The 144,179-nt window shown below is 36.2% G+C and overlaps 5 protein-coding genes and 1 pseudogene across 20 annotated transcripts in view; 4 read left to right on the plus strand and 2 right to left on the minus strand.

The window, feature by feature from the left end:
• Window positions 1–3,630: 3,630 nt before the first annotated feature.
• On the minus strand, window positions 3,631–20,510 carry LOC306873988 (cytochrome P450 4V2-like). Of its 2 annotated transcripts, none has more exons than XM_079423629.1 (11): window positions 20,302–20,510; window positions 12,062–12,174; window positions 9,769–9,854; window positions 9,126–9,316; window positions 8,748–8,817; window positions 6,293–6,419; window positions 6,037–6,210; window positions 5,524–5,626; window positions 5,236–5,370; window positions 4,553–4,732; window positions 3,631–4,441 (listed from the first exon to the last, which is right to left on the minus strand). In XM_079423629.1, exons 1-11 carry the CDS (start codon window positions 20,483–20,485, stop codon window positions 4,278–4,280), a joined length of 1,527 nt encoding a protein of 508 aa, XP_079279755.1. In that variant the 5' UTR covers window positions 20,486–20,510; the 3' UTR covers window positions 3,631–4,277. The 2 variants fall into 2 exon arrangements, with proteins under 2 accessions (XP_079279755.1, XP_079279754.1); XM_079423628.1 differs by lacking the exon at window positions 20,302–20,510 and adding an exon at window positions 15,039–15,628.
• A 160-nt stretch (window positions 20,511–20,670) lies between these two features.
• Window positions 20,671–26,682, minus strand: LOC306873990 (toll-like receptor 3). Its single transcript, XM_079423631.1, has 5 exons — window positions 26,586–26,682; window positions 25,907–26,369; window positions 25,236–25,430; window positions 22,827–24,676; window positions 20,671–22,571 (listed from the first exon to the last, which is right to left on the minus strand). Exons 2-5 carry the CDS (start codon window positions 26,345–26,347, stop codon window positions 22,343–22,345), a joined length of 2,715 nt encoding a protein of 904 aa, XP_079279757.1. The 5' UTR covers window positions 26,348–26,369; window positions 26,586–26,682; the 3' UTR covers window positions 20,671–22,342.
• A 27,217-nt stretch (window positions 26,683–53,899) lies between these two features.
• LOC306874032 (sorbin and SH3 domain-containing protein 2-like) lies at window positions 53,900–113,699 on the plus strand. 12 transcript variants are annotated; one of them, XM_079423701.1, is made up of 25 exons: window positions 54,078–54,349; window positions 61,205–61,256; window positions 61,668–61,708; window positions 78,339–78,391; window positions 80,968–80,994; window positions 81,211–81,335; window positions 81,681–82,262; window positions 85,155–85,275; window positions 86,628–86,803; window positions 89,406–89,472; window positions 89,582–89,632; window positions 90,672–90,876; window positions 91,334–91,448; window positions 93,844–93,927; window positions 95,554–95,610; window positions 97,913–97,959; window positions 98,589–98,764; window positions 102,797–102,855; window positions 103,157–103,203; window positions 103,861–103,975; window positions 104,074–104,202; window positions 104,319–104,489; window positions 109,784–109,821; window positions 109,985–110,091; window positions 110,956–113,699. In XM_079423701.1, exons 4-25 carry the CDS (start codon window positions 78,382–78,384, stop codon window positions 111,015–111,017), a joined length of 2,571 nt encoding a protein of 856 aa, XP_079279827.1. In that variant the 5' UTR covers window positions 54,078–54,349; window positions 61,205–61,256; window positions 61,668–61,708; window positions 78,339–78,381; the 3' UTR covers window positions 111,018–113,699. The 12 variants fall into 12 exon arrangements, with proteins under 12 accessions (XP_079279826.1, XP_079279830.1, XP_079279822.1 ...); XM_079423698.1 differs by having other exon boundaries at window positions 54,080–54,349; window positions 82,128–82,262; XM_079423705.1 differs by having other exon boundaries at window positions 54,133–54,349; window positions 86,631–86,803.
• A 2,041-nt stretch (window positions 113,700–115,740) lies between these two features.
• On the plus strand, window positions 115,741–121,087 carry LOC306873409 (PDZ and LIM domain protein 3-like). Its single transcript, XM_079422676.1, has 7 exons — window positions 115,741–115,870; window positions 119,135–119,286; window positions 119,504–119,588; window positions 119,673–119,860; window positions 120,046–120,179; window positions 120,444–120,555; window positions 120,651–121,087. The coding sequence occupies exons 1-7, from the start codon at window positions 115,778–115,780 to the stop codon at window positions 120,817–120,819; spliced, it is 933 nt and encodes a 310-aa protein (XP_079278802.1). The 5' UTR covers window positions 115,741–115,777; the 3' UTR covers window positions 120,820–121,087.
• Window positions 121,088–122,836: 1,749 nt separating this feature from the next.
• LOC306874320 (ufm1-specific protease 2-like) lies at window positions 122,837–130,134 on the plus strand (annotated as a pseudogene). Its single transcript has 12 exons — window positions 122,837–123,103; window positions 123,931–124,001; window positions 125,363–125,531; window positions 125,651–125,696; window positions 125,782–125,936; window positions 126,097–126,292; window positions 126,862–127,008; window positions 127,510–127,667; window positions 127,740–127,864; window positions 129,090–129,166; window positions 129,708–129,832; window positions 130,055–130,134. The product of its transcript is annotated as an ufm1-specific protease 2-like (transcript).
• Window positions 130,135–137,874: 7,740 nt separating this feature from the next.
• The window catches only part of LOC306874253 (uncharacterized protein), a 6,860-nt gene continuing 555 nt past the window's right edge, over window positions 137,875–144,179 (plus strand). Inside the window, exons 1-6 of one of the 3 annotated variants that reach the window (XR_013784611.1) lie at window positions 137,875–138,001; window positions 139,390–140,353; window positions 140,428–140,717; window positions 143,351–143,498; window positions 143,815–143,926; window positions 144,145–144,179. The exon at window positions 144,145–144,179 is cut by the window's right edge and continues 555 nt beyond it. Coding sequence is in view for 2 of the 3 variants with exons in the window: in XM_079424154.1 (XP_079280280.1) it covers window positions 139,432–140,353; window positions 140,428–140,717; window positions 143,351–143,498; window positions 144,145–144,179 (1,395 nt within the window). In the remaining variant the exon portion in view is untranslated. Of the gene's footprint in view, window positions 138,078–139,389; window positions 140,354–140,427; window positions 140,718–143,350; window positions 143,499–143,814; window positions 143,927–144,144 lie in introns of all 3 variants that reach the window. The other 2 variants (XM_079424154.1, XM_079424155.1) reach the window with 2 other exon arrangements.

A 144,179-nucleotide genomic window follows, 5' to 3' on the forward strand; every position in this document is an offset into this window, starting at 1 on the left:
AACAACACCACCCCTCAGTGCTCAGAAGACATCACTGCATCCTTTACACATTCAATGTGTCTGTCAGTCAACAATTAAAACCCTCACCACCGTCATTCTTAACAATGTTATTACTCATTTGCCAGCTCTCCTGTCTCATATCACAACATATCATATCTCATATCACAACAAATTTTGATTGTAAAATTAAAGTCATTTGGATTAGAGAAGTTTTTCAGCGTAATCTGAGCATTTTGTCTGTCAATCACATTATTGTTGTTATATTAACTGCATGTTTCTGTCTCCTCAGGCAAGGCTGAAAATTACTGCTTGAATCCTCTCTACTCCACAGGAGAGTCTTATTTTTAGCCTTGTTTTAATTTCTTCTCTAATATGAAAGAAGTGGGTGGTCATATACATCAGAGTAGTGGGTAATTGCACAGTTACAATGGCTTTGCTGTCAAAATAATGCAGTAGTCAATGTGAGAAGATTATAGAGGAGAACACAAAAGCCAGCAGAAGGATGGAAAGTTTTAATCAACTGCAGCCCTGAGGGACAATGTGATGTATCTGCTCAAAACTACCAAACAAACACTTCTGAGCACAAAGAGAAACCAGAAAAGAGACGTTAAATGGGAAGACAAAAATAAGAAAGAAAGGAAGAATACATGGGCCCTGGGCATTTTAACAAATACAGCTTAAACTGGTCACTAGAGCCCTCAGCTTCTATTTGTACTAATGTTAGCCTGCCAAAACACATAATGTTTGATTTTTTTAGCCAAATCGGCCTGTCACTTATAAGAATAGTTAACCAAAAAATTAAAGATTCATGAAAATGTACTCACCCTTAGGCCATCCAAGATGTAGATGCGTTTGTTTCTTTGTCGGAACAGATTTAGAGAAATTTAGTATAACCAATGGATCCTCTTTTGTGAATGGGTGCCATCTGAATGAAAGTCCAAACAGCTGATAAAAATACAAGCAATCCACACGACCCAAGTCCATAAATTAACGTCTTGTGAATTGAAACGCTGCATGTTTGTAAGAAACAAATTCATCATTAAGGCATTTTAACTTTAAATCCTCACTTGCTAAAATACATTCATAAGCCATAATAACGCTTCCTCCAGTGAAAAAGTCCACCCCTGTTGTCCTCTCACACCCAAATTCATTGACGTATTTGGTTAGATTGTTTTTGCTTGTAAACAGTGCTTGATCTGTGCATATTACTCTCCTGATTCAAAAGAGATTCTTTTAAGAGATAAGGGGTTAGCCATTAAAGGCTGTGCAAAGTGTTGAAAGGTTCCAAAAAGTGTGCTTATAGGTCTCGTGGGACCATGATCTGACCCTGTTGGTTGGGTGGGAAAAGAAAGTACACAGATGAGAAGGAAAATGAAGAGCGAGAGAGCAGAATGAGGACAGAGCTAGACTAGATTGGATGATGTCTGAAGATAGGAGGAAGTCATTAGAGTTTGACTTTGGTGCTATAACAATTAAGCTTTGCCAAAAATAGCTCTGAATGTATTTCTGCATGCTGTGCATCACAGTCCACATTTCTGACAGCACTTGTGCCCAGTGGATGGATGTTAAGAAGATTCTTTTCTTTGTGATGACATACAGTAAAACATTTTATCAAAATCAATTCATATGATCCAGCTTGGTAATTTAAAATACAATAATGGCTGTTTCTTTCATATCAAACATAAGACTTGAGGAGATAATTAGTTTGGGCACATGATGAGAGCAGCCCTATTCTTTCGGCTGTTGTCAGAAATAAAATAATGATCTGTTCATCTGAATGACCTGAACAACAGTCTTGGTAAAATTAATTCCAGAAATCCATTATCACTTTGTCCATGTATCATCTAAAAGCGCAAATAATTGCTTCAAATCAATTTATTTTCCGTTTTCTCTTCACAGTAGGTCTTAGTGCATGGGTTTTTTCAAAGTGACGTCTCTAAAGCAAGTCAGTGCTAAGGGGCCCATGGCACATATATATTTATTATATGTATTTAATGTAGTTATATTTACTATTTATTACATACATACATACATACTATATATGTGTGTGTGTGTGTGTGTGTGTGTGTGTGTGTGTGTGCATGTTTATGTGGTTTATGAGGACACAAATTTGTATAATGACATGGGTATGACAGAGGTATTACAATATGAAGGTGGTTTATGAGGACACTGCCTATGTCCCCGTAATTCAAAAGGCTTAAAAAACATACTAAATGGTGTTTTTTTGAAAATCTAAAAATGCACAAAGTCTCCTGTGAGGGCTAAGTTTAGGTGTAGGGTTGGTGTAGGGCAATAGCACACACAGTTTGTTCAGTATAAAAACCATTACGCCTATGGAGAGTCCCCATAAACCACAAAAACCAACGTGTGTGTGTGTGTGTGTGTGTGTGTGTGTGTGTGTGTGTGTGTGTTTGTGCATTTGCACGCGTGTGTTTGTGTGTGCATGTGTGTTTTAACAGGAAGAATATTTCTCTATACTTTAATAATAATAATAATAATAATAATAATAATAATAAATAAATAAATAAAAATCCTGGGTAACAGTTTATTTTAAGGACCAATTCTCACTATTTACTAGCATGCATATTACAAGTAGCAGACTGTTTATTGGTACTTATAAAGCACATATTAATGCCTTTATTCTGTATAATTATATTTTAGATCTCTTACCTAAGCTTAACAACTACCTTACTAACTATTTATAAGCAGCAAATTAGGAGTTTATTGAGGCAAATGTCGTAGGTAATAGTGTGATCTTAAAATAAAATGTGACCAATTTTGGTCATTTACTTACCATCATGTAAAAAAAACAAAAAGGGAAAAAAAAGCCAAAAGTAGTTCATATGATGTCATTCGATTGCTTTGTGTGAATAACAGACTAAAATAACTTTTTTTTTCATAAGCACTGGTCAATGAGTGTGCTAGATGCCATATAAGAAGGCGTAAATAAACCACGCATCCATCATTGGTTTTCACATTCACTGTATCTTCGAATGGTGTATATCTGCATGTTTGAAAAAAACAAAAAAACATTTGAACACAATTTTTTTATTTTTTTTTAATGGCCATCAATTCTAGAAAGATGCCCTTGATGTTATTAGTTAAGGAATCTACCAACAGAGGCCATGCTAAACAACAAATACTTGGGCAATCAACTCTATGTGGAATTATACAGACTTTTGTTGTTCACTGCTAATTACTGGTGTCTTTACCTCATTTGAGTGTACTTTTTTATTTTATTTTGTTGAACACTGAATAATTATCAATTATTCAATTATGTCACCAGGTGACATTAATTCGCTGACTCTTGTCTCTCCCTCTTGATTCTTATCAAGCCATGGATCTTTTTCAACACTTTTTCTTTTTCAAGTCATTACTATCTCCATCATGTTGTCCCATAATTGCAGATGTTTTCATGCTGATTTTGCTGGCCTACAAAATGAGGTATGAGCAGGTACTGTATGTACATGTGCAATCCAATATTCTTCATGCTTACGGCATATGTGCCCGATGGTGCATGTTTGAATAATTATTTGTGAGTTCCTGATCCTCACAGCTAGAACGCAAAATGATAAACCAACCAAATTTAATCCTCAAAACCTCAAAACTGAGAATGAAACCAACACTAAAGATGTTTTAATAGTATTTAATTGTAATTTTAGCAGTCAGTAAAAATCATGTGTAAAACAACAAAGTAAAAAGAAAAAAATAGCATGTCTGATACATATTATCTGCTAACATTTAATGCCACGTAAACCAGAGTCAATTTAAGTATAGATTATTAAAGTCATGGACATTTTTGAAGAAATTAAATAACATTTTCTTAGATTATATTTTTAAAAGCCCTTAATCATTTTGCAGTACTTTCAGTTACCGCACTTCTGTGTAAATGCGTAATTGGCAACACAATCTCGTGACAATTATTTGGACAAGACTGCATAATCTTAACCTTATTTTTAAAATAACTTGAATGTGCAAGACTTTCAGGATTACTGACTTCCAGTTATTTTACCTATACATAAGAAGTCTGTTATGCTGTTTTATATTGAAAATTGGTATTTGTTATCATATGTTTGTTTATCGCAATCAAAAACACTCTTTTTTGTAGTTTACCGTTTACTGCGTTTTGTTATTCTCCTAGTTCTTTACATTTAGTGTCCAATGAATCAGAAGCCTTGCACTTTCAAAGAAAATAGCTTGAGGTGGTAAGATTCAGGTGTTCACTCACTACACAATATTGCCATCTTGAATGAATTCTCATGTTGACTATGTGTGTGCTAGTGCTTTCTGCGCTCCAACGTGACCCAGATGCCTTGCTCTGGTCGCAGTACCAGTTCGCCCAGTGGCCGGAGTTCCTCCCTCTTCTGACATGCCACTATGTTAAAGTAGCGCAGAATAGAAGCCAGAATAACCTTTTCCTCCATTATAGCAAAACGCTGACCTGAATACATAAAAAACATAAAACAGTCAGTAATTATTGTTAAAAAATTTAATAAAATCTGGAAAAGTATAGAATGACACATTATATAATGTTTATGCTTTTAGGTCTCACCGATGCAGTTGCGAAGGCCGGCAGAGAAGGGAATGAAGGCATAAGGATGTCGACCAATGCAATTCTCTGGCAGGAAACGCTCAGGACGGAACTCTTCAGGGTCAGGGAAGAAGCGAGGGTCACGGTGAAGGGCATAAGTTATGATGATGACATTTGCTCCTTTAGGAACTTTATAGCCATCTATAGAAGACACGCACAAATATCACGTCAAATGATATAGATTCGTAAGGGAATAACTTACCAAAACATGAAAATTCTCTCATTATTTATTAATCTTTATGTTGTTTTAAATGTATGTGGTGTTATTATTTCAGAGGAACTTAAATAAAATAAAATGAAATGAAAAAATAAATAAAATAAAGGATATCCCACTTTTTGTTATTGCATGGAAAAAATCAAAGTAAAGATTATTTTTTTGTGTGTGCGTGTGTGTGTGTGCGCATGTGTGTATGGAAAGAAAAACACTAGAATTTGCAGTGATATTTGGGGTGAGTAAATAATAACAGAATTAAATTTGGGGGGTGATTAGCTAAATTTCTCCTATTGCAGTTCACGGAAGTAACAAGGTCATAAGGGTTCAGACCTTTTTGTTTGTAAATTATTGCTGTAACTGATGAACATAAAGTGGATGAAAACAAGGAATGAATGAATATGTGACAAGTAGACTAATATAAGGAACTCACTGATCTGTGTATCCTCACAGATTGTCCGGGCAAAAAACGGAACAGAAGGGAAGAGACGCAGAGACTCCTTTATCACACACTCCAGATAACGCAGTTTCTTCAGATCCTCTGTGTTAATTGGCCTCTCAGACTCACCTGACACACACAAACACATTGCAAAATCATTAAAATGACTTCCATACTGTTTCAGGCTCTTTTATCTCACAATGAAATAATGATTTAAATTTTTTTATGATTTATTCTTGCCGTTTAACTGCATAATATGAACCACGAGTGGGCTTAACGCACCAAAAACCTCAAATAGTTCTTGTTGCGCCTTCCTTTGGACTTCAGGATGGGAACCTAACAAGTGTATGGCCCAGTTCATGGCAGCCGCTGTCGTGTCATGACCCTGCAAAATGTAGTAAACAAATGCTTTTTAATATAATATTTCACCTCACCAAGTTATCTTGGTTTCAAATCATTTTAAAATTTCAGTGATTTGGTAAACCCATGAACAAGATGGTTTTAACTCATCTTGGATCAGTTTTATAATGTAAGTTATTTTTTAATCAAATGAATTTTAATACAGAAAAGGAGGATGATAATGACCTAGTTTGCCAAGCCTTGCCTAATAACTCACAAAACAAGCACTAATACATTAATAAAATAACAAAAATGTTACAGGACCTTCATATTTAATGGTATTCATTATATTTTTCAGAGTTATCATAGCATTGTTTTAACCTGCAAGTGCCACTACCCTGTGTTGTTTTGAGCAGTGAATTATTTTGTTCCTCTCATCATTTCAACAGTTCCTACCTCAAACATAAAGGTGTCCACTTCCTCCTGGATATCTTTGTGAGTTAAATTTTTCCCATCCTCATCTGTTGTTTTTAACAGCATGTCCAAGAAAGCCCGTCTTTTCCTCATCCCCTGATCTGATTCGCTGTCAGACTCAATGTAGGTGATGTACTCTGCCCTCTCGTTAATCACCTACATGACAGAAAGACACACAGGTGATCAGAATGCAGCCTTGACCAGACTGAATGTGGTCAGATTTTACATAAACACTCACACTCTCTGTGAAGGAGTGAAGGACTTTCAGACTACGGTTGTGCTCTCTGCCTTCACCAAAATAGTTATACACAAAATCAGGCCAGTACCAGGGCATCCTTTGGCGCCTGGTGATGATGTCACTCATTCTGTACCGATCGAAATAATAGAAATTGCAAGTATTAGTAAATTTTGTATTCATTCATTGGGAACACTTTATAATAACTTTCATTAATGAATCATTAACAAACATTATGTAATGCTTAACAGAGCATTAGTTAATACATGTATTCACAGAGGTTTGCTAATGTACAAATATATAGATCATTATTTCATGTAAATTGAAATGCTCACAAATGTCATTAAACTTTCAATTCATATGATCATGCACTTTTTAAAAAATTATTCGTTCTGCTTCTTTGATAATGTACTTTTGAATGCTTACAAATGTCATTAAACTTCAGTTCACATATTACCTGTACATAATGCTCTTTTTTACATATATAAATGTCTTGAAAATATAGCTTAATTGGTCATTTTAAGCACTTCACAAACTATTCATGTTAACATAATTATTTATTAACTCGTAATCACAGTCTATAAAGGCCATATATTCGCTCTTTATTTGTTGCATAGACTATTTTCTACTACTTCATTTGTTGCGTAAACTACTACTATTTTCACATCTTAACAAATTATTATTAATTATTTGTTCATGATTTTTGCAGTACCCAATCTAAAGTGGAAACTATTTATCGATTATAAATTATGTATTATTAATAAATTATATATTATGTTTATAAACATCTACTTATCATTAGTACCTTTATACACAGTAATCTTTATGGCAAAATACAGTGGTGTGAAAAGTGTTGGCCAGCTTCCTGATTTTTTTTTTTATTTTTGCATGTTTGTCACACTTTAATGTTTCAGATCATCAAACAAATTTAAATATTAATCAAAGATAACACAAGTAAACACAACATGCAGTTTTTAAATGAAGTTTTGTATTATGAAGGGAAAACAAAAACCAAACCCACATGGCCCTGTGGGAAAAAGTGCTTGCCCCCTAAAGCTAATAACTGGTTGGGCCACCCTTAGCAGCAACAACTGCAATCAAGCGTTTGGCGATAACTTGCAATAAGTCTGTTACAGCGCTGTGGAGGAATTTTGGTCCACTCATCTTGGCAGAATTGTTGTAATTCAGCCACATTGGAGGGTTTTCAAGCATGAACCGCCTTTTTAAGGTCATGCCACAGCATCTCAATAGGATTCAGGTCAGGACTTTGACTAGGCCACTCCAAAGTCTTTATTTTGTTTTTCTTCAGCCATTCAGAGGTGGATATGCTGGTGTGTTTTGGATTATTGTCCTGTTGCAGAACCCAAGTTCGCTTCAACGTGAGGTCACAAACAGATGGCCGGACATTGTCCTTCAGGATTTTTTGGTAGACAGCTGAATTCATGGTTCCATTTATCACAGCAAGTCTTCCAGGTCCTGAAGCAGCAAAACAGCCCCAGACCATCACACTACCACCATATTTTACTGTTGGTATGATGTTCTTTTTCTGAAATGCTGTGTTACTTTTACGCCAGATGTAATGGGACACACACCTTCCAAAAAGTTAAACTTTAGTCTCGTCAGTCCACAGAGTATTTTCCCAAAAGTCTTGGGGATCATCAAGATGCTTTCTGGCAAAACTGAGATGAGCCTCTATGTTCTTTTTGCTCAGCAGCGGTTTTCGTCTTGGAACTCTGCCATGCAGGCCATTTTTGCCCAGTCTCTTTCTTATGGTGGATTCATGAACACTGACCCTAACTGAGGCAAGTGAGGTCTGCAGTTCTTTAGATGTTGTTGTGGGGTCCTGCAAACCCTTTTTCACACAGGGCCATGAGGGTTTGGATTTTGTTTTCCCTTCATAAAAAAACCCCTTAATTTAAAAACGGCATGTTGTGTTTACTTGTGTTATCTTTGTTTTTATTTGCCTCAACACTTATCTTAGTATATCATATATTTTGTATCATTAAATAGAACAGAATATTCCTTGAATCATACATCAACAGGAGGGAAATAAATAAATAAAATAAAATACTTAATTGATCATTTATCAAAACAATGTAATATAAACAGACTGAACCGTGTTCCCTTATAGTAATCAAATTGACCCCTGCACACTGTTGACCCTTTAAACATCTATTTAGAACTGGAATTATTTTGAAGTATTTTGAAACTTTCAGAACACTAAATATAACCATGAATCTCTAGATTGTTTTATAAACTGACAAAGTCATCCGTTGCATGGCCTTTGGAATAAAGCATGGCCAAGGAATAAAAGCTAACTCACCAAGCCGGTTAAACACACAGTTATTTGCAGAGTTTCAAACCAGTATTGATTTGTACTCTGATTCACAACCTTATACCTGTCTAGCATCCACCCTAAAAATGTCCCTTCTATTAACATTATGTAAAAAGCACTTACCTGTACACACTGCGCACATACTCAGAGTCATGGTTGCTCTGTGCATAGATCTTCTTTCCCATGGCAGTCTCTGAAATGTAACAATTCTGTTTTGAATTTTGATACTTGTCTACATCCTCAAACAAACTAGTTTGCATTGTAATCCTCACTAAAAACCAAAACCACCATAAACACAATGTCAATACACCTTAGTCAGGTTAGATGCCATATATTGAACTTTATGCGAATGAAAAACAAGACTGTGAGGAATAAATTTACAGTCTTTACAATGCCATGTGCTGTATAATGGTCCAAAATCACATAAGTTTCAAAACTCACAACTTTCAAGTTGTGTCTTGTTAAAGGTACCCGTTAAAATGTACAGAAAACTACACAAACCACAGATGATGTCAAGGGCACAGAGAGTGATGTAGTTAAAGCAGTTGAAAGGGCCTTTTCCAGCTTGTTTCTCAAGTTTCTCTATGAGCACCTCCGCCTGTTCATTCATCACCTCCAGGAACTCAGTTAGTATAGAGAAATGAAATGTTGGGGTCAACATCTTACGTCTTCGTCTCCACTTATCCCCAGTACTAACAAAAGGAAAGACAGAAGGGAATTTGGGACAGGAGTCCTTTATTTGAGTTTAGTGTTTACTGAGTTTATTTATCCTCTAATCTTCTTTATGGATGATTTGATAATCCTTTGCAAAGGGATAATTATGTGTCTGCTCTTTATTATTTAACTGAATAGAATCTGTATTGAACTGCCTCAATCAGAATACTACTGTCTTCAGTTGAGTTGCTTATCGTTGTATTGAACTTGATTTATATAAATGATGAACTTTACACAGTTATTGAACTGAACCGAATCTTTTTAGAGCTGCTTTACAAGAATGTGGATTAGTCTTGATGAAGTTGGCATCACTGGTTCAGATATTATACTACTAACTGGCCCTGCTTAATACTATGAAGTTACTTTGAAAAGATCCCTATGAATTGACATTAATTAAAATTAGCCTTTATTAAGTTAGTAAACAGTTTACCTTGTAAGTAGTCCTGTTCCCAGCCAGGGTTGCAGAAATTTGTATGCGTAGGCCTTGTCCATGTGAACAGGGTTATTTAGCACTGTCTGTAAGAGTGACATAAAAGTGAGGACTTGTAAAACTGTCTTTGTTACCACTAAGGCTGATTATACAGTCGTGGTCAGAATTATTGGCACCCTTGGTAAATATAATCAAAGAAGGCTCTGAAAATAAACCTGCATTATTAATCCTTTTGATCTTTTTTTTTTTTTTTTTTAATCACAAACATCTAACCTTTCATTGAACTAAAACAATTGAAAATGGGGGAAAATCTCATTATGAAATAAATGTTTTTTTCAAATACAAGTTGGACACAATTATTGGTACCCCTAGAAATTCTTATGAGTAAAATATCTCTGAAGTATATTCCCATTCATATTCCAAATTTTGAGCACTCCAGGGTGATTATGAACATGAAAGTATCCAGCCATGGCTTCCTGTTTCACAGAAATATAAATAGGAGGGAAAACAAAGCCCATAGCCCTTAATCATCCATCACAGTGAGAAAAACCAAAGAATATATTTCTGATGTGCAGCAAAAGATAATTGAGCTTCACAAATTAGTGAAGTGGCTTTAAGAAAAGAGCTAGAGCAGTGAAAATTCCCATTTCCACCATCAGGGAAATAATTAAGAATTTCCAATCAACAGAAAATGTTAAGAAACTGCCTGGAAGAGGACATGTGTCTATATCGTCCTAATGCACGGTGAGGAGGAGAGTTTGAGTGGCTAAAGACTCTCCAAGCACCACAGCTGGAGAACTGCAGAAAATAGTTGAGTCTCGGGGTCAGAAAACCTTAAAAAAAATTCAAACAGCACCTACATCACCACATGTTGTTTGGGAGGGTTTCAAGAAAAATCCTCCTAGCTCATTCAAAAACAAACTCCAGCATATTCAGTTATCAGACACGACTGGAACTTCCATTGGGACTGGCTTCTATGGTCAGATGAAACTAAAAAATTAGCGTTTTAGCAGCAAACTCTCAAGATGGGTTTGGTGAACACAGGGATAAAAAGTACCCCATGTTTACAATGAAATATACTGCTGTATTTTTGATGTTGTGGCCTATTTTTCTGCTGGAGGTCCTGGACATCTTGTTTACACACATGGCATCATGGATTATATCAAATACCAACAGATAAAAAAATCAACAAGTCACTGACTCATGTTTGAATCATCCAACCGGACAATCCAAACACAAACCTCAAAGACACAAAGGAACAAAGTTTCTGCTATGGCCATTCCAGTCCTCTGACCTGAACCCTGTAGAAAATGAGTGGAGTGAACTGAAGAGAAGAAGCACCATCATGAAGCTTTGAATCTGAAGGATCTGGAGAGATTCTGGATGAAGGAATGGTCTCTGATCTCTTGTCATGTGTTCTCTAACCTCATCAGGCATTATATAGAGCTGTTAAACTGGCAAATGGAGGTTTCAAAAAGTATTGAATAAAAGGGTGCCGTTAATTGTGGACAATGTGTATTAGAGAAAAACATTTATTTCATAATGATATTTCCCCCATTTTAAATTCTTATTATCCAATGAAAGGTTCGATTTTTGTGAATTTTTTTAAATAAAAGATCAAAAGAATTAACAATGCAGATTAATTTTCACAGCCTTCTTTGATCATATTTACCAAGGGTGCCAATAATTCTGACCACAACTGTAAAGTATTCATTGTATGCATGCAATGCATATAACGAAAAAAAAATTGTTAGCGACATTGTGTTACGGCAACACTAATTTCACAATATTTTCTTGTCTCACATGTGTGAGACTGTTAAAACAGATGTGTTTAAATGTTATTCCTTGCATTAAACATTTTAATTCAACTTGGCAGCAATGACTGCTGAACTGAAATGAGCTGAAATGAACTGAAATAACGGTTCCTCTGATCCAGAACTTTACTATCCCCACTAAAACTAGTATCTAATCTGCTTAAACATCCTGTTGTTGAGCTTAATTTACAATTTGCAGCATTGGACTTTAACATACTGGTCTCTTTGAATATTCTTCTAATCTTTAATGCCTTATGTATTTCTTTGTACATAGATATTATACATATAGTGTCTTTTTCTTTTATCTAACGTACAGTCATCAACTTTTGTGGTGCCACTAAAAAAGTTCACTCACTAAGGTTATCTTGATCTTCAAACATCCACTCATATTGTGTAATATACTGTCACTATAGGCCAGAGACCCTGATCATAACAAGTGAGTGTGTGCGTATTTCTGTCTACGTGCAAGTGGACAATACCTCGATAGTCTCAGCATGGTATAAGATGAGAAATGGGACAGGTCCAATCCATAATTTAAACAGAGGAGCATCCCAGAATTCTTTTGTGTAGCCAACCAACTGACAAAAGAAATCTGAAAGACAGTTTCTAACTTTTATACTTCAATGCATTTGAAGGGTTACTTTAATTCCAGTGCAAATGGAGTTGTTCACAGTAACATAAACTTTCTATGTTAAAATTTATAGAGACAGGAAATAATTGTCACATAAGAAACTATATGTTTTGATATTGTTTTAATTTAAAAAATAGAATAATTTAAAATATAATTTTTATGAACATTGACAATGCTGCATGCATGACAATGCATGCAGCGAGTTTATATGTATGTGCGAGTGTTTATAGGTAATCCGTGTATCATTCGTCCTTTCCATTTTCAATTGATAAATGAAAATCAAAAAATGAAAATCTGATTGGTTTTTTTGTTATTTGATTTTGAATCAGAAACGAAAAATGAAAATTGTCTTGTATTTCATATTTTAAAATTTCGTTTTGAATCAAAAATACAAAATTGAAAAGGGTCCACACAACAGAATCTGTTTTTAATATTTAATTTTGTGCGTCACCTGGAAATTTTTCTGCGAGCAAATAGGCGGGCTTGTGTACCCCCTGGCAGTTTTTCTGTTATTGTATTACACTATAATTGTTAATAAAGCTTAAAAAAAAAGAAAAAAAGTTAGCGACACTATGGCAGCGCTGGAGCCACACTCCACATTAATCATGGAGTTGTTCAAAACCGGTATGACACACGCTGAAATTTCCTACACACTGAAGCAGATGAATATCGTAGACTGCTCGGAAAGAAGCGTCAGAAGTTTTGTGTATCAAAACGCGCGTCTTCGACGTGTGATTTCCTATGAAACGCCATTCTTGACGGGCTTTGGAGTCACCAAAAACGCGCGTTTTTGAACGCGGTTTCAGGATTTTTTTCTTATAAACTTTGTTTAAGGATGATTCTCAACTATGTTATAAAATATATAACAAAATGATTTGATATACCATTTTGTTTTATGCAATATGTCTGTAAAAATTTCCATAAACTGGTTTTCCCATTAAACGCAGTGTATCTATACTGTATCTAATTTGCATATTAATGTGTTGCTGTTGGGACAGCATGTTGAAAAAAGAATTGTCATAATGGGAGTAATAATTGGCCAGATGTCCATAATATATAATATTTCATAAGTAAATGTATATATAATTTATTTTTCTATTCAATTGTTATGTCTCCCAAAATGCACAATAAACATACTTTTAGTCCTGGTGTCCTCTACAGTGGACATGTATGAAGTAATGTCCTGTTTCATAACAGGAAGTCATATCTGAATTTGAAAACCCATAACATTTTCCTGAGATGTTGCTTTATGACAAACAATTAGAAAATTATTCAGATTTAAATGACAATTACAAAATATAATCATATTTCCATAAGGATGTAAAATGTTTCACTAAATTAAATTGAGCCATATTTAAAGACCTAGGAGAGGGAGTGGTCCTGGTGAAACTACCAATCATTTAGTATCTATGTAAAGCCCTGAATGTGCTCTGTACAGGTCATCCAGACTTACAACTGTGACATGTGAGGTCTCAGAGAAATTCACTGAAATAGAATGTCCACTACAGAGGCAAAAACTCCATAGCTGGGTCTCAGGAGGATATTGTGCATTTTGGGAGACATAATTGAATAGAAAAATAAATTATATATATACATTTTCTTATGAAATATTATATATTGTTATGAACATCTGGCCAATTATTACTCCCATTATGACAATTCTTTTTTCAACATGCTGTCCCAACAGCAACACATTAATATGCAAATTAGATACAGTATAGATACACTGTGTTTAATGGGTAAACCAGTTTATGGACATTTTTACAGACATATTGCATAAAACAAAATGGTATATCAAATCATTTTGTTATATATTTTATAACATAGTTGAGAATCATCCTTAAAGTTTAGAAGAAAAAAAATCCTGAAACCGCGTTCAAAAACGCGCGTTTTTGGTGACTCCAAAGCGCATCAAGAACGCGCGTTTCATAGGAAATCACACGTCGAAGACGCGCGTTTTGATACACAAAACTTCTGACGCTTCTTTCCGAACAGTCTACGATATTCATCTGCTTCAGTGTGTAGGAAATTTCAGCGTGTGTCATACCGGTTTTGAACAACTCCATGATTAATGTGGAGTGTGGCTCCAGCGCTGCCATAGTGTCGCTAACTTTTTTTCTTTTTTTTAAGCTTTATTAACAATTATAGTGTAATACAATAACAGAAAAACTGCCAGGGGGTACACAAGCCCGCCTATTTGCTCGCAGAAAAATTTCCGGGTGACGCACAACCCAGCAATTAAATATTAAAAACAGATTCTGTTGTGTGGACCCTTTTCAATTTTGTATTTTTGATCCAAAACGAAATTTTAAAATATGAAATACAAGACAATTTTCATTTTTCGTTTCTGATTCAAAATCAAATAACAAAAAAAACAATCAGATTTTAATTTTTTGATTTTCATTTATCAATTGAAAATGGAAAGGACGAATGATACACGGATTATAGGTGTATATGCATGGATCTATTTATATGTATATGCGAGTGTTTAGGTGTGTCTGCATGCAGCGAGTTTATGTGCGTGTGTTGTTGTGGATGTATATGCATGGATCGTGTTTGTATGTATTAGCAAGTGTCTATAGGTGTATGCATGCGTCAAGTTTATATACGCAAGTTATTCACAAGTGTATATGCATTCATTACTAACATAATATGTATTGGTATGGATTTAATATTAGTGTGCACGTGTATTTCATATATATATTATGAACATCCAATTCCAATAGTATACATGTCTATGTGAGTAGGTGTATATGCACGTGTGTTTGTGTATTGATAAGCAAAGTTTTATTTAAATCCTATGTGGTGCCTCATACTCCTCTCACCTCCCGCGTTTGATTTAAACTGCAGCGCGTCTCCGATGAACGGATATGTGTTTCCAATGCCCGGGACGGGCTTCAGCTCTTTCCAGTTGTGCAGGTAGTTTTTCAGCAGCTGGTAGGTGATATATGTCAATAGAATAACGCAAACCGTCGCGGCTACGAACCCAAAAGTATACATACCGACGAACGAGACCATCTTGCCACTGAGACGTACAGCGATGCGTGTGTCTCTGTGAGCTTCGCCGTGTTTCATAATGAATTTGCAACTGGACTTTGGATCATCCTGACAAGTAGCCTACCGCAAGTTCCTCAAGCACTGCTACAACCAAATGAATACTAGAGAACTGCAGAACCTCTGAAATAGGAACATGTGGCTGCTATGTTATGTTGGGAATTCGTGGAAAGACTGTATAGGCTATGCTGTTTGTGGCTCATAAGAAGCTGCATAATCTGCATCCCAAACCCATAAGAGAAAAAAACACTGGTGATTATCTGGAAAGGTCTTTTTAAAGCATTATACCTCACTTTCAACTCAGGAAGTCGCTATGTGACATATAATGAACACCCAGGTCCAGTCATGTGACAATGTGTGCATTTTTTGTTGCCATGGCAACATTTCCAAAATGGTGTCCTGTCTGGTTAGCACGTTGCACTTGTTTTTGTTACTAAAGGTATGTTTCAATCCATGCAACAATTCTAATATTTTAATAACATATCCTAGAGTACTCTTAACCTGATTTTAATACATTTCTTGAACAAATTGATATAGAACAAGTTACAAAGATATTGTGGTGACATATGTCACATCGGGCTATTAACCTTATAAAAGTAGATGGAATTTTGATGTGACGTATTTGTCACATTAAAGGGATAGTTCACCCAAAAATTTTAATTTGATGTTTATCTGCTTACCCCAAGGGCATCCAAGATGTAAGTGACTTTGTTTCTTCAGTGGAACACAAACAAAGATTTTTAACTCAAACCGTTGCAGTCTGTCAGTCATATAATGTCAGTCAATAGGACCCACGGCTTTGAGAGTCAAAAAAAACACAAAGACAAAACCAAATGAAAGCCTGCGGCTCGTGGCGATACATTGAGGTCTAAAGACATGAGACGATCGGCCTGTGCAAGAAACCGAACAGTATTTATATATTTTTTTACCTCTGATCCACCGCACGGATATCGTCACGAGCCGCAGGTAGAAAGAAAAGGTAGTCTATACTTTATGATAGTTTACATAATCATGAAAGAATGGTGTTCAGTAGGGTGAATGACATTATTTTTTAAGTGTCTATGTCCAAAAAATCCTTCTCAAGCATGAGAAAGAGCAGAAATCGCCGAGAAGTTACTTAAAGGTAGGCTTAACAGTTCTACAATGAATTATATAATTTCACTTCATTTTCCAGCTGAGGAGACAAATTTCAGGACATGGGTTAAAGTTAGCTTTTATTTAGCTATTTTGAATGGGTGTCTGAATTTAAAGGGGTCCTATTATGCTCTTTTACAAAGTCTTGATTTTGTTTTGGGGGTGTACTAGAACATGCTCTAATAATTGGGTCAACAATTTTACTTTCAAATATTTTATTAAACCAAATGAAATCCAAATTTCTATGAAATCCTTTTTTAAAGCAAAAGTGAAGTGCAACAAGCAAGTGTCCATCTCATAGTCAAAATCACTGAAATCAAAGTTCAGTATTATAGTGTAAGAATGACAACATCTCCACGTGTTCTAGTCTAATAATAATACAATAATAATCAAAAAACACTTTTTAAAGGAGTATTTACCAGAAATATTATTTACCAAAATTTATTTAGGTGAAAAATGTAAATGTGCAGTATTTCTGATTTTTTTTAAATTATTTTTTATATATTTATATATAAAATATATTTTTTTGTGGTAATAAAAATGGATTTAAGTGAACAATAGCTTTTAAAATGACTTAAAGTACATATATAATAGCAATGATGCAATAATAATTAGTTCAAATAAAGTATCAAAAGCAAGAAATCATATGGTATTATTGAACAAAACTGTTAAAATACATAATGTATTATAAACAATAGAGCTAATGTAGATTACGCATCACAACAAAGACCTGCAGGGGGCGCCGACGGCCTGATGATTATTTTTACACATTACTGTTTAATATTGATCAAGCAGCATTTAATTCAAACGTACTTAATCTTTCATATTTTGCCATTTCTTTAGGACAGAAATGCTATAGCCGCGGTAATTAAATGAATATGTGGACATCAAACTCCGTAAACTCAGAGTGAGGAGCTTTTATTTTGAAATCATGATGTATTCTCCTGTGTTTGTGTAGATTTATAAATTATTTATCTTACAAATCTGATTAAATGGCGCACGTTCCGTTCCCAGATGAAGGTAATAATAAACCCAAACTCACAACAACATGCAGAGATGAGTTTGAGTCGCTCCACATGTAAATGATAACAGTTTCTGTGTAGCTGCTGTGAGATGCACGTGTTTAACCTACACGCATGTTAATAATTAAGCATGATATACTGTGTTAGAACTGCATCGTATATAATTATTTAATTAAATCATAGCGTTGGTGAATGATTTTTAAATGGGTTTAATATATCACACAGCCTTGGAAAATAGTCTAATAATGTGTTTTATGGATTGTAGTCTGTGAAATGCGCCACTATTTTAGTATTTTGCAGATTAGTGGACGCGAACAAAATGAAGTCAACGATTTTTCATAATCGACTAGTCTCGACGAATCAGGACAGCCCTAATTTGCCTTATTACAATACCTTTCTCCCCAGCCTAACACAAAGGACTCGATTAGTTCCGGGTTTGATGATTGGTTAGCTGTCCCAGTGCGTTGTGATTAGTAAACAGCTTAGAGGTGTTTCAGTTTTGCCCCACCCCTTGCCAGAACAGGAAGTTCATCAATATTGCCATATCAGTTCAGACCCCGAGAATATTGAACAAGAGGATCCTGCAGAACCTTTGCACGCACGGATATTGCAAGACATATTAAAGTGGTAATGTTATTGTTGTTGTTTTTGGCTAAATCAGGGGGCTGTTCCATAAAAGACGCTAAGAAAAGCGGGGATTAAAGTCCAAAACCTGACTTGAACTAACCTAACAAATCAATCGGGACTAAAGCGGTTCCATAAACGACAATTCAAGTTCACGCAATCTGACTAATGCTATCCAGGTTCAGTAAGTCAGGATAATGTGACGTACACGCTTATTCTGAAGCAGCCCTTAATGTCGATCATGGATCAAATCGATCCACCATAGCAAACAGCGAATATTTGTGCTGTTTAACGCATTTGAAACATTGTGTTTTCCTCAGTGCATAACTGATACGTCACAGGTATATTTTTTACATCTGTAAATGTCAGAAAGCCATGCAAATATATCCATTTCGCTGTCAGGAGTGGGCGGGGCTTATGCGAGAGAACGAGCGCTGCAGCGCGCATGCGCGCTACACAGACAGAGCAGAATAGAATACTAGCGCAAGAATTCTGAATAAAATATACATTCTGCTAAAATATTTGTTGTTGGACATTAAATGTGACACATAGAATTTTACTACATATAAGTGTATTTTTATGATAGCAGCAACTGTTAATCACTAGCTCAAATGAGTTAAATGTGTGTTCCTCTTATCAGTTGTACTCTGATTTCTATTATAAATTTACATTTTTAATTCAGTGATTTTAACTTTTGATTGTGTTTTTATGCTTTAATGCTTTAAAGAGCCATTTTAGATTGTAATGTTTTAATGTTCTAATAACCATAAAAGGTACAGCTGTCATAAATTCAGAGAGAAAAGCTGCATGGCTAGAAACTTCTGATCAACTTCTGATTTAACTATGTTAAAATGTCATTCGCCTACATTTTGGGCACAATACATTAAATACAGTTGGTTGTAGCCTATTTTTTATTTATTTGATTATTTAAGGTGTATTTTCTGTATACTTTTATTTTTGGACCGATAATAAATTCAACTGACTGTATGTGAGAGAGTCAGTGGTAATATCGATGCGTTCCTATTGGTCAGAGTTAGAGGAGCTCAGCTTAGCCTGACAGTTAGCCTGCTCTGGACCAGGTTAGTTTGCCAGCATAAGTTGCCGGGGTAACTGAGTTTGAACTTTTTAAAGTTTGATTTATGAAACCGAATCTACCAAAAATAAACCTGACTAACCGAAATAAGCCTGGCTTATACTCTAATCTTGGTTTATGGAACAGCCCCCAGGTTTTAGATAGGATGTCAACAACAGCTTTAAAATAACTGCATTGACTATGTACAGATAAGTGCAACAGTAATATGTTTATTGTTCTTTAATTCTAACATTATAACATGAATTGCACTGAAACTGTTATACAGTTGAATTTATGTATACCATAGTCCCACAGACTTACACTATTTGTGGCAGCATATATATGCAAATTAATTATCAGCCAGCAGGAGGCGCTGTTATCAGACATTACATGCAAGATTAAATGAAAATTACATCCCACATTTTCTGAAAATAGTTGGATTCCATCAGAAATACAGTGATATAAAAACACCCGCACCGGGTTTCGATTTTGAAACGTGCAGTGCTCCTCAGCCCACAACCATTCAAATTTCTGTAGGCGGGATTTACAATTTATGATGTCATAAATACAGGAAAACAACTTTGTAGTCCAAACGATCCGTTCTCTGTAGTTCTTGAAAAGGGATTCAAAAAAAAAAAAAAAAAAATCTCCCTTTGGAGTGGACTTTGAGATTTGTAACTTTGTAGATCTTTTTATGCCAAAACATACACTACACACTGACTAAAATTCAAAAAGTGAATAAGCATAATACCCCTTTAAGCATGCAAGCCTACATGTGGCAAAGCACGTGCAATGAAGTTAGGATAGGCTACCTACTATCACTTGTCCTCAGTCCAGCCAAAAGAAATGTGTTTCCAGGTTACAGCGATTGGAGCTGCAGTTATTCAGCTCCGCGGGAGAGGGAGGTATTGAGCGCAGTAGTCAAACAAACAGTTTAATGGTCATCATAGCTGTTTTTATTAGTGCGTTTTACTTAGGTTAACGTAGTTGCTGTACTAATACATCATGTACTTACACAATATTTTTTTATTATAAATGGTAAAATAACTAATTCATTTTGAAACTGATTATAGATCATTTAAATAAAGCTGGCGTAGGCCTACACCAAACTAGCTAAATATTTCATATTATTACCTATATTTTTATATTATATCCTGAAACAGTAATATTGTTTGTACTTACCTCTTCTGTTAGACTTAAAGTTGAGCGTGTTGCCTAGGAACGGGTAAGTTGGACTAATCCCAGGGACAGGTTTCAGTTCTCTCCATTTATACATGTAATCTTTAAGAAATTGATATGCTATGAAAGTCAGCACAAGTAGAAGCGAGACAAAAACCACCGATCCGTTCAGTTCACCAACGAGCATTTTGTTGTTTAGTTAGATCTGTCGTAGTTTTAGAGGAGCTCCTCTCCTGTTAAATGGGTACTTGAAAATATGTGATACACCCCCCTTAAACCAGGGGATGTGCTTAGATTTTCAAACACACACCATGACTTTGTTTGTTGTTTATTCTGCACAAGCAGAATAAAAGCAGAAAAAGACTAACAATTTGATCACAATTTTCATTTAATGTTTCATGAAAAAGAATAAATCATAAAGACTTCTGTAGCGTTGATATTTTAGATATGCTTTTTTTCTTCTTTAATTATTATTATTATTTATATGGGAGACCAAGACTTTATCACATGGGAAAGTTGTCACATATGGCGATATCTCCATGTTCATTAGACTTTCAAAAAATAAAAAACGATGCTAAGAAATATACAGTGGCGTAAAAGGTGTCAACTTGCCCTGGTCTCCCCTATATGACAAAACAACCACAATAACAACAAAAAAGCAAATTAGGTTAGTTCTCATTTTGTTAAAGAAATGACCACTGGGTGGCTGCATTGTACACAAGATTTCAATTGGTTAAATACTCAAGCAAATGATATTTACACTGTTTAGCATTCACACCGACTTTAGAAAACAGATAAAGTGCAAGGTTTGTACTATCCTTTCTAAAATAATTAGTACCTAAGAGAAAATACCAAAGCTTCATATCCACACTGCACCACTTAATTTGTACTGTATTTTGCTTGATTAACACTAATAAGAATGGAGAGGGGAATTAATACATTTGTTTATTTGTTTTTTAAAGATGTTTATATTTATGTAATTTAACAGGTTTGATTTTCTAAAGTAATTTTAAATACATATTTTACCTTTTATATTTGGCCCTGATGGCAGTGGCCAGCTAAATGTGAAATTAAATTAAACTGTTATGATCATAAAGTTTGTCTGAAGGGATCTCTTTGAGCATAAAAATATGTAAAAAAAAAAAAAAAAAAAACAGTACCTTAGACAGCATGGGCCCTACAAAATTATCTAGTTTGAAGTAGGCTTGCTGCGATAGACGGTGTTGGCGGTGATACCGGTGTTAAGCCGTAACACCGGTTACTTCACTTGCCCACAGTCCCTCACCGTAATTTTTTTATTAATTTTTTTAATAGTAATAAAAATAATTTAGTTCAGTTAGAGAACAGACACTACAATTAAAACTGAACACGGCTGCTCAATGCAACACATCGAGCGAACGACAGTCGCGCATCACAGATCAGTTTTTTTTCTTTAACATTTGTTTCTCATTTATTTGGTTCCACAGTATTTGCTAGTTTTTATTTTATTTAAACTGTGTGATTTTCCCCCAAGTGAAAGTAAAATGCGCACGGTGCTTTTACAAGCAAAGGAAAGTGGGAAAACTCAAACAAACTAAAAACAAACAACTGTTTGATGCCGAATTGCCGCAAATTCGAGGAAAAACTCAAATGACCCCACCACCACCACGGTAATACCGGTATTACCGGTGTTGTCACACGTCGATTAACCGGTGGGAAAATTTCCTCACGTCACAATAGTTTGAAGTCGCAATGGTAGTATTCTATTGTGATTACTAAAGAGGATAAAAAGGTAGTGAAACTTTTCATGTGAGTGAATTTATCTGTTTGCTTAAAATAATTTACCAGGTCACATTTGGCTTTTTCCTTAAAAGGCAACTGGATATCAGTAGGTGATGTTTGCTAGGAAGCAGCACTCTACCTAATCTTACCTGCAAATTCTTTTGAAATATAAATGTATGAAATTGAACGAGATGGAACAGAGAATCCAAGTAAGGACTGTAGTACAGATAGTGAGGACCTAACACAAAACAAACATGCTTTACGTATGAAAAAAAAAAAATTACTAGTTGACCCTGTTGGTAGAAGCTAGTGCTGAGCGGAGTTTCTGATGGAAAGCTGGGATTCGTTCCCTGTGTAAAGGCCAGTAGAGAACACAGCGAGGTTTCAACATGCCACGACGAAGATGCAGAGAGCGGTTCAGATTGTAATCAGTTACAGCTTGCAAAAAGATCAGAATCAGTGAGTCACGATTGTCCTCCATTAACTGGTGAAGTGCGTGATGGGCTTTGAATCTGCAGAGTGGGAGAAGGAGAAAGTGAAAAACTTAAGATGCAAACTCGAATTGGGTAAACCACCTGTGCATTTCAGAAAATTGCAGAAAAGGAAGCATGGGTTTAGTGAATATGTGAGGTGTTTTTTTGAGGATCTGAATGTACACCTTAAAGAACTGAAACTGGTCAGTGGTTTGCATTTAATTAATGGTCGCTAAATACATTAGTAGTTAGCCTTTTTCATTTAGTTATAGATAATAAGGACAATTTACTTACCGCCTACACCATGGATCCTTCAGAAGCATTTCAGTAATAACAAAAATTATTTTCCTGGATTGTCCCATGTTTTCAACAATGGTGTCAAGTTGAGAAAAGCCAGGTATTGCATCTCTGTATTCAAGAAAAAAATTGACTTTTTCATCCTCTAGGGGAAGCAAGCTTCGTTCCACCCATGGCCTGTCCTCAGTACTGTGGATGATATATGCATCATATGCATATCTACCCTCAGTAATGCTTTCATCTTTCAGTGACCCCAGCATACGGTTTACCATTATGCTCCAGAAGAATTGGATTCTCCATCCTTGGAAGTGTACCAGGAAAGCGGTGAACAACAACATTAACACTGCTGTGCTACTCAAAATGTACAGTGCCTTAAAAGGTGTCATATCCTTGCAGGACAATGGGTCAAAGCCCATAACAGAGCGGTTAAAGTAGGCATTTGGGGTGTTACAGATATAACTTTGAGGGAGCCCAGGAACGCTGGCATTGGTGGAGTTAAGCCACTCAGAGAACCACAGGATGCTCTCGCAGGTGCAGTCAAAGGGGTTGTGGTCCATGTAGAGTTCTGTCAGGTTGGACAGTGGCGCACCAAATGTGACACGTTGGACAGATGTTATAAGGTTCTTTTGAAGATGCAAATACTTTAAAGACTGTAGGTCATCAAAAACAGAGGCATGCAGCTGATCCAAGAGATTACCACGGAGACTTAGCTCTTGTAACTCAAAGAAGCCGCGCAAAGCATTACGTGGAATCTCATCTAAACCATTGTAATCCAGATCCAGAATAGACAGTTTTGTGGCATCCTTGAGGAACAACACTGGACCACCAGGGTTGGCCGTCTTCCACAACCTAGCCAAGTTGTTGTGCTGCATTTTTAGCACTTTCAGATGGTACAAGCCTTTCAGCAAGTCAGCATTTATGTTTGCAATATTGTTATTACTGAGATCTAGAATTGTGAGGTTGACAAGTGGCCTAAACGGAGATGGTTCAATATCTAGGGTCCCTTTTAGGGCACGGCCAAGCTTTAGAGTCCTTAACGTAGGGACATGGATGAATGATGTATTGGTAAGGGAAATACTTTGCTGGTTTATAGACATGTCAATCTCTTTAATGTTAGAAAGGCCCTCTAACTCATCTCCTTTCAGCTGCTGATTAATGAAATTGTGACCAAGTAGGAGTGTAGTGAGGTTGCCCAAACTTGAAAAGGCCCCAGATGCCAACTTGTTGATACCCATGGCAGTAAGATTAAGAGTCTGAAGGTGTGGAGATTCTTGCAAAGAAGCAAATGTTGTGTTTGTGACAGTCTTCAACCCTGTGATGCTCCAACTCAAATCCATTGTCTTCAGATGCAGAAGCCCAGAAAAGATATGTTCAGTTATCTCTCGGAATGCAGTATTTGCCATGCATAGATGCTCTAATTGAACCAAATGATGGAAAGAGAGGTCATCAATTATTGGCAAGGACGAAGTATGACTCTTAATCAGTGCTTTCTGCAAGTTAAGTTGCCTCAGGTTTCCCAATCCACGGAAGGTGTCCTTAGTTAGGTGTTTAAGGGAGTTATGCTCCAGGGATAAACTTTCCAGTCTGGGAAACCACTGAAAGGTGTCATCAGCAATCTTCGTCATTGTGTTGCTGCTGAGGTCGAGCACTGTGATGTTAGTCTTGTCTAGACCTTGGAAAGTTGTGTTTAAGAGGGTGACCTGTTGAGTGTTCTTAAGGGAAAGGTTTTGCAAAGCTGTGCCAGCAAGTTCTTCATAAAGACTGGTGGTAAACTGAAGGCTGATCTTGCTGTAGTCCAACACTAAGTCAGAGAGTCTAGCAATAGCCTGGAAACAGCCATTCTCTACCTAGGTTAACAAAACAATTGAAAAAGACGACAAAGGTTTGTTGGAGCGAGAACGACAGAGCTAAACCAGGTTTAAGAAACTAGACATTATAGCATTGAGTTTGTTCACATGTAAAGTTATACTCGAGCTACAAATTATTGTTTTTAGTTCAACTTAAATTATTATTATTTTTTTAAAATGCATATAAACATACTAACTGACTGTCCCTTATTTAAAGATTTAGTTCAAGTTGCATTTGTACGTTAATCTAATGCTACAAAAGCACTTAACAATACTACATTTCATAATTAGCATGATGTTTTCAGGTCATAATCAGAGTCAAATGTTATTCAATATTATTTTACAAAGAAAACATCACAGCAAAGTTCAATTGACTGAGCACCAAAAATATAAATGCAGTCCTACAGCTTTCCAAGAAAGATAAGCATAGATGTGAGTAAACACGCACTGTGGCAAGTATGCATGGTAGAATCTGAAATTCTGAAAGAGTTTTATATATAGATACTCATGTGCTTTCAGTGAAAGTAACCTGACATGTGTCACCTTCTGTTCCTCTTACCTTTTTAAGAGACAGAGACGAGAGTATCAGAACCCGAAATGCAGAGGAATTGCTGAGGAATGAGAAGTCGTTTTTTTGCAGTATAGAAATTTCATTTCCAGAGAGAACAAGGGTCACCAGGTTTGGCAGCTGAGGTTGTGTGCCCAGTTTAGCTGATTTAAGTCTGTTCCGAGACACATCTAACCACGTCAAACTCTACATAGGGAGGAAATGTTAATGAAATGTATTATCTATAAGACTATAACAGACTGAAGAAAAAAAAAAAAAGTTTATTCTAGTTAAAGGCCACAGCATAAAATCATTTGCTTATCAATGTTAGTCAGAGTTTTAGACGAAAACATGGTTTAAATCTCTTTTTCTCATTGAACAGGCACAGAGAAAGGAGAGTGTTAATTGTGAACAAACCACTGTGGCTGCACACACAGTATTTTCAGTTACACATTCAATTATTATCATTCCGATGTATTAATACTGATCTTGTCTATTTGGTTTCACACACAATTAATCATAATAGCCTGTCCCTCTGTAAATATTAGCACTAGATAACACTGTAGCTAGGAGGCACCTAACTGAATTATACTTTAAACAAGAACATAAAAAGCCACCTCAAACTTTTTATTGCATTTACATTTTTGCATTTAATATTTACTAAAATATCTTCATAAACATACCTTAAGAACAGAGAAGGGCTCCCCATTTAGCTTCAGCCTATTGTCAGACAGGTCAAGTCGTGTTAATTGAAAACAGTTTTTCAGGTCTTTCTCGCTTATCAAATGCACTTCATTGTGTTGCACATTAAGACTTTGCAGGTGTGGCAGAGAAAGACATAGATCCTCTTCTATGACGGTTATAGAGTTGTAGCTGGCATCTATATGTATCAGATTCGCGTACAAATGCAGAGAAGACAGATTTTTTAGTCTATTGTGAGACACATCCAATGTGGTGATGTTTTGGGGTAAGTCTGTTGGAACTGCAGCCAGATTCATATGACTACAGTCTACTTTGGTATTCCCAATTGTACATTTTGATTTGTGTGGATATCCAGTGCCTGCACATTGGCCATGGAAACACATGCAGAACAAGGGCAACAATATGAGTTTCATCAGTTCCATATATTTTTTTCCTCAAGTCAAGCTGTAATAAACATAACAGTATTATTGACAGCAATATTTCATTCACAGTATGAAAATTTATACACAGTACAATTTGCTAGAAAATAGTTTATGTTAGTTAATAAGTTATAATTTGCTATTGAAGTCATTAAACTGCATGATACTTTTAACAAATACATAATACACGTGAACGTATCTGTTACAAAGTGTAATGCATGTATGATCATCATGGACTTACATGAATTGAGACGATCTAATTTCCCTCGTTCAGCTCCAATATCTGCATGGTTCAAGTGTTTTAAAGTGTGAAGCAACTCAAGACAGTCCTCTTGTATAACCATATAATCTTTGCATGGGGGAAAATAGCCTTCAATAAGGAACAAATCCTCTTTCTTAAGAAGTGAAACAAACAAAGAGGCGGATCCTATCCCGCAGACGTGTCCTAGATATAAAAGTTGGTCACTCAAATTCAACAGAGCTCTAGCGAGTACTTGCACGTCCTCTCATTATTTGAATGCACATTCATCGGATTACAAAATTCTTCATGACAATTGCAATCGCTGGCAGTTTCGTGTGTCCGCGACTAAAAAAAATAATAACCAACTTCCTTATATTATCATATGAACGTGCGATAAATTTCATATCCCTTCTGCTATTCATAATATAGCTTACCATCTCAATATTGTATTGGCCTCAAAAAAAGGAACTGAGTGAACCGAGAGGGATTTCCCCTAGATGAAAAGTAGCTACTTGCTGCAGACTAATAATTAATTGCAATACATATATTTTAGTTCATTTCGATCATTATTAAAATATATAACCGAAATAATCTGCTTGTTTTATATCAATATTCAAACGGAACGTCGCTTTAGCAGTAATTCTGCAAAATGTCCGGATGGTGGCGCCACAGATTTCAAAAGGAGAACACTTTGCAATAACATAATGTTTAATAATTAAAATAAATCTATATTTGAGTACGAATGTGAAAAGATGAATCTCGTAGCTTTGCCAACTATTTAGCCTGCTTGAATGAATATAGTATATTGGATGCTACACACTTTAAATGCACAGACAGCTTTATCTGAATTCCGAGGTAGGCTATGCATGCTTTGTCTATGTCTATAATAACTTTAATTCAAATTTAAATTCGGAAAATGTCATTAGAACTCATCATTTGGTTTCATAAGACTGCAATGAACACCTTGGTGTCAGAGTTCAGCAAATAAATCTTGGTTTTAAAGAATTTAGATTCTGATGCGTGTTGTTGCCTAGCAACTGCTGCAGGAAGTGGAAGGGTACCTGGAATCTGATGACTCATTGACAAACAGCAGGTTACTGCTCTCTGCATCAGTATAGCTCTTGGCCTTGAGACAGGAGACCTTTCAGGATGTTTATTCCATCAGCATTTGTTAAATACAGATAAGGTAATAAAATAGCACCAGATTTGTACTGGTCATGACACTGTGTTTAACTCTCCCTTTTCAATTTCAGCCACATCAGTATAACCTGTCTATTCTTTTTCTTTTATTCCATATATCTCTCCATACTATAGTGACTGAACAATGCTGTACAGGTATTTATGTGTGTGTATTTGTGTCCTTTCATGGTCAGCAATTATTCACTCGACACAAGTGATCAATATTCTGTGTGTGATGCTGGTCAACCTGTGCCTGTTTCGCTGACACAGTTAATAGTAACATGCAGCTATTCTCACAGATAGTTACTGCAGGCAATCCATCACTCCAGACTCCCATACAGACTCTAATGAACGCTCTGTGACTCTGAAAGAATCAGCGGTAGGTAATGCCTTAACCATTAACCAGTCCCACAATGAGCTTTCCTTAGGACGTGCCATTTCTGTGTCTGTAGCTTTAAATGCTAATGATGAGGAGAGAGGCGGGGCAAGGTGGAGGGTGGGTGTGTGGCCTTAACCAGCTTGCGGCCACGGTGCCATGCGCTAATGTTGACAGTGGATGTATGGCAATGGCTAGACACGCAGTCGTTCAAGCTTTTCAGTTTGACCCAGAATCTGATCAAAGACCCAGAATCTGCTTAAAAAAACCTTAGCTATGATTCAGTTGGAAGATGTCTCCAGTACTGCCCCGCGAGCGCGAGGTCTCTCTCCCAGCGCAGTGTCGCCTCTCTCGCCGTCTGTTCTCTGTAGCGAGCGGCAGAGAAGCAGCGCTTTCAGTTTGCCTTAAAGCAGCAGACTCATCAATAAATAATTTACAAAACAACATTTACAAGCACTTGTCGCTTACTGACTGTTTGGACTTTTAAATATGAACATAATTTGTCTGTTAATATGCACAGTTTATTACTCAGACGCAAAACAGTAATATAGCCCAAACCACTGCATATAGTCGCTTTTTAGTGTAAGTTAGATTTATATTGATTTTATCAGACGATGTTGCGATTATGAATCAGGATTTAAGGAGTAAAGTGTGAGTGATTCAGGGTTAACGTATTATTAATGGGTCGTGTTTACTATTTATAATTGTTTTATGTGTGACAACAGAAAATATGTAAATGTGAACAACTTTATTGGGCACTCAGTTGTATTACAGTATGTGACAATTCATAGAGTAGAACAGATCTGAAGTGCCAAAAAACAATGCTTCGCTCGTTTGCAAGCCATGATGTCTCTCGCTCGCCTCGCACGATCTAGATCATTTTCTCATGGGCGGGCAAAGCAGAGAAAGGGGAGGTAACCTTTCCCCGTATGACGACATAAAGGGAAGATTCCAGATTGGGCCATCTGAGCTTTCATTTTCTCAAAGCGAAGCAGGATACCCAGGGCTCGGTTTGCGCATATCACCATTTCTAGCCACTGGGGGACTAGTCAGGCTAGGGGAACTGATATTAATGTTAAATAACCTCATAAAGTGAAATTTTCATGCCATGGGACCTTTAAAATACATTATAGTATTTAATGTGAGACCACTATCAATATTACTTTTTATACAAAATATAGCTGTTGCACAGTATTGCACAGTATCCACCACAACACTGCACTGTAAAAAAAAAAGAAGTTGAGCCAACTTAATATTTTTAGGCAACCCGCTTCAGTAGATTTTTGAGTTTTCTCAATGTGTTAAGTTCATTAAACAAAAAGTTGAGAGTCTCCTACAAAAATAAGTTGAGAGAACTCAAAAATCTGTTGAAGCTGGTTGCCTTAAAATTTTAAGCTGGCTCAACTTTTCTTTTTTTTTTTTTTTACAGTGTGTAATGTCCCTTTAAAAAGTTTGTGTGAAAGATTGTTTAGGTGCTTTCTATGGAAATGTTCAGTTTCATCAGAGCACATGTTGGAGATGAGGGAATTAACATTTTCATCAACAACAAATGAAGAAAAATCAAGATAAATATTGCTTGATCGTTTAATATATTTATTCTACATCATTTCCAAACATGCTGTACCTTCAAGGGTGTTTTAAAAAAGCTAAAAATTTTAAGTTAAATAAGAGTATTTTGCATAAATGAAAAGTATTAATTTAAAGCAAATCAGTGTAGCTATCTTCCATTTTTTCACAAAAAACTACAGAAATGTAATTTCCACCACAATCATTTCCACCACACTGCCCTCAGTGGTGGAAATGACTTTTATGGTTACAAAGAACAATTGATGTTTAATGACTTTGTGAATTGAGTTTAATGAGTGTGATGAGTTTAAGACTTTTTCTAATAAATATCACTGTTTCTCTACATTCACATTAATTCATTGTCATTTCCACAACACCCTGTCATTTCCATCACCACACACATTTTTTAAAAAATATTTAAAAAGTTCTTATCACACATTAAAAATGTATCCACAATTTATGAGATCATGCTCTACTTAATATAACAATTCAAGTTATTTAAGTTATATTTAATTTCTAAAAAGCTAAATTAAATGTCAGAATGTGACAGGTGTACAGTTCAGCATTTGGTCCTTAGGGCAGTTAATTTATCTCAATGACAAATATATAATTATTGTACATTGTGGAAAAACTGGTTACAAAATTGATCTTAGACAATTCTTGTGTGGCATAAGTTATTCTATTTTTAAATAACATTGCAGGTCGAATTTTTTTATTTTAATATTAACAATTTCTCTTGTAATCTGTCCTTTTACAGACCGTAAAACTAGACAAATTATTTAAACTTATGAGACTGTGTTACGTGACTTTTGAATGTTTTTTTTAATTCAACTTCACAAGGCTAAAAGTGCCACTAGTTGAAGAAACGCCCATATACGTTTAAAAAAAAAAAAAGTACCCTCATGGTCTAAAAAAGCAGACTTTATTTTTAAATATAGGCCTGCTTTATTTTATTTAAATTAATTGAAATAGTATTAATTATATTATTAATCAATTTAATTATATTATTAATCAAAGGGATATAGATTACACATAGAGGATGCATTCTCTGCTTGTGAATATGAATAACACAGATTTGGATTCAAATGTTCATCGTATCGTAAACATTTGTATTTATATTTAAAACAATCGTTCCGCCTTATGACCAAACCTGCCTCTATACCTGTTCAGTTCATGCATAAATGAAGTGATAACATAACAGGGTTGGGCGATGTCAACAAATAGCAATTGCTGACAGTTGCCTGTTACATTACAGTACATACAATTTCACTTTCCACATTAACAGAGTTAGGAAAGATGACTGAGGACAATGGCGAATGATTTGTAGATCCTGAGCACCACTGACAATCTAATCTTGTAAAATGTGTGGTAAGTACTGCCGCTCCATAGTACGATCGTGAATCTCAAAATTGAAAGTGAAACTAAAAAGCGATCATGCATTCAAAAGCAGTTCAATGCCAGGCATTGATAGCGGCTCCCTCATGCCCGCAATATACAGTATAATTACCCAATGATATAACTGCGAGAGAAAGTATTGAAATATATATATTTCCTCCCATCTTGTATTTATTCCCTTTAGGGCACTGGTCTCAAACTTAATTCCTGGAGGGCCACAGCTCTGCACAGTTTAGCTCCAACGAGCTCCAAATCACACCTGCTTGGAAGTTTCTAGTAATCCTGAAGACCTTGATTAGCTGGATCAGGTGTGTTTGATTAGGGTTGGAGCTAAACTGTGCAGAGCTGTGGCCCTCCAGGAATTTTGTTTGAGACCAATGCTTTAGGGAAATCTCCTCCTTTTATCTCTTCTCTCAACAATCTCTTTCAGTTTGTTATTCCAAAGCATTTTTACAGAAAGATACAACCCTTGATGACCTTGAAGTGAGGCCAGTTTTGTATACCTCAGTCTATACTATATGCTGCTTACACTGTCTGTATATTCTACATCAATACATACATCGGTATATTTATTATATTGTACATCTGTACCAAGCACTGTAAACGGTTGTGCTGTAATTACTCAATGCAGTATGCATTGCATTCTCTATGCTAGTCTAGTGTACAAGTGCATCTCAATAAATCAGAATGTCATGGAAAAGTTTATTTATTTCAGTAATTCAACTCAAATTGTGAAATTTGTGTATTAAATAAATTCAATGCACACAGACTGAAGTAGTTTAAGTCTTTGGTTCTTTTAATTGTGATGATTTAGGCTGACATTTAACAAAAACCCACCAACTCAACAAATTAGAATACTTCATAAGACCAATAAAAAAAAAAAATTTTTATAGCAAATTGTTGGCCTTCTGGAAAGTATGTTCATTTTCTGTATATGTACTCAATACTTGGTAGGGGCTCCGTTTGCTTTAATTCAATTCGGCGTGGCATGGAGGTGATCAGTTTGTGGCACTGCTGAGGTGGTATGGAAGCCCAGGTTGCTTTGATAGCAGCCTTCAGGTCATCTGCATTGTTGTGGTGTCTCTCATCTTCCTCTTGACAATAACCCATAGATTCTCAATGGGGTTCAGGTCAGGCGAGTTTGCTGGCCAATCAAGCACAGTAACACCATGGTCATTGAACCAGCTTTCGGTACCTTTGGCAGTGTGGGCAGGTGCCAGGTCCTGCTGGAAAATTAAATCAGCATCTCCATAAAGCTTGTCAGCAGAAAGAAGCATGACATGGTCTAAAATGTCCTGGTAGATGGCTGTATTGACTGTGGACTTCAGAAAACACAGTGGACCAACACCAGCAGATGACATGGCAGCCCAAATCATCACTGACTGTGGAAACTTCACACTGGACTTCAAGCAACATGGATTCTGTGCCTCTCCACTCTTCCTCCAGACTCTGGGACCTTGATTTCCAAATTAAATGCAAAATTTACTTTCATCTGAAAAGAGGACTTTGGACCACTGAGCAACAGTCCAGTTCTTTTTCTCCACAGCCCAGGTAAGACACTTCTGACATTGTCTCTGGTTCAGAAGTGGCTTGGTAGCCCTTTTCCTGAAGACGTCTGAGCGTGGTGACTCTTGATGCACTGACTCCAGCTTCAGTCCACTCCTTGTGAAGCTCTCCCAAGTGTTTGAATCAGCTTTGCTTGACAGTATTCTCAAGCTTGCGGTCATCTCTGTTGCTTGTGCACCTTTTCCTACCCAAATTATTCCTTCCAGTCAACTTTGCATTGAATATGCTTTGATACAGCACTCTGTAAACAGCCACACCTTTCAGTAATGACCCTCTGTGACTTACCCTCTTTGTGGAGGGCGTCAATGTTCGTCTTCTGGATCATTGCCAAATCAGCAGTCTTCTCCATTATTGTGGTTTCAAAGAACAAGAGATACCCAGAATTTATACTGTAGGGATGGTCATTAATTGAAACTCAAATGTAAATATTGGAATATTTTGAGATACTGATTTTTGACTTTCATGAGCTGTAAGCGCTAATCATCAAAATTAAAACAAAAAAAACTTTTGAAATGTTTTACTTTACATGCAATGAATCTAAATTATATGAAAGTTTCACTTTTTGAAATAACTTACAAGAAAAAATTAACTTTTACGACATTCTAATTTATTGAGATGCACCTGTATATTCCATCTGGGCAGTAAAGTCAAAACGCAGTATGCTCAGGAATTTTATTGTTATTCTTATTATTGTAAATGTGGAAAACAATTTGTACTGCTTAATATTTTATAGAAACACATTGTATGCACACATATGATACACTAACAGTCAAAAGTTTGGGGTGAAAAAAAATGTAAAAGAAAGAAGAAATTTATACTTTTATTCAGCAAGGATGCATTAAATTGATTAAAAATAACAGGAAAGTTAATAATGTTAAAAATATATATATTTATCAAAGAAAAGTAATGGCTGAAAATTCAGCTGTGGCATCACAGGAATAAATTTAACTTTTTAATATGCTACTGTAGAAAACAACTCTTTTAAAGGTGACATGAAAATCTGACTTTTCCAGGTTTTAAGTGCTATAATCAGGTCCCCGGTGCATCTACCAACCAAGGAAACATGAAAAAGATTAACCCAGTAACTTTTTTTCGGTAAGCCTTTTTCTGCAAGCGTCTGAAAAAACAATTTTCAGATTTCGCTCCCCTAGTGACGTTGCAAAGGGATCTCATTATAATATTACTGCCCCATAATCTGTAAATTTCCACCCACGGCGCCTTCATTTTGATTTCGCAAGCAACAACGGTGAACCATGCCCTTACCAAAAAGTAGTATACTTCAAGTTTATTTTATTAAGTATGCTTAAGTAAAGGTCAAGTGTATTTTTAAGTATAGTTTATGAGTATACAAATGTCAGTGTACTAGTAGTATTGTAAGTGTACTATTTCAATACTACTTGGGACTAAATTGGCCCACTTTCTAGTATATAAAAGTATACTTTTAAGTATACTTTAAGCATAACAGTAGTACACTTTGAGTACACAACTAGTTTACATCAATGTTTTTAGCTTGTACTACAATTATACTAAAAGTGAACTTATAGGTATACTGTTAGTTTACTAATTAAATACTTGTAGTAGCATTTTTAGTACACTTTGAAGTATAGTCTCAGTAAACAACTAGTTTAGTAGTTTTATACTGAAAGTATACTCGTAAATTTTTTTAAGTGAACTTTACATCATACTTTAAGTATACTACTATGTCCCTATAAGGTATTAATTTGTATAGGCTATATTTTGTTATATGAATATCTGAACATACAAAACATCAAAAGAAAGAACAGTATTTGCTTGTAAACAGAAATATTTTATTCTAGTTTCATGCACTTTTTTAAACACTTGAATGTGGGTAAGTTTCATAAATAAAAAAATAAAGAAATAAACAACATTTTGAACAAAAAGCTGAAAAAAAGACTATGAATTGGATTCAGAATGATAATCAAAACGTAGGTGGAGTCGATCAACACCCCAAAGCTTGACAGTCATTATTACCTCTTCATCAGTTGACATTTTATTCCATAACGTTAAACAGTTTTGATGCTGTTTATGTCTAATGATCGTGTTAGATTACCTTGTTGATGTCACGCCCCTGAACTGTTTTTGTTGTATTTTTGCTCCACGTGTGCTCTGTGACCCAGTTTCTGTCTCCCGTTGATTGTTGATTTGTTTCCAGGTGTGTCTCCTTTCGTCCCTCATTATCCTGTCTTTAAAAGCCCCAGTCTGTTCAGTTAGTGTTTGTCGGGTCTCTATCGTCTTGCTTGTGTGTCTCTGCTGTTTCCTTGTGGATTACTCCTGTGTTCTGGAATATAATAAAGACTATTCGTTTGATCTGTTGCCATTTGTCGGTACAGAGATCTGCACTGTGGCCTTTACAGACTGAGGGATGTAGATGAAAAATATTCCTACAGGGAGAGAGGAAGAAAAGAGAGGTTTTGAGAAAATTCATGGACAATTAAGTAAGAGAGAAAGCAAACTGAGAGAGCGAGAGCAAACCTTGCAGAAATCAGCAGTGCACTGGAGTCAGCAATGGAGAGGAAGACAGAGAGAGCTGTTGTGGGAGAACATTACTGTCACATTCACAAGCTGGACTCTACTTATGAAGAAACACATACTTGGATACAGTAGGACATTTCTTTATGTCCACGTGTCAAAGTCCACTCATGAAGATGGAATAAACACAATGACTACAGATAAATCACAGTACGTTTCAGAAAGACTAACAGAGAGAGCTAATGAATGCCTAACAGTGGTTTTGAAGTGATCCCTCAATCTGAGCATTACATATACACACATACAATATACAAAGTCTTTGGATTTGGATTTTACTGCAACTTTAGACAAGGTAAGAGATCTGGGAGCTTGAGATCGATCGATCGATCGATCTATCTATCTATCTATCTATCTATCTATCTATCTATCTATCTATCTATCTATCTATCTATCTATCTATCTATCTATCTATCTATCTATCTATCTATCTATCTATCTATCTATCTATCTATCTATCTATCTATCTATCTATCTATCTATCTATCTAATGCATGTGTGTTTACACTTTTCCTAGAGTATTACACTGCGGTAGCAAGCCGCATTCTCATTTGCTGACAAATGGTGTTTAGAGGTCATCTTACTCTATTGTATGTGCTTGTGGACGTGCAAAGTGGTGATGTTGTGCTGAAAAAAGGAATTGCTGTGGGTTAATAATGGTGGGCAATTTCATTCCTTCTTAAGTAATGGTGATGAAATAGATGCAGACATGTAGACGAGGCAGATCTACCGTCGATATCTAATAACTGAAAATGTCTCAGCAGAGCATCAATCACCTGATAAAATGTCTTTTCAGTGGAAGGTCAGGAAGACGTTACAGCATGGGCCATAAACCCTCGTAGCTTTATATGTGGATAATTGGTAGAGCCGGTGCTTTGTGATGACGTGTGTATGTGTGTGAAAACAATAGCTCATGGTGTTTTTTTCACATCAGGGGCTGCAGTTTAAGCCAATTGCTGACTCAGCCACACAAACACACACACTCACTCACACACACATAATGTGCCCCCTGGGGCAGCAGGGCATCAATTCTACACCCAGATCAGCAGTATAGCTCAGCACAGAACAGAGCAGAAACACAGCCTCTAATACAACACAAAACAGCAAGAGTAACATTAAACTGTATAGGAAACACCAGTCAGATTTCATTGAAGGATTTGCTTGAAATGGTCTGATTTATAGAAAGGCCCTGGACTATCCTTACATCTCATTTTTCTGTTGAGATTGACTTAACTTACTTTGTGTTTGGGGTCCCAGAGCCCCCAATAATGTATGTGTAAAATAATTATAATCATTTTAACACCATTTTTTCCTCCTTCTTTATGTAAATCTTGTGAATAAAAAAGACCACTGAAAAATAGGCGAATTAGAACATAATACCGAGTCAGGATCACTAATAGTTACGCCCCCAACTTTTGCATATGTAGACCCGCCCATGGTCTAGGCCAGCTGCCAGCCGAACCATCATAAGTTCTGCATGTATTGTGAAGAATCAAGCGAGGACAACAGCGAAAATGGCAGATCATGGAAATAAATGTTATGTTCCAGGCTGTGCAGGGGATGTGAAGTGCAGGGATGAGATAAGATTTCACTTACCACATATACAGGGTAAGGAGAGATGGCTGAAGATGATGGCGAATGATTTACAGATCTTGAGCACCACTGACAAGCATCTGATCTTGTAAAATATGTGGTAAGTATACTGCTGCTCCATAGTATAAACAGAGTTTGTGCGATCGCGAATCTCGAAAGCGAAAGTTAAAGTAAAAAGCGATTGTGCATTTGAAAGCAGTTTCAGTGCCCCGCATATTAATAGCGGCTCCCTGATGCTCGCATTTTTTTTATACAGTATAATTACCCGATGATATAACTGCGAGATAAAGTATTGAAATATATGTTCCCTGTGTTTCCTTCCTGCTGTGTGAGCTACTGAAATGAGCTGCACTGTGAAACAGCCAATCAGAGCAGAGCTCAACATTATTATTCATGACCCTTCCAAATATGCCAGTAACAGACCATTTAATTCTAGGGAGAAATCCTAGGGTTGTAAATGCACATGTAAAACCGTTTCTGGAGAATTTTTGCAGTTACCTAAGCAATACCTTCTATGCAGATATCAGAGAACAATTTAAAATATTGTATCAATGCAGTCTAGGGGAAGGGGAGGTAGGGGAAGTCGTGGCCTAATGGTTAGAGAGTTGGACTCGTGATCCAAAGGTTGCGGGTTCGAGTCTCCGGCCGGCAGGAATTGTAGGTGGGGGGAGTGAATGTCCAGCGCTCTCTCCACCCTCAATACCACGACTGAGGTGCCCTTGAGCAAGGCACTGAACCCCCAACTGCTCCCCGGGCGCCGCAGTACTGGCTGCCCACTGCTCCGGGTGTGTGTTCACTGCTGTGCGTGTGCACGTTGGATGGGTTAAATGCAGAGCACGAATTCCGAGTATGGGTCACCATACTTGGCTGAATGTCACTTCACTATGGCACCTTTAACACCGTTAACGCAGGGGCGGAGCCTGGGGTTGGCCACCCCACTCATAACTGCTACTTCGATCTCTTTTTTTCTTGACAAGTGCATTTATTCAGTTGCAGAACGTCTTTACGATCAATCAATCCGGAGACGTTTCAGACGCACGCTCCAACTTCACTTCAGCGCTAGGCGCGAGTCAAACGAGCACGGAAACGGTACTGTGTTTCAAAACTGTCCTGGAGAAGCCCAGCACTGTCTCACTCATCTAACACACCCGATTCAACTCGTCAGTTCATTAGTAGAGACTGAAATGGGTCAGAAAAGTTCAAGAGATTTGAGAAAAAATACTATGTGTGTCAGATCTGCATCACGATCAGCAGCGGCAGCTCTTAAAGAAATAGAAGCCAAAACAACCTAATAACCAGCTGCTGTGATCACTATAAATCAAGAACAAAATAATAATAAAAAAGGAGATCAATAACTTTTATAGCTTTAAGGATTCATCTGTATTTAGTTTGATAACTTAATTCAATTTCTGTATATTTCTGCTGAGGGGCATAGGTAGCTAAATATGACATTTATTATAGGCTAATGGGTTTATGTGAAGATTGTTTAAAGTTAACTTAAATGAGAAGTTATTTTTAAAGTCTAATAAATGTTAAAATTGATAGCTCTTAATTATAATGTAATGTTGAATAGCTAGTCTGAATGGTTAAATATTAGGAGGAATTTCTTTATAGAGAAATCAGTATTAATTGGTCTCAGTGATCCATGGCCTAAATTGTGCGATTAATTAGTAGATTTTTTTTAATCATTTGACAGCACTATTTTTCATATATTACTATCATTATTACTGTTGTTGTTGCTGCTGTATTTAATAACTATATAATTATATATAATTATAATTAATATTTTAATTTTAATATTAAAATGTGTGTATTTTGTTTAGTCATTTCTCATAAAAAAAATATGAAGTCAAATAAAATTTTAATTAAATAAATTATAAATAATATAATAAAGGGCATTATTATTGCTGTTGTATTTAATCATTATCAGTTATTAATATATTAATCATAACAAGTTCATATGTTTAGTTATCATAAAATTAATAAAAATGGAAATAATTTTATAGTTGTTGAATTTAATCATTATAAGTTAATGATATTTAATTTTTTCAATAGATTGTTAAAAAATCAAGAATTACGGAAAATATGTATCTTTTGAGCCAATGTGTCAAATTTAGGAATGTTTTTTGAGCTATCAAGTATCATAGTAATAAAATGAGAGTTAACATCATACAGTTAGTCTGATTTACAAGTACAGGAAATGAGCATTTCATAAGGCTGTTGTATTGTATTTAACTTTTTCTGTTAAGTATTATTTCTTGATTTATCATTTTGGGAAGGTCAGATGTAACAAATGCTATGAAACATGCTCCTTTTCTCTGATTAGTTAAAGGAAGTTGCACAGTAGTTGACCCTCCCAGGAAATTCCACTTTGTTTGCCGTGGAATGTGCTGGAATTCATTCTTTGATCCATTCATTGCATTTTTGTCCTGCCAGACTTCTGTATCTGTGAAAAACTTATCCGTCCTCAATCCCTTTTTGGTTATGATGGCGATAATGTGAGTATAATAGGATAATGCTTTTAGTCATATGACAGAAGATACATAGAGCTGCTACCAAAGAAGGGAAAGAAAAGAAACCCGATTCCATTCAGTACAGCTGCTCAGAAGCCCCCTAAACCTGTTCATCAGACTGAAAAAAGTCATTTATCATGCCAAACAAAGATTTAGATGGAGAATGAGAAATTGTATATTTGGATTTTTTTACAAAGGATAATAAATTTCCGATTGTGATGTCTCTTTTGTGGTTTTCTAGAATTGATTGAGCCATTAACTAATTACTAACCAGTGAAAAAGTCAGCCCACTTGACCTTGTACTGTATCTCCCTCTTGGTTACCATGAATTTGATATGTAGGATGTGTTCATGGATCAATGTTTCTGCATTCCAAACAAACATACTCAAATACATAACCTTCACCTATAGTCTGTTCTTCTGTAGTAATTGTGATCGGTAACACTTTATTACACATATGTAACACTGCCTAATTACAGGCTGTTCCATAACTTAGTTACATGGTAAGTACATTTATTTCATGTTAGTACAATGGCTAATACTAATAACTTAATTAGGTTATTACTCTGTATTATGACACCTTAAAATAAAGTGTTACCTTAAGTAGCTTATGTTTGTGTAATGTGATGTAATTGTAATGTAATTAGAAAGGTATTACATGTTTTTAAGCTGTGTACTGGTGGGTTAAATCAAACTAAGGTGCAGCTGGATAGTATAGATACACATGAAGTACACTTAAGTACAATCTTGATACACTTTAAGTAGCTTATGTCTGTGTACTTACATTTATAATTACGTTGTATAAAGTCTGCAACACATATGTAACAATCTTTTGGTTACATAAGTAGCTGTGTAACAGACTCGGTCTGTTTCATTTGTGTAACAGTATAGCTGCCTATTACATCTGCATAATTACAAACTGTAAGTACAGGCTGTTCCATAACTTGGTTACATGGTAAGTACATTTTATTTCATGTAAGTACAACGGCTACTACCAAGTAATAAACTAGGTAATTGCTCTGTATTATGGACACCTTAAAATAAAGTGTTACCTTGTGGGCTTACAAAGCCAGACCTTTGACTAAACACCATACAGTCTGGTCTGCACTGGAACCTATTCTGGCCAAGAACCATGACACGAAGAGACCATCTTTGACATGTAAAGTCACCATTAATTTTGGTGTTATGGGCCATGTTGCAGGAAATAATTTATATCACAATAATGGCATGAAAATAAATATTTAAAGTAATATATATAATTGTGAATTTATATCTTAGAATTGTGACTTGCAGTATTTTATAATTGGAATTTTATATCTCACAATGTTACTTTATCTTCTAACAACTGTGACTTTGATCTCGTAATTTCTGTTTTAATTCTTGTAATTGTTGTAATTTTAGAATTGCAACTTTATATCTCCCAATTGTGAAATTTTTCTCATAATTTTGACTTGTTTTTCTCATGGTTTTTCTTGTAATTACCGCTTTATTTCTTGTAATTCTGACTTCACCGTATCTCTCAACGTGACTTTATATGTTTCTCATAATTGTGACATTTTATCTCACTCCGTGATTTTCTTTACATTATTTACAACTTTACACAGTATTTCAGAATTGCAACTAATTGCAGTGTGATTCTTGAAATTGCAACTTTTTTTCATAATTGGGACTTTCTTTTCTTTTCTTTTTTCTTTTTTTTCTTTTAAATTTGTGGAAGTATACCATTCATCTTGGCAATATCTAGATATCTATTTGTCTTGCTAAAAAGTATCTCAAACAAAACTGAGCATAAATATTTAATTCCACAAACCTGGCAAATGCAATGATTATTTCATCCTCAAAAGTACTTGTTGTACATTTTAAAGACAATTGTTTCCAGGCAGACTAATAAAAAAAAACCTTGTCCTAACCTAAATATAAAATCTGTCTGACAGGAATGTTATTCCAGGATCAAGAAGGATGTTGACGTGGGAACACATCCTATTTGGCCAAATCAAAGCCTTTCGTCTCCATATGTGATTTAAGAGAGATATGCTCTAACAGTCATGCAAATCAGGCAGACTCTCACACAATGCTTTACTACAAAAGACATAATGTTGTGTTTTCTGTTTTGTGTGTCTGTGCAAGTGTGTGGGTGTGTTTACATTCATATTGTGGCGGAGCAATCCAATTGTCAGCTCCATCTCCTTATGCCAGTGTGCTACAGTGCTGATCCCCAGCATCTGTACTGCTAATGAGAGAGCGGCAGAGATCAGGGAAAAAGCTTATTTTTTCTTGAGGAAATTAATCTAAGTACAGTTCACTGTAAATGACCTGCAGCTCTAAACAGTGTGCATATGCCCAGAGTGAGTGTGTGCGGGTCTCTCGCTGTCTGAGTGTGTAGGTGCTAGCTGGCATAAGTGTGGGAGAGATGCTGATTGCTAAGTGCTGCTGAGAGCCGGCTCTATTATTATGCTCTATTATTATGCTCTATTATTCTGCAGAGGTGGCTTTGATGCCTTGTGAGTGAAGTATGCTAAGTGTGAGTGTGTGAACCACACCCTGGCATGGCAGACCATTTATTCCAGAAATTTATTTTTACATTCACAGACACAGGATGTGTGTTACTTTAAATTACCAAAAAATGGTCAAGCCAAAATGTGTGCGTGTGTGTGTGTGTATGTGTGCGCGCGCGTTTTATTTTATTTTATTTTTTTTGACAAATGAGGACATAAATTTGTATAATGACACGGGTATGACATGGGTATTAGAAGTTGAAGGTGACTTATGAGGACATTGCCCCATGTCCTCACTTTTCAAAACGCTTATAAATCATAAGCAATCATAAATCAGTTTTTTGGGGAAAAGTAGAAATGCACAGTCTCCTGTGAGGGCTAAGTTTAGGTGTAGGGTAGGTGTAGGGCAAAAGCACATACAGTATAAAAACTATTACGCCTATGGGATGTCCCCAAAAACAAACAAACGTGTGTGTGTGTGTGTGAGGGCAAAAATGCCTGCAAGCAAGTTTGGAAAACAATTAGTTACTTTTTAGAAAAAAACGCTATAATTAAAAAAAAAAATGCTTCTATCAATCAATCAGCCAATACGTCTGTCTGTCTGTCTGTCTGTCTGTCTATCTATCTATAGTGTTGTGAAAAAGTGTTGGCCCCCTTCCTTTTTTTTTTTTTTTTTTTTATTGCATGTTTGTCACACTTTAATGTTTCAGATCATCAAACAAATTTAAATATTAATCAAAGATAACACAAGTAAACACAACATGCAGTTTTTAAATGAAGGGGTTTTTTTATGAAGGGAAAACAAAATCCAAACCCACATGGCCCTGTGTGAAAAATAGTTTCAGTGATGGTCTGGGTCTGTTTTGCTGCTTCAGGACCTGGAAGACTTGCTGTGATAAATGGAACCATGAATTCAGCTGTCTACCAAAAAATCCTGAAGGACAATGTCCGGCCATCTGTTCGTGACCTCACGCTGAAGCGAACTTGGGTTCTGCAGCAGGACAATGATCCAAAACACACCAGCAAATCCACCTCTGCATGGCTGAAGAAAAACAAAATGAAGACTTTGGAGTGGCCTAGTCAAAGTCCTGACCTGAATCCTATTGAGATGCTGTGGCATGACCTTAAAAAGCCGGTTCATGCTCGAAAACCCTCCAATGTGGCTGAATTACAACAATTCTGCCAAGATGAGTGGGCCAAAATTCCTCCACAGCGCTGTAAAAGACTCATTGCAAGTTATCGCAAACGCTTGATTGCAGTTGTTGCTGCTAAAGGTGGCCCAACCAGTTATTAGGTTTAGGGGGCAAGTACTTTTTCACACAGGGCCATGTGGGTTTGGATTTTGTTTTCCCTTCATAATAAAAAACTTCATTCAAAATCTGCATGTTGTGTTTACTTGTGTTATCTTTAATATTTAAATTAGTTTGATGATCTGAAACATTAAAGTGTGACAAACATGCAAAAAAATAAAAAATCAGGAAGGGGGCCAACACTTTTTCACACCACTGTATCTATGTGTTCTATTGTTCTATCATTGTATCTATTTGTTGTCTATCTATATATGATTTGATCATTCTACTTAGGGATGCACCGAATGTTCGGCAACCGAAATTGTTTGGCCGAAAATAGGAAAAATAAAAACTCTTTTGGTGTTCGGCTGAATAAGCGAACAGACAGAATAAATTGTCAATGACGTGACGGGATCAAATAGAGGCACGCACTAATGCAGCAAATACTTCTGCAGTGTGAAAGTAGGCCTATTTATAACCGTCAGAGAAAGATGCAAAAATCATTACAAGCACAAAGCACCGACAGCGAGAAACTGCTTAGTGCTCAGTGTTGGAGAGTAACTAGTTACATGTAACGGAATTACGTAATTTAATTACAAAATAAAAGTAATTGTAATTAGTTCCAGTTACTAAGAAAAAATGTGTAATTAAATTAGTTACTTATGAAAATGTTAAGGATTACAAAGGGCGTTACATCTGATTTTCTCACACACACTGCCACATACAGATTTATCTGATTTCGTTCATAAATTGCAGTGACTGCTCTAAAATATGAAACACCAATGTTTCAGAAGTTTATAACATGCTTATCCGATAAGTCTTATATTTCCTATATGGGTTTATGTATATGCTTTTTTTTAAAGATTAACAGCTTTTTTCTAAGGCATTGTTAGACGCCAGTGTTTCCTGTCATAGCTATGCAAAGATTTGATTTCAAAAACAGTATCATAGCTATTAAACTATTTCTTGTTATGATTTTAAATCTGTATTTAGCCTCAGAATGATTTTAAAGTAAGTCTGATTTTGTGGTGGCTGTGCTTCATAGGGGACATCGGATGACCATTTTCCACAAGTTGGTATGATTCTTTAGGGTATTCTTGAAATGGTCTCAGTGGTCATGTAAAACAACACAGGGACTCGTTTCTGTGCATATCTATTTACATGCTAATGATTTCTGTTCACCCCTCCCCTCTCTTCTGTGGAAGAGCAAACACGATTCGCAAATAATCATAAAAAATACTTCTGATTTTTTTTACTTCTTCTGGAGGTGCAGCTGGATCATGAACAATGGGTACTGATCCATCCTTGAGTTTTAACTTTTATACAAAACCTGCCTTGAATTGTCCCTTATTCAGAAAGCAGTCCGGAGTAAAATGATTTGCGCAGCCAGACATAAACGGATTTAGTGAAAGTGAAGTGACGTGTGGCCAGATATGGTGACCCATACTCGTAATTTGTGCTCTGCATTTAACCCATCCAAGTGCACACACACAGCATTGAGTAGTGAGCAAACACACACTGTGAACACACACCCGGAGCAGTGGGCAGCCATATTGCTGCGGCACCCGGGGAACAGTTGGGGGTTTGGTGCCTTGCTCGAGGGTGGAAGAGAGCGGTGGTTATTCACTACGAAATCAAAATGGCTTGATAATAGAGACTATTTAGGCTTTCCACACTGCTTAGACACATTTATATGCAAAATATTTTGCATTCAAATGTCTCCTTTTAAAATTAAAATATTATTATCTTAAAGTGATGAAGGATTTAGAAAGTCTGACAGTAATCAGTGTTAAACACTACTGTAACGTTAACCCTTCCTGGTTAACATATTTAAAACATTAGAAATTTAGAAAAGTAATAAAAGTAATCAAATGTAATCAGTTACTTTAATAAAGTAACTGAAAAGTTACACTACTTATTACATTTTAAGTAGGGTAACTTGTAATCTGTAACCTATTACATTTCCAAAGTAACCTTCCCAACACTGTTAGTGCTGAATCTCATGTCTCCGATGAGAAGAGGAAGGGGTGGTTGTTGCTGGTTACTGTGATGATTGAAATCGCGAAATGTCCTCAAACGATTAGTAAATAAACTGCAGAATGTTATGTTTTCTAAAACATCGCTGCACAAGCTCAGAGCACAGGGTTCAAAGTCCAAAGCGCGAGGAAAATCAGCGCTAAACTACTAAATTGTTATTTTGTAATTGAATTTTTTTATTTATTTGAAAAGCAGGACAAAACATTAAAAAGCATATTTTGGCTATTTAATTCATGCAATGGTGAAAACAATGGCAAAATAGGCCCACATGGGGGGGGAAAAAATGTGAAAAACCGTGTTCGGTATTCGGCCTTCGGCCCAGTGTTTCATTTTGTTCGGCTTCGGCCAAGAATTTTCATTTCGGTGCATGCCTAATTCTACTGTATCTGTCTATCATTTTATGTGTCTATATATCTGTCTTTTATCTAAACATTTGTAAAAACTTTCAAACCAACACTGTAAAAAAAAAAGGAAAAGTTGAGCCAACTTAAAAATAAGGCAACCAGCTTCAACAAATTTTTGAGTTTTCTCAACTTATTTTTTTAGGAAATTTCTCAACTTTTTGTTGTATAAACTTAAAACAAGAAGTTGAGAACTCAAAAAATCTGCTGAAGCTGGTTGCCTTAATTTTAAATTGGCTCAACTTTTTTCTTTTTTTTTTTTTTTTTTTTTTACAGTGAACATTTGCTTGACAAACTTTGTTTTTCTAAGTAAAAATTTGTTATAAACATCTTTGAACACTTTGAATACTTTCTACAAGATTAGCCTATAGTTATTAAAAATGACTTTATATTAAAACAATAGAAGTCTGTAGTGTGCCCTCATTTAGACTGCAAGGTAAAAGTGTTTGTGCATGTGTGCATTCATGTGTGAAAGTGGAAATCATTCCCCTTCCCCCAAACACTCTCATCTCTCAGCTGTGAAAATGATGGAGATGTTAAACATGACAGAGACTCACCCTCTGTTCCAGTCTTCTCACTTCTGCTCTCTTCTTTTCCCTCTCAGTCTGTTTCATTTGGTGTTCTCTCTCCCATTCCATCCTGTCAAAATGTCTCTCTTTCTCTCACTTTCTCAGAATCAGACACTGAATTTATTGTTAATTCATATTCAGACTGGAAGCTTTCAAAACCAGAGTGTCTAGTAACGGTTGAAGCAGATGGGTATAAATAGCGAGTGTGTATATGTGTGGTCAGAGGCCTTGAGGTCTGTACAGTGGCAAGAGTGTGTATAAGAGGGTAGTTATGTAACACTAGTGATGTAAAATTAAAGGGTCCCAAGACGTTTTTGTCATTATTCAGATGGCCATTGTAATATAATTAACAATGTCAGAACACAAATACTGATAACACTGTTTACGTGAACACACTTTGTGTTTGTTTTAGCACCCGGCTCACTAAAGAAATCATGCAAATCAGGTAACAGTCAAAACAGGCAACTATGGAAGCTGTTTCCACCTCAGAGTAAAAAAAGAAAAGGTTATTATGACCTTTATATTCACAATTACAAATTTATTTCTCCCAATTGTGCCTTTTTTTCATTGATACTTCATAGTGTTATTTAATCTCGCACCAATTACTTTTTAATATGTTTTACTATTATATTATTAAATAACAGTGCAAAACCTGCTAAGATATTGCATGGTGCATGTTTTGTATTTAACCTTCATTATTATTCTGATAGAGCAAAAATGAGGGGAGAGAGAGAAAGAGTGAGAATCCACTTCAGCACAGCTAGTGGAAGATCAATACTGCACAGTTTAATTCTGCTTGAATGCAAAGCCAATAAAGTTTAACACGATAGACAAAGGGGAGGACAGAAACAAATGCAGAGAATGAGACAAAAGACACCAAATTAATCAACTGAGGACAGAGGTAGAGCTTGAACATAGTTTTTTTTTTTTATGAACAGTGCTTTCTTTCTTCTCAGCCTCTTTAAAATCTGTCACATAAACTGAATTGCATGATAATTTAGTGAAAAGGCTGGATTTTGTTAGTGTGTGTGTGTACAAAAGTTGCTTTACAAAATGTACACTTGCATGCGATTCCAGTCAGATCAGAAGCCTGACACTTTCGCGTACAAAAAAAATAAATTAAAGATATATATATATATACAGTGGCATGCGAAAGTTTGGGAACCCCTTGCAGAATCTGTGAAAATGTGGATATTTTTACCAAAATAAGAGACATCATACAAAATGCATGTTATTTTTTATTTAGTACTGTCCTGAGTAAGGTATTTTCCATAAAAGATGTTTACATATAGTCCACAAGACAAAAAAATAGCTGAAATTATTAAAATAACCACATTCAAAAGTTTGGGAACCCTTGGTTCTTAATACTGTGTGTGGTTACCTGGATGATCTACGACTGTTTTTTTGTTTTGTGATGGTTGCTCATGAGTCCCTTGTTTGTTCTGAACAGTTCAACTGAGCACTGTTCTTCAGAAAAATCCTCCAGGTCCTGCAGAATCTTCAGTTTTCCAGCATCTTTTGCATATTTTAACCCTTTCCAGCAGTAACTGTATGATTTTGAGATCCACCTTTTCACACTGAGGATGATTGAGGGACTCAAACACAACAATTAAAAAAGGTTCAAACATTCACTGATGCTCCTGAAGGAAACACGATGCATTAAGAGCCGGGGGGTGAAAACTTTTGAACAGGATGAAGATGTCCAAATTTTTCTTATTTTGTTGAAATATCATATTTTTCCATTTAGTACTGCCCTTCTGACGCGACAGAAGATACTTTGCATGTTTCCTGGAAGACAAATGAAGTACAATTTATCTTGATCTTCAAATTCAAAAAGTTTTCACCCCCGGCTCTTAATGCATTGTTTCCTTCAGGAACGTATTTCAATGTTTAAAACGTACAAATCGATAAGTATTTTTAGCTAAAAAACATAAAAATATTTACGTATCTTCTATATCATTATCATTTTATCAATAAGCGATTTAGATTTTTAGACCCCTTAACATACCCCCAAACCTAAACCTACCCATTTTTACAGCAAATATATATATTTTTTATCATTATATTAATAAGCAATTTAGATTTTAGACCCCTAAACCTACCCATTTTACAGCAAATATGTATTTTTATCATTTTATCAATAAACAATTTAGATTTTAAATCCCTTAACCTACCCCCAAACCTAAACCTACCCATTTTATAGAAAATATAAAAGGATATAGAACGCAATTGACCGAAATCTGCAGGAAAATAACAATTTTAGTAACAATATAGCACTCTAACGGTAAACACACTCCTACATCTAAAGCTAAACATAGCTATTTATGTAACTTACAGTATAAGAAAAACATGACAGACAGATAAATGCAATTACAATCATTTATTTATTGCAAAATGTCAAAAGCTCTACCAAAAGTAATCCAAATGACGATGCGTTGCAGCCGCAGTCTGCAGTGGTCATCCCTGTTGCTTGTGCACCTTTTCCTACCCAAATTCTTCCTTCCAGTCAACTTTGCATTTAATATGCTTTGATAAAGCACTCTGTAATCGTCACGCCGCGTTGGATTCCACCATGTTTTAGGACACATGGAGCACACAGTGTAAAAAAACGCAAATCACCACAGAAAAAGAGAGAAAAAAGCCGACCGTTTACAATTAATATTTTTTGAAAAACATCTTACATACACTTAGAATAAAACGGACTAATATGTAAATCTCTTTAAATAAAATTGCTCTGAGAGGCTGCAAATATTCATTACTATTCAGTCTCCTTCACTACAGTGGTACTGATAGGCTAACTGCTAAAACACTTGGTTTTAAAAAATTAACCATGGTTTTACTATAGTAAATGTAGCAACTGTGTTTTTGGCGTATTTATTACCATTCGTATAACCACAATTTTATTAGAAATACCAAGGATAAACTATGGTTAGACTAGCAAAACCATGGCTAATTTTGTAAGGGGAGAATACACCATAGCTAGATCTCAAACAGTAGATCATTTATCATTGTTATATCATCATATTGCCCAGTAAAACTTCTCAGTGTATAGAATTAAGCCATTATAGAAGTAACAGAACTTACTGTAAACTGCTTTGAAACGATGTGTATTGTGGACGCCATGCAAATAAATACATTGACTTGAATGAACCAAGTTGAGGATTCCTTTCTATTAGAGATGTCGAACAAGGATGTGAGCGATCAAATAAATGAATGAATGAAACTTAATCCGTACAAAAAGTGGCCGGGTATTAACGAGCTGCTGCAAATAACATTTCCATATGAGTTTCTTCTATTTGTGGTGTGAGGGCTTACAGTTTAATGCAAATCACTGTATCTATAATATAATAAATCTACAGAGATGAATTATAAAGCCACATTTTATTTGAGATGTTTACCATACTGTGTATCAATTTAATTTTCATCCGAGTTCCGTAGTGAATGTAGACATTGTTTTATGTTTATATGATTCAACTTAAGATCACATTGGAATGATCAACGCTTACTGTACCATCAATTGCCATAGCCCTTATCAATGTCTGCAGGTAAAACCTCTGCTTTTTTGGCTTTCTAATGCGGAAAAAGAATGTTTTTCATACCGGCCGTTCTGTTTCACAAAAGGTTCTTTGTGGTGAAAGAAAGTTCTTCAGATTATACAAACGTAAGAAATAGATAGTTCTTTAAAGAACCTTTAATTAAATTTTTCTTTGTGGAACCAAAATTGGTTTTTCTATGGCATCGCTGTGAAGAACCTTTAGCACCTTTATTTTTATAGAATATATGTACAGTCATGGCCAAAAATATCGGCACCCTTGGTAAATATGATCAAAGAAAGGCTGTGAAAATTAATCTGCATTGCTAATCCTTTTGATCTTTTATTTAAAAAATTCACAAAAAAATCTAACCTTTCATTGGATAATAAGAATTTAAAATGGGGGAAATATCATTATAAAATAAATGTTTTTTCTCTAATACACATTGGCCACAATTACCGGCACCCTTTTATTCAATACTTTTTGAAGCCTCCATTTTCCAGTTTAACAGCTCTAATTTTTCTCCTATAATGCCTGATGAGGTTAGAGAACTCCTGACAAGAGATCAGAGACCATTCCTTCATCCAGAATCACTCCAGATTCACATGATCAAAGGTGAGTTGAAGAGCTCTTGAATCCATTCAGTACTATTAGAAAAATGACCTCATGCTGGAATGTTCCTGTCTAGAATGTTATGTGGCTAAATCTAAGCAGACAGAGATAAAGCCACACCATCAAGTGCAGGGAATGTGAAGTGAACAGTGGCAGGAGATAAGGGTGTTATTTTTTCCTGTGTATTTCATCACATATTGTAGACGCAACAAAGTTCGGCTGTGTGTGAAGAGAAAGCATGCAAGCTACGTTCCATAGTATTTTTGGTGCTCACATGTAAGATAATTAGGGACTAGTGCATGACTGTGACATGTGACGTGCTGTGTGTGTATGTGGGTACTCATCCATGTGTTTTCAGGGTGTATACTGTTCCACAATGTTAAAGAAGCACAAATGTTACTTTAGATTCAGTTGATCTTATTTAAATTTGTTGTTTGAACACAAAAATAAATCCTACCTGCTAGTGTCCTTCCCTGATCCTTTGAACTAGCTTAACCAGAAAAACCTTTATGGACATTTAGCTTCACAAGAAAGACCAGGGATGATCAAGATAACCAAACAGTTGCTGGTAGCTATTGACTTTCCTCTACTATGAAAGTCAATGGCTACCAGCAACTGTTTGGTTACCAACATTCTTCCAAATATCATCTTTTGTTTTCCCATACTGATTTGGAACAACTTGAGGGTGAGTAAACAATGACATAATTTTCATTTTTGGGTGGATTATGTTTACCTTAACATTTTCAAATACATTATTATTATTATTATTAATTATCATGTAGCTAAGCTACCATGAACCAACAATTAACATTTGTATTTTTATTCATTATCGTTGTCCCATTGAGATCCCCTCGAAAACATCCCCTCAATGTCATGGTGAATTTTCCAGTTCAGATAACCAAGAGACCTGGCTAGCTGCTAAGACTAAACACATACTCAAACACATACACACATGTACACACAGTCATATTCTATTGCAAAGGTCAGCTATGGGTGAAGAGATTATATTTGGACATCTTTGATCTGCAGTAGTCTGAGGGGTTACTGATGTGAGGTATTTGAGACTGAGTCTCCACACCAGCATGGCAGTACAGTGGGGCATTTGTGACAGAGCTGAAATCTCACCATAAATGCCCTCTCTTGTTATTTGCTCTTATGATATTATTATTATTATTATTATAAGGAGGAAATGTTTTAGAAACAGTTACTGTAAAAATAGACAAGTACAGTAAAATGCATGAGTTAAGATATTTTGATAAAATGTCCTGCATCTACTGTCTTTCAGAATCCCACCAGACCATGGCTAAATGTCTTCTGAGGAAAAACATTTTAAAATTTCATGAGAACGTGGCATCCAGCCACAAAGCCCCGAGATTTGCCATGTACCAGTGACTGCAGTTGTAATTATATTATATGATATTGTATTATGCAATATTACTGTAACGGGGCGAACAAGACGTGAGACGTGCGGATCCATGTGCAAAGTTTTATTTATAAACATAGTCAATACACAGGCAAACAGATATGGCACGGGCAAGACACGAGAGATCCTAGGGCAAACATGGGTTGATGATCGGCGAACAATATCTAATAGGGCGAGGCAGAGAGATAATCCAGGTACACAAGCAATAATCCAAACGAGGTGCAGACAGAGAAATAAATTGATTTATTGTTTAGTGTTATATAATAAATTTTGCAATTTAAATCTGAAACAATAAGATGTAATTTAATCATTTAGTACATGCAAGAACACGTTAAATTCATTGTTTAGCTTGACAAATAGATAATGAGCAAATAGAAGCAGATAATGAGGAAAAAAGACAATGAGATGCATTGTAATATTAGCCTTCAGACTCCCTTCTGTGGCTGTGACATTATAATTATACACTGGCAAAGATGAAACCATTCAGTTAGTTAAATCCTGTATACATGATAAGATAAGCTATCAGAATTCCAGTTAACAGCTGCTCCTGAATGATGTATTCCCATTGCTATCAGTCCTCATAATGCACAGAGGTTCTGAGGGTGAATATATAGACTACTAGTGTTATAAATCAGTAAGTAAATGCTTTGTGAAGTTTGGATTGTCTAGTTTGGCATTTCTGAGGTCTGTTTGGATTAGTATTTGTGAGGGATGCTGTATGACTTGGTCTTTTAATATGTAGGTCAAATTGTAGGGAAACCCACCATGCTGCCACTGAATAATATATTAGTGTGTGTGTGTGTGTGTGTGTGTGTGTGTGTGTGGCAGAATGAGCCTTGGTAGAGTCTTGTTTAATGTGTGCAATACTTGCACTGTAAAATATATTTTAAAATGTACTAGACATGGTAAACTCTAAATGAACTGGTTTTGACTATGGTAACAATGACACAGTCACTTTACCTTTTATAGGGTGACATAATCCAAATCCCATTTGGGATGTTTTCTTTTTTCTATTTAAGCAAATTACGTCCAGTTGATTAGAAAAGTACAGGTGGGATACTCTTTTAATTGATCATTTTCATTGTTTTAATGCATAGTCCAAATGGCTTAGCTCCTCACACAATACTAATATTAAGAGATAATAAAATAATATGTTAAGAAGAACTAATATTAAGAAATATCAAATACATAAACTTGAAATTCTTCAAAACACACAGACCCCAAATCACAGTTTAACAGGCATTACTGGCAAACTGGGACAAATTTATAAAGTAGGACAACTAGTTATTTCAAATACAGCAATATTTGATTTATATGTAATCAATAAAATAAATAAATAATAATCAAAATTGTATTAGATTTACAAAATCAGATTCTGACAATATTTTTCTATCTGCTGTCCTGGACTATTTTTCCCATAATTTCTTTCTCTGAACTATATATTAAAAGACACCTACCTATCCATTGTTGTTGTTGTTATTATTAACAAGATACCACAACGTCCTACACAAACTCTTAACCTTCTAGACTGAACTATAGCAAGAAATAATATTTCTGTGATGGTCAAGTAAAATTAGAATTTCTTCTTTATTAAAATGATATAATGCTGTCCCAGTTCAAAAAACACACCAGTTTGCCAAAACATTGTTTTCACTTTCAAAGTTGCACCAAAGAAAATTTATTGAAAAATAATAATAATAATAAAATCATATATACCGTTATAAAAGGCTTTGTCACTGTATATCACTGCTGGAAATGATGTCAGAACTAAAGAAGTCCTTTTGTGCCATTTAGTTCAGAGTGAATTAAATGCTGATGTTTAGTAATGAAAGAATATACATTAATAAAGGCGATCAAGCATGTATTCACCCTGAAGAATATGGTTCTTCAGAATTTTTTGCTAATATCATCACCACCACATTCCTATATAAACGACTAGTAGTCCTGAATTGGTGGCAAGTCAAAGGGTAGCAGTACTGTCAGACCTTTCAATTTAACTCTCCATCAAACTTCGAGATTTTTACACCAGTTCAGTGTGGTCTTTTTGCCCTTGAGTGGCAGAGGTGACCTCAGCATCATCTCACATCACAGTCCGCGTTCCCCTGATTGAAGTGTTCTGGTTGCCATGACTACTGAGAACCTGTGAGGGGCCAATGCGCGGCGCTGCTCTCTATCTCACTCTATAGGCTGTGATATAAAATACTCCTCTTCCCCGAGAAACAAGCGAGGATTGGATGATGTCTGGATAAAGTCTCTATTAAAGACTAACCTCTCGCGTTCGTGACGTGCGCAAGCGTCGCGTCGTTTTGAGTATGCAAAACGAATGTGATCTTGCATTTCCATCTCCTCCTCCTCCTCCTTCTGGAGCCGATAAGGAGAGGCGTTTCGTCATGTGTAAAGAGACAGTTTTACCGCAATGCTATTTCAATAGCTTTCCAGCTCCGCGCGAGAACCACTGACCCAAGAGGAAAGGGTGGTGCCGCGCACTGGCATAGTCCATGCGCGTTCACGCGGTTATTTGGAGTCGGCTCAGCAGAGAAGAAGCGAGCGGAGCAGGTGTGCGCTTTCAGTCTGGATTCAGACCTCCTCTCTCTCGTCTCTGACTTTGATGGACTTGCATGCGGCGGGTTAACTGCGGTGGATGACTCCATATGCGTGCTTCTTGCTCAGGGTAAGAACGCTTGTTTCGCGGTCACACGCTGACAGAATCACAGCGGCGCGGACGAAATGAGAAGAGTTTGCGATCACAGAGGCAGATTTCAAAGGCAAAATTAAAAAAACAACTAGAGAAGGCATTTTAGTTTTTAGAGAATTCTAGATACAAAATTCAGATGCAGATTTTTGAGGCAAATAATTCCAGAGGTAGATTCAGAGGCACAACATTTTAGTTAGATTCCAAAGGCAGATGTTAGTAGCACATTGCAGAAGCACATCATTCCAAATGGAGATTTCAGAACATTATTGAGCTGTAAATGGAGACTTAAGCATCCTTTAACAGGAAGACTAGCCTATGCGTAAAGCAAAAAAATGCATATTTATGACCAAATTGATGACCTCAAAACGTAATGTACAGCTATAATATGTTGTAACACTTTCTCATTTTGTTTTATTCTCTGCTGCTCTCAGTTTGCAATAGCTACATGGCGGTGGTTACATATAGTTAAAGTAGCACTGCTGCACATTTAGATGGTGCTGCATTACACTAGGATTCCAGCTTATTTTTAAGATGCTTTGCTCTGTGATTTGCTCTCTGGTGTTGTAATAGCTGACCCAACAAGCTTAGTCAGAAGTGATATAATTGTGTCAGTTTTGTCCTAATTTCGATGCGTTTGGCGTGTGGATTGAGTTTGTGCAGAGAGTGAAACTGATTACCCGTAACTCAATCTGGCGTGACCTTCCACAACAACAAAGAGCGCTTGTGTCCCAAAATCTTGCGCCAAGATCCTTTGGTTTAATTGATTAACATAACAATTAAGAGGCTTGTCATTACCAGCTCATTAGCGAGGTCCAGTGGGCGGTGGAAGTAATGAACGATCAGGGTTCTTATCATGGATGATGGTCAAGTGTGTGCATGGCTTTGCATTTATGATTCGGTGATGGGATTATGTTATTTCATAGAAATTTCAGCACTGTTTCCACAATCTAATTCAACCATTATTTTGAGCCTGCTACACCGTTTGTTTGTTTGTTTATTTTGAAATATATTTAGTAAAATTGTAATAATATAATTTTATATTGCAATAATAATAATAAAAATTATTATTATGTTTGCTTATTTTTTTAACATATTTACTTTCAATTTATTTATGATTTTTTATGTTTTATTATATTTATAGATTCTTCAAATGGTGGATGTACTAATGAACTCAGATCAGATAATCAAATCAGTTAAAATGTCTTTTTTAAGTGTTGATGTTGCCATAGTCAAATCTGACGATCTGAATATGGCCTGGGGAGAGGATGCTGATGTGTTAAAGCAGAACAGAAAGAATGGAGGTGCTTTAATCTCTTGTGAACAAGATCTGTGTCATATTGTGCATATAGGATGATGTAATGACAATTAAGCTTGAGGCTAGATGGATTTCTATCCCTCTATCTCCCTTTATCGCTGGATATCAGTATTACATGTTCATTTAAATACTGTTCTTGTGGGAGATTAACTAGCTGGGAAAGGGCACGCCAAGTAATGTAGTAGCACCATTGACCTCACGCTGAAAGATGTGTGTATACAGCAATGGAATAGTTACATAATTCTGAAATAAATCATGGTTTTCAATAGATTAACTTGATTAACTTGCATATGAAGGTGATGTAGTTTACTGCTAGTTACTATCATTCGGAACAATGTACAGTAGCACACAGATACAAAACTGAAAGGTTTCAGTCACTGCATCTTCCTTAAGGAGTCTATTAAAAAACCTGCTCTGGGGGGGGGGGGGGGGGGGGGGTTGGGGGTAGGAGGCAAATGAAGCTCTCTCTGAAGTTACTTAACATTAATTCCTCATCATTCATTATTAATGCAGGCTTTATGGCTCATTCTCAAAGTTTATGAACTCTGTGTGTGCGCTCTATAAAACTGATATGAATCAGTGTGTTCAGTATGAAAATAATCTGAATCCTTTACAGAAGGTAAGGACATCTGACAGACAGACAGACACATGCATGTATCGCCACAGTGTCAAAAAAGCATGACGTGCTAAAGAAAGCATCTCTGTGAACCCATTGCAAAGTGTTTGAGTGATGAGATCTGCATGCCTGAAGCTAAGGTGCCTGTGTACATTTGTCTAGAGTTACTAGGAAGAGATCCCTAGAATAGTGCTGGATAAAATGCAGATTATTCTCTACATAGGCCCACAGTATCTGTAGGACTGAGAAGAATATTCATTGGACACATTGAAAATGCTTTGATCACTACTTTAAAAGAAACCTGGGTCCTGCATCCCAGTGGATTTTGGACTCTTGATGGCTTTCTCTAACTGTGAGGTTATATCATTAAAATAATATATTATGAAATAGTTATACTTTGTTTTGTTTATTGTATTAAGTGCCTTTGTCATTTTTATTAGTTTGTTTTATATATACATTGTATTAACTATCAGGTTTTAGTTTTTTAATCCATTAAGTTAAACTAGTGTGTGTGTGTGCAATATATATATTTATATATAAATTATTTTATACTAATTTTTATGAGTAGTTTATTTTATTAGAAGTTTATTTTATTTCAAATAATTAATAATAAATGTTTTGTTTTTATTCTTAGTTAACTATATTATCCTTGGTTTTGAATGCATTTTACAGTACATGAACCATATAGCTTTACATATAACGTTTACATATATAAGGTTAAAAAATATTCATAAGTAACCTAGTGGATAAATTCCATTTAAAATAGATTTAATTTAAATAAAATGCTGTTATTTAATTGAATTGTTTCATTTTAAAATATTATTTTATTATATATATATATATAATAAAATAAAATTTCACATTGATAAACCTTAAGCATTGCAACCTCGGATAGACAAATACATTATTTAATTTTGCACGTCATTTTGAAGCACTTAGCAACTGAGCAGTATCTATGGTGATTTTAAGTGCTATTTAATGTATGTTGCTTTTGGGAAACATGATATAAAAAGAAGATGATTTTGGTTAATGGGGTCCAGAGAATTTTTGTACACTCCATTTATCTCCATCTAAAACTAGTGCTGCTATAGTGCAAATGGCAATACAGTAGCAGTGACTGCTGTATCGACCCACAGATATATGATTATACATGTGTTTACTCAACAGCAATGCTTTTTATAACCTCTCACTTGCCGTGTCAGGAATGTTTAGCTGGTATTCGCTGTGATAATGGATTGGATGTTGAGATGGGTCAGCAGAGGTAGTGTCTGTCCATTCCCCCCACTGTGTATGAGAGTTTAAGAGTTTAATTGTAGATTTTTTTTTTGTCACAAAATTTGTATTAGTTTAGTGAAGAAATGGAGTGGAAATGGAAGATTAATGCATACTGTAGCTTGTGAAGTTTCTGTTGCGTCATAGTATCACGTTGAACTGATAATGTAAATGAAATAACATAAATCAGTGGATTAGGATCAGCTTTCCTCTTTCCCATACTTTGTTGTCTTTTATCTGCGTGATCTATTCTCTTGAACAAACCCTCATTTGTATCGTTCCTGACTGTAGTTTTATCAGGCTACTGGAACATTTTCTCACCATTACATCACTGGTGTGCATAGTATCAGTTTACAGCTTGTTGCGATAGCACAGTCGTCCCTGGCATGTGCAGGACCTGTGATCACATCCTTTTGCATCAAGCGCTGACCGGCCAGCAAGCCGTTGTATAAGAGGTCACATCATACATCACTTCAGACTAAACTTACATACCGACTCGCACATAGATGAATCTACATCTCACACTGAATGATAACATAAGGCTGATATCTTCCATAATGGACCTAATAACTGATACAGCTACAACACAATTTTATTAAATGGTTTATTAAATCATTGACTTGATTGTTTAGAGTCAGCTATCCTTTGTGCATAACCCGATCTCACAGGAAAACATAACTATTTTACCAGGTGGCGAATTTGTATGAATTCTTACGGTGTGAATTCTACAAAAAAGAGATTGTACAAACTGTACGTGATCACGAATTTGCCAGAATACAGCAAATTAAGGCAACAAAAATCATTCTTAACAATATGTGAATTACTTCAGCTTTTTAGAGTGGATGTAAGTTCAGTACACATGCATAATTAGGTTTAATTATAGAATCTTACATAATCTTAAATGTCTGTTTGGTACATCTGCATAAAGACGTTTTTTTTTTGTTTGTTTGTTTTTGCATTTGACCAGTGTAGTTATTGGACTTTTGATTCATATTTAAATTGGTGTTTATTTTATTTTAATTATTTATTTATTTATTGCTGATACTGTTTTATCAGTCCCTTCTGTCATATTGAATATATAAGAATGAATAACATCTACAGTACTGGCCCCACTTAACAGAAAGACTACTTATGAAGAATTTTGAACCATTATTATGGTGATTATTAGTGCATTTAAAAGTCTACTATATGAATATTTAATTAAGTAATACAATTTTATATATAAAATTTAAATTTACAATCACCAAAATGCCTGTAATGCCTGAAATACTGTTGCCATATCTTTTTGAAGAGGCCGTCTTTATTAAAATCTTGACTATATGTGACCCTGGACCACAAAACAACCAGTTATGAGGGTCAATTATTTGAAACTGAGATTTATACATAATAAAAAAAAAAACTATGCTTTGATATATTTAGGGTTGAAAATTTACAAAATATCTTCATGGAATATGATCATGATCTTTACTTAATATCCTAATGATTTTTGGCATAAAATAAAAATCAATAATTTTGACCCATGCAATGTATTGTTGGCTATTGCTAAAAAAAAAACGTCTATATGCAGATGTACCAAACAGTGCGACTTATGACTGGTTTTGTGGTCCAGGGTCACATATATAATGTGTGTGTGTGTGCATGCGTGCGTGCATGTGTGAATTTTTTTAGTTGCTTTAATGTAGTAGTACAGCTGCTTACACTGACACTAAAAACAGCTGCACACACAAATCTACACATATTAGCCTGAGACCCAGCAGAGTTGTTCATCAGCAGACAGCATTTTGATGTGGTGATGTATGTGTTTCTTAAATGCTAGGTCAGTAGATAAGGTATGCACATTTCTCAAACTGCTCTCTTGAACATTATGAATCTCTCTTTGGGACCATCATTTAAATGTGAAGCAAAATCGCTTGACACTTTAAGGTGCTTTATGGCTTGTTAAATTTCCCTGAGGTCATTAAGCCGCTTGCAGCGGATGAGAAGAGGTTGGGTCACTGATTCAGACGTGACAGGTGGAGCCATACAGACCCCATAAGGGAACTTTCTAGGCACTACAGAAGCATGTCCGACTACCAAAATAGACCTATCTGATCTCTCTCCCGCTTTTTCTCTCACCCCACCTATCTTTCACTGTCTAACCCTCCTGTCCCCCAGGAGTGGTGCTCTGCTCTGGATGGCAAGACTTGACAAGAATAGCCTGAGGACAGAGGAAAAATCTAATTAAAAAAATTAAAACAAATACAGTAGGTGGAAAAAAAGCAAAAAAGTCACATTTCTTTGACTGACGTTTGTACAAGAGCGAGAGTGGAATATATATGACGGTAGGATCATGCTAGTTCTGTTCCTCTGTCTCTCATCCTCTCTTTCTATTCCCCCATCTCTTGCTTTCGCTCTTATTGTTATGCTGATCACGCATCTTTTACTTGAGTGAAATGGCATTGTCTCTTCATGTGTCTGACTGCATCTCTATATAAAAAATAAAAATCTGACAAAAAACTGTAACGTTTTGCACAATCAGCAGTGCGGCTGGTGTACAGTGTTTTTTAGCTCTGTAGATCAGGTTTATATTATTTATGAATCATAGAAAGAGATTTTCTCTGTTCCAAAACCAAGTGAAGCACCTACAGAGGCAGAATAGTGGCACTTCCCACGCTTCAGATCGATTGCTCCAAATGATACACAGTTTAATTATGCTGCCTCCTAACCTTGTTTTAGCCCAATTCTAAGGGAGATTTTAAGACCATCCCAGAATGCATTTCAATGAGATGGAGTAGGAAGTGAGAGGAATGCTGATTATAAAATTATTTTATGGAATACTGAAAAGTATCAATACAAAAATAGAGTAATTAAAATATATGATCTTACCAAATATTTGTTTGTGCTATGTACTTTTATGCTTATATTCACCTTTTTTAACATAAGAGTAGGCATGCCATTTTTGTCTCTGCAAGACTTCCCTTATCTGCGGCTTCTAGTTATTTAAGCTGTACAAAAACAATCCTTTATGCCACTTGATGTTGCTAACTGGTATTTATTATCATATTATTTTAATCCATTATCATAAACACACTGATTTGTTCCAGAAACTGTTGTACCATTTACTGCACTTTAAAATAATATTCAATAAAACTGCAGTACTTCAATAATGATGACCCTACTGTCTTCAGTAGAGCTGCTTTATTACTTCATACTTACTACATCGAACTGAACTGAATCAACACTAAACTGAGTTGAGCTGAATAATGACACTGTTGTCTTATGTACAGTTGCTTATAGCTAAACTGAACTCTTTTCATAATTGATTTTCACACAGTTATTGATCTGAACTGAATCAACATTAAACTGACTTGAGCTGACTAGCTATAGGTACTATAGTCTTTGCAGAGATGCTTTGCAGCAGAATTTGAAATTGTCTCATATTTAAAGTAGCTTGCATCATTAATTCTGTAATTTTCCTGTTTATTGCTATAAAACTGCTTTGAAACAATCTATATTGTATAAAGTGCTGTATAAATAAAGGTGACTTGACTATACAGGCCTAGAACATTCACAGGAAATGGCCTACTTTAATGTAAAAAAATATAATGTTGTTAGCTTAACAATATTCTTTACTGAATTTTATTTCCAGGTCTGTAGAGTGTGTAACAAATGAAGTTTCCATGATGCTATGCTGTTAGAAGGTATGTCTAGCTAATCAGCGAGGAGCTCTCTAGAAAAACAAATGATCTTTATAATTTCACTGAGTCATTGAAGTCAGAGTTAAAGAGCAGGTACACTTTTATACAGTAGATGTGACTGCTGAGTAGGTCAGCACAGTGCATGTCATATTGCTGCAAAAGCTGCAGTGAGTCTCCCAGGGAGGATTGCAGTATTTCAGTCTGTACTACTGTTATGTATAGAGCATAAAAATACAGTTGTCATTATTGTTTGTACTTCATTGTATTGTTTATTATTGTTTGTATTCGTTGTATTGTTGAGTACTTCAAATACTGTTGTATTCACACACAATTAAGATATTCTTTCTTTCTTTCTTTCTTTCTTTCTTTCTTTCTTTCTTTCTTTCTTTCTTTCTTTCTTTCTTTCTTTCTCAGTCAGCCTGCAGTTTAGACCAGAGACTTCAAACAAAACCAAAGTAAAACCAAATAAATCTTTTTAAATAACTGCCCGTATGTGAAAATTATTTCATTTTATGAGATAAACTACACTTGTTTGCATGCACTGTGAAGTTGATCAGATTTTGCGATATTTAGATTTTGCTTCCATATTTTTTAATTTAATTAATGAATTGTGAGGAGGAATAATCACTGTAAAATTAATCTGTTCTTACATGCTCACAATTAGATTAACACACCATTTAATATAAGGTCCCACTTTATAATAGGTGGCCTTAACTACTATGTACAGTATCTCACAGAAGTGAGTCCCCCTCACATTTTTGTAAATATTTTATTATATATTTTCATGTGACAACACTGAAGAAATGACACTTTGCTACAATGTAAAGTAGTGAGTGTGCAGCTTGTATAACAGTGTAAATTTGCTCTCCCCTCAAAATAACTCAACACACAGCCATTAATGTCTAAACCGCTGGCCACAAAAGTGAGTACACCCCTAAGTGAAAATGTCCAAATTGGGCCCAAAGTGTCAATATTTTGTGTGGCCACCATTATTTTCCAGCACTGCCTTAACCCTCTTGGCTATGTTCTTTAGCAAGGCAGTGATCGTCTTGGAGGTGTGTTTGGTGTTGTTATTCATGTTGGAATACTGCCCTGCGGCCCAGTCTCTGCTTCAGTATATCACAGTACATGTTGGCATTCATGGTTCCCTCAATGAACTGTAGCTCCCCAGTGTCAGCAGCACTCATGCAGCCGGAGACCATGACACTCCCACCACCTTGCTTGACTGTAGGCAAGACACACTTCTCTTTGTCATCCTCACTTCGTTGCCACCACACATGCTTGACACCATCTGAACCAAATAAGTTTATCTTGGTCTCATCAGACCACAGGACATGGTTCCAGTAATCCATGCCCTTAGTCTGCTTGTCTTCAGCAAAGTGTTTGCAGGCTTTCTTGTGCATCATCTTTAGAAGAGGCTTCCTTCTGGGACGACAGCCATGCAGACCAATTTGATGCAGTGTGCGGAGTATGGTCTGAGCACTGACAGGCTGACCCCCAACCCCTTCAACCTCTGCAGCAATGCTGGCAGCACGCACATGTCTATTTCCCAAACACAACCTCTGGATATGACGCTGAGCACGTGCACTTAACGTCTTTGGTCGACCATGGCGAGGCCTGTTCTGAGTGGAACCTGTCCTGTTAAACCGCTGTATGGTCTTGGCCACCGTGCTGCAGCTCAGTTTCAGGGTCTTGGCAATCTTCTTTTAGCCTACGCCATCTTTATGTAGAGCAGGGCTGTCCAAACTCGGTCCTGGAGGGCCGGTGTCCTGCAGAGTTTAGCTCCAACCCTAATTAAACACAGCTGAAGTAGCTAATCAAGCTCTTACTAAGCATACAAGAAACTTCCATGCAGGTGTGTTGAGGCAAGTTGGAGCTAAACTCTGCAGGCCACCGGCCCTCCAGGGCCGAGTTTGGACAGCCCTGATGTAGAGCAACAATAATTTTTTTTCAGATCCTCAGAGAGTTCTTTGCCATGAGGTGCCATGTTGAACTTCGGGGTGTACTCACTTTTATGGCCAGTGGTTTATACATTAATGGCTGTGTGTTATTTTGCGGGGACAGCAAATTTACACTGTTATACAAGCTGTACACTCACTAATTTACACTGTAGCAAAGTGTCATTTCTTCAGTGTTGTCACATGAAAAGATATAATAAAATATTTACAAAAATGTGAGGGGTGTACTCACTTCTGTGAGATACTGTACTTACATTTAAATTAGTGCTGGGCAACGATTAAACGCATCCAAAATAAAAGTTTTTGTATACTGTATAAATGTATATTTAAAGACACATACATAAAGTGTATATTTTGAAAACAATTGCATGTATTTACATGTATATATTTATATTCATATAATTTATATTGTATATTCTATTATATTTATAATTTATATTCTATATTCTATTATTGTCACGGTGCACACACAAGGAGGACACGGGAACACGCAGACGAGGACGTAAACTCAAATAATAGTCTTTACTGAACATATCAAGGCAAGGCAAGGCAAGGCAAGGCTTACAGACAGGAAACACCAGGGGTAACGAGTAGACCAGATGAAATCAAACCTAATAGACAGGACTATAAATACACAGGTAAATCATAGATAACGAGACAAGCACAGCTGGACAAGGATTAACTAATGATTACATTTAACAAGGACAGGAAACAAACCAAATATGGACACAAGAGGCGGGAACACATGACACACATGGCAGAGGACTGACAATTATATTAATATATAAACATTACAGATTTTTCTTAAATATATACATGCATTTGTGTGTATTTATATATGCATAATAAATATACACATTATGGACGCATATATTATGTACACAAAAACTTTTATTTTGGATGCGATTAATTGTTGCCAAGCACTAATTTAAATTAATAATTTGATACAATGCATTTATTGTGTATAATTTTTTTTACATTGCACTTGTATTAAAAAAAATACCTGCATGTAATTACATCTGTAATTAATTTCTGTAGTTACATTTATAATTACACTGTTTACCCATCCCTTACACCTTAACCCACCCTTAAACCTACCTATACCACCAAACCTGTCCCTAACCTTTTGCAATTCTATATGAACATAAATACATTGTACTTATTTTTTAATGTAAGTACATAGTAGTTAAGGCAATCTAATATAAAGTGGGACCTAATGTAAGAATGTTTTACAGACTATTTTGAAAGTTCATTGATAACACGTCTGCTGTCCTTATTTCTGTGTGCATGTATGTGTGTGTCTTTAGTTAGTCTCTCGGTGTCTAACTGGAATGTCACCTTGACTTCTTCATCCCTAAAGTACATAGAAAGTGAGATCTCTGATGGCATAACACACGCACATATACAATCACCAACACTTGCACATCTGCACCCAACATCTAATACTGCATCTCCTTCTCTCCCAGTAACAGGTGGAATAATTCTCTACAATTTTTATTGATTTATCTGATGGGTACAGTAGCAGATCCATGTAGCTCTGACACTGAATTTAAACAAATGAGGGTTACTCATTGGAACCCATTGTTATTTGTCTTTCTCTGTGTTTGTGTATTAGAGATAAAGTAGATGGAAAGAGAGAGTAAGAGGTTGTGTGTAACGGCTCTTTACGTGTATTTTCCCTCGCTTCCTCATTCCTCTGTTTGTGTGTGATTTGTTTAAGCTCACTAGCTTTCACCACAACAAAGGCCTCAAAAGGGAACAGTGAGTTTGAGTTTCAGTGGTTTGGGAATACTTGTAAACCTGGCCAAACAGGGCATGCAGGCACACACACACACACACACACACACACACACACACACACAAATACACACATTGAGTAGCCTAAATAGGAACAAACAATACAATTCTATTGTTTTTATGTTTGACTAATTATAAATACTGCTGACTAACCCAAATACTCATACTCTAACCCTAGCAGACAAACAATTTGCTACCAGTCAGACTAATACTTTTTTACACACAGTAACAAAACATAAGGAAACAAGTACAGTGCCCTCCAAAAGTATTGGAACAGTAAGGCCAGTTCCTTTATTTTTGCTGTAGACTGATAACATTTGGGTTTGACATCAAAAGATGAATATGAGATGAGAGATTAACATTTCAGCTTTTATTTACAGGTATTTTCATCTGGATCTGATACACAATTTAGAAGATAGCACCTTTTGTTTGAATCCATCCATTTTTCATGTTACCAAAAGTATTGGAACAGATAAATTAACACAGATTAAAGTGAAAAAGACTTAAAATTTAGTTGCAAATCCTTTGCTTTCAATAACTGCATCAAGCCTGTGACCCATTGACATCACCAAACTTTTGCATTCTTCTTTTGTGATGCTCTTCCAGGCTTTCACCGCAGCCTCTTTCAGTTTTGGGGGGTTACTCCCTTCAGTCTCTTCTTTAGCAGGTAAAATGCATACTCTGCAGGATTTAAGTGTGGAGATTGATTTAGCCAGTCTAACTCCTTTGTTGTTTTGGCACTATGTTTTGGCACATTATCTTGCTGCATTATGAAGGATCTCCCAATCAGTTTGGTTGCATCTTTCTGTAAATCGTCAGACAAAATATTTCTGTAGACTTCTGAGTTCATTTTGCTGCTGCCATCATGCGTTACATCATTAATGAAGATTAATCAGCCTGTCCCAGAAGAAGCGATGAAAGCCCAAGCCATTACATTACTTGTGTAATGTGTACTATAATGTACACCTGTGTACACTGTGTTTCAGATGAGCTTGTATGTTTGGGATCATGAGCAGATCCTTTCTTTCTCCACACTTTAGCCTTTCCATCACTTTGGTCCATAAAATCAGTCCATAAAACCTTGTCCCAGAATTTTTGAGGCTCGTCTCCTATTCTTCTTGCTAATGAGTGGCATCTTCTGGTGTAGCCTCTGTACTTTTGTTCATGAGGTCTTCTGCGAACAGTAGATTGTGATACCTTCACTCCTGCCCTCTGGAGGTTGTTGCTGATGTCACTAACAGTTGTTTTAGGGTCTTTCTTTACAGCTGTCACAATGTTTCTGCCATCAACTGCAGATGTTTTCCTTGATCTACCCATTTGAGGTGTGTTACTTAGTACGCCAGTGGTTTCTTTCTTCCTCAGGAGATTCTGAATAGTTGTACTTGCTATTGCCAGTGTTTGTGCAATGGTTTGATTGATTTTTCATCTTCTCTCAGCTTTATAATTGCTCGTTTTTCACCCATAGACACCTCTCTTGTTTCCATGTTGGTTACACATCTAACTAACTATAAATGCAGTCTGCACGGATCTGAAACTGAGCGCAGACATTCAGTGCTATTTATTGTTTGAATAATCAATTAATAGGACACACCAGGGCAACAAAACACACCTGTCAGTCACATGTTCCAATACTTTTGGTAACATGAAAAATGGGTTCAAAAAAAAGGTGCTATCTTCTAAATTGAGTATCAGATCCAGATGAAAATACCTGTAAATAAAAGCTGAAATGTTAGTCTCTCATCTCATATTCATCTTTTGATGTAAAACCCAAATGTTTACAGTCTACAGCAAAAATAAAGGAATTGGCCTTACTGTTCCAATACTTTTGGAGGACACTGTATGCGCTTTTACAATGTTATTCAATTCTTTTGGGTTTTCAATTGATCAAAGAATCCAGAAAATAAAATTATCATGGTTTCCACAAAAACATTAAACAGAAGTCAGTTGTTAATAATATTAAGAAATATTTCTTGATCACTAAATCAGCATATTAAAGTAGAAAATAGTTATTTAAAATAATATTTCACAACATTTTTGCTGTATCTTCGACCAAATAAATGCTTGGTGAGCATAAGAGACTTTCAGAAACATTTACAAATTTTACCGACCCCAAACATTTTAAGGATACATAAGTGTTATCACATGAACCAAAAGTATGCCCTCCAAACACTTGTAGAAATGTATTTTTGTAGATGACTGGGCATGCTATTCAGCAAGGATAGCGGTGCAAGGCTTTATATTTAGACTCATCGTATCAGTGGAATTTGTACTGGAGTGGATGGGTGACGTTTTTCACAGACTGAAGTATGATGGATGGATTGCAGGTGATTCTGTTCAACTTCCTCTGTCCACCCTTTTCCTATAATTGAAGTTAAGTGTGTGATGTGGTCTGTGCGATGCCGTCCAATGACTTTTAGGACTTTCCCATCTGAAGCAAGATTCTAAAGATAGTTTGTGTAGTGCAGAGATGAGGAGACCGTAATGTAGCCAATGAAATATTTCACATCCTTGTGTTGTTTTGTTAAAGCAGAAACACTGCATTGTATGTGATTTTCAGAGTAAATGCTATTTATTATGAACTTATTTCACCACAATCATGATGTGTTTCATAAATATGACCATTTGGATTCCAAGAAATCACAGAGAAATAACCACCATTGTGACTCATGCACACTATCTTGAGCTTTCTAAAGTAATTTTATAATAATAATAATATTTTTTTTTTAAAAACCCTGTTGGACAATGGCAATAATGAAGTGAGAAGAAAAAAAAACATAAATATGAATACATGAGCCTTTTACCATGTTAAAGACATTAATTGCATATCTTAAAGCTGCAGTCTGTAAGTTTTGCCTCTTTATTGCCATCTCTGTTTGAAAACCTGAAATTGCATCTCTGTGCGGAATAATCTTCCGTGCATGGGGTTGTGCTCCTCCACGACTCCAGCATGGATGAATCTAATATTTTGAGGAGTATGTGTGTCATCCTGTCAGTCTGTACTGTGGATACTGTACTTTGGAATCACAGATTCTAGCCTACGTCTTGGAATATATGACCCAAATAAGAATTTTCACCGTATATTGCCATCTGAACAAGTAACAAGTCTGCCACGTTTGTTCTGACCAACTGAGGAAAAAAGCATTACAATAAATCGGTTAGCTCATATCACATCTAACTGTGCAAATTATTATTATTGTTATACTTTATTCTCAAATGATTAATGTTAACAACATCAGCATTGTGTGACAATGTGTGTGTATTTATTAGTGAGTAGATTTCAATTTCTTTACATTCTAATCTCTAATTGTCATGCCATTCGAATTTCATATTAAGAAATTCTTTTAACCCAAAAAGCAAACTATGCTCCCTTCGAACTGGTCGTCTTTAAAATGCAAATCTTGTTTAATCCAAGGCTTTATTATAAGGTAACTGTTGTGAATCAGGCTAAAGGCGATAGTCTTGAAATATTATTATACTTGCTCAAATATTGATTTCGGATCATTTTTAACCCAAACAATTTATGGATTGCAGCTTTAAAATGAGTGAGTTTTAGCAACATTCTGCACATTTGCTGCATGAGTCTGTGTAGTGTTTAAGTCTATTTGGTGTGCAAATAAAAGATACATTGTTCATGTTCCTGTAATGAGCCAAAGTCTTACTCTCTTTTATGGTGTACACAAACCACAGCAATTAGTCCAATTAGAACTGAGCCCTAATGAAGTTTATGCTGTGGTGTGTATGTGTGTGAGGAACTGCTCTTTGTTAATATCCTGCCCTGAAGGAACTCATTCATCTTACATAATACTGCATGCCACAGGCTCTCACAGAATTTCTAATTTCTCAGTCCTTGTGGTTTCTGTTGTTTAATTGCCTGCTCATCTCTCTCCCTGTTTTCATCCTCTTCATATTCTGCTGAAGCATATTCATTCTTTATTCGTTACTGCATAATACAATTATGCAAATTTTTCATTTCACCAAATTTTATTTTTCATAGCTCAAGGCTATTACTTATTTATTTGTCTCCTATTTCTCTGTCTGACATGCTTTTGTTGTCCCCCAGCGCTGTAATTTCCCTTTTCCTCAAATCATCACTTCTTTCCCTGGGCATGAATATCTTGTTGGCTCCGTGAGGAGTAACAGGTTATCATGATGAATATGTCATCAGGCCCTACATGCTCTGAAGGGATGCTGCATTACATAATCAAATCATCCTACAAAACAGTGGCTTCTAAAGTATTGCTCTTTAATTCAGTGGTTTCAAAGATGCAAGATGTACATCCAAGGTGTAGAGGAGTTTGTTTCTTCATCAGAACAGATTTGGAGAAATGTAGCATTACATCACTTGCTAACCAATGGATATAATTAGTAAATTATTACAATTATTTTTACTTCAAACGGTTGTTTCTGGCCAAAATACAAGTCCTCTATCCAATTTATCTCGTGGAAATGTTGTCTCATCTGAATGAGGAGAGAAATATGCACAGATCGAGCACTGTTTTAAAGCAAAACAGTCAGGAACAGTTCTAAACGAATGTATTGGTGCATTTTGTTGTGAAAGGACAATTGGGGAATGGATTATGGATTACGGACTCATATTTTGTCAAGAAGCATCTCCTTGAAACACTCATTTTGACGGCACCCATTCACTGGACTTAGTTGCAAGTGATGTAATACATAACACCAAATATGTTCCGACAAAGAAAGAAACTAATAGGTCTAATAGTAACTTCTTTGCGGTAATATAATTAAAGTAAATCAAACTTTGTGTGGCTATTCTATTCCTATTCCATTTAACATAGCAACATGTATAAAGAATGTGGTAGATTATTATTTTGGATTCAGCTTATCTGAAAACACTCTTTTTTTAAGTGTTTCATTAGCCTTTATGGTCTTGTTTTGTTTTGAAGATCATAAGGTTAAAGCTCCAGGGAAACAGGAGTGCCTGGTTGCAGTTAACTAGAATATCTGTGGTCAGTAGGGAAACCAAGAGAGCAATCTGGACCCAGCAACAGCAGCTGGTATTTAACCACCCAGAGCCTCTTAAACTCAACTCCTTTTTGCAACTCCTGATAAAATGTTTTTAAGGTATGAGGCTTTGACAAATATCACACAAAAATGTACTAAGCAAATATCTTGGCACTGTTTCAGAAGCTTGTTCCGAGACAAAACGGATTCTTCCTTATTTGGATGGGTCTTGTGTTCGAAGGGATGTGTCTGTCTGACCAAAAATTGACTTAATGTGAAAATAAATGTAATGTAACTCAGGAATACATTCAGGAATAGCTGAGTGTTCCTAACTTATCAAAGAGTGAAACTGTAGAGATAGGTGAGTCTGGGAGTTAAAACGGTTTATCTACTGCTCTTTTCTTCTACAGCTTTAAATAGGGGCATACACACACACATAATCTTAAGTGGTGACAGTCTGTAAGTGCGCCTGCCATGGTGGCCCTGACATGCAGTGACCTTTCCCCTTAAAGAAATAGTGTTTTTTTCTGTCTCTGTCACATATTTTAAAGGTCTTCTCTTTACATGCTCTGTACTGAAAAAAGTAATTTACTTCATCAGTATTTTTGTCTTGATTTCAGAGTAAATTAGTAAAAAAAAAAGAAGGCTATGAAAATTAATGTGCATTGTTAATCCTTTTGATCTTTTATTTAAAAATTCACAAAAAATGGGGGAAATATCATTATGAAATAAATGTTTTTCTCAAATATACGTTGGACACAATTATTGGCACCCCTAGAAATTCTTGTGAGTAAAATATCTCTGAAGTATACTCCCATTCATATTCACAATTTTGAGCACTCCAGGGTGATTATGAACATGAAATTATCCAACCATGGCTTCCTGTTTCACAGAAATATAAATAGGAGGGAAAACAAAGCCCAAAATCCCTTTATCGTCCATCACAATGAGAAAAAACAAATAGTATAATTCTTATGTGCAGCAAAAGATAATTGAGCTTCATAAATTAGTGAAGTGGCTTTAAAAAAAGTGCTAGAGCACTAGCCTGGAAGAGGACATGTGTCTATATCGTCCTCCTAATGCACGGTGAGGAGGAGAGTTTGAGTGGCTAAAGACTCTCCAAGGACCACAGCTGGAGAATTGCAGAAAATAGTTGAGTCTCGGGGTCAGAAAACCTTTAAAGAAAATTGTCAAACAGCACCTACATCACCACATGTTGTTTGGGAGGGTTTCAAGAAAAATTCTCCTAGCTCATACAAAAACAAACTCCAGCATATTCAGTTATCAGACACGACAGGAACTTCAAATGGGACTGGCTTCTTATTGTCAGATGAAACTAAAAAATAGCTTTAGCAGCAAACACTCAAGATGGGGTTGTTGCACACAGAGATAAAAATTTCCCCATGTGAACAATGAAATATACTGCTGTATTTTTGATGTTGTGGGCCTATATTTCCAGTAGCCCCTCACTGTAGAACAAAGATCCAGGGGGCGGGGTTGGATCCACATCTAGGGGGTGGAGATTGGTAGGTTTCGTGGTGGTGATGGGGATGTTTAGGGGTGGGGATGGGTGGGTTTAGGGATCAGGGGGCGGAGACGGGTAGGTTCAGGTATATGTAAATTGGGAGGAGTTGGATCTAGATCCAACCACGTCCCCTGGATCTTGTGTTCTGCAGTGAGGACCATCTCTATATCTCTGCTGGAGGTCCTGGACATCTTGTTTACACACATGGCATCATGGATTCTATCAAATACCAACAGATAAAAAATCAATAAGTGACTGACTCTGTTAATCTTATAATGGGCCATGTGTGGATCTTCCAACCAGACAATAATCCAAACACAAACCTCAAAAACAACACACTTTTTTTTTTTTAAATGAAAGATCAAAAGGATTAGCAATGCAGATTAATTTCCACAGCCTTCTTTGATCATATTTACCAAGGGTACCGATATTTTTGGCCATGACTGTATATATTTGTAAAATAAATAATATATATATATATATATATATATATATATATATATATATATATATATATATATATATATATATATATATATATATATATTGCATATTTCCTGATAAACAGTACAGGCCTACGGATTCTTTCTTTCTTTCTTTTTGTCTTTCTGATTTTGAACATTTTAACTTTTCTTTTTTACCTTTCTTTTCTTTTCTTCTTTTCCTTTTTCTTTTCTTTTGCAATGAATGCATGTGTCTTTGTGTTATTTATTGGATTTTTTGTTTTTCTGTGTGTGTGTGGTTTCCCATGATTCTTTGAGTATATGAGTATAACACATGGGCACACTGTCATATGTTTTATAATGGTTTATTTCTGCATGCAAAATCTCTTTGTGGCTGTGGCTTTCACCAGTCTAGGATTTTCACAGTAGCAGGAATCTGTATCATGTTCCAATCATATCGGTTAAAATAATATGAGGCAGCACAGAACTGAATTAAACTTGACTGATGGAGCTCTGCTTTATTTCACAGCGTTATTGCTTTCTGAGTTCCTCATGTAACCATGCTGCCCTGTGTCACACAGTTAACCACAGGATACAGTAAATGTAATCTCCTGCATTCTACCGTAAACCACATTGTCCTTTAAAAAATAAAATAAATAATAAATCACTCTGCAGTACTGGAGCACTGCCAGCAGGACTATTTTCCAAAATCATTTTGTCGATTTGCTCTAACATTATAATTGGACTCAGAGTGAAATAAATATGGTAAAGTCAACAATAGGGCAATTCTGATCCCAAACTTTAACAGTAAGTGATTCATGAGGCACTTAAAAACTTGTGCAAAAATTTTTCAAATTTGTATAAAATGTATAGAAGAAAGACTTTCTATTAATCAATAGTGATAACTTCCCACCAGATTCTCATTACGTTCTTGCTTCCTGTAGCATTTAGCATTATATTATTAGAATTTAGCTTTGTGGTAAAGCACTGATTTTGTGTAAACTCAATTAAAAGAACTGGTTTAGTTCAAAACATGAGCCTAGTTTACTTGCTGTGTACTGTGCCAGACGCTTCACTGCACTAATAGGAAGTGGAATGTGGTTTTTGGCGTTATGGGTGAAGCCACTAATGAATCAGCGTCTCTGACTGAGGGAAGCAGAGAGTCTGTGGTTTGGGCTGGGACGGAGCATACAGGGGCATAAAGGATCTACACAAAACTTTTAGACACACACACATATTCGTTTTGGCATCCAATAGAACACTAATGACAACTTTTGTATAACTTTAGAAACCCACACAGTCTCCACATCTCTCTAATGGCACAAACACACACGCACAACAGCAAAACAACATCTTATAGCTTCCTCCTCTCACTCCCACTAGCTAGATAGAATAGCTAAACATCAACATTTATTGTGTTGTTCCAGCTCAAGCTTGATGCTGTCCTCCCCTGTTTTGTAGATTCTATCATCAAGTCATGTAGAGTTGATTTATTTAGCTGACTTGAATTCTCTGGCCCCTTAAATCTGTCATGGTGGTTTAAAAATATTTCGAATCAAATTCTTTGGCTGATGATAGTGGCCTATTCGGAGTGATTTTATTTATGCTTACAAGGCAAACGCACATTACGAACAGATTCGTAATGTATCACCGTTTTACATTTACATCAACGGCTGTTATATATGGCATAAAAATTACCTTATAAACTTATTACAGAGACATGCTTTCTGTCACATACAGATGATTAAGTGTCACTGCTTATTAAGAGCCATTCTTTACTGTACCTCTCAGGAAAATATCATCAATAGAGGTCATGTTTGATTAAGTATATAACAGTCCTGAAGCTGTTTCTGTGAAGAATTACAAGGCTTTAATAGGTGCTTAGAAATATTTACAAATGCTGCCAAATACTCTTAAATAACAGCTACAGGCTTAATGGAATATTTAATTCAAAATGAATCCAAAACATGAATATTATTTCAGCTGTTTTATATGAAAGAATAAAAAAACATCATTGGATTCCATTGACTTAAATTCTAACAAACTATCCCTTTACTGGAGAAGTTGATGGATGCCTGTAGTATAAATAGCAAATATATCTGTAGTGCTGTCAGATGTAATGTCATGTGGTTCATATTGATGTTCTCATGGTTGTCGGAACTCCACTGAATCAGCTGTCAGATCAGTTTCCTGCAGACACACTATATTCATGATCACAAACTGGTTTTGAGAAGCATGCAACTTTATGATGGATTTCACAATTTGAGATTGCGTTTCCTCCTCCATCTCATATTACTCCACATTCCTGTATTTTACTCCTTCACAAAATGAGAAAGATCCCTAGAAACTTATCTAATGTGATCATACAGTCTTCACAACACTCCTTTATGTAACACTTCAGAATTGGACAGAATATGAACATACACAACCGTTTGGGGTCTGTAAGTAAAAAGGATTTATTCTGAGACTCATTCTGACATTTATAATGTTACAAAATGTATCGATTTAAAATAAATGCTCTTTTGAACTTTCTGTTCATCCAAAATACCTGAAAACAAATGTACAATATTAGGCCACGTTCACACAGCAGCAGAATACGGTTGTCAATCCTGTATTTGAGTCCTTAATACGGTTACGTTCACACACAGTACAGTTATTTACAGGCGTGACAACCGCATTCTGTAACCGAACTCACACCTGTAAATTTTCAGGACTGACAACCGCATTCTGTAACCGAACTCACACCTGTAAATTTTCAGGACTCACAACCGCATTCTCGGAACACACTCGCTGTGTGAACGGAACAGGACTGGACAACTAGTTGTCTGTCATGTCATGTCAGAGCGACAGAGAGCCGCTGTCCTGACATTTTATCCTACCCGTCAGATTTTCCTACCGGGGCTTACTGTGCATGCGCACATCAATATTTCTTCCTTTTTCTCACGCTGAACAACATTAATGCATCTGCATTACTGTAAGGGGTAGGTTTAAGGTTGGGGTAGGTGTAGACGTTAATACAACACAATCTAATAGGTAGAAAAAATTATTTATTGTTGGTTTCCGGTAGCTGTATCCCACCGTGAATATAACACATAATTACTGTATTTGCATTACTGTAAGGGTAGGTTAAGGGTTGTGGTAGTTGTAGACATTAATAAATCATAATTTATCAGGTAGCATTTTTCGTTGTCGAACTGTACTACCTACTGTTTTAATGGAAGGTAGGAAAATCTGACAGGGTAGCACAAATCGACAGAACACCGCTCTGCCGCACAAACACGTGTCTACCGTGTGTTACGTGTTTTCATGTGTGATTTCGGTAACTTGCAGTGACGGAGAAATGAGCTGCGTGTCATCTGAAAGTTTTAGAACCGTTTTCCACCGGTCAGTCCAACACGTCAGTTTCCCGTCAGTTTTGTGTTCTGCGCGGTTCATATGCTCCGCTCTCGACTCGAATTTAAAAGCTGCTGTCGGTTAATGAAGATTTGACGGAAGAACTCTCGGCTCGATTGGACTCTTGTCATGTAAGAAGTGATAAAACTTTCACTATTATGGTCGTCGCCATCTTTGATTTTACTTTGGTCACTGTCGCTATGGTTACTGGTAAGGAATACAGGCTTAAGTTGACTCCCGTTGCACAGACAGTATTCTAAACACAACTGTAAACTGCTGTGTGAACGAGACATTTCAAGACTCACACCTGTAAATATATGCGGTTGTCAATCCCAAAAACTGACAGTGTGAACGTACCCTTAAACAGCACAACTGTTTTTCATAACAAGAAGATAATTTTTTCCTGAGCACCAAATTAGCATATTAGAATGATCTCTAAAATATCATGTCACTCTAAAAAACTGTATATTGTAATAATATTTCACAATATATAGACTTTTTTTCCAATATATGCAGCCTTGGTGAGCATAGGAGACTTCTTTTAAAAAGAACAATGGTGTGTGTTCCATCATACAGCTGTTGTGACGCCTCTGGTCTGCCCATTGAAACTCTATACATGTACTGTCCTGTCACTGTATGCTGATGTATAGTGCCCACATTCCTTAGGCAGTATGAGTGTGTGTGGAAAAGAGAATTTAAGAGACCATAAATGAGTGTGTTACCACTAACCCCTGGTTAAAAATGTCTTAATTAGCAATCTGAAGTGTGAAAGGCCATATGTGTGCAAGAAAATATCTTAGAACAACTTTATTAGTGTTTAAGTCCTTTCATGAAAACTGCAAGCAAATACTCAAAGTTACTGACAAAATCTGTACTGAGCTGCCTTCGGCTATTTGTGCCAAAACTGAATATCTGAAAACACAAATATCTTCCAGCTGAGCCTTGTCAAACAATGGAGAATTACAGTATTCATGGTGAAGTATATAGCTGTGGCATATCATAACGGAAATGCCAGCCTAATTGCCTGTTAACACAAGCTGCAGCTGGCATTGAATGTTTGTCACACTCAAGTGCACCCAGAGGGATTTGCACTAATATTGCAGTAACTAATCAGGTGCTCAAAGCTGCAGCTGCGGATTAGAATATAACATTTTGAGGTTGGATGGACAGTACTTGATTTTACCCATAGGGAATTGGATTGTAAAAAGGTTGGAGTCACATTTACCACAATGAAATCAAATGGATGATGGGGAGGAGTAGAAAAATAAGGAGTATTTTTTTAAATATGCAACCCAATCTTATAAGACAACGCAACTGTTTATTTTTTTTCTAAATCGGTGGCAAATTTGTATGACTGAGCATGAAAGTCCACCCCTAAAGCCTAACCCTCAGTAAAGCGTAAGAATATTATATGAAAATGTATGAATAAGGTTGTACAAATTATTAAGAATTCACCACCGCTTCACCAAAACCTAAAATAGTGTGTTGGAAATAGGACAGCTTCATAGTAAAATAGTAAATTGGTACTCTATTGCGAAGATGATCCTTAAATAGTCTGTGTTTTGCTTCCATTTCTTGATGACCCAGAGACTCATTCTTTTTAAAGATGCTACAGACTATTATTAGTGCTTTTAGTGTTTTTATTTTGGCCCCACCAAGTTAGGGAAGAGCCTTCATGGCATTAGCTAGGTCACACAGCATGTTATGAAAATACTTCTAGAGTGTTCTTCTACTTTCTGCATTAGTTTCAAGGTATAGGGGACAATTGAAAAGTACATAGCAATTTAGTGAATGTATTGAGAAGTGCTTTAGGCAGTCTATGATCTGACAAATTACGTTATAAATGGTGTCAGCTACATCTAACCAAGACTTTGTAATAGTTTTCATTTAATATGGCAAGTTAAAAAGTTAATTGACTTTACTATGGAATTCTGGGTCACACAATGCCATAGCTTAAGTTACTGAGATTCAAATAGTGTTGACAACGTTTTTCACTCCCTGAGTGTAGAATATTTCTCCTGGCAAGTTATAAATCTGTCAGTGGCAAAGGGATATCTGACAACTGGATCTTATTTTTATGTCTAAATGCGCTCTCTCTCTCTCTCTCTCTCTCTCTCTCTCTCTCTCTCTCTCTCTCTCTCTCTCTCTCTCTCTCTCTCTCTCTCTCTCTCTCTCTCTCTCTCTCTCACACACTCACTCACACACACACACACACACACACACTCTCTCTCTCTCTCTCTCTCTCTCTCTCTCTCTCTCTTTAATCCATTACGTCTGTTCCCTGTTAGCCTCAGTGAACCTGAGAAGCATGTTATCAGTTATTGTAAGGAGTGTGTTTGGAAATCCTCAACTGTTGCTATTCAGAAGTGGAGCAACGTCATCATAACATTATCTCAACATAAATTCTATCTCTTATCTTGTTAACATGTCTATTGGGAAACATTATTTAGTATTCATATGAGACAGATACAAATGCTATGATGAGATTCCACCACACACATTCCACACCTCCTGCTTCATGTTTGCAAATACTGATAGTGACGAGAGAGAGTGAAATATGTATGTAGTGCACTGTAAAATTAACACATTGCAGGCACATCGAGTGTATTCCTGGTGTCCAGACTGTCTGGTGTCAGTCAGAGTATTACTACATGCTAGACACACATACACTGACGCCACAGTTTCTAGTTGTTGTCTGTCATAGATCCATATTAAGGTCTATGTCTCCATTTGATACACAACAAACATGTTTAAAACAGAATATCCTCTATATCTGTCACTCTGAATAAATATAACCTGTTCTAGTCATAGAACTGCTAGATAAAAATACACAGTCGCTAAACAGTTTAGGCACTTTAGCATGTGGTATAGCATTAAACAACAAGACAGTGCATGCTAATAAATTAGCTTGCTAATAAGATATGCTTTAAGGATCTATTTACTGTATGTAGATGAAAATGAATTGATTTTGAGATTATTAAGAATAGCTTGATGTGTTTTACAGGTGAAAGTGTCCTTCAGAACACAGATCAGTGGAGATCTTCATCATGAATACAGGTAAATCCATTATTAAAATACTTGTGTAATTTTTGCCACTAGTGCAACAAAACAGTTATTGTGCGTTTTTAATCAAATTTTGTGTAAACATTGTAACATTTAGTGTCAAGAAAGACATGCAGTAAGTGCTTTTGGTTCGTCCATCACAATAAAAGGTCAAAGTAAATGCATTGCATTGTGCATATATGCTATAATATTCTACAGAGTAATCTCTGTTCTGCTCATGCTTATTTTGAAAAAAATAATATTATTGGTCAAAAATCAGGCTCAACAAATGTTATATAAAATGTGTTCACATCATGCCTGGTTTGGAAACAATGTATTTATAATCGCTCATCTTTCCCAAGTTGTATGCTTTCTGTAAAGGAAGATTCACCTTTAACTGCTAACACAATATCGTTCAAACGTTTAGGGTTTGATCAAAAATGATTACAGTTAAAATGAACTGTTTTCTGTTTTGATATATTTTAAAATGGAATTTATTCCTACAATGTGAAATCTTAATTATTCCAGTCTTTAGTATCACATGATCCTTCAGAAAGTTTTCACTTTTTTTTTCACTGTGTAAAATGGAAACTGTGATCTTTTAAAATATTTTTAACATTCATCTTTATGGTCACTTTTGAACTATTTAATGCGTCCTTGCTTAAAAATAAATAAATCTAACCGACCACAAACCTTTGAACGATAGATGATCATTCATCACTTAATTTAAATTTAAATTTATTTTTTTATTTTTTGCATTATCTTTGGTTCAATAATGTTGCATTGACAATGCATGTGCTTTGCTTTCTGTTTATTTTGCATGTGTGCTTCTGTGTGTGCGTGTGCAAACAAACATACTCCAGATAGCGGAGGACGTGCTCATAAAAGAGCATCCCTGTCGCTCACTCTCTGGCCTGTGAAGAGGGTCCAGAGCTCACCCAACCTGTACACTGCTGCAGGTATCAGTGATGGAGCAGGGCTGTCTTAGACACAGCTCTTTAAAATAGACTTTTTAATATGTTTTATCTCCTTTTGCTCACCATTGTTTCATCTGTCTTAGTTATTTAAATGGGTTTTCTCCCCGGTGTTCTATTTGTGTTAATGTGTGCTTTTACATGTGTTCCCTACATCTGTTGTGTTCCATATTTCTCTTGCTACATTTGTCTATTTTTTTTCTTTTTTATCTCCTTAGATCTTAGGAGACAGAGGTATTAGATTTAGGATCTTCTATGTTGTGTATATTATATGTTAAAATTTTAAAGGAATAATTTTAAAGGCCAATTCCATGTTGCCTCTTTGTATCACACAGATTTACACAAATGTTTCACCTCTGTAAATGTTTAACATATTTAAATTAAGCCTGTCAAATTACAGTGTTAATTTCTGGAGGTTATAGCTCAATTAAACGTTAATGTGATTAATCATGTGTCTTAACCCATATTTAAATGCAATAATATGGAATTTTCTTACTATCAGAGCAATTCAAGATTAAAGTTAATTTGATTGAAATAAGATCTTTTGGCACAATTATAATATACTAGTAATAAAAGGGACATGGGACACATTATCTAACTGTTTCCCATTGAATGTAATCTAATCTGCCTTCTGAATTAAGAAAAACAATCTGTCTGCAGTCAGCTATATTGAATACGGTGTTAAATGCTGTAGAGACTGTTCAGGTTTTAATTAAATTAGTAAAACCATTTACCCTTTCAAAAAAAAAAATACACTCTGAGATTTTAATGTAAAAAGAAAGAATTTTTTTTTTAGGATCCATGCATATTCTGCTGCTTGAGTGAGTCTGCTGAAAAAGTAAAGTGACACGCTGTCAAGACCTGCCAGATATATGACAACACACATTTAATTTTTGAAAAGCTGCTGGCCACAGACAGGCAGTCAAGCATGCATTCACAGATGCACTGTTGTACTCTTTTAATGCTGAATTGTTTGAGGCACAGACTGGTTTGAAGAAATACAGCAGATGTCAGTTTAAATAGCAACATGGAGACCATGCCCTTCGCTTTTACTTGGAACGGCCCATATTCAGTGCTGCAACCTCTGTCATTAGGACAGCAAGTGTTCATGTATATTTTGTTATATACAGTACCAGACTTAATTGTTATAAAATATATAAGTTTTTGTTCAAAATTCAGGTTTGTGTTCTTCCAATCTTCGAGTTTACATATTGTAGTTTTAATCATCATTATGAGATTAGTAGGCGTTTCAAACTTTGTGTGGTCTTACTAGCGGCCTCTCTCTTTTTCTGTGTTCAGTAGCAGCTTATGCTCTGTAATCTTCTTGTTCTCTGTAATTCTGCATCTCTCTTTTCATTCCCATATTGTGGGCAAGATAAGACATAACTAAAGAAAAAAACAGCTTAGTTAACAGCTTAGTAGTTCAAAATATTGGCATAGCATAGGAGTAGTAAAAAGAAAACCTAATCCATGTTCTCCTTTAGTTTCAATGGGTATGACCTTTCTGCATTTTTTGTGTCTTTTGTCATATGTTTGTCTTGCTTTTCTGTGGTCATATGGTGTTATCGTGGTAAATGCATTTTTATGTTTATTTTAATGCATCTTTACTTTCCACAGGTAGTGATTCCCAGTCATCAGATTCAGGCAAGTGTTTGTTGGATGTGTATGTGTGTCTGTCTCCATTGTGTTTATGTGAATATTAATGTGTACTATACAGTGGACACATGACGTATTTGGGCACATAAGAGGCTTTTTACTACATGAATAAGTATTTTAGTATTCTGTGTGTGTATGTGTGTGTGTGTGTGTGTGTGTGTGGGGGGGTGTTATTTATTTATTTTATTTTTTATTTGTTTGTAGATGCCTGGCGTTCACGCAGTGTGTCTGAGGGGTTGAGGAATGGAGATGCCAGCAGCTCGTCCTTGACTGCTAAAGGCTTCCGCAGCGTTAAACCCAACCTACAGGATAAGAAATCTCCCACACCGGTACATATTCATTCATAATACTTTTTTTTTTTTTTTTAAATAAGCTACTAATGCATTCCTGTTTCTTGATCATACTGCTGTTAGATTTTGCAACCTATTCATTTTCTTTTCACAACAAACAATCCTCTTATTTCATATTATGTGCTACTTTGAAATTATTTTGCTTCACAACAGTTTGGATTAATATTGGTCATGGTCTTTTTCCAATATGATAACATCTTTCTAGAGGATTCATATCAAGTGTGATTTTCTTGACCTCTAAAGGAGTCGAATTGAAATTTCTCTGAGAAAATGTTCTTTATTTGAACTGACTTTACATATTTGAATTGGCCTTTTCTTTATCAGGTCCCCTTGCCGCCCCCTCGGAGAGAGAGCTATCACATGATCCCTAACCCCCCATCTTACAGTTCCCTTACAATGCTGTCAGACACCTCCCTCTCTTCCCTACAGAGCAATGATGTCATTTCCTCAGGCTCTTACACCATCCAATCTAGTGGCACCTCCTCATATTCATACTCTAAGACCACCCGTGCCTCCACTAGCACCTCTGGAGCCCCCCTCGAGCAGCCCCCCTTTTCCCAACAGGCTAATGCTAACAGTTTTATCACTCGGGTTCTGGGGAACAAATTGTCATCTACAAAATTCTCAAGTGACCAACTAAATGCAGCACCTAACGAGATGAGCATGATTAAAACTGACCCTAAGTCTAAAACTAAGCCAAAAAGATCTGCTTCCCCACCTCAAGACCCCACTGCTACTTCTGAAACACATGTAGCTTCTCTCTCCATCCAGTTAGCTCCTCACAGTCCAGAACCTCAAGCAGAGACCCAGTCAGGGCTTGAGACTAAATCCAGGACAAACGCAGTGGACCCCGCTGACCCCACTCGAGCCCCTGTTGTGCCACCAAGACCAGCGAGCAGTTTGGTGGTATTACTGTCATTTATTTACAGTGAAAATGTACACTCATAAGGTCAAAAAGTTTGGAATAATGGCCAAGGCTGCATTTATTTGATTTAAAAATACAGTAGAAACAACATTGATAACATTGTGATAAATACTATTTAAAACTGCTTTCTTTTTTAATATATTACTGTAATGACAAAGCTACAAAGCTATTTTCAACAGCCGTTTCTCCAGTCTGCAATGTCACGTGATCTTTCAGAAATCATTCTAATATGCTGATTTCTTGCTTAGTTATTTATCAGTTATTGATTTTCAGTTATTAATAATTTTTCTTATTATTATCAGTTTAAAACACTGAACTCTTTGCTGAATGTTGAGTATTCTTTAAATAGAAAATTCAAATGAACAGCATTTATTTGAAATAGTAAAGGAACTTATAATGTTCAAAGATTTCTGTCACTTTTAATTAATTTAATACATTCTTGTTGAATAAAAGTAGTAATTTATTTTATTTTTTAATTGTTATTTTACTTACCTCCAGCTTTAGATTAGTTGTGTATCACAGATATAGTTGTGTATCACAGTTTCCACATTTGTTTTTAATTAAGCAGCATAATTTCAACATTGATAATAAGTGTTTCTTGAGCACCAAATTAGCATATTATATTAATGACTTCTAAAAATAAAAAATAAAAAAATTTAATTATAATAATATTTCTCAATTTTACTGTATTTCTCGTCAAATAAATGCAGCCTTGGTGAAATCTTAATCATTCCAAACTTTTGGAAATTTTGCTATCAGCATTCATTCATCTTCATCTGATGGAATGGAGTGAACGTACACAGACAGACTGATGAAAGAACGTGTGTTTACTGCTAATTACTATATATATATTTATTTATTTTTTTCCAGCAACCTTTTATTCCTTCCCACAGATTCACTTGTTCGTCTTCACTCAACATGGTTCAATCTGCCTGTGCCCGTATGTCACTTCTTGCTTACCGGCTTTGCTTTATGTTCACATTCAATTCTTGTCTTCCTTCCTTTTTATTCCCTCCCACCCTCCTCCATCAGCGTGAGTTTTCCCCTGTAAAAGGGAACACCGGGCCGTTTTCTTCTGGACCGCCCTCCCCAGACCCTTCAGCTCGCCGGTCACCGTATAGCCGGGCCAGTCAGGATTCCCCTGACTTCCTGTCAGGGCTATTGCCCAAAGCCCTCTCACCGACACCCTACGACCCTCTGGAATGTTCCGGGCTAATGTCGGCCTCACCTGCCCCATCACCAGTAACCGTGTCAGCGATGAGTCATTATTCATCATCCACAGCTGGGCTGGAGGAGCTGCAGATCTGCGGCATGGACTCCTCCCCCGCAGGCACACCCACCCCATCCCCCACACTCAGCCACGCCTCCAACGTCCCTGACGAGCTTCCTCCCGCCCCGTCAGCTGCCATGGGCACTAACGTAACTATCACGCTCAACTGGCACACCTCACTCCAGTCTGGTGTCACGTTTGTTTGAATCTACTCGTGTTTGTATGTCCTCACTAGTCTTTCAGCGCCGTTGAATGTCTAACTTTGAGTCACATGCTTGAATGTGTCAGCTTACAGCAGGTGGCTGCTTTCTTTTGTTTTATTCTTGATTTTCACTATGTTTTATGTATGCAGTATTTCATTGTGTGCTATGTATGTTGTTTCCCATTTAAAGTTAACATGCACACACAATGTGACATGTTTTAAAATGAAACAATATTAAAAACTGAATAAATATATATATGTACATATAATACATATATACTGTATACAACTGGCAATCATATACCACTACTGTTCTAAAGTTTTGAGTCAGTAAGATTTTTGGTGTTTTTAAAAGAAGATCCTTATGCAAGGCTGCAGTTATTTTTTTATCAAAAATACAGTTTTTGTACAAAATACTATTTAATATAATTTAAATAATGCAATTAATTCCTGTGATGTCAAAGCAAAATTTTTGCAGCCATTACTCCAGTTTTTGGTGTCAGTTATTATTTCCAAATATGCTGATATGGCGCTCACAAAACATTTCTTATAAATATCAATGTTGAAAAAATCATGCTGCATAATATTTTTGTGGAAAACCATGATGCATTTTTTTAAGATGCTTTGATTAATAGAAAGTTCAAAAGAACATTTCAAATAAACCTTTTTAACAATATAAATATCTTTACTGTCACTTTTTAATTTATTTATTGCATTGTCAAATACAATAATTCATGTCTTATTTATAAAAAATAATAATAATAATAAAAATATTACTGACCACAAACATTTAAATGATAATGTATATATAATATTTCATATTATATATTAATAGAAAGTTAGGTTTGTGTAAGAAGTCCAGATATGAAGAAAGAGGACATTTTAATTTCATGTTGACTTTGGGGTTCCTATAATAACCTGTGATTTTCTGTGACCTTTCATGAAGTTTGTTTGAGATTAACATTTGCGTTTTATATTGCTGCTGTTGACTGAAAACTTGAACTTCTTTGGAATATGAATGTATAATGGTACCATATTCCAGTGTTAACACTCTTTCTTACCTAGATTGTCCTGCACTCATTATCTACTAAAGGTTCTTTTAAAGTGTGTTTGTTGTCATGTAGTCTAACAGTTTTTCAGTTACCTCTTCATTTGTCAGCCATCATTCCACAACATCTGATCACAACCTTTGTCTTTTTTGTAACAGCATTTTTTCTCACATACATTTGTTGTAAAGTATCTTTTAATGTGTGCTCTCGTGTCTTACATTTCTTATTTTTCTAACTTCTTATTGTCCCATAGCTGTCACCCACTCATACTTGCTTGACCTAAAGTGACTCTACAAATGACATATTTCCATCTCTTGTAAACAGTTTTTTTTTTTTTTTCTATGTTGTCCAGGGTCAGATGGCAGTGAATGGAAGCTCTCAATCTCAGAGGCCTTTCTCTCCGCCTGTGTACCCACCTCCACCTCCAACGCTCAGCCCAGGCCTGGTAAAGATCCAGCAGGGTCTTAGTTCAGGTGAGAGGAAAGTCCCACACAGACCTCTGGCTAGTATTGCAAAACAGAGTTTTGACTATCAGCCAAACGTTGCTTATTCAGGCCTAAAACGCACACTTAGACTGGAAAATTATGTCTGAACCACATGTAAAACTAGTTTTTGTATGTGATGTAGACATAAAAAGAGAGCTAGGAACTGCATCACGACTACTTGGCATTATGGGATAGTAAAGTGTCCATGGCACTCCAAAATCTTGCTGGAAGTAGTAGGTCATCCAGGTATTTTGCATATTTTATTTTAAAAATACAATGAGTTTAGACTTACTCTTTGGTGTACTGTTTTTGACATACTAAATGTATGGAAGTAAGCATATTTGGACCATATGTTTTCTAAAAACACTTTCCTCAATTGTCTTTTTGTCCTTCTATTGATTGACTCCTAGTTTTGGCGCGCTGAAACAATGGATTTGTAATGCACAATTCGTGTTAGTGGATGCCTGTATTGGCAGTTAACGGTGCAGTCCGGTCCGCAGGATATGATGCATTTGCATCCATTAAGCCAGACCGGAGCAATCAATAACTGAACAGAGGGAAACTGAGGAGAGGCAAAGCTCTGACACTTTGGTTGGGATTTGCTTAGGAAGGCAAATTCATACAATTGTTGTAGTGTTTTGAAGAAAAGATGCTGACAAATAGTTTGCTGTAGTGTTTCCTCATGTCATTGTCTTTTTGCTAGTGCAAACCTGCATAGGTGTGAAGGAATAATAGTAGCTGTCTCATTTATGCTGCGTCATACATATTTCATAGTTCAGGGTGCTTAGTCAGGGTGAGAGCTTGTGCCATGTCAGTGTTCCTGCTCTAGATTAGATTAGATTTGACTGTGACTAGTCCAGCTCAGACTTCTGTCAAACTGTATTCTTTGGGCTGACACTGTGTGTGATATTTGCCATGATTATGCCATCTGATACACATTTTGGGAAGCATTATAAATTGCTTTCGTCATAGGCAGTTTTTGATCGCTTAGTGCGACATTCTCACGGGTGGCCAATTAATTGCCTTTCTGATTAATATTAGCATCCAATGAAGTCCTAGTAGTAACAAATTTTGAGTGCTGCAGTGTGACTGTATCTATGGCAGCAGTCTAATGAAGAGCCAATAGCAGCACAGCAATCAATGATGTGTGTGTGTGAGGGAGAGTGACAGAGAGGGAGAGATGTTTAGTTAAAAAGGTTAATACTAGGTCTTCTCACATTGTTACCCAGGAACTAGTGTCACAATTTGACAAGAACCAATTGTAAAGGACAAATAATTGCACAGCACGTTTTAAAACTCTTTTTATCTGTCTCTAACCTTTCTCTCTCTCTCTGACTCAGAAGGTTCAGAGACGGTGAAGAGAGAGACTGTTGTCTCTGGTCAGACAGTGGTCAGTAGCTCTGTGCCCATCGCTCGTTTCTCAGAGGAAGAGAAGAAGGTGTCCATCATAAAAGCGCCCCATTACGAAGGCATTGGACCAGTGGATGAGTCAGGCATTCCCATCGCCATCCGAACAGTGAGTGATATCCAGACATTTTTAAGGGAACTGAACTAAAAACGTTACACTTTAAAAAAAGATTGTCCTTAATCCTTAATAAAATAAAGATTATTGAAGTGCGTTTTACAAGTAAATACTATTTCAGTGTTTCAGTGTTGCATGTTCAATGTGTTACTTACTGTTTCTTTATTATTTGTGATTTTTACAAGCAATTTTGGAGTGAAAAATTATTACGCCATTTTTTCAGTGTATTTTGCTCCTTTAAATTTGTTATACATCACCTGTTTCACTATGGCAAATTTGAGTTCAGTATATACAAAAATTTTGTTTTGTCATTAATGGTGTCACGACAACACTTTTGCTAAGTATTTGGAGATTTTTTATTTTTTTTAAAGTTATGACTGATATATTTACAGATAATTTGTCTGCCCATAATTGTTTTCAGCATGTGATACAATCAGTAGACATTAACTATTTATTATAAATCAGTTCATTCTAGGGATGGGCATTTTTGGCAATTTCTTATTTGATGATGATAGGTTTCAAAAATGATTAATCGAGTACTCGGGAGGCAGGGCATGGCCGTAATGGAGATAATGAAAATATCTGAAGACTGTTATGAAAATGAATATTAAAAATAAAAATATGACATGAAAACATGAACACATGATTAGATGGGATTATGATTATAATGCAGCAATGTTATTAAAAAAAGAAGCATCTAGAAAAGAATAGCTGCCTGAGGTGAAGCTGACTTTATGCCAATAAACTGAAACCCATTCTATGACACTTCCTATGATTTTAATCAGATAACTTAGATACATAATATAAACGTAACATTACAACTTGTATCTGCACAAAAGGATGCATATGGCAGTGAAACTTTAAGTTACACGCTATAGCGAGAGAGAGAGCCACCGCCGTGATACGTTTTCAACCGCGCGCTGAATCACGGGCAAGGACAAGGTTTACTATAGATTTTGCATCCTATAAAGTTCTCATTATAATGCTTGTGTCATTAATGTTTATGGCAGATTTGTGCTATATTTTCATCTACATTATCAAGTCATTCCTAAAATCGCCTGCATGTTTTCGAAGCCATACGAAGTACGAAAACAATTTTAATTGAAGTATGCCTACTGTTGAACAAATATGACGAAAAAATCACTGCTGCATTATTATAGGATCAGTATTTTTGAAAAAGAAACATCTAAAAGCAATATGACCATCTAAAATAACTTATTTACCTTCAATATCAGGCATTGCATTTGAGCATGAAACTAAACACTGGTAGTCTGCAGCGCATTCAGCATGTAAATAAATGTTAATGTCCCAAAGCTTCCTATATTAGATTAATCAGAATGTAGCTAACCCAGACATCACCACGTGACTTCAAAGCCAAGAGGTGCGTTCGACTTGAAGCGGCGCTATGCAGAATGACATCAAAGTACAGCGAATGCGCTACAGGAGCAGACGGATCCTTATGCTTTCGAATCGCTCTCGCGGTACTTTGATGCAGCCCCGCTTCAAGTCGAACACACCTAAGCTTTTCTCTCTTCTCACGTCTATAGGCCTACTTTGAACGCATGCTGCTGCAAGCTAAACAATCAGAGCTCAGGGTGCCGCCCAAAGTTCTGCCATAGCCAATCAGAATTTTTTTTTTCTACGATCATTGTTTTCATGATTGATCATCGCTGTCACAGCAGAGTACTCCAGTACTCAGACGCTGTTGCACATCCCTAGTTCATCCTGGATTTCGTTTGGTTGGCATTTATTTCAATAGCACTCAGATTTTTCACTGTTTCGCATTCAGACAAGCTGCCAGTCTGCAAGTTACATCCTTATGTATGTTGCAACAAAGGATTGTCTTTAAGAGTGAGTCATTGAATCATTTATTCAGCCAATTAGTTCAAAACACTGATTCATTTAGGAAAGAGACAGCTGTTTGTTCCTAATTCCTAATATTGTGCCTAAAATTTACTCAATAATAATTCCATGTATATAAATGTGCAAGCATATATGTTTATATGCATGTACTAGGATGTTTTTGAACCAATGGGATTTAGAATTGATGGTACTATACAACATGAAGGCACAGAAATAGAAACCAAAAAAATATCGACAGAATGTTCTACTGCTTATCGCGCTTGTGACTGAAAACTGAGATTTACATGATGTTTTATTACCTGTTGCTCAATCAAAACCAAATCAAGCACTCTTTCTTTCTTTCTGAATATTTTTAAACAGCACAACATCTGTTCACTGTCACTCGTCAGTTTAAAACAACAGATCAGCTGTTAATGATCTGTTTTGGGGGTATTTTTTCTTAATTTGTGTTTAAGTTGTTTTGACATTTGATCCTCTTGTTGTTAGAGGAATGCTTCTGAGCTCTCAGCAGTTCAGACTGTCTGTGAATGTGTTTGTGAGAAGAAGAAAACATTCCTGGCAGGTTACTATGACACTCTCTGTCTGTCTCTCTCACTCTGTGCTCTGGTGATTTTGTTGATTGTCAGGTAATGACAAATGCTGTTAGCTGTTTGTGCGATTAACCAGCAAACTGACAAGGCAAATCGCTTGTGTGTGTGTGTGTGTGTGTGTGTGTGTTTGTGCTTCTATTTAGACTGTGGACAGACCCAAGGACTGGTACAAGACAATGTTCAAACAGATCCACATGGTTCATAAAGCAGGTGAGTGAGTGGGAGGACACACAGAACATATCCTGCAGTATTCATTTTAGATGACTCTCAAACACACACTGCGTTTGATTTTATTTCTGTTTAATGTTGTTTTCACTAGATGATGACTATGCAGACACATATAATGCAACATACGCTGTCATAAACAATGGTAAGTTCTGTGAAATCTGAAGATCGGATATTAACTTTCGTGTCTGCTTAATCCAACACATGTATGTAGTAAAAGTTTAAATCATGTCTTTGTTCCTTTATGTGAGAAGGGTTTTATATATGTGTGTGTGTGTGTGTGTGTGTGTATATATATATATATATATATGTATATATGTATATGTGTATATGTGTACAATGTTTTCATCAGCCATTAGTCCAGTCTTCAGTGACACATGATCCTTCAGAAATTCTAATATGCTGATTTATTATTGAAAAGTGTTGAAACTGTTGTGCTGCTTAATATTTTTTTGGAACCTGTGATAATTTTATCTTTAATTCTTTGATTAATAAAATGTTTAAAAGAACATCATTTATTAAAAATAGAAATCATGTCTAACAATATGTCTTTACTATCACTTTTCATCCATTTAACACATCCTTTCTGAATAAAAGTATGAATTAATAATTTTTTTTTTTTAAAGAAAACATTTTTACTGACCCCAAACTTTTGAGTAGTAGTGTATATTGTAACACAAAACATTTCTATTTTGAATAAACACTGTTCTTTTTAATTTATCAAAGAATCCTGAAAAGTATCACAGGTCCCAAAAAAATATATTATTGATAATAAATCAGCATATTACAATGATTTCTGAAGGATCATGTGACACTGAAGAGAGGAGTAATGGTGCTGAAAATTCAGCACTGATTCACAGGAATAAATTATATGTTAAAGTATATTAAAATAGAAAACTGTTATTTTAAATTGCAATAATATTTCACAAAATAATTTTTCTGTATTTTTGATCAATTTAGTTTCTTACTATATTACTTTGTTACTATATTTTTGATATAAATGCAGCCTTGATGAGCATGAGACAATTCAAAACTATGAAAAACTTACCAACCCCAAACTTTTAGATGGTAGTGTACAATCATGTTTATAGTTTGCTGTAATGTCCAAATATGTATAGCAACTGTACATTTGTTTTATTGATCTATTATATTAATCTGATATTTGTGCTTTTTTTTTTTTTTAGAAAATTACCCTCCTGTCCATGCTCACCCGCCCCCTCGAACGCACACCTACCGGCCTCTCTCTAGAAATACCTCAGACATGCCAGACGGTGCCACCCACCGGGAGCTCTCGCCATCTCCCGTGCCCCCTCCGCCCCCTCCGATGCCCTCTCTCCTCCAGCTCCGCTCACGAGACATGGACAGAGAGAAAGAGTTCTCGCACGACCCGTAAGACACCTGACCTCATGAATCAGAATCAAAAGGAGCTTTTATTGCCAAGTATGCTTGCACATATTTTGTTTTAGTGTCATAAGCTTCCAGTTCACAGAGACAACAACAACACACAGACAATAAAATAAGATGAGAATAAAAAAATACACATATGAAAATATAAAAGACAAAAAAATTAACAAACAAAAAATGAGCTACACTGTAAAAAGAACAATGATTATTAGAGTGCATTTTGCAATAAAATACTATTTCAGTGTTTCTACTTCAAAATTGCACATTTAATTCACTGGGTTATTTGCCATTTCTCTGTAATTGTTTGTGAAATTTCTGGGTGAAAATTGTTTAATAGTAAATCCTGCACCAAATATTTTTCAGTGTACAGGCCTCTGTTTTGAAAACATCTGATTGGTTAAAAACTACTCTGATTGGTTCTTATTCTTATTCTCATCTACAGAAGTGAGTGGGGTCCTCCAGATAGAAAAGTGGACACACGTAAATACCGAGTGGAGCCACGGAGCATCTTTGAGTATGAGCCTGGCAAATCCTCCATCCTTGAGCAAGAAAGACCTGTAAGTTATCTTATTCAATTAAATCATTATATCTAAGTGATTGTATTCATAAATTTCATTTAAACAAATACTGTACAGTGTACAAATACTGACCCAAACATGGACCCAAGGTTGCTAAGGTCTAAAGGCAATTTTTTAATTTTACTGTAGAGTATTTCAGTCCTGTTCCAGTCTGTTTAATCACAAAATTTACAGGGTCAGACTCCTACGCAGATTAGACCTTGTCCTGGATTAAATTGCTCTGTCAGTAGAGACTTGCCTTTTGAAAATTGTAGCTCTGTGTAAAGCCAAATTTGTGTCCCAGAAACTGTCAAATGTTTTGAAGAAGTAGCTCACGAAAAACTATTTACTCACCCTCATGTTGTTCCAGACCTGTATGATTTTCTGTTTTTGTGTGGAACACAAAGACGTACATTCAAATATGTCATCTATCATTTGGCCTCAAAACAATGTTTCATCCATGAAATAAATATTTATTTATATAATTAATAGTGTGCAGCAAAATTGTTTTTGGTATACTGTTCCTTTAGTTTCTGTATGTTTTGTGGACATTTTTTGTGCTCCTCTCTTTGTCGTATGTACACACAACCATTCAAAAGTATGGGTCAGTAAGATTTTTCTTTTTTTTATAAATTAGTACTTTTATTCAGCAAGGAGTTAAATTAATCAAACTGATAGTAAAGATATTTAAAATGTGACAAAGATTTCTGTTTCAAATACATGCTGTTCTCTTAAACTTGAATCCTGAAAAAACTAATCACTGTTTTCACAGAAATATTAAGCAGCAATTGTTAATAATTAGAAAAAGAAAAGTTGATTTCTATTTGATCTTATTGCCGTTTAAAACACATTAAAATAGAAGACAGTTACTTTCTATTGTGGTAATATTTTACAGTGCTATTGTTTTAACTGTCTTTCAAAAAATCTTACTGACCCCAAACTTTTGGACTGTAATTACCTTGCCATGCAGTCTTATGAAAACTCTCAATTTCATTGTAGCCTGTACATCTATTCGAGTACTGCTTTATTAAAGTGTTGCAGGCCTAACTTCCTGTTTACTACAGTGTCAAACTGCAATTTTTCCGCCTGCTGATTAGACATGCTGTGTTTTCCTTCTGTTTCATGGGTCGTTTGACCAAATAATGGACCATCAGCCATGAGTTTGCTTATCATGAGTAATGTGGTGCTGCAGCAAGCTTTCTTTTCCTTTGTGTATTAGTTCATGTAGTAGGTAAAATATTGGTAAAGGTTTGCACTATAAGCAGTCAATTAGAGCCATTGTGCTGTGGTTAGCCTGTTGTATTCATGATGGGGACAATGCAGTTTAGAATTTTGCCAGCAATGCAATATGTCCCAATCTCCCCCTAATAATGTCACATTCTACTGTGTTTGTTTAATAAAGCAAGACAAATGAAATGCCTCAATAGAGGAATTCTCTCAGTGTTTTATGTCTCCTTTGAAAGCAGCTGAACTTTTGTTTTGCAATGCAGATGTAAAATACTGGAAGGGTGTCAGACAAAGCGGTGCAGTCGTAGCCAGTGGCTCAGTTCAGGGAACAATGAGATAGAAATGTCAGGGGGCCGAATCATTGCACTGCCCTCAGCACAAACACAGTGGATGTGGCAGTAGGAGATGTCCCAGGTGGCAAAATGAGTGGGCAGCTTTCTCAGCATGTACAGTCATAGCTTGAGGAAGAGAGAAAGAGTCTTTAGAGAGAAGAGGGGAAGAAGCACAATGTCTCCCCCTTTCAGACAGTACTGAGAGGCACAACTCATATTAAAGGGATAGTCCGCCCGAAAATGAAACTTCTACTCACCCTCATGTCATTTCAAACCTGTATGACTTTCTTTCTTCTGCTGAACACAAAAGACAATATTTTGAAGAATGTTAATAATCAAACAGTTTTCAGCTTTCAAGTCAATGGGAACCAAAACAATAAGTTAACAGCATTCTTAAAAATATATTCTTTCTTGCATAGAAAACAAAATGTTTGGAAGAAATGTGGTAACCAAACAGTTTAAGTTCCCAATGATTTCCAGTGTATTTTTAGTCCATACCTTGGAAGTCAATGGGACCCGAAACTGTTTGGTTACAAACATTTTTCATGGTATCTCCAAGAAAGTATGTCATACAGGTTTTGAATAACATGAGTGTTGTTGTTGTTTTTTTGGGGTGGAATCTCTTTAAATCGTATTAATTGTTGTGATTTGTCATTACGTATTTTGTGTGTGAGAGACAGAATGTTGATGACCCGCAACATCATCCTCCTCTGTTCTTTGCTCACCAGTCCTTGCAGCATATTTTAGTCCTCCTAACCCTGATTTCCATCTCTCTTTTCCTTTCATTGTTTTTCCTCTTTCCCTTACCTCTCTTTTTCTGTTGCTTCTTGCTCCAGATGTTTGATTTAAACCCAGATGACATAGATTTAGAGAATGAGCCTTGGTTTAAGTTCTTTTCCGAGTTGGAGTTTGGACGGCCGGTAAGTTGAGTGAGGGTGCAGCAGGTTGGCATGCTGTAGGGTGTGATCTCCTTGTCTGGTAGTACACACATGCTGTTGTGTAATGACAAGCTGTGTGTGTGTGTATTTGTGTGTGTGTGTAGTTTTTAAAATTCAAGTTCTGACTTGTTCAGAACTTGGTGTTATTTGCACACTTAAAACAGGAAAAAGACATTTAACATCACCACAATAACAATTTGCACAATAACAATGCTAGAGGCAGCGGGGTGAGCGTTTGATATGTCTGCTGTTAAATCCCAAGGCTAATTTTTCAAGTAAATAATCATGCTCAGTTTTCAAAACTCTCACCAAAAGAGCAACATTGTCTGTATTTGTGCTCTCTTTAGAAGAATGTCATTGGTTTTTAAAACCTTTGAGTGTGTAACACTGCGTTTTTGCTTTGGCTCTGTTTGCAGCATCACACACCTGTTCTTACAAGCTTAAAGCTCTTATAGCTGCAGAACCTGTGCAGAAAACACTATCAAAGTCAAGTTTAACACTTTTTTATTAAAAATTAACAGATTTTGGATAATACAGTGGCCCTAAAAAGGATTTGGACACTTAATCCATGCATTCAACATATAAACATTACACTTTCAATCTGAACGTTTTCACAGCAAGAAGTTCTAAATACTAAAAGAATAGATAAACTGTACAAAATTGTAAAAAACAACTTTCTGGTTGCCAAATTAGTTCAGCATGTATTCTACTACTAGAATGTAACCAAATATTAATGATTGGGTGACCAAAGGTAAAATAATAGTTCACTTAAAAATTCAAATGTATGAGCACTATTGGAATTATTATTTATTTGTATATATATATCAAGTTTTGATGGAGATGCATCACCATCAATATCTATGGAGATTTATGTTGTGAACACTCATCAAGTCTCTTTTGCTCACCAAAGCAATACTTGTTTGATCAAAAATACAGTAAAAACAGTCAAATTATTTTTTAGTCTATTATTCCTGCTTCCTTTTGCAATGAGCATTGTATAATTAGCAATAAGCAATCGGCTTTGTGCGCCATATTAACATTGGAGAAAAAAATCATATTGACCCCAGACTTTTCAATGTTGTACATCACCCTAAAATGACGTTGGGTGACTAAGAGGAGTGTAATTTGTTCCAAAGTTAGAAATTCTTATTTTGTTTTATCTAATGCAATACAATTCATAAAAATGTTCTATATTTTGTAGGCCACTGTATGTTCATAAATGAGGTATTTATGCACAGTTCCTCCAGCTTTTATAAACACACACTTTCTGGCTTGTTTACCGATTGAGTTTGCTGCCACCATGTGTAAACAAGCAAATTATGTGTGAAAGCTTTATGTAGTTTCATCATTGTGTGTATTACATGTACACACAAGCAGCAGTGTGTTTGTAAGGTAGGTGAAGCATGTGTGGGCACTTGTGTAGTCAATGACTTTCAACAATTCACCCTTCGTTTGTCTGTACACTGTGTGTGTTTTGTGTGTTTCTCCATGCCCTAACGTTGTCACTCTCTCCACATGTGTATTTTTACCATGATGCACCTGCTTCTCCACCTCATCTTCACCTTTTCACCTCTGTGCTGTTCGTTCGTTTGGGTGTGGGGCATCCAGCCTCCTAAAAAGAGGTTGGATTATAATCCTGACTACTCCACACATGCTGTGGCACAGGTAAATCTACCTTCCTGTCCATTCATCCGTCTTTCCTTTGCTGTTTGCTTCCTCTATATCTCCATCTTTCTCTTTTCCTTTTGCTTTTTCTCCTGCCCCATCATTTATTTACCAGACAGCAAATGCAAAAAAAAAATGCATACATACTGTTAAAAATTTTTTTTGTTTTTTGTTCATTAGAGAATACAATTTTTTTTTTAAGTTGTAAATAAATTGTTAAAACATGAAAACAAGATTATTGGAGTTATTATTGTTTAACAAGAAAATACAATTTTTGTCTTTCTAATTCAAAATGTCATGTTTAATTCAGTGTGTTACTTGCTATTTCTTTGTAATTAATTGTGAAATTTACTAGCAATTTATGATTGAAAATTGTTTCTACACCAATTTTGTTTCAGTGCATGCTGTACAGGAAAATACTATTTCAATGTTTCCATTTTTATCTATTTATTTGGGGGGGGGGGGGGTTGTAGCTGTTACACTGTAAAAAAATAAGTTTCAAAAAGTTGTTTCAACTTAAAATAATTTGTTACCCCGCTGACTTAATTTTTTTAGTTTAGTCAACTAGAAATTTTAAGATACTTAATGTTAATTTAAGGGACAACTGGAATATTTTAGTTGACTAAACTAAAAAATTTAAGTCAGCTGGGTAACAAATTATTTTAAGATGAAACAACAATTTTTTTTTTTTTTTTACAATGATTACAGCAGTTAGCTACAGCCCCCAAATTTGGCATTCAAGGAGTGCAGATATTTGCCCCAAACACAATGAAATATTTTACTTTTGTGAAACTTTGCTTGTTTTACTCTGGTTGAGTCTGTGTGCTGCTTGATGACACACAATATTTAATAAATAGGCTTCTTATCACTGTAAAAAGTGATAAGTTGACTTAACTTAAAAGAATTGAAGAAACCCGTTGCCTTAAAATTATTAAGTAATTAATAATAAAAAAGTATAAGTTAAGTGAATTGTCAATTGTCACTTAACTTTTTTTATTATTATTATTTACTTAATAATTTTAAGGCAACGGGTTTCCTCCAAGTCAGCGTACCTTTACTAGAAATCTGTGAGAATGTTCAAAATAAATATCTGCTGCATATGTACATTTTGATGTAAACTATACAAAATCAAATACATCTTTTTAATAAAACAAATACAAAACTTAATGTGAAACAATTAGTTGACATATTAAAAGTCACTTTATTTGAGCTTTCCTGGAGTGACACTACTGAAAAATATAGCTAAATAATGAACACCCACCAATACTTTTTCATAACTGCTTTTTTAATTCAGATTGTTCTTTTGTATATTTTATTTTGCTGTCAGATTTACTTCCACTGCTATTTATGTTTTTCATCTTAAAGGGAAAGTTCATCCAAAAATGTAAATGCTGTCATCATTTGCTCACCCTCATGTCATTCCAAACCTGCATGACTTGATCTTTCTAGCAAAACACAAAATAAGACATTTTGAAACATGCTGTTATGGTTCGACTTTGGTTTGACTTCCATTGTATAGACATTAAGACATTTCTTAGAATAAACTAATTTATGTTCCATGGAAAAAAGAAAATTATACAGGTTTGGAATGACATGAGGATACGTAAATGATATAATTTCCCAGGGTTTTTTCTCTTACAGTTTTCCTCTGATGAATGAATGTGTTCATGCGCATGTTTGTGTTGTGATTTTTTTTTTATTACTTGTTATTTTAAAATATGTTGTTTGAGAAGAGTAACGTGCTCACAAGTACTACTGAAATGCATTCTCTCCTGTGCCTGTGAATTGGCTTTTTTATTCATCTTCCTATCTGACCTAGGGTCAGCATCAGTGTGTTAAAAAAACTGTGTTGTCAGTAATTGCTTTCCTTTCTTTTCTCTGATCCAAGTTGCATGGATAAGCCAGAATGAACACCAGAGACTGCTGTATTGTGCTCAGATTTGTTCAAATTCACCCCAGGCTGTGTCAAAGGAAAGGAGGCGTGGCGATCTTGGACAACATAATAGACAGGGCTTCTTGTGACCTGCTGCCACGTGCAGCCTTTCTGGATCTGTACTGTTTTGCTCTCTGGCTTTTGTTGGGCTCTGCTTACTGTGGGGGCCTGGCCCTTTTTATTCTCACAGGAGGTCAAAGTTCATTTTCATAGGCCTTCAAGGTGGGATTGAGAGATGTGGAACCCTTGTCGGTCACGGCTGTTTTTGCGCATGCGGGGGGGGATTTGATTGAAGCGCAGCATGGGAGTGTTACACTTCTTTGTTCCCATGTATCTCACTCTTCTCTTTTGTTGTCTGCTCTCTTTCAGTCATCCCTCTATCTCTCGCCTAACGAACAACCTGACGGGACTTCAAGGTAAGCTTTCCTTTAATTCTTAAAATCAGCTTTACTCATTCAGACTCTTTAATTTCTCAGAGAGATGCCTATTGGATATCCATTGGAGGACAGAACCTGAGCATCCTCAGTCTAATTTAATTTACTCAGGTCTTAAAAGCTCTGCCATGGTTTATTATTTTTTCGCTGTGTGTGTATATATGAATTTGACATCCCATATTGTTGTGTGTATTTGAGTATTAATTGTCCGTACCCCCTACAGATCATCTCTAGCTCAAAAACAATTGCTGTTCATATGGGATCTGTAGAGTACAGAATATGGGAACCCATATTAAAGGACTATTTAATGTGTAGAAGACCCTGTGTTCAGAGTGGCATTGTCAATATAAGTAAAAGAGTAGATTGTCCACTAGCTGTTTCCATTTTCCAAAATGGCATAAATAGCTTAGTCATTTGTATTATACTCTGTTTTTCACAGAAGCATTAAAATTACACAGCTAGTCTCTTAATTGTGTGTTTTTGCCCTTAAATGTTTTATAAAATGTTGCATCAAAGTATTCAGTAATTCTATAAAACTTTAATGTCAGTAATATTGTTTTCCTTTGGTTATTTTATTTCATTATTGATCTGGGATTTTGGGGGATTCTTAGTTCTGCAAGTGACTACAGGAAAAGGCGAAAGTCGGAACCATCTGTCACTCAAGCCAACACAGGAAGTGAGCAGAATGCCAGTCAAGTGTTTTCCCGCCCACTGGACTCCAATAAAGCACAGACACTGAAGAAGCCCACCATACGTTCCTCGCCCTCCTCACCATCCAGACCCAAAGGTAATTTCAGACACACTCAAACTCGAACAGAAGGCTGGACTGATCAAATCTTGTTGAACACATTTAGATTATGCATTATTGTCTAATGACATATTACATTAGCGCTCCATTATTTTTGTGCAGAGGAAATGTTTGATGGATTTGTTCTGTTACCATTCTAACTGTGTTTTGTTTGATTTGTGCCAGAAACCGAAAATACTTCACTTCTCTTGTTCTATCATTAGATCATCGTGGTTATACCTGTGTACAATTTTAGTAGAAGATCATAATTACTTGAGACTGCATATTCTCCTCTTTCTGTCTTAACTGTACTGACAAATTCTCACTAACTGTCACTTTTACTGATACCTGTTTTCTCTCGCTTTGTCATTTTCTGTCAGCTGAGCTCACTAACCAGCTTTCCTGTCTCCTCTTTGTCATGCTGCATTGGATGTTATTTTAATTCACAGCTGGAGACGCTAGTGAGTCACTCTCCTCCTGTATGAGCTCTCCAGGTATGGAGCGCCCTTCCTCTCGTCTCTCCTCAGACTCCCTCACTATCTCCACACCAACCTGGCGTGGCTCCAAGCGCTCCATCTGCTTCAAGAATGGTTGGCAGACAGGCCGACATGAAGCTGCGGAGACTTGGAGTAGCGTTGACGATGAATCTGTCATGACTCCTTCCTCACCACAGCTCAAATCACGCAGCTGTGATAATTTGTTGTCTGACGGACATGGTGCTAGTAATGACGGGAGAGCGTCCACTTCTGTTACTACCACTCGCTCTGAAAGTGCAGGTTCATTGCTTGATGAAGACGCTCCACAGAAGCCTCAAGTAAAAAATCTTACCTCATCTCCCAGGGGACGCCGACATCACCGGCGTAAGATGCCACATGATGCTCCGGGTTTCCTTCAGCTCTACAAGAAAATGCACCACATAGACCGAGAGCAGCTATTGCCCTCAGAGGTGATTCGTTCTGTACGTGCACGAATCCTTGAGCTGGAACGGCTACAGCAACAACAGAGGCACAACCTCCACGGTTGGGCACCTTTCGGCAATGAGGTACCACGACACATGGTCCCAAACCGTATTTCGGAATATGAACAGCTCATCCAGAAATCCAAGTCCATGCCAGACCTTGGTGACGAAAATGCCCCATCAGGCACCACCACACCAGGGTCCTCGAGGGCCAGCAGCTGTCCCAAACGACGCTTTTCTGTGGAATCACTTTTGGAGGAGGAGGGTCCTCCAGAAAGGGCTCGAAGTCCCCCTGAGGGACAGCCAAGACCGGGACCAGACAGCAGTAGCCTGGTGCCCATTCATGGGAAGAACCAGAGGCAGCATCAAGACTACTCAGACAGTGAGCAGGACGCCTGTGCCTCTGAAATGAGTGACATCCACATAGAAGGGTCTTCACTGTGTAGCGAGAGCGACCTAGATCATTGCTCACTTACCTCATCGGAAAGCTTCTTTGGTTCTGGGCAACATCACCATCATGGACATCACCATCATCATGGACACCGTTACCACCGTCACCATCACCTACACCAGAGTGTGGGTCAGAGTCAAGGTTACCAACACCGCCACCTCATCAGCTCTTGTAAGGGTCGCTGTCCGGCATCCTATACACGATTCACCACCATGCTAAAACATGAGCGACAACAGGAAAGGGCTCGGCAGGAGTCCTACCCTGCCGCTACATCTCCACTAGCCCAGCAGTCACCCACTGAATTAGGTCTTTCCAAACTGGCCTTCCTGGTCAGCCCTGTGCCTTTCCGCCGGAAACGAGGCTCCCCGCCGACCCAGCGGCGACATTGCAGAGGCAGTCGGCCAAAATCCAAAACTGCAATTTATGAGGCTTTAGATGCCGCTTTGCAGGACATTTATGACCACATAAGGGTGGAAAGGGGGCAGGGACCAGCAAGGATGCCAGATGATAGCATATTGCGGCGGTTATTGGAGGAGTTGCTACCAGACGTGCCCAAACGTAGCTCCTCCCTATGGGCTCAGAGAGGGTCCGGCTCCCCCTCCTCGCCCCATGTCCACCAGCCTTACCATGGAGCCCACCAATGTGCCTCCTCCCAGCAGCAACACCACCATACAGACGCCTCCAACAACAACCAGCATAATGCTAATGCTAATGTGCACTGCTATTCAGGTGCAGCTAGTTCGCAAGAGTTTTCCTTTTGTTTCGTATGATTATTGCAAAATTCTCATGTCAATACCTCAAACGTTCCCTACCAAAAACATGCAAGTGCTTTTACTTCTTTCTCACCTAAACGGCATACTTTATTATCATGGCACCAAGTGTCCCATTAGGTATTTGGAATATCTTACTATGTATGTAATTATACAATATAGTATATTTAGATTGACTGACTTTTTTTTTTTTTAAGCAGAGTCCTTTGACTTCCTGTGTTCATATATTGAAAAAGAAAGCTTGAACCATAAATAAGGAAGGAGTCAATAGGCCTTTATCACACTTCCGCATTCAAAAAGCGGAAGATTCAAATAGTAGCGTGAAAGAACGTCCGCTGTAGCCTCTATCAATGGCTATGCCCATAGCACGGCATTGTTGTGGATTATTTATGTAGAATTCAGCACATATGTCTTCTAAAGACACAGATCTCAGTTTACAACAATTAATTGAGTATTATGAAACGAAGGAATGTGTTGGCACGATATCCCGATGCGTATTTCGTGACTTAAACAGGAGTGCATGAGCCATACTGTATGTGTATAGGCAATTCTTCACAGTCTGATCACCTTATTTCATTACAGAACAGCGAGAAAACTATACAAACAACGTATCACATTAATAAGCATTAGAATTAGCCAAAGCTTAAAACATTAATTATGACTTAAGGCTGTATAAAAGGATTAAATTAAAGATTTAGGGCAAACTTGTTTTATTAAACATAATGCTCACATTTTTTCATGTGCTGACTTTGATGCAATCCTCTACAATTGCATCAAATTGAAGTTGTTCAAATAAAGAAATATTTCCAGCCCATAGACGATAATTAAAAATAAGTTTGATCATCTTAATCGAGTTATTCTCCGTCATTGCGTGCAATGATTGAATATCGTTACACTGTGAACAAGAGCGGGAGGTTAATCACAATTAATATCATTCAAAATTATACTAAATAATGTTAAAAATAAAATTAAATCAGTCCGAGTATTCCTCAGTAACTTGAGCTGCGTGCTCTTCATTAATCTGACTGGCAACACTGACAGCTGACAGTCGCTCAGATAGGCTAATGTTACACATTAAAATGAAGGATGATATGATGCATGGTATCGGTATAAATACGCAGTTTTTATAAATACGTCTGTTCATTGACAATAAAGCAGGCAGAAATTCCTTTACACTACTAATCGGAGCCGGATGTGACGACACGCGGACTGTGATAAAGGCCTATTCAGTTTTTTGGGACAGTATTTTATTGGACAAAAATCAGTTTTCAATATTTTTGTTCTTCTTAGAGTACATTAGCGTATAGTTAGCTTTAATGCTAAAACAAAAGCTCAAATTATGAATACATGGGAGATTTTATTACATTCTGTTTATTTGCAATGATACGAGTGGAAAAGAAGTATTAGCAGTTCATGGTGCAATAAATGTCTGTCCACTGTATGCATGATGTGTTTTACTGAGCTTAATTTTCCCTTTTGATTTTGTGCCCTTGCCATTGTTTTTTTTATTATTATTATTATTAATATTTATTTATTATTATTTTTTTTTATTTTTTTTTTTATTTGCTGATATATGAAATACTGTTGTAAATACATTTGCTTTCTTTGTATGTACTGTATTTTGTATGTATTTATTAACACATGTTTCCATGATGACATATTTGGACCATTTTTTATGACAAGTGCATGCCATTTTTTTCCCTTATTTTTTAGTTTGACCCTAAATTTGAAATAAATATTTGTATAATTTTTAAATAGTCTCATTTTTCGTTTTGACACAAGTGGAATGCATGTGGTGCCACTACTCACTACTAATAATTTTCTTTCGGTTGACGTTTACTCTGTTTCCACAGATCAGGGCTCTGATACAGGACGTCTCACACCACAAAGTAGAAGACCCCCAGAAAGAGAGGTAGAAATGCTGCTTTTCTCATATCTATTTTTACATGAACTAGTTTTTGTATAATTAGAACAATGTTTTAAAACCTGCAGGGAAAACATCATTGATTAGTGAATAAGTACAAGGCGATCTTAAATCCTGAATCCTTATTGTGCTATGCCATAAATCCCATGCCCCTGTAACCTTCATTTTGGTCAAGGTCTGTATATGGCTTAGCTGTCCATATGTTGGATAGCTGATGGTCTTTTTGCTTGCCTCTTAGGTATCCTCTAAGCAGATGACCTATCTTATATTGTCTTCTCTCCTCCATCAGAAACAGTCTGCCAGGGCTATTTATGATTTTAAAGCTCAGTCTGCCAAGTGAGTATATATAAAGAAATCTGAGAGGCTCTGTCTGGTGCATGTGAATGACATCACAGCATCTCGCTGAATTTGAATTCGCAAAGGGTTGTGTCGGCTTTTTGTTTGTGAAAGTGTGTTTAATTCTACTCTTGTCCATTCAAAGCGTTTTCTTTCATTTTGTTTTGCATTTTCCTTTGTGCAGTTTTTGCTCTTGTGCTCGTTGCATACTAACTTGCTTTGTCAAATTGGTCTCTGCATCAGCAATTCAGCTCTGAGCTCAGTGTCGTTGCATGAAAGTGTCAGCTTGCATGAAAGTCCATGCTAATAAAGCCATTAAAGAATTTAAATTTTCATGAATTTCAGCCTGAAATTTGCATATCAAATTCATTGGGTAATACATTAGAAAAAACAAAGGGTCCCACACATTGTTGTAACTTGCAGATATGTATTAAATAACAGTGTTCCCTATGCCTCAAGAAGAAATGCTCTTAAGTAATTATATTATATTATGTTTGTATTTGGTGAATATTTTCATCTCACCTTGGTTGCATCAGTAGAAAAATAGAAATGTGACTTATACAGAAGATAGATTCAGGTGTGTCCCTGATATACATGTTCTCTTTATTGTATATGTAAAGTTTATGGTCACATATGCATATGTATTGCACATTGCAGGGAACTTTCCTTTAAGAAAGGTGATGCTGTCAACATCATCAGACAGATTGACAGTAACTGGTATGAGGGGGAACACAGAGGACAGATTGGGATTTTCCCCATCTCTTATGTCGAGGTAAATTTTTAGATAACCTATTTTATTCAATTATATGCTGACACATGCTTAATCACATTCCCTCTTGCTTTCTCACTATCTCTCATTTTCTCCTTCAGAAGGTGGCGTCTCCAGAGCGGAAGCAGCCTGTCAGGCCTCCTCCTCCGGCTCAGGTTCGAGAGATGGGAGAGGCCATAGCACGATACAACTTCAATGCTGACACTAACGTGGAGCTTTCTCTTAGAAAGGCAAGTGTAAAGCCCTGCATCACAGCCTACAATCTTACAGTCGTGCACTTTCTATCGCACCCCACCATGAATTGCATATTTAAAGCATGCATGCATGCATGTTTTTGCTGTTGTAGGGGGAGCGAGTGATCCTTCTAAGGAAGGTGGATAAGAATTGGTATGAAGGAAAGATTCCTGGTTCAAACAAGCAGGGCATTTTCCCAGTGTCCTATGTCGATGTGATCAAGGGCTCTCCTTCCAAGAGCTCCAGTCACCAAGGAGACACGCACACATACAGGGCACATAAGGTAAGTCTTTAGCACTGGTTTTGGACCATCACATCCACAAAGTCTGTCCTATGTGTCCAAATAGTTCATAAACCAGTCTCCCTGCTTTCTTTTTCCTTTGCTCAAGCACTATACAGAGTCCTCCCATTTGCAGTGTCTTGACTCTGCCACTAAGACACACCTTCAAACTGTCACTAGCGAATGGCTGTCTCTCACATTGGGTATCTCCACCACTTGCCCATCTTCCTGTGGCAGTCCAGTCCCACCCACCCCTCCTCCATTACCCAGCAATCTACACTACACTGGCACCCAATCCCCTGCTCCACTTGTGCGAAGGTTCACCCCACCACAAAACCTTTCCTCAAAATGCTCCTCTTTTCCTAGCCAAGGACCAATCTCTTCAGAGTCCTCAAATATTTCACTTTATTCCCATGAACATCTCTACAGAGATAAACTGACAGCAATAGATGTTGAACCAGAAACATTCGGTTTACCAGTGAAACGGATCACAGACCAAAATCAAGCTCTGTTAAGAATGGAAAGAAAGGGGAATGATAGTAAAAAGTTCTTAGAAGATATATATGCAAAGGAGCAAAGCTTGAAACAAAAATATAACCCATCCAGGCTAATAAACGAACCTGAGCCGTATGGCGAACCCATGTCGATGCTTCTGAAAAATCAACTCTATAATGAACTTGTATTCCAATTGGCCAATCGATCAAAAACCATGGCTAATCAAGAAGCATTACCTGATAAGCCACTGTCCATCAGTGCAAGCCACAAATCAGAAAATATACTGGATAAACATCATGATATCTATGAGAAAAGGGCTGAGGAGCTGCTGTCAGTCATTTTGAATGAGAAAACAGAGATTTACAGTCCAGTAGCTGTTATAAAATGGGAGGAACTTCCTGAGTTGTACATAAAGGAAGAGGATGATGAAACAAACAACAGATCAGGCTTGGAGACTGTTTCAAAAAAAGAGGTAGAACATGCAGTGTGACAAAAGCATGGTAGTCTGGCTGTGTCAAAACTCTTATAACCTTAAGTTTAACGATACATTTTTAAATTCTGAAAACTTTAAAAAAAAAATATACAAAACATTATTTGCATGTTCATTGACTAAATTAAAGGGGCCATATTAAAGATGTTTTTTTTTTTGTTTTTCTTTGAATTCCACATATGTGACCAGAGGCGTCATGCCCATTCAAAGTGAGGGGGCTACTGCCCTCTCAGATTTTTGAGCCAAGTGGATTTTGAATGCAGCTTCCAAAGGACAAAAATAGCCGAATAATATTTTCTGTATTTCGTACAATCACACCACCGTGATTAAGTTCGCTGGCTGGCACTGAGCCGGAGACAGACGCGTTTTTACAGCACTGCGCAGTATAACCAATCACACACGATGCTGTTGAGCTTATGAATGCCATGACCAATCAGAGGTGTACAGATAAGTCATCGCTAAATTGCCGGTGTTTTCTTCACTTGCTCGCTGACTGAATACATCTTTCTGGCGAATTCTCTCGTTAAAAACAATAAAGTGCAGATGTGTGTATGAATCTGTAAGTAAGACATTAATTTTACAGTGTAAACAGCTTCAGTGATTTTGATGGGAGTTTTTGAGAGTGCTTGAACTCTAGACTGTCAGTGAAAATGTTCTTTGATAATGTAGCTAAATGATCTTTGCTCTCTTTCTGTACAGTGAAAGTGTTATGATAAGTAGCATAACTTACAATGTTTTTATTCGCATTAACTTTCAATGTTAAATTCACATTAAATATAAAGTCAGACGTATTAAAAATATATGATGGCATGACACCCAGCTGTTACTTAAGTAAACAGACAGGTTTTTATGCATAGTTAATAGACTACATATAGGCTACTTTGACCATCGGCCACTATAGATCAACTAACATTATTTATAAAGATGAGAATCAAGATATTTCATGATATAGTTAATGCGTTTGGGAATGTTTAGAATAAAAAGGAAAAAAAAATAACACAACATACGTGCTATTGTGGCTGCTGTGTGTCACATGACGACCCCCCCACCCACCCCCACTCATGCCCCCTCAGAAATAATGAGTGCATTATTATGTAATATGCCCACTCCGTGATTATAACGTTCTGTTATATTATAAGCATATGCTGCAGTTATTGTTGTCTGCTGCTTAAAATGCTCAAGCACTTTAAAGATGGATTCTTATTGGCTGTTAATGTTTTTGTCATTCATAAGTTAAACAAAAAAGAAACTGATTTCAGCTATATTGATTTCAGCTATATTGTTCTTCTGCTGTTATTCTTATAGCTGTGGTGTGGACTTCCCAATTCTTATAAAATTAGAATGATTATTAAAACCTTAGTTATTGTTACAGTTATTGTCCTTGGTGTGAACAGACTTGTAAAAGACATAAGAAACAATGGTTACTTGTGGGTTGCAGGTTTTAAGAAGGGTCCAGTATAGCTTAGAAACATTTACATTTACATTTACATTTATGCATTTAGCAGACGCTTTTATCCAAAGCGACTTGCATTGTATTCAAGTTACAGTTTTTTTTACATTTTATCAGATCTGGCTTTCCCTGGGAATCGAACCCATGACCTTGGCGTTGCTAGCGCCATGCTCTACTATTTGAGCTACAGGAAAGCTAAAAAAAGAAAGGTTTATGAAGTGGTGTCTAGATCACATTTTGGCTTAAAAAAAGAATAGGGGAAAAAGGTCTGCTATTAGGAAACACAAGATTTACAGATTTCATATTTATTTTCAGGGCAATAGAGCTTACCTTACCCCTCAATTTCTCTTTACCACAGTGTTTAATAGAGTCTCATTCTCATTATTGTAAAAAACAGGTGTTGATATGCAAACTGATGGTTACATAGTAAAGATTTCTGAACAGAAATATATATACCTCAATCCTATTTCAAAAGATCAAGGAAAATCCTGTTTACTATGATATGGCCCCTTTAATAGTCTTTCTCACACTAGTTGTGTGTGTAACTTTGACAATCTAGTTCAAAGTTGTAGTTGAACAGCTCTGTCTTTCTCTTTGCCAGGCTGACTCCTCCTCCATCACTCCATCTCTTTCATTCTCCACCTCCCCTATGCCTAAGTCCTCCCTTACTCTCTCTTCCACTAGTTTGTCTCCACCACACAATGAATCATCTGCCTCTGCTGTTCACTATTGTCCACCATCTGCTTCCAAAGCTTCTCCATGTCCTCCTCCTTCTATTCCTCTTGCTTCATATCTTCCTTTGGTGCTCTATTCCTCCTCTGTCCACCAAACCTCAGTTGTTTCTTCTACTTCAGACTCTCCTCTCCCTCCATTATCTCTCTCCACTCCTCCTCCCTCACCTCCTCTGTCTCCTCCAAACTCCCTAATCCCTCTTCCTCCTCCTCCTTCATCGACTCTCAATAATCCTACTCCTTTGCCTTCTTCTTTCCCTTCTAATTATCATTCATCTTCTTCTGTCCTCCCTCAGCTTCCAACTTCCGGTCCCATTCTCTCAAATATCCCTTCCTCCCAATCTCCTTCTCCTCCCTCCTCTCCACATATCTCCCCAATCCCTCCATCTCCTCCTTCATCTCCTATTCCTTCTTTGCATCCTCCTCTTTATTCCTCCTGCCAACCTCTTCTACCAACTATTCCGGCCTCTCCACTCTCCACTCCCTCTCCTCCTCCATCTTCTTCAGACCACATCCCATCTCCTCCCATGTCTCCTCCACTCCTCACCTCTCCTCCTCCCTCCTCTGTGCCTGTAGTCTCCACTCAGCCCTCTCCATCCATCCCTCCATCCACTCCCTCTATTCCTCCTCTCTCCCCACATTCACAGCCTCGTTCTCCTAAGACTAAGGTAATAAGAATGAACAAAACAATGTATTCAGGGCTGCTGTGTGTTGCATGTACTTGTGTACTTATGTACAACCTGTAATGTTTTCAACATTAAACAAACATTAAAAGTAAGATCATAGGGGGATATGAACTTTAACCCTCAGGGAGAAAACAACCGGCTTGTGTTGCAGTAGAAGTATTAATTTGACACAATGACATGGGTTTTAAGTAAGTCTAGTGGGTCTAGTAAGTCATGGGTCTTAAAGGGCTAGTTGACCCCAAAATAAACATTTTGTTTTTATTTATTTATGCATCCTCATATTGTTCCAAACCACCAATAGAATATCAACCTGCCACGCTGTTCCTGATGAGAAGAGCCAAGCTGGGACATATGAACCACTTTTATGGTGCCTTTATGGTGTTTTCTGTTTGCCATGCAAAATATATCAATACAATATCAATTATCAATTGATTGATTTATATATCTTTATTGACTGATATTGGATATTTAAATGTGCATACTGAATTTAGAGAAATAATTTTGATAGCTAAATTCACTTTACAATGATTAATGGTTGTTGTAGTGTTTATTTTTGATTAATTGAGACAAAACAGTATATAATCTAATATTAGCAATTTATTGGTAATCAGTCATAACATACAGTGACATAATTGCTGATTTTTTTTACTGTGACATACTGTGACATAACATACTGATTTTTCAGAATCAGACAGGATTTTAATATCTGTGCATCCTTGCTTTTCTGTCCTTTATTACAGCTAGTGGTTACTGTGACTTTTTTTATTGCAAGATATATGACCATTTTTATATTTATATAATATTTATATTTAATATAATTCCATTATTTTAAATATGGCATTTATTAATAGTGTGAGTGAGAAGGGTGGGGTTTTATATGTATAACTATGTCTCTTACTTCCCCAAATTTGGACTGTAGTTATCATAACCTTCAAGACTCTGGAATGACTAAACTGAAATAGAATTAACATTGGTACTGAGATTAAGAGAATGGGGTTGTAAATAACACTGAGATGGATTTTTTTGGATGAGCGTGCTGATCTCTGATTGGTTGCCTTGAATTTGATTCTTGCAGACAGTTTATAGGCAGGAAGTGGTGGTTGAGGGTAAGCCACCTCGTAGCCCCATTTCCACCAGGAGGCGCTGTTTATCTCCCTGTTTATCACCCAGTAGAGCAAGAAGGGTAGGATGGAGTGTGCTGTGACACTAGCAGCGGTGCAGACTGGGAAATTAAGTCTTTTCTAATGCTTTTTATAGTTCTCTGGTCGCATCCTGGGTGGATTTCCTCTTTGTGTGTATTGTAACACAATAGGTCTTCTCTAAGCTCTGTGATGACGATGAAGACACACTAAATGACTTCCAGTGCCTGGATTTGGCATGATATTCTGACACCTTAAAGTCTTACATGTACACCATACTGATGCTTTCCTCTCTCCCTCTCTCAGAAGTTGATGCAGGATTCTCAGCATTCAGGTGGTGAACCGTAAGTACAGTTTTCATTGTTATTTTTCACACTTGTTATTTTGTTTATTCACTGTCTGAACATAAACAGTACATTGAAAAAAATATATATACATATACTTTTATATATACTTTTATAAAATATTATAAAATATTTTTTATTTTTTATTTTTTTTTCAATTAAGCTTCCAAGCTGTGTACAACTATGTGCCTCGTAATGAGGATGAGCTGGAGCTGAAGGAAGGGGACGTTATTGATGTCATCGAAAAATGTGATGATGGTTGGTTTGTAGGTAAGTTTTTTTTTTTTTTTTTTTTTTTTTTTTTTTTTTTAGTTATTACAGCACTTCTGCAAATGGTTTATACTTTTTAATAAATGAGACTACTCAATATGACTTAATAAATTAAATGTGTACACTACCATAAAAATGTTTATTTATTTAATTTTTTTAATTAATGCTGTTATTTAGCAAGGAACACTCATAAAATTGATTTTATATATATATATATATATATATATATATATATATATATATATATATATATATAAACTGAAAAAGAAAGACTTTCTATTCATCAAAGAATCCTGAAAAAGTAAAATATTTCATGGTTTCCACCGAAGTATTAAGCAGCACAACTGTTGTCAACATTGATAATAATAATAATAATAAGTACTTAAGAACCAAATCAACATATTAGTATGAAGAAAGATCATGTGACAATGAAGACTGGAGTAGTGGCTTCTAAAACTTCGACTTTGCCATCACAGGAAGAAATTGCATTTTAAAATATATTGAAATAGAAAACAGCTATTTTGAATTGTAGTAATTTGTCACAATATTACTCATTTTACTGTATTTTTGATCAAATAAATGCAGCTTTGGTGAGTATGTAAGTAATACAAGTGTATATAAGTGTTCTTAAAAAAAAAAATCAAATAAATTAATGCATGATTCGAGTTAGTTTTTTCTTTTTTAATTTTAACTTTAACTATACAATAATGTTTGACCAAATAATGTGATTGACCAATCAGAATCAAGTATCCCAAAGTGCCATGTAATTATAAAAATGTACAATGTACATTATCATCTTTTATGCATTATACAATGTAATCATGCTTGTATTGCTTTGCTGATAGTCTGCTGTTGTTTTTTTAGGTACCTCTCGGAGAACCAGGTTATTTGGAACGTTCCCAGGAAACTATGTTAAACTGCTTTAACAAAACGGAAACAATGGCACAAATACGGCCACTCCAGTGCCTACTGCGTAGGGCCAACAAGGCACCTCACCTTTGAGAAAGTGTGTGTGTGTCCATATTCATTGTGTGTCGTATTCATTCATTCATTCATTCATTCATATGAGTGTGTTCACAACCACAACCGTTTTAGTTCTGCCATGTCCACACAGACAAACCACTGAAGTTTATTTCACTTTGAGCACTTTGTTTTTGTGCCATCACACAGTCTCCTTGCTGTTCCTCCATCTGCTATTCTGACAGCAGCACATTCATCAATGTATTTCCTGTTATTTTGACATTTTGTTATTTTCCAGGATGCACTAGCTCAGAGTTATTATGGTGAGGATCCAGACAGCCACGGTATTGAGTGAGGTCAGTAGATCAGTATAAATGGTAGACACATGGAAAAGTGTGTCTGAGAAGAAACCTCGGGCATCAGTGTTCAACTGAGTGTGTTTGTGTGTGTGTGCATGTTTATGTGGTTTATGAGGACACAAATTTGTATAATGACATGGGTATGACAGAGGTATTACAATATGAAGGTGGTTTATGAGGACACTGCCTAGGTCCCCGTAATTCAAAAGGCTTAAAAAACATACTAAATGGTGTTTTTTTGAAAATCTGAAAATGCACAAAGTCTCCTGTGAGGGCTAAGTTTAGGTGTAGGGTTGGTGTAGGGCAATAGCACACACAGTTTGTTCAGTATAAAAACCATTACGCCTATGGAGAGTCCCCATAAACCACAAAAACCAACATGTGTGTGTGAGTGAGCGAGTGAGTGAGAGAGTGAGTATTGTGTATTAAACAGTTCAAAGTTAATAGCAATTATTATACAATAGCTGGTTATAGATGAGGATGGATCGTTTTATTAAAATGAGCAAAAGGTGATATCATAGACGATTATGAAATTGCTCATTCCCCTTGTGTGTGGCCAAAATAAATAAGTGATAGGAACAGATGTGTTTTAAACAATTATTGCATAGGTAACAATTATACTTTTGCCATACAGAATTACAAAATAACTGTCATGGAGCAATTTTGCTATTTTTGAAGTGGCAATCATTCATATAGGATAATGTTCGTATAATAATCAGTGCATTGTGGGTATTTGTATAAGTTGTCTTTAAAAGAAAGTGCATTGACATTCTGGAAAGTAAAGATGCTTTTATGGAATTTGGTAACATATTTGATTAGTGAACTTTTTTCTAATGTTTACATGCTAATTTTATGAACGGACTGAGTTTTAGAATTGTACACCAGGTGTCAGTGAACCACCTGACTTTAATACAGAAAAAAAAAAAACATGTAAATCAAGATTAAATCATTGCTTGTTTTAGTAATGAATGGCAACAATGTTTCAATAACAAGGTGAGCCTGCTATGATGTTGAAATTTTTTATTTGTTAACCTAAATTAACTAATTTATCTAAAACCTTATCATTTCAATTTTGTTTTTGTTTTTTAAGTTTGATCTCTGATATAAAACTTAAATGATGTAATGTATCTGCCACGTTTTTCATGAGATTCACTCTTTTAAAATTGCATCATATAACGCAATAGAGAGAGCTGTTGGTTTTTGATGAATGTTTGTATGCTTGTCTGTTTAGTTTTTCGAAGGATTTGTATATCAGTATTTTCTGCACTAAGTGTATCACTTGTTGTGTTCTCATCTGAAAGCATAAAGCTTCTGTTGCATCGGCTTTTACATGTATGTATATTCAGTATATGGAAAAGTGTCTATGAATTTCACAGACAGCAGAGCAATCTTAAAGCACCTTAAACATTTATTAGTTCTATTATTTTTTTCTTTAAAGTTGAAGTGTGTAAGAATGTGAGTAATAAAATATTGTCTCCTTTCGTAGCTTAATATGCAGGAACAACTGTAAACTGTAAACCATTCATAGGTTGAATAATTTATAGTTTTGTTCATTTGAGCACAATCAATGGTTTGAGTGTTTGGGGCGGGACTTTCTGTTTGCCTGACCAATGGCAGATGGGAAGTGTTTGGAAACCTGTTTGAAAACAATTGCAATTATGTTTGATGACACAGAAATTACACACTTGAGCTTTAAATGTTTTAATCACACTGTTTGCATTTTCCAGCTCCACTGCTGTGTTTGCTGATTCTTTATATGTCCTTTTGTATTGTACCGTACATGAGATTCACTACATTATAAAGCCCTTCCTTTCTCCTTTCCACTTTTGGTTTCTTTCATCAGTTTTAGTCCTTAATATTTCATCCCATGTGCCAAATTTATTCTTCAACTACTTTGGTGCAAAAAAGAAAGAAATTGTATGCAAAAAAATAGGCAAAGAGCATTTTTGGGGACTAATAAAGGACTTTCTTCAGCACAGGATGGAGACTGGTGCACACTCTGGTCACTGTTTGCAAACTACTGTCCTCAACTAAAGACAGTGGACTTTTTTGGAAGATATTTTTGCCTTTTTCCGTATAGCCTTTTGACTGAACAACCTATAGTGTTATTTGATGTGTGTGCTTGATGAGCTGGTGAGCTTGAGAGAATCCAGTTTAACCTGCTCACTTTCAAATAAAGCTTTCTCTCTCTCTCCCTCTCTTTCGTTCTTTATCTTTCTCCCTCTTTCTCTGGTCTTTTGTTTTGTTCTAAATCCAATAAATTTCTGCTCTGTTATTTGAGCCTCTCTGTTTATCGTTGCTTCTGGTTCTGAGATCTAAACACTGTGGGATTGTAATTTTTATATTCATTTCAAGTATTTTGCAACCTTTTTAGTTTTGTCCTTGCACCAAAAAAAAAACAACAACAACAAAGCAATTGATATTTATTGAAAAGCAACAGGCAAACTTAAGAAAATCATTTCATTAATGGACGTTTAGTAGTTTTTAGTATTAATGTTTTTGTTTGTAGTTTACATTCAGTTACGTTTTTGTTTATGTTTTTGTAGTTACCAAGGCTGCATTTATTTGATGATAAATGCAGCAAATACAATTTTATAGTGAAATATTATTACACAACTATTTTGTATTTTAATATATTTTAAAATGTAATTCATTCCTATGATTCAAAGCTAAATTGTCAGCAGCCATAACTGCGGTCTTTAATGTCATATAATTCTGAAGAAATCACCTATTATGATGAAATTATTATCAGTATATTCTTATTATAATTTTTATGCTGCTTAATATTTTTTGTGGAAAGAGTGATATATTTTTTTTCAGGAATCTTTATGAATAGAAAGTTCAAAAGAACAATATTTACTTAAAAATGGAAAAGTCTTTAATGTCACGTTTGATTGACTTAATGCTGAATATGAGTATTCATTTCTGTGAACTGTTAACACACAGGTCAAGCTTTTAGTTTAAACGTTTTTTAGTTTTTTGTAGCCAAAAAAAAAAAAAGGGAAAAGTATCTGATTTACTGTCAATGACTTTTATTCTGTTTGGCCATATCCCGAAAACCTTTTATGGAATAAATCAGTCAGGCCTGTTGAAATCTGATTTCTGGCAATGTCTTTGGGGTTACATTGTTACGCTGTTGTTAAAGCTGAATATAAATGTATTATAATAAAGTTCAGTAGTTTATTTTTATGTATATTGAAAAAGGACTGAATCAAAAAATTTAGGAATGGACCAGATAAGATGAGAGGAGAAGGAAGCCCAACTGTCTGTGTCAGAGAAAAGCAATGGAAGGAATCAGAGAAGAGTTTACATTTGGATCCATGTCTGCTGCCTTGAGTTTATAATTACTACAGATTGGAAGAAAAAAATTAGGCCACATGAGAAGATAAGATGTAAAAATGAGAGAAACTGAACAGGGCTTTTCTTAGGGAAGTCGTGGCCTAAGGGTTAGAGAGTTGGACTCGTAATCCAAAGGTTGCGAGTTCGAGTCTCAGGCCCGCAGGGATTGTAGGTGGGGGGAGTGAATATACAGCGCTCTCTCCACCCTCAATACCACGACTGAGGTGCCCTTGAGCAACTGCTCCCTGGGCGCCGCAGCATAAATGGCTGCCCACTGCTCCGGGTGTGTGTTCACATGTGTGTGTGTTCACTGCTGTGTGTGTGCACTTTGAATGGGTTAAATACAGAGCACAAATTCATACATGGCTGTATGTCACGTCACTTTCACTTAACTAAATGTGCAGTACAATGAGATCCAGATTGGTAATAGAAGAATGTTCCTGTGAGACTTCACAAGCCTCCACTTTGTTCACTCACCAAATAAGGGCAGAAGCAGTGTGTCCTCTCTCCAGGCCCATACAAGCAGGACCAGAGCAGGCAGCTGAGTCCTCCTTCTCTGGCAGCTGTGTGTTTCTTTGTTTTCATTCTTATATTAGCAGAATTAGCAGACAGACAGCCGGACAGATAGATAGATGTATCATTTTTAGACAATTCAAAATTTTTACACGTTTGTGTTGGGTGGAAATGAGCTTGGACATTCTGGACATTTTCTTTGTCCAATCTCTTCATTTAAACTGGAAGTAAAATGTATAAAAAAGGCTTGGCATGCTGACATTAATGTATCATTCTGATATCAAATTGAGGTTGTTAAGATTGGTGATGTGATAAAACAGATTAAGATGTAAATGGAGAGAAAGTGGCACATAAATGTAGTGACAGACAGAGGGAAGAGTATTTTGAAAAAGAAAAAAGAGAGAGAAAGATAGCCCTCACTCTGGAGGAGTGGTCTTCCCTCTCCTCTAAAGGATTCCGAGCTGAATTCTCCATCTCACTCGAGACACACACACACACACACACCTGCTGTGGATATGCCGTTCACTGTTGAGCTCGATGGACCCGCACCGTGGGGCTTTCGACTTATTGGAGGACGGGACTTTAGCCAACCCCTCACCGTGGCCAAAGTGAGTGTGTGTGTGTGTGTGTGGAGATTTACCAGTTTAGGATTTAATTGAGTTGTAATTCACTGAAAAACAGAAGTGTGATGTGTGTTATAAAGAACTTTCTTTCACATGTCCATAAGGGCATTCGACTCATTTACAGAAATAGCATCTTACATCACCAATACAGATATAAAAAATACACTTAATCAGACAGCAGACATGACTGTTGAATCACTGATCGGTTTTAGAAAGTGCGTTGGCCTGTATGAATTATTTTTCTCATTGATTGTGTATTTATGTTGATAAGTTATACAAATATAAAAAATTTAAATAAATGTAAAAATGTATTTCCTTAGAAAAGGAAAACAATATGATAACATATAATAATAATAATAAGAATTATTATTATTATTATTATATGGACATATCTATGTAAATAAATACAGAAATAAAGGACATTTCACAGTGCCTTACAATAAATACTGATAAAGAATTAATAAAATCCATAAAACAGGGTGTGTAAAAGAAAATAAACACGGCAATTTGATAACAAAACTGTATACAAAACAATCTGGCATGAACTGAGGATTGCAGTATGTCATCCCTTATAAAGAGAATGTTTTATGGGGGAGAACAATGGCTATCCTCGTGCTCTATTTATGTGTGTAGCTAAAATTGTTGATGAATCATTGACACTGGAACTAACATTTGGATCCTCGCACCTGTTGTGGCAGTGGATTTGTGTATTCTACATCTAAACAAATGTCAGAGAGAGTCCAAAAGAGAGAGAAAGAGAGATAGGAGCACAGACTGATTCAAACAGCTCTGTTGTTGGTGGTGGTGTTGTTTTGTTGTTGTTTTTTTTTTTTTGGAGGAATATCCTGGTTGTTCTTATCCAAACTGAGGCTGAGGCTTATTTTGCCAAACACTCATAGAATAAGCCTTTCAAAAAAAGCTTCTTAAAATTCATGTGATGTAATGAAAACTGAAACTTCACATGATGATCTAGATGCATTCAAAACATAAAATAGATTAAAATAAAAAAGTATTGTTTAAATAACTTTTACTATGTTAAAAGGGTTACAACCTATTACATGATCAAAAGTCCAGTATTGAAATACACAATGAAGTTATTGTGCTGATCTGTTTGCACAGAGGTTTTATGCCTCTGTTCTTTGTGCAGCTCTAGTTTTGGATTTCTACTTTGCTTTAATGAGATTTCACACTTGGAACATTCTCTACTCACTCTGCGGTTCAGCATGACACTGTTACTTAATCTCAACATCTCGCAGCCATTTTTGGTCAAACACCCTCCTGTCCTCTGTCTCTGGGCCTTGGGAGTTGTTTTTACTTACTTCTAGGACTGTAACCTGGACTTTATTAATCAAAGTATTAATCAAAGTGTTTGGAAAACAGCCCTGTTTTACCAGCAGCAGGTTGTTGGACTGTAACCAAAATTTGAGAATGGGATTTTTTTAGGCCTCAGAAATGACAATAAACAATGTGGAACTGCTTCATGGAGAATTTTTTATATATCTGTTTAGTTCAAGTGGATTCTATAAACCGAGAGTCAACTTAACAAGTTTAAAAAAACTGGATGACATAAAACTGCATAGACATTACAAAATGTTGTTTATGTTTAAAACAGGCTTGATATATTTATGCAGTTGTACTTCTGAACAAGATTGAAAACAGACAAAAATACTGAATACAAATCTTTGTTTTGCATTGTGAAAGTCATCTAGATTGTGTCTGTTCTGCTCTGTTAGTGGAGCAAATGTTTTCTAGTAGACTATATTTTAGTTCTGAGCATATAAAGTATAAAAGTACTCATGCATTTAAAAATCAAATTAAAAACAAAGCCGCTCTGCGGTACTAAAAGTACATCTGGGATGAATGGATAAGAGACTATAAGAAACATATTGAGGTTCTTGATCCTTTGTTCTGCTGATAAAGAGCTTACTGTAGGACTCAGGATCTGATCTGTTTCCAAACCAGTTCCACAACCCCACTGCACCCAGAATGCCTTATGATAAATTAACGATATGATGGATGCACCTTGGTTCTTATAGCATTATACATGCCATTCTGCTCATGTAATGAAAGTCAAATAATGCAGTGCATGTGCATTTTCATATAATTCTTCTCCAGCGATTCGCGCTGATAACAGCAGGACTGCAGAGCTTCTCTGGAGACTGTTATTTTCCCCAGCATGTTTACTGTGGAGAATAGTTGACATGGGTGCACATACCAATGACAAGGACTTACACATACACATTCAGACACACACAGAGAGAGAGAGAGAGAGAGAGAGCGAGAGAGACATACTGGTTTCCATGTTTTAAGGGGACATATGGACGTAATGGATTTTCTACTGTATAAACTGCATTTGAAGAGTTCAGATGCAAAAGCCTCTAAGTGCCAATAAAATTTGTATTTTTATCAGGCTCCTATGTGTAGGTTCAGTAGTTTCACTTTAATGGCAATGAATCTTTTCATTGCCATTAAAGTGAAATAACTGAACATAAACATAGGAGCCTGATAAAAAAAATACTGAGATGATTGACTGAGTTGAAATACTGAGCCTGAGATGAAATGATAATCTTAGAAGAAAATTTCAAAGGGCACTTATAGGCTTTTGCATCTGAACTCTTCATTTTCTATCCCCATACCCTCGCCCACCCCTAAACTTACCCCTCACACAAAGCTTTCTGCATTTTTAGATTTTCAGAACACTTAATTCTGTATTATTTATAAGCTGTTTTACTAATGGGGACTAAAATGTACCCATAAGGTCAAGATTTACTAGTATTACTATCCTTGTGGCAACTTCTGGTCCCCATAACACAGGGAATACCAGGTACTCGCACACAAACACATTATTGGAAGAGTTTACCAAACAATTTTGTTAGCATTTACCTTTATGTTGTTCCAGCCGTGTATGTGGGTCAATGAAAAGAGGAAAAGAAAATCTAGCAAATCTAAACTGAGCAAAAATATGCTATTTGGTCCTGTTGCTGACATGGCCAAAAATTAAATCTTGAAATATTGCTATTCTAAAAAGCCTTTTGCTTGCTAATAAAAGAATTATCAATAAGAGTTAATTGAAGAAGAAGAAAAAAAGAAGATGAAGAAGAGGAGGACGAAGAAGAATATACTTTTTAAACATACTTTACTTATATTTTTGTATATTAAACATCAGTAAGAGCTGATATTGGAGCTTTGCCATTTGCTAACACTTTCAGTTGGCTCCTGCTTATGTTGTCTACCTTTTTGTGTTTTCAGATATCACCAGGAAGTAAAGCTTCCAGAGTCAACCTCTCTCCTGGAGACATCATCTTAGCGATAGATGGGGTTTCTGCAGAAAACATGATGCACTCTGAGGCTCAGAATCTAATCAAGGATGCCACCTATCAGCTCACACTTACCGTAGAGAGGTCAGAGGTCACCTTTAGGTCCATATTAATGTGCTTGAGTAGAACTTGCTGGACAGCAGCACATAAGATTGCACACTGCACCACATAAAATGGTAGTTGATGAGCATTAGCTTTATTAAGTTTTGGGGTTTTGAATGTATTTGAATAATTATAAACAGACCAAAGGTCTGGAAAAGCAAGAAATAATTAAAAAAGTGATCATATTATTGTTTTGCAGACCAGAGACTAAGCTGTGGTCACCAAATCTCACTGAACAAAACAAAAGCCATTCATTTAAAATTAACCTAGAGGCAGAGAGACAAGTATGTGTCTTCTTATTTTATGTATGATGTCCATCTGTATCATGTGGTTTGATATGATCTAAAGCTTATAATTTTGCCTGACAGGAGTACAGACCAATAGGAACAGGCCATAATCGAAAGGCTTCACCCTTTGTGGCCGCAGCCAACATCGATGAAACACACCAGGTGGTGAGCCCAACCTACAACTCCCCTATTGGCCTTTACTCTTCAGGCAATATCCAGGACGCCTTACAAGGGCAACTCAAGGGCCTCATCCATAACAAATCAGAAAGGTGAATGTTCCACATTTCATATCTGAACCAGAACTCAATCTAGCAAATCCTTCTAGTTAATGATCAGAACATGGGTGTTTTTGTATTGTCATATAGCGCTGAGCTGATCAGGAATCACTGCTCTGTTATCGTTGTTTATTGAAATATAACTAGTTTGATTCTACATTGAAATTATGTGTGTGTAGTCCGAGGAAACTTAACAATATAGAGGAGTCCGAAGTATATCAGATGCTGCAAAGAGATCAAGAGGAGGATGAACCCCATGAACCGCGACAGTCGGGATCCTTTAAAGCATTACAGAGCTTTATTGACAGTGAGGGTAAGACAATATTGCATTATTGTTCAATATTATAAAATAATACATTAAATGAATATTGAAATATTTTCTGACCTATTTTAGGTGTCATTAAGAGAAAATTGTCAGTTTCTGCTCTGAATAGATAGAGCACATGCAAACAAATATTAGAACTGCAATGCTTAGGGTACCTACATTACTCCAAAATCTGCAACTGGATTGGATTCATTCAGGTTTACAAAATGTAAACATAACTGATACTGGGATTCAGATCTTTTTGTTTGACAGGTACACGTCCATTAGTGACAAGGAAAGTCCGTGCTCCTATGACCAAGTCATCTGCTCCTGCGGGGAACTTGCACAAGCTACCAATGTGTGATAAGTGTGGTAACGGCATAATGTAAGTTATGGAAGTTCATTTTTATTCAGGAATTAAGAACGTTAAATTTATCTCTAGGGCTATCTCTGACTGGTTCTGTCTGTCTGTTTTCTCAGTGGGACGGTTGTGAAGGTTCAGGATAAGTTTCGTCATCCGGACTGTTTTGTGTGCGCTGAATGTGAAGAAAACCTAAAGCAGAAAGGATACTACTTTATAGATGATGAGCTATACTGTGAAACCCACGCTCATGCCAGGGCAAAACCTCCTGAGAGTCCAGACCTTTGACCTTCTCGTTGTTCTTTTGATTACATGAGGGCACAAACGACAAGTCAACTACTCAGTGCATGAACATCTTGTTTTAACCACAGGCATAAAGTTTTACCACAATTTATGCACAATCATGTCAAGCAGATATCTGAAAGACACATTTATGAATAGTGCATTGTTGTGTCATGTGTGATGGGATGCAGTATTTTGCACTTACTTTATAGGAATAGGATGTGTTGACTGAAATATGTTTGTATGAATAAAGGTTTTGTTTTTGGAGAATCATAATATCTCTTATCAGGTGTGTTTGAGCCGTAAAGGAGAGCATTTTCCAGACACATGCAACATAATGTCCAGCGAGACTCAGAACAAGTAGTTTAGTGTCTTTACATCACTGCCGTCATGTTTGATGTGCCTGCAGGTCACAGGAAGAAAATAGGCTAAGTCAAGAGTTAAGTAAGCATTTATTCATTTCAATTCTGAATTCCTTATTGTCCATCTGTCATCACTTGTAAAGAAAGCTTCTTTGTCATTTTACTGCCACCTGGAATGATGTAGTGTCCTGCCAAATATCATAAATACCAACAAATAACATATTCTTTAAGCTTAAAATTTTTTTTTTAAACATTTTCACCCAAGTGAAATTTACCTTATTTTTATTTATTCTGTTTTCTTCATTCATCACATATAATATATTTTTACCTCAATCATCCCCTTCACTTCTGTTCACTTCTAAAATCTTCAAAAAATTTAAAAAAATAAAAAGGTCACGAGGCGTCGTAGACTACTGCAGTGACGCTAACCGCACGAGAGGAGACTAGCATGTTACCATAGTTACACTCAAATTAATGTAGGCCGAAATATGAGTTGAAGCAAGAAACCCATTATCAAAGTGTTTTCCACTTCGCGGTAATGTATTTTTTCACCCACAAATAGCAACAGGATAACCTAATGAGGCGAATATTACAACTTTTTAGGTGATAAATGGTATTAAAGTGAGCTGTCATCTTGCACAATGTTAGCACTGTAATTAGCATTAAGTATTAGGTAATAGGTAAGAAATGTATACTCCTGCTCTGGTAATATTATTTCTTTTATATATGTAGATATTAAATAAAACATTGGATTTAAACTAATAACGTTATGGTTAGGTGTCTTCAGGCTATTTATTTTGTTGGTGTGTTGGTTGGTTTACACAGTTAATGATATTGAAGTTGTATTTCTTGTTTTTAGTAATTAAAATCGGTTCAAATGGTTGCTACTCTAAATTGAGGTAAGTTTATCCTTTTTAGGAATCAGACACGAAAGGAAAGAAGTTTCTTGTATCAGTGAACAGGGTGAAGGAGAAAGCAAATAGCTCTACATAGACCTGATAAAGGACACACAGGAGAACTCTCAAAGCCACGGATATAATGGAGAAGTCCAGGTTTTCAGAGGGTTGTTCACCATGTAGGTTCAATTCTAACCCTGCCACGCAAACATTTACATTTACATTTATTCATTTAGCTGACGCTTTTATCCAAAGCGACTTACAATTGTTATATATGTCAGAGGTCGCACGCCTCTGGAGCAACTAGGGGGTTAAGTGTCTTGCTCAGGGACACATTGGTGTCTCACAGTGGATTCGAACCCGGGTCTCTCACACCAAAGGCATGTGTCTTATCCACTGCGCCATCACCACCGCCATCAGGTTGCAAACAAGAGCAGGAGGAGAGCACGCTATGGACAGCAAGTCTCGAGCAACCACAAACCTTAAAGACACCGTGAGTCTTAAGGAGGATAGCTTGAATAAGAAAGAACAAGAAGCAGGCTGTGCTAAACCCACCCGTAAGTGTCCATTTGTAGCTAATTTAGAAAAGTGCACACGATTAGAGAAGGAAAACCTAGAAGTTAAGAAGAAGCTTAAAAAGATGGAGACCTATTCAAGAGAATGCAAAACAGAGCTGCAGAGATTGTGAAAAGGTTTAAAGAGTTTAAAAACATCAACAAAGACCTGGATACGAAGAACAAATGACTTCTCATTAAAAACCAGCAAATGAGGCAAAGAATTGCAGAGGTCTTAAAGCAGAACAGACCTCAGTCTGAAGATGTGGAGAGACTCCCATGCCGTGGACACCATGAGAAGCAGCAACTAAGAGAAACAGTCATTGTGCTCCAAGAGAAGGTAAATAACTTAACAGAACCAGTCAGGAAATCTCATGGAATAAAACAGGATTCAGAAATAACCGAAGAGAGGAAGATCCTAACTCAGCTACTGCAGGAAAACCAGACTCTGAGAGAGAGACTCGACCACAGCGGTCAGGTCATAAAAGATGCTGAAAGTTGAGCAGAGAGAGTTCAGCAGGAGCTGGATGAACTAGAGTGCTGTCTGCTCACTGTGCAGACTGAGAGGATGTAAAGAGGCTCCATAAGGAATATATCAGCCTTACTAACATCATCTTAATGCAGCTGAAAGAAAACAACAAAGCTGCCGGTCTCAGGGAAACCCCTGAGAGCCTTGCTTTACAGTCCACCACAGTAAAGTCCACCAGTTCAGCATCCAGGTAAGACTAGTTGAAACAAACAGTAAAATTGATGAAAATTTTGATTGTGTTTATTACTTACCAGTTGACTTTATTTTTGAATGATAGGAGAAGACACAACGTAGCAGATAAAGGTTCAATTTGAAGACTTAGAGCCATGAAGAACGAGGAAATACAAAGACCTGGAAAAAATATCAGTGAATGTTATTGAAACAGAGAATTCATATGTTAACTTGGAAAAATAGCCAGTAAAAGAGTAAGAGTAAAGAGGCTGCTTTTTGTTATTTTAAATTGTATTCAATTGATATTTTATTTTGTATCATTATTCCTTCTAAAAAAAATAATCTGGTAAAAAGTTCATTAACAATATTCTGTCATTAAATATTATTGTCATGGTTTTATAATTGTTTTTGCCATTTCCTCTCTCACACACACAACTATTGTTTCTTTTTACTGTTGAAGTCTAAAAAATAAAATAAACATTCTCAAGCAAAATTACTTCTTAAAAAAAATAATAATTCTGTACTTTTTTTACTTACGATCAATTTCTAAAAGCTCAATTATTTTGATCTTATGTAGTTAATGATGTGTGTTTTGATTTCCCCAGGTTCATTCAGAAGAGTGCGACATTATATTTCGATTGAAAGGAATCTTGGAGTTTGCTTGACAATCCAAATGGTAAAACTCAAATTATAAAAGAATGAGCTTGATTTGTAAAACTTCGATTTATTTATGTATTTATTTAAAGCATATACACTCACCTAAAGAATTATTAGGAACACCATACTAATACTGTGTTTGACCCCCTTTCGCCTTCAGAACTGCCTTAATTCTACGTGGCATTGATTCAACAAGGTGCTGAAAGCAATCTTTAGACATGTTGGCCCATATTGATAGGATAGCATCTTGCAGTTGATGGAGATTTGTGGGATGCACATCCAGGGCACGAAGCTCCCGTTCCACCACATCCCAAAGATGCTATATTGGGTTGAGATCTGGTGACTGTGGGGGCCATTTTAGTACAGTGAACTCATTGTCATGTTCAAGAAACCAATTTGAAATGATTCGAGCTTTGTGACATGGTGCATTATCCTGCTGGAAGTAGCCATCAGAGGATGGGTACATGGTGGTCATAAAGGGATGGACATGGTCAGAAACAATGCTCAGGTAGGCCGTGGCATTTAAACGATGCCCAATTGGCACTAAGGGGCCTAAAGTGTGCCAAGAAAACATCCCCCACACCATTACACCACCACCACCAGCCTGCACAGTGGTAACAAGGCATGATGGATCCATATTCTCATTCTGTTTACGCCAAATTCTGACTCTAACATCTGAATGTCTCAACAGAAATCGAGACTCATCAGACCAGGCAACATTTTTCCAGTCTTCAACCGTCCAATTTTGGTGAGCTCGTGCAAATTGTAGCCTCTTTTTCCTATTTGTAGTGGAGATGAGTGGTACCCGGTGGGGTTTTCTGCTGTTGTAGCCCATCCGCCTCAAGGTTGTGCGTGTTGTGGCTTCACAAATGCTTTGCTGCATACCTCGGTTGTAACGAGTGGTTATTTCAGTCAAAGTTGCTCTTCTATCAGCTTGAATCAGTCGGCCCATTCTCCTCTGACCTCTAGCATCAACAAGGCATTTTCGCCCACAGGACTGCCGCATACTGGATGTTTTTCCCTTTTCACACCATTCTTTGTAAACCCTAGAAATGGTTGTGCGTGAAAATCCCAGTAACTGAGCAGATTGTGAAATACTCAGACCGGCCCGTCTGGCACCAACAACCATGCCACGCTCAAAATTGCTTAAATCACCTTTCTTTCCCATTCTGACATTCAGTTTGGCGTTCAGGAGATTGTCTTGACCAGGACCACACCCCTAAATGCATTGAAGCAACTGCCATGTTATTGGTTGATTAGATAATTGCATTAATGAGAAATTGAACAGGTGTTCCTAATAATCCTTTAGGTGAGTGTACATATACGCTGGTTATGAAAGGAAAAAAAAGAGTCTCTGTGTTCCCTTTTTTCAAAGTCAAGGCACAATATCAAAAAGTTTCCAGGGTCTCCGATCCAAAGTATCATCAAAAAATATTGTTTTAACTGTCTGCAATTGTCCAATATTAATATGGCCTAACACTGGTTTCCAGTCAAACGTGGAAAGCTTGACAGATGCATCATCATGTGGAGATATTCTACAGTATAAAGAGTATGCATTCTTACGCCGTTCATATCTTTAATGTTTGTGTATGGCAAATGTAGAGTATTATGCAGTATGCACAGTAAGGAGGTTAACAAAGTATAATACTTTCTTGTTGCTGTTCACAGGTTAGATGATAGTGGGAGCAAGAAAGATAAGAACAAATCTGGACCTGTGAGAGTCTTTCTCTAGATTATTTGAAAGGCTGTAACTGTTAACAGTCACTCTAACAGTAACTCTCTGCTGCATCTTTATCTAGACTGGAGTGAATATGAAGCTGTTGTTTGAGGTCACAGAACCTGTTGGGAATGAAGCTCTTAGTTTCATCCTAGTGAGCACACAGCAGCATTGTGTGAAGATGCCACTGCCTGTGGACTGTGTTGTGATTGTGACCACTGATGAGAGCCTGGCAAAGTGAGTGCATTTTGTTTTATTATTTTTTTGGGGGGGGGCTCAGGTTCTCTTAAAATCATAAGCTTTGTAAGGAATTGTTTTTTTAACTGCTATGATTTTAATGCTAATTTCAGAGTTGTGAAGTTCAGCAGAATCATTGTTAGTGTGTGTGATTGTTCAGTGTGTGTACAGGGCTGGTGGAGGCATTAAATAAGCAGTTATCAGATATAGAAGAGGTGGTGCTACGATACAGGAAGGGCTCCTCTTTCCTGGTGCCACAGCCATTTCACTTTCAACTGCCTGAACCAGCTGGGTTCACTACTGTAATCTACCCTGCAGGAGTGCCAGACAGGCAAGACATGAGCACATGTACTACCGTTCAAAGGTTTAGCGTCAGTAAGAATTAAAAAAATAAATATATATTGTCTTTATTTAGCAAGTATGTATTAAATTGAAAAAATATTATATTTTAATAATAATAAATTAAAATTATAAATGTGTTTGTACTTTTTGTTCAAAGAACCCTGAAAAAATGTAATACAATTTTCACAAAAATATTAAACAGCACAACTGTTTTCAGCATTTATAATAATAATAATAATAAAATAATGTTTCTTGAGCACCAAATCACAATATTAGTATGGTTTCTGAAGAATATTGTGACACTGAAGACTTAAGTCATGGCTGCTGAAAATTCAGCTTTGTCATCACAGAAATAAATTACATTCTAAACTTTCCTTTTTTTTTTTTTTACTTAATTTACTTAAAATTTTTATAATTTTTCACATTATTACTGTTTTAACTGTATCTTTGTTATAATAGATGCAGCCTTGGTGAGCATAAGAGGCCTGGACATGTCTATTCAAAAAAATAAACCACCTCAGACTTTTGAAAGAATTGCTATTTATTAGTGACTCACATGAGTGCTCTCTTCCTTTGTGTGTAGGATCTGCACAGGAGGTTTAAGCTGCCAAGTGACAGGCCATACCTGAGACGTGCCAATGCCTTTCATTTCCCTGATGCAGCCTATGAAGACGGTTACCTCCGTAATCCCCACATACACCTGAACCCACCCAACATTGAGGATGCTACGGTGAGACTGTGCTTTAATGGAATAGTTCACAAATGAAATTCAGTTGTTACAAACCGGTTATCTTATTGTTACTATCTTATTTTTTATCTGTGAAACACAAAAGGATAATATTTTTAAAAAGTTTACACTGCTCTTTTCTATACAGAGACGGTTCAAGCTACAAAAAATACGCCAGTATACATAATGTTCCATACAACTTTTTAAAATTATGGTCAAAAACTTTTGAAGTTAGATTATAGTTTTGAGTGAGAAACAGATCAGATCTTCCCAATGGCACATTTGGCTTGTTAACTTAAAGATTGACAACTGATGACAAATGACAAAGAAAATTGCATGGGTGGTGAGCAAATCATGGCAACATTTTCATTTATGGGTGAACTACCCATTTTAAAGGTGGTTTAATATGTTCATGAGCATTTTTTAAAGAGAAAAATCTCTTAATGCCAGAAGTAAAGTTTAACCATTAACACTCTTGTCCCTGTCTTGTATTTCTCTCTGTAGCTGTATCTGGTGCAGGGTGTGTACAGTTATCATCACAGTATTGTGTGGATGACGATGGCTGGGGATGTGCATATCGTTCCCTTCAGACTATCTGCTCCTGGTTTCAGCAGCAAGGATATGTGGAGACAGCTGTGCCCACACACACGCAGATCCAGCAGGTAAACTAAATTGTCACTCAAATGTGTTTTCTTGTTATATGTATTTAAGAGGAACATTTGTTGCTTTTTCAGGCTCTTGTGGATGTTGGGGATAAAGAGCCACGATTTGTGGGTTCACGTCAGTGGATCGGCTCCATCGAAGTCTAGGCTGTCCTTGACCAGCTGCTGGGAGTCACCTCAAAGATCATGTTTGTCAGGTATACAAAGTGTGTTTAATGTGTTTGTTTATGGTGGTAAAACATTTTTTCTCTTTAATGGCCACAACAGATCATACTGGAGTAGATTCAGAAAAACTAGACTTTTTTTTCTTCCATATACCACTGTACATAAGAGGCTATGAATTTGGGTTTGAAGGCTGGAATACACTATTTTTTATTTTAATTTATTACAACAAATTTTAAAACACTAAGCATCGTCCACTTGCCATCATTCAGTTGTAATAAATTATTGGCAGCGGCTATTTGCACTAAGTGTAAATGGCAATAGATGCTATTCACACTCAGTGCAAATAGCATATTTTTTTGCGATATATATTATTTACACAAAGTGCAAATAGCTATAGATTCTATTTACACTGTTAAAATAGCAATGTTTTCTGCTATTTATACTTATTGCAAATAGTGGCAATTATCTGCACCTCAGTATTGTAGTACATTATAAACTGTACACAATAATAACGTATTGAGTGTAAATTATAGTTTTAATTCAAATTATTAAATGGATGCCACCTTATTGGGACAATAAATCCCTCCCTACACCTACCCTAACCCTAAATACTTTTATTTTCAACTTTTTGATTATTTCCTTAATTTTTATTGAAAATAAATGACTTTCTGATGCAATATGATATTTTAAAAGGGAGAAAAAAAGTTAGGCAAAAGGCGGACTCTAACTCAGGTCGATCACGTCAAAAAGCATGCGCTTGACCATCTACACCACTGAAACTGATGCAAAGCAAGCTTCTTTTTTTAGTGTTGACTAACCCAATCACACGTTAGTGGGCGGAGTTAGTGTAAATAGCCTTTGCCGACAAGGTGGGCTATTTGCACTTAGTGTAAATATACACTCCGTAAATTATTGGGTATCATACACTACATAACTAAGGATCACACAGTACCAGACGCACACAAAAATATGTGGTCTAAAATGAGCTCAAAATATGAAACATATTTGATATCCTTGACTGAATAGAACCACAAGCCTAAATTGAGAATCTGTGAAATCTGTCAACTCCGACAAATTTGCTCCAAGTCAGATTGTGCAGCACTGACACCAGACTGTAAATCAGGGCAAAGATCTAGGCCCTGTAGCGTATCCCAGCTTTAAGTTCAACTAAAGCTGATGCAAGCTTATGCTAAAATAGATTTACAATAAGGTTTCTGAATGGTTTCAATTATAAAAATGATTGTCTTTCTGTTAAAGTCAGGGATCAGAGCTGGCAACCAAGGGCAGAGAGCTGACCAACCACTTTCAGACTGAAGGAACTCCTGTCATGATTGGTGTGTTGACATTGTTTAGCACCTTCCTTCAACTTGTGATTGGATAGGAGCATGGTTCCACCCCACCTTCCTACAAAATAGATCATAATCAACATCTGATCTAGCATACTTGTATCTTATACACTGCCATTCAAAACTTTGTGGTTTGCTGTTCTTTTCTATTTTCTATTCTTTTCTCAAGAAATACTGAACAAAAAAATCAACATTGGTAATAAGCAGTGGTTGTTGAGCACTAAATTCAGCATATTAGAATGATCATGTGACACTGAAGATGGGAGTAATGACTGTTGAAAAATCAGCTTTGCCATCAGAGGAATAAATTACATTTTAAAATATATTGATGGAAAAATATGTCACAGTATTTCTGTTTTTACTGTATTTTTGAGCAAGTAAATGCAGCCTTGTTGAGCATGAAAGACTTCTTTGAAAAACAACCTCATGCTTTTGTGGTATAGGTAGCTTGTTTTATGTATTTTTTTTGTTTTGCTATTTTTAGATGGAAATGGAAATTGAAAAATAAAGCCAATATTTTTCTCGCCAGGTGGTGGAGTACTTGCACACAGTATTCTAGGTGTAGCATGGAGTGAGAACACTGGACAAATACGCTTTCTTATCTTGGACCCTCATTATACTGGTGGACAGGACCTGCAGACCATCATTGACAAAGTAAATTCAACAACACTACTCTAGTCAGACCTTTTCATTTTAATTAAAAATACGTAAATATAAAATAGTTCTATTCTGTCTTAAAGATAACAAGCTACTTTAATAATAACAACAATAATCTTTTATGAGTTATTTCAAGTGTAATATATGGTTTAAAATATCACTTACTTATTCAGAATTAGCAACTCATTTGTTAATGATGTGTGTTTGTATATTTTTCCGGGCTGGTGTGGATGGAAGGGGCCAGAGTTCAAAATGCTTATTACAACCTCTGCCTTTCCCAGAGACCCAAGACCATCTGAGACACGTGCATGACACTTATCCACTTTTATTCATACTCTAAGTTCATGGATACACAAGAACTCTCATTGTTTCAAGAAGTGCAAATCGACATATCACAGAAAAGTGATTTATTACTCATTGTCCTTACAATGTTTTAAATGTCCATGCCTATTTCAACATCCGTTTTCAGTCACGCTAAAGGTAACATTCATTTCAGCAACGATTTTCAATCAGGCTGCAAATGGATGAAATTAATGACATCATATCCTTCAGATTTTTACCAGTTCATCATACATCAAATTCACATGATATCTTTGAACCATCTACACAAGATAAGGCTTCCTGCAAATCAATAAAAAGAAACAGCAGCTATTATCTTCCTAAAGCAGCAAATGTTTGCTTATTCATTGCTTATTGCAAAGTTTCAGTGATATTTCCACATGGGGAGATTTAAACCTTGGCTTAGCTAATATTGCCCTATTAAGAATGTCTTGATTAGCCAAGCTTGGCAGCAAGTCAGCTGTCTGCTGTTTTCCTCAATGCATCCACATATTTCTACACTGTTGTAAAACTTTGAAAGCATTTCAGTGCCCTCAGGGTTTTTATATGATTGGTACAGAACACACCAAGTTCCAAGTTAAATGTTGCATTTTTTCCAGTGAGAAACCCAGAAGTCTCCCCTTTTAAGAAAATTCTCTTCTTTTCCTTGATTCCTGTCTGCTTTGTGTTGGTAGGTACAATTAATATGTATGGAGCACAGCTCTGAGTTCAGTTCATTCCTCTTGTACTTAAGACTCCAAATCACTGACCCCAGAACAGTGTCAATTTATCTTGACTGCTGAGGCTACAGTAATAGGCTCAATACCAAATGTTCACTGGTAATTCTGATTCTTGATGACATACTGATTCTTTTGTTTACCATTCACACCAGTAATGTTTAAACAGCCTATATGTCACTTCAAATTCTCTCTCTTTATGAAACCATTCATCACCAGTCCCGTGCTTTCTTTCCATCTTGAGCACTGCAGCTTGCACGGCCTCTCTTCTGTCCTGCGAGAGTGCTGCTCAGTACATGCCGTTCAGAGAGGGATGATAAAGAAGCGTTCTTTAAGTCTCGTGTTCTGCGATGCATGTTCAAAAACCTCCCGCACTCCTCAAACCCACAAGACCATGCAATATCTTCAGCTGTCTGTCCACCATTGTTGCAAATGCTGAGTGGAAAATGGAATGGTTAAATTAGAGAAGTGTTTATATTCATAAGATGGTTATAGTTGTTGAGGATGATGTTTGCTTTAACAGGTAAACAAAGGGGCATTCCTGTTATGTTTGAGCTCATTGAGCTTCATACTGAGCAAAATTAATATGCCTGTTTGTGTCTATCTAATCTCAAGAAGTGTATTAACTGATTATTTAAACAATGGTAATTAACATAGTTTTCAAGTTGATTTAGATTAAGATTTTTTTTTTCTTTTGAAGAAAATTAAGATTTTTATTCAGCAAGGACACATTAAATTGATCAAAAGTGACAGAGTAAAGACTTTTATACTTACAAAATAAAAAAAGGTAATTAAATGCTGTTTGAAAAATGTAATTAAATGTTGTCCAAGTATCTGAGCATGTATCATAGTTTCTACAAAAATATTAAGCAGCATAACGGTTTTAAACACTGATCGTAATCATACATGTAATCACATTTCACAATATTACTGTTTTACTGTATTTAGCTTTGGTAAGCACAAAAGACCACTTTCGAAAAATCTTGACAACCCCAAAACATATAAATGGTAATGTATATAAAAAATTATATTTTATATATAAACATTTACAACATATTTAATGTCTTTTGATCTGACACATTTTAATAGCTTTTAAAATTGTAACATTTTACATATAAAATACTATTATATTATTATTGTAATTTAAAATTTTGTATAAATGTTTTAAAACTTGAATGTTTTAAACTTATACCATACATTACTGAATTCACTGTTGAAGCAAAACCAAAGACAAAAATCATAATAACAATAAATTCTGTCAGAATACCAAAAAGTGATATTGAGAACCTATGAAAAAATCTATAAAACGGTAACCAATGAAAACTATATTCTCAAGAAGAGTGAAGATAAACCTAAAATAAATCCCTATGTCCATGTAATTGTGATACTTTAATAAAAGGAAATAAATATGATTTGCAAACAATATATGATTATAACATATATATGATTATAATATATATATGATATCGCGTTTGGTCTCGTTCTGTCTCGCGTATCTTGTCAGTGTCTACGCTTGCTTGGCCATTTGTTGTGGAAAAATAAGGAAGGTTTGTTCAGCTAAATTCAATTCAATTATTATTTTGTTACACCTGAGCAGTGCCACAGGCTGATTGCCTCCATGCCACGCCGCATTAATGCAGTAATTCATGCAAAAAGAGGCCCAACAAAGTATTGAGTGCATAGAAATGAACATAATTTTCAGAAGCCTGACATTTCTGTTTAAAATATCGTTTTTTGATTGATCTTATGTAATATTCAAATTTTCTGAGACACTGAATTTTGGGTTTTCATTATCAAGCCATAATCATCAAAATTTCAAGAAATAACGGCTTGAAATATTTCACTCTGTGTGTAACGAATCTATATAATATATGGGTTTCACTTTCTGAAATGAGTGACAAAAAATATTGACCTTGATATTCTAATTTTTTGAGATGTACCTGTATAGTTGTTGTTTTTTTGGGGGGGTGTTTGGCTTCGTGTTATGTTAGAATCATTATTATACTCTTATACTTTTTGTTCTTTAATATTTTTAATTGTATGTTAAGTTTTGACATATTGTTATATGCATTTGTAATTTAATTTCTTTATTTTTAAAATGTGTATATGTAGTATTTATAAAGTTTTAGCTTTTAGATTTGGATCTGTTTTTAGTTGTTTTAATATTACAATTGATTGCTTCTGTTCTCATTTGTAAGTCGCTTTGCTTCTGCTAAATGACTAAATAATAATAATAATAATAACATGACTGGGACAATAAATGCATTGCATAACAAGAATGTCACTATAATTTTAGTTATAAAATATGCAAATATTGTGAATGTAGCAGTTTCTCTTTGTCAAACAAATGCTTGAAACAGGAACTATCCTAAACGAAACGCTTACTCGAAATGTGCATCACTTGCCATCAGCACACTGATGCACTCCACACTGCCCGCTCTGGCTGCTTTATGCATGGGTGTCTCTCCACTCGAGTCCTTAAGAAAATTACATAACAAGTTGAAACATAAAATGCGAAAAGGCTGGACATGGTGATTAACTTACAAACAACACAAACCTAAGTAACTACTTCTGACTGAAAGAGGGGAAGGTAGAAGGTTTTGCATCTACCGACTTCTCAAATTATGTTAACACTCTTTTCCTTGCAGCAGAATTATCTGTCATAAATTAGCTACATTAAACAAAGCCGAAAAGGTAAAAAAATGTGAATTTATTTATGATAATTAATATAAATGGCTGTTGCACTGTGGCTAAGCTCTGCATTGTACTTTACTTGGTCATGTACAAGTGCAAATATTTTGCAATAGCCTATTTTATATTTATTTTAGTAGCAGAGGGTGGCATCTGAATAGGGATGGTGGATTGCAAGTCTGGCTTTGCATGGTGTGAGGATGATGGATCTGCCATGCCACTTGTGCCAAGCAAACATGAAAGAGGCTTTGAGGGAATGTTATGTGGTGCACACCCACAATCTAGCAGAATGCCAGCCTTTAATGAGTTGGCAGCAGCAGCATCAGTAAACATACAGTTGTCACGTATTGCAATAGGCTATAATATAACAGACACAGTTAATGCTTGTTTAAGAGCTTGAGTGATATTACAAAGAAGACTCCAAACATGCATCTCACCTGGTTAGAGATGGTTGATTTGTCACTGATGTGAACAAATAAATGAATGCATCACATGCAATTTAGCCCAAAACAATATTTAGACACTAAAAATTAGACATTAAAAATTTAAATTGACTTGCATTTAAATATTATTAATGTTCTCTTCTTTTTAATGTATTGATAATAATGTAATAATGTTGTTAAGGCATTTGTTACTCATTCATTCATGGGACATCTATGCAAGGGTTTTCAAAGTGGGGTCATCATCAGCCATTACTCCACTCATCAGTGTCACATCAATGTTGGAAACAGTTGCCTCTTAATATAAATGCAGTTATGCCCCAAAATTCAAGATATTGGGGCAAACCATGCCTCTGTATGTCTCATATCTCTCATATTTATACCATATCAGCCGCAGCGATATCACTCGAGCAGCAAGCGCAATATCACGAGTGGCGCTTTTGTCCTGATTTGCATGAGTGCAAATGTGATTTTATACAACAGTTCAGTAAATAAGAAATTGATATTGTGTTATATTTTAAACAGGATATTATGCGTTTTTGCTCAGTTTTGCAGAGAACATTGCAGAACTGCTGTGCGTCTCCGAGCATCCGCGTTTTGAACAAATCGTGTGAACCGATGATTCAAAGACCTTTCATAAAAAGAGCCGTTTACCAAAGACTATAGCAATACACTTTGCTTAATTCCTGAATTAATCAGCCTTTCGAATTAATGACTCATAAAGACATTTACCGCCACCTGCTGGCAGATTTAGTTTCTTATTTAGAGTATCATTTAATTAAAATGTAATCATTTAATTAAATATTATTCATAATAATAAAAAAACATAAAAGGGATAGTTCACCCCCAAAAATTATTCTGTCATCATTTACTCAAACCTCAATGACTTACTTTCTTCTGTGGTTTATGTCTATCAAGTAGACATAAACATGTCTACTTGATACTTTCTCATTTAACACAAAAATATTTATTTTTATTTATTTATTTAGTCATTTAGCAGACGCTTTTCTCCAAAGCGACTTACAAATGCGGACATACGAAGCAATCAAAACCAACAAAAGAGCAACAACCTGCAAGTGCTATTACAAGTCATGGTTAGCCTAACGCAGTACAGATAATTATTATTATTTTATTTTTTTTAAATAAAAAGACAGATAGATAAAATAAAATTAGAATAGCGAGTGCTAGAGTTAGAGGGTCAAGTAAATATGGAACAGATGTGTTTTTAGCGGTTTCTTGAAGATGGGTAAGGATTCGGCTGCTCAGATTGAGTTGGGCAGGTCATTCCACCAGATGGGAACAGTTAATGAAAAAGTCTGTGAAAGTGTTTTTGTGTGTCTTTGGGATGGCACAATAATGCGTCGTTCACTTGAAGAACGCAAGCTTCTCAGTGGTGGTTCTGTAGGCAAACATTAATGCCTTGAATTTAATGCGAGCAGCTATTGGTAGCCAGTGCAAATTGATGAACAAAGGCGTGACGTGCGTTCTTTTCGGCTCATTAAAGATTAATCTTGCAGCGGCATTTTGGATTAATTGTAGAGGTTTAATAGAATTGGCTGGAAGACCTGCCAAGAGAGCATTGCAATAGTCAAGTCTGGACAGAACAAGAGGCTGAACAAGGAGTTGTGTTGCATGTTCCGAGACAAAGGGCCTGATTTTCTTAATATTGTATAATGCAAATCTGCAGGTCCGGGCAGTTTTAGCAATGTGGTCTGAGAAATTCAGCTTATCAATCACAACTCCAAGGTTTCTGGCTGTATTTGCAGGAGATGGCCCTAACTGGAAGGTGAGATTGTGATGAAGCGATGGGTTAGCTGAAGCTACAAGCAGTTCTGTCTTAGCTAGGTTGAGTTGAAGGTGATGGTACATCATCCAGCAAGAAATGTCTGTTAGACACGCTGAGATGCGAGCAGCTATCGTCGGATCATCAAAATGGAATGAGAGGTAGAGTTGAGTGTCATCAGCATAGCAGTGATATGAAAAGCCATGTTTCTGAATGACAGAACGTAGTGATGCCATGTAGACAGAAAAGAGAAGTGGTCCAAGAACTGAGCCCTGAGGCACCCCAGTAGCTAGATGTTGCGACTTCGATACCTCACCTCTCCAAGATACTTTGAAGGACCTTTCAGAGAGGTAAGACTCAAACCACTGGAGTGCGGTTCCTGAGATGCCCTTTCTCAATAGGGTTGACAAGAGGATCTGATGATTGACAGTATCAAAAGCAGCAGACAGATCCAGCAAGATAAGTAATGAAGATTTGGAAGCCGCTCTTGCAAGTCTTAGGTCTTCAACAACAGAAAGCAAGGCAGTTTCGGTCGAATGTCCACTTCTGAAGCCAGATTGGTTACTGTCCAGGAGGTTGTTCTGTGTGAGAAAGACAGAGACTTGGTTGAACACAACTCGTTCAAGTGTTTTTGCAATGAAAGGAAGAAGGGAAACCGGTCTATAGTTCCCTAAAAGAGTTGGGTTAAGAGTGGGTTTTTTTAAGAAGTGGAGTTATACGAGCCTGTTTAAATGCTGAGGGAAAAATTCCAGTGTCAAGGGATGTGTTAACGATGTAAGTGAGTGCAGGTACAACTGCAGGAGAAATGGCTTGAAGGAGATGAGATGCAATAGGATCAAGCGGACAGGTAGTAGGATGACTGGAAAGGATGACTTCTGCCTCAGAGAGTGGAGAGAAGGATGTGAACGAGTGTATGTTTGCTGGTAAGATGTGTTTGATAGATTGTGGTTATAAGTGGTTAATAATAGCTGTTTAAATAATCTTTTGTGGGTATTTTCACAGTCAAATTTATTTTGCGATTAATTAATCGAAACATCATGTAATTAATTAGATTAAAAAATTTGAATCAACTGACAGCCCTGTATATATATTTATATATATATATAACTCAATCGAAGCAGCTGAATACTTACCCATCTTCAAGAAACGGCAAAAAACTCATCTCTTCCATATTTATTTGACCCTCTAAGTCTAGCACTCTCTGTTCTAATTTGATCTTTTTCTATCTGTCTTCTTTTTATTTAAAAAAAACACACACATTTGACCCTCTATCAATTGCATATTTATTCTCTAACTGCTAGCTTTTATTGTAAAACTAACATCAGCTTTATTTTTTCTATTCTATCTACTTGTTTCTTATTAAAAAAAAAAAAACACTAGGTTTTTTTCTATATTCTATCTACTCGTTTTATTTAAAAAAAAAAAAAAAACGTTTTATGTGTACTGCGTTAGGCTAAGCAAGACTTGCAATAGCACTTGCATGTTGTTGCTCTTTTGTTGGTTTTGATTGCTTCTAATGTCCTCATTTGTAAGTCGCTTTGGATAAAAGCTTCTGGTAAATGACTAAATAAATAAAATATATTCAAAATAGAAATTGAAAACAGAAGTCTTTTCTAACAATATGAGTCTTCACTATCAATTTTTATCAATTTAACACTTGCTGAATAAAAGTATTAATTTATTTCTCATAAAATAAATAAAAAATGACAGAACCCAAACTTTTGAGTAAATGCTGTTCTTTTTAACATTCTATTAATGAAAGAATCCTGAAAAATGCCTCACAGGTTTCCAAAAAAAAAAAAAAATAATAAAATTGAATCATCACAAATGTTTTCAACATTTCTTCAACATATGGGAGTGGATCCATTACTCGTGGCAAATCAACTTAGGTGTAACAAAATAGCAGTGCAAAAAAAAACATTAAAACCTTAAATAAAACTATTTTAAAAAAAAGTGCTCGCGTTACAATATATCAGACCAGTATTAGGCAGAGAAGAACCAAAAGAACTGAAATGAAAATACAGACAGCACACTGCCCTCTCATTGCGGCGCGAAACTATTTGAGGAAATGACGTCACCTAGTTACAGTAGTTAACGAACCTCCACACTCTTCTGTGCAGCGAGAAACAGCCTGTTTTATCTTCAAACTCTTGTCTTTCTGAACAGCATTTGGAGATACACAGCGAAATAAAATGAAGTACGTCAGCTTTGTGTTTTGGAGATTCAGTCTGACAGTGTCGCGGTCGCGCGTGTTTTCATGTTAATGTCAAAAGGTAGGCATTGCTAACTAGCTGTTGGCGTGCGTGAGTTTTACATTTGTACAGAAGTTTATGGTCTAATTTGTAATTAAACAAAATATGCACATTACACCTAGAAGAGCTTGCCAGTCTGATAAACGTGAATTTCTGTGGCAGCATTTCTAAAAAAGCTTGTTAAAGCGTTTCTCCCCTGTGTGTGTGTGTGTGCATGTTTATGTGGTTTATGAGGACACAAATTTGTATAATGACATGGGTATGACAGAGGTATTACAATATGAAGGTGGTTTATGAGGACACTGCCCATGTCTCCGTAATTCAAAAGGCTTAAAAAAACATACTAAATGGTGTTTTTTTGAAAATCTAAAAATGCACAAAGTCTCCTGTGAGGGCTAAGTTTAGGTGTAGGGTTGGTGTAGGGCAATAGCACACACAGTTTGTTCAGTATAAAAACCATTACGCCTATGGAGAGTCCCCATAAACCACAAAAACCAACGTGTGTGTGTGTGTGTGTGTGTGTGTGTGAGCATGTTCAGATACACTGCTCTCACCTCTTTGAAAGATTCTCCAGTGTATTGATGTTTTTATTAATGCGAGGAAACAATAGAGAGGCACTGATAATCGGTATAAATATTGTCATCAAATCATCCAAAAACTAATTTTCCACAATTACATTTGTCATTATTGTTAATAATGATTGTAAGAAGAGGTAGTATGTTAATTGTTGTTAACTAATAATAATACATTTGTTAATAAAGTAATAATAATGTGTTAATTGTTGTCTAATTATTCACTTAAATGATTAGACAGCAATAAATAAATCAATAAGCAGAAATAAAACAATAGTTAAAACAGTCAATATTGCATTAATCATTATTCTAGTGGTCAAAAAATTATTAAGGTCTTCATGTTGTCCACCACAATGTTTAAAGGCCCCATGACTTTTCCTGTTGTTTGTGATTTACTGGACAAGGATTAAGGTTTAGAATAAAAACAAAAAATAGAACAATTATTTTAGATATTTAAAAAAAAAAATCTGGGCAGTAGGAACGGTTGATGAGGAGGTGAATTAAAATAAGAAACATTGTGATTTTTAGACTTTTTTTTTTTTTTTTTTTTTTTTTTTTTTTTTATTATTTTACTTTATCTTAAGGCCTCCTTGTTAGTTTGGTGAGAGCCCATTGTTGGCCCCTGGTTAAGAACCACTGCACTAGAAAATGTAGAAGTTGTTCAGACAGTTCATTTCTTCATTTGCATGAAGCATTATCTCAGTTGTTGGTAGTAATTTTATTTATTTATTACTGCAGCTTCTTTTTCTTTTTCCATTCAGGTTCCACTGAATGAGGTCATATTTCGAAGACACACTTCAGAAATGTACAGCCCCAAAGAGCTAGAGGGAGAAGTTGACCACTCGTTCTTTGACAGTGACTGTGAAGCTAGTGGATTTGGTTCTGAGGATGGGCGGCTCAATAAACAGAAGGCCATGGAAAGACAAGATGAGAAAACAGGAAAAGAGACCCATGTTTCAATGGATCAGAAAGGAAGTGAAGCTCAAAGTGTAAGAAACAGTAATGATAAAACCAAACTGGAGGATGATTCAAACCCAGGCAGCAGGGGGCAAAGTGAAGAGACAGAATATGAAAAAGAGCGACAAAGTACTGATGGATTTTTCAAAGGCTCTTCATCACTTCCAAGTGCCAAAAGCTCAGTGACTGTGATCAACAGCCAATCAGATGAAGGATCTAGTGTGCATTCATCTGATGAGGAAAAAGAGCTGGATGATGATTTTAAACTCAGGAAAACCAATGTTAATGTTAACAGCGACAATGATGATGATGGATACCATCATAGTGACGATGAAAGTGAGGAGGATGTGAGATCGCCAATCACGCAATCAAAGAAACATAAGGGATTGTCCCACGGAACACCTAAAAAATCTGGAAAATTCCACAAGCTGAGCCGTAGTCATTCATCGTCATCTGACCCTGAGTCCTCCCACGGTAGTGAAGAGAGAAGCTCTTTTCAATCTCTGAAATCACCTGTAAAACATCAGTGGGTCGGCTCAGCTTACCAGAAAGAACGACCAAAAGATACGGCCGAATCTGAAGACACAGTTACTGATGTTACCCCTCTCTCAACACCAAATGTTAGTCCTTCCCAGTCCATTGATGTGGCACTGCCCTCTGAACCTGTGGTAGCGGATGTTCAACAGCCCAGTGTTACTGAGAAGATTGTTGCGAATGATGTTTCAGATGGTCAGGACAGAATAAGTTCTGAAGGAGAGGATGGACCAGGTTGGTGCCATGAATTGAGATATTTTTGTTGTTGTTGTGGCTGTTTCTTACGAGTCTGTTTCTCCCCCTTGCAGTGTTTTTAAAAGTAAAGAAACAATTAAACAGAGTACTTATGGTCTCCAGCCCTGGCAGTGTTGGTAGCAGCCGTAAGAACTATTCCTTCACAGATGATGAGGTACGGCAGATCGACCGGGAGAACCAGCGGCTATTACATGAACTGTCCCGGTCATCGGCACATTCACACAGCGGCAGCTCTGCCTGCTCCAAAAGCAGCAGTCGCAGGAGTAGTGCACCACCCATACGCCTTTACCACAGCACCCTCAACAGACAACGAGAGCAAGAGCGAATTCAAAAGGAAAACCTGGTCAGTGTCGGTCTTTTATTTCATGTAACAAGAAAATGCTCTCTTTCTCCACTAGAGGGAGCTGTTCCCTATGTTTTAGTTATGCAGGAAAGTCCTCTCTAACATTAGATTTGAATCACACTGAGAGCAACCCCTATTATAAGAGAGAGACTTTAATTATTCTTCGGCCTCAGTCAAGCAAGAGATTGTGTGTTTGACTTTGCTCTTTTTCAGCATATGCGTACACCGCCATTCAAAGGTTTGGAGTTTTTTTTAAAGAAAGTGAAAAAAAAGGTGAAAGTGACGTGACATACGGCCAAGTATGGTGACCCATTCTCGGAATTTGTGCTCTGCATTTAACCCATCCAAAGTGCACACACACAGCAGTGAACACGCACACACCATGAACACACACCCGGAGCAGTGGGCAGCCATTTAAAAACTGTTTAGCAAGGATGTATTCAGTTGATCAAAAGTGACAGTAAACATTTGTTTTACAAAACAACATTTCACAAAAAATGCTTTCTATTCATCACAAAATGCTGATAAAATGTGTCGCATTTCCGCAAAAATATTAAGCAGCACAGCTGTTTTTAACTTTAATAATAAGAAATGTTTCTTCACCACAAATTCAGCATATTTTTCTGAATGATCATGTGACACTGAAGACGGCTGAAAATTCAACTTTGCCATCACAGGAATACATTTTATTTAAAAAAAATATATTAAAGTAGAAAACAGTTATTTCAAATATAATAATTTCAGAATATTAATGTTTTACTGGATTTTTGATCAAATAAATGCAGCCTTGGTGTGCATAAGAGACTTCTTACCACCAAGAAATCTTACCACCCCCAGACTTTTGAATGGTAGTGTTTGTTTGGATTCTGTTCTACTAAGAATTTTTTCCTTGTTCGTCTGTGATGATATCTAATGATGTAATTTTGTTCTGTGAGAGTGTTTATTTTAGTGCTCTGTGAAAGTGTGTGTGCTTGGGGTAGGGGCGCTGTCAGCCACAGCCAGTAAAAGCGGAAAGACAGTTACCACCTGACTGAGACGAGAAGAGACAGGTGGAAGCAGTTCTGCACACATGCTGGACTTGACATTATACTAGCTTCAGTCATAGAGAACATATTACGCAAACTCTTTTCCTTTTTTCCCCCTTGCAATAGAATTTAAAGGGATACTGTAGTTCTCTCTGAACCTCACATGCATATTCTCTTCACAGATCCTTAGCGAGTCAGACACTCCTCTCTGTCAGTTTTTATTGAATAAAACAGAAATAAAATACCCCTTAATCAGTAGAAGCAGGGACTACGAGCTTTGACTCAGACTGCATGTTCCACTATGTCTTGTTAGCGTTTTACTGCCTAGCAACTAATGCTGGAACACAAGGACGAGTTCAAGACAGCCACTCTCTTTCTTTAAGAGCAGTGAGCGAGCTGTCCTCTATCTTCACCTTTACTCTATTTCCAGTCCCAGCTCTTTTCACGGGTTTTGCTTACTGAGAGGTTTCCAAAGGGCTGTTCGTACCGACGTACGGAGGCATGACAGCCTGTGACATTCTGATCCTTGTGCACTGGTTATTTTTATTCTCAATGGCTCACTGTGGCTTTTCAGAGTGCATAGTTGTAGGCACTCTACTCTTTTGGTTATCTTGTTTGAGGATAGTTAATATGAGTATTTAGGATAAATCACAAAATATGTCAAGAACATTTTAATTGTCATATTTCAACCCTAAATAAAAGAAAAAGGTAAAATGTTTTGCTAAAGTATACGAGGAATACACGGGGAAGTCGTGGCTTAATGGTTAGAGAGTCGGACTCGGAATGCAAAGTTCGAGTCTCGGGCCGGCAGGGATTGTCGGTGGGAGGAGTGAATGTACAGCGCCCTCTCCACCTTCAAAACCACGACTGAGGTGCCCTTGAGCAAGGCACCGAACCCCCAACTGCTCCCCGGGTGCCGCAGCATAAATGGCTGGCCACTGCTCCGGGTGTGTGTTAACGGTGTGTGTGTTCACTGCTGTGTGTGTGCAGTTTGGATGGGTTAAATGCAGAATTGCACGAATTCCTAGTATGGGTCACTATACTTGGTTGTATGTCACACCATTTTCTTCTTTCTTCTTCTTTCTTAAAATAAAGTCAATTTAAGGACCTTTGTGGTATTTTTGTGACAGTTAAGCACAAATTGCTCCCAAATTCTAATTACTGTAATGCAAAAATTATTATTGTTATTATTATTATTAATTATAAATGGAAAAAAGTTTTATACAGTAAAAAAGTATTCATTAGTAATAATCAAATAATGAATTGTTTTTATTGTAATTTTTAATTTTAGGTCAATTTAAATAATTACACATTCTCATTAACATAATGTTCTTCATCTGTCTTTTGTTTTGTTTTTTGTTTTTTTGTTTTGGCCAAGCTAAATAAAGGCAATTTTGGCCAGCATGCTAATAATAATAATTAATTTATGTTGTAATTCAGCATGCTCATATGGTGAATTCAGTTCAGACCTGACCTAAACACAGGGTTTAATAGAACGTACATTTTAATGAATCAATTGATTTATTGCCAGCAAATTATTTACTACTTCAAAAGGATTATTCTTTTGGACATGTGTGTTATTGTATGTGTAAATATGTGTGGTTTCAGGCATTCCTGAAGCGTCTAGAATCTGTGAAGCCCACTCCTGGCATGACCCGAGATGAACAGCTAGCTGATTACCAGCGGCAGTGCAGATACCTGGGAACATACAATACAGCTATCCCACCAGTCAAACTCAAGTCCAGCAAAACATCTGGTACTTTCTTACACACAACATACAAATTTAACCCATAGTTGGTATGAAGCACTTTAAATAATGAGAGTATGTTCAGTTATCTGCATGTCATTTCTATTACATTTTTCCAAATTCAGCTGCCTGCATGTTGCAAATATCAAAAATAATAAACTAATTACTTGGGCTAATGACGATTAAAATGTATATCTTATATAATGTATAAATATACCGCATTCTGTAGTGCTTAAAATGTATCATATAGTGCATTCTGTTTACATTCATTTTTCTCCTCAGAGAAGAAATATTAAGTTCTTTCTTTTTTTTTTTTCTATTCCAGTATGACATTTTGAGTCATGTACTCTACTGCCATTCATGATGTGCTTTGCCTGAATGTAATGTTTTGTGCTTCTGGATCCTTTCTTTTATATAATATATAATATGTTTGCTAGGTAGGCCTTTGTCCTTTATTTACTGATAAACAAGAGTCTAGCTAGTGACATTTGTATATTGAACTCAAAGTACTTTTTGTCTAAATGCTTCAATTGCTTTAATTATCTACATGCATTAATTGCATTTCATGCATTTAATTCTGTTAAACATATTTAATATTGTTAAACCTCAAATTAACAGTGCCAGTAACACAACTCTTGTCATTCCATGAAAACAGGAAGGACTTCAAGACCTGGCAGTAGTCCTCACAAA

This window comes from Barbus barbus, assembly GCF_936440315.1.
Source record: "Barbus barbus genome assembly, chromosome: 8".
In the NCBI taxonomy this organism is placed as follows: Eukaryota; Metazoa; Chordata; class Actinopteri; order Cypriniformes; family Cyprinidae; genus Barbus; species Barbus barbus.

Bases quoted from the DNA above. Each gene is read 5' to 3' on its own strand.
- LOC306873990 (XM_079423631.1), bottom strand. From the start codon at position 26,347: ATGGAACTGATGAAACTCATATTGTTGCCCTTGTTCTGCATGTGTTTC. The intron at 25,431-25,906 runs GTATGTTTATGA...CTCCCTATGTAG, and splicing joins AGCCCTTCTCTGTTCTTAAG to AGTTTGACGTGGTTAGATGT. The intron at 24,677-25,235 runs GTAAGAGGAACA...TTGTTAACCTAG, and splicing joins CGTCTCTGTCTCTTAAAAAG to GTAGAGAATGGCTGTTTCCA.
- LOC306873988 (XM_079423628.1), bottom strand. From the start codon at position 15,288: ATGAAACACGGCGAAGCTCACAGAGACACACGCATCGCTGTACGTCTC. The intron at 5,627-6,036 runs GTAGGAACTGTT...TACATTTTGCAG, and splicing joins TGGACACCTTTATGTTTGAG to GGTCATGACACGACAGCGGC. The intron at 4,442-4,552 runs GTGAGACCTAAA...TTATGTATTCAG, and splicing joins CGGCCTTCGCAACTGCATCG to GTCAGCGTTTTGCTATAATG.
- LOC306874032 (XM_079423696.1), top strand. The intron at 80,995-81,210 runs GCAAGTGTTTGT...ATTTGTTTGTAG, and splicing joins TTCCCAGTCATCAGATTCAG to ATGCCTGGCGTTCACGCAGT. The intron at 89,633-90,671 runs GTAAGTTCTGTG...TTTTTTTTTTAG, and splicing joins ATACGCTGTCATAAACAATG to AAAATTACCCTCCTGTCCAT.
- LOC306873409 (XM_079422676.1), top strand. From the start codon at position 115,778: ATGCCGTTCACTGTTGAGCTCGATGGACCCGCACCGTGGGGCTTTCGA. The intron at 119,287-119,503 runs GTCAGAGGTCAC...ATTGTTTTGCAG, and splicing joins CTCACACTTACCGTAGAGAG to ACCAGAGACTAAGCTGTGGT. The intron at 120,556-120,650 runs GTAAGTTATGGA...CTGTTTTCTCAG, and splicing joins AAGTGTGGTAACGGCATAAT to TGGGACGGTTGTGAAGGTTC.